Below are 133765 nucleotides of genomic sequence, written 5' to 3' on the forward strand. Positions count from 1 at the left end.
AATTTTTTGGCGCCTGCCGTTTCGATATTTAAAAACACTTCCGGGTTTAAAAATAAGTTTTGTAATCGTTTTGTAAATGCTAAAATTAACGAATATTTAACAAATTACAAAATTAACGAACGAAACCGCTCAGGCCTAGTATCTATGTTTGTCTACTTGGTTCACAAAGGCATTGCGAGGTGAAGTGGCCCTCTGTGATGTCACTGGATCGGCTCTTGCGAGGTGAAGTGGCCCTTTGTGAGGTTAGAAAGGTGATTCGTGAAGGACAGAGCCACAAATGTTGCCATTGTGACGTAGGCTCTCTTAGAGCTGTAGTAGGGAAAAAGTAGGCTTTCTCAGAACCAGAGAAGGGAGAAAGTAGGCCTTCTTCTCAGAGCAGAGAAGGTCAAATATGGACCTTCTCAAAGCTGGAGAAGGAAGAAAGTGGAGAAGGGAAAATGTAGATCTTCCTCTCAGAGCCAGAGAAGGGAGAAAGTAGATCTTCTTCTCAGAACTGGAGAAGGGAGAAAGTAGGCCTTCTTCTCAGAGAAGGGAAATATAGGCCTTCTTCTCAGAACTGAAGAAGGGAAAAACTAGGCCTTCTCAGAATTGGAGAAGGGAGAAAGTAGGCCTTCTTCTCAGAGGAGGGAAATATAGGTCTTCTTCTCAGAGCTGAATAAGGGAACAACTAGGCCTTCTTCTCAGAACTGGAGAAGGGAGAAAGCAGGCCTTCTTCTCAGAGGAGAGAAATATAGGTCTTCTCAGAGCTGAAGAAGGGAAAAACTAGGTCTTCTTCTCAGAACTGGAGAAGGGAGAAAGGAGAAAGGAGAAAGGAGGCCTTCTTAGCGTTGGAGAAGGGAGTAAGTAGGCCTCCTTCTCAGAGCTGGAGAAGGGTGAAAGTAGACCTTCTCAGAGCTGTAGATGGAAGAAAGTAGGCCTTCTTCTCAGAGCTGGAAAAGGGAGAAAGGAGGTCTTTTCAGAACTGAAGAAGGGAAAAAGCAGACCTTCTCAGAGTTGTAGACGGGAGAAAGTAGGCCTTCTTCTCAGAAGAAGAGAAGGGAGAAAGTAGGCCTTCCTCTCAGAGAAGGGAAATATAGGCCTTCTTCTCAGAAGTGGAGAAGGGAGAAAGTAGGCCTTCTTCTCAGAGTTGGAGAAGGGAGTAAGTAGGCCTCCTCCTCAGAGCTGGAGAAGGGTGAAAGTAGACGTTCTCAGAGCTGTAGATGGGAGAAAGTAGGCCTTCTTCTCAGAGCTGGAAAAGGGAGAAAGGAGGTCTTTTCAGAACTGAGGAAAGGAAAAAGCGGGCCTACCTTCTCCCTTCTCCAGCTCTGAGAAGGCCTGCTTGTTCTTTTAACCATAGCGGACCATATTCTGATTCAGCACCTTGGAGAGCACTACACAAAGACCCAGAGTAGATTGGCCGACATGGGGATGTCACACAATTGTCCCCCAAACTCCTACTGTACTCCACTTGGAATGGGGACAGAAAGCAGGGGAGGAAGGAGGGACAGTGGAGATGGTTGTCAGGCTTCGTGGAACTATAGGACGGTCCCGTTGGGGAGCGGGATCCTGAACCCGCTCCTCAGCAACACCAGGCAAACACCAAGGCTGACCAAGGCAGCCAGCAGGACCCCGGCCAGAGCTTTGAGGAAGGAAGTCCGGCTCCGGGTGAAGAAAGGGGGTCCCATAACACTCAGGAGGGTGGTGCTCACAGTCAACGTGTACAGGATGGAGATGCCTGTGTTGAGGGCCACGATCTTGCCAAACTTGGCAAAGGGGGCAATGATGCAGAAGAAGAGCGGGACGGTGGCGATGACGGTGGTGACTGCACTGGAGACGATGGCCACCCCTACGTGCCGGGTGGCCTCGATGGTCCTCCATTGCCTGCTGGAAACGGGGTCCTGAACAGAGAGAGAAACGTGGGAATTATATGGGATTTTGGCATCAGGAAGTCACCATCCATGACCCCAGAGTTCTATAACCCCTATGAACATTAGGGGTTTCATTATATGGTCCATCCAGCCCAAGGGCATAAAGTAGCCACATGTGGCCCACAAAGTCTGTTTCCATGTCTCCTGGAAAGGTTTCCAAGTCGCTTTCAACTTCAAACAATCTCCAAAACACGTTGGAGGACCTAAAAACATCTGAAGTTTAATGGTCTCCAAATCAATTTCACCTCCAAAATGGACCAAACAATCTCCAAAACATGTTGGAGGACCTCAAAGCATCTGAGGTTTAATGGTCTCTAAATAAATTTCACCTTCAAAATGGGCCAAACCATCTCCAAAACACATTGGAGGACCTCAAAGCATCTGAGGTTTAATGGTCTCCAAGTCAATTTCACCTTCAAAATGGGCCAAACCATCTCCAAAACATGTTGGAGGACCTCAAAGCACCTGAGGTTTAATGGCCTCCAAGTCAATTTCACATTCAAAATGGGCCAAACCATCTCCAAAACACATTGGAGGACCTCAAAGTATCTGAGGTTTAATGGTCTCCAGGCCATTTTCAACCTCAAAATAACCCAAACCGTCTCCAAAACACTTTGGAAGACCTCAAAGCATCTGAAGTTTAATGGTCTCCAGGCCATTTTCAACCTCAAAATAACCCAAACCATCTCCAAAACACTTTGGAAGACCTCAAAGCATCTGAAGTTTAATGGTCTCCAGGCCATTTTCAACCTCAAAATAGGCCAAACCATCTCCAAAACACTTTGGAGGACCTCAAAGCATCTGAAGTTTAATGGTCTCCAGGTCATTTTCAACTTCAAAATAGGCCAAACCATTTCCAAAGACATGCCCAGAGAAGTCCTAGGGAGGACATGTTTATGTTGGATGCCAATAAACAAAACTTGCAGATCTTGGTTACATGGATATGGGGACAGTTCTGTATTTGTGTGTATAGTCTGACTGAAGATCTCAAGGTGGGTTTCCATAAGACAAGATGATCCATTTCAGAAGAACGTCAACAGCAGAAGACATTTTCAAAAACCAAGAAGATATTCAACCTCTGGAAGTGATATAACATTACAATGAGGCTCACCTCAGCTAAGTGAAGGGGCAAATTCTCTCCGGCTAAAAGGAAACCTTCGACCAGATGAACACAATAGTCCACAGAGGAGCCAACGAGGATGGAGAGGGAAATGGCTTCCACAGCTCCCATCTCCCATCCAGACCAGTACATGATGGTCACCACCAGGCACACCACACCTAGGGAACGAGGAGAGAAAAAGAGAATCATGGAAGTGGAGGGACCTCCGAAGGTCATCTAGTTCAACTAGGGCACCCCCAAAAAAGGAGAGTCCAATCGGCCCTTCCATCCTGAACGAGAACAGAAGTTCTTCCAAATGCAGGCAGTCCCTAATTTGTGAATAAGTATGGTTTGTTCTTAAGTTGAATTTGTATGGAAGTCAGAACAGATACATTTTCTAAGTGTAACTCCATCTATCTATCTATCTATCTATCTATCTATCTATCTATCTATCTACCTATCTACCTATCTACCTATCTACCTATCTACCTATCTACCTATCTACCTATCTACCTATCTATCTATCTATCTATCTATCTATCTATCTATCTATCTATCTATCGGGGATGTGCATTTGTTTGTCCTTGTAAGTCGGATCTAATTCGTTAAATTAGTACTTACGAGGCAATATCCAATACATGAGCATGGCCCATGCCCAAAATTTGAGAATTGAAACTGACCCCATACTTTTTCATTTTAGTTTTGTAAACCTTGGAAGGTTCCTAAAGTCAGTTTCACATTCAGTACAAGGAAGTAAAACAAAGCCAAAAAGGCTGCCTGACAACTTGTCTGGAATTAATACATTCTCAGCATTAGGGGCCATGAAAAGAGGGAGCAATGCATTTTGGGAACAGCAAAGAACTCTGGGAAATGGTTTGTTCTTAAGTTGAATTTGTATGGAAGTCAGAACAGATACATTTTCTAAGTGTAACTCCATCTATCTATCTATCTATCTACCTACCTACCTACCTACCTATCTATCTATCTATCTATCTGGGATGTGCATTTGTTTGTCCTCGTAAGTCGGATCAAATTCGTTAAATTAGTACTTACGAGGCAATACCTGATATGTGGGCGTGGCCCATGCCCAAAATTTAAGAATCTAAACTGACCCCGTACTTTTTCATTTTAGTTTTGTAAACCTCGGAAGGCTCCCAAATTCAGTTTCATATTCAGTGCAAGGAAGAAAAACAAAGCCAAAAAGGCTGCCTGCCAACTTGTCTGGAATTAATACAGTCTCAGCATTAAGGGCCATGTAAAGAGGGAGCAATGCATTTTGGGAACAGCAAAGAACTCTGGGAAATGGTTTGTGCTTAAGTTGAATTTGTACGGAAGTCAGAACAGATACATTTTCTAAGTATAACTCCATCTATCTATCGATCTAGCGATCTATCTATCCATCTATCCATCTATCCATCTATCTATCTATCTATTTGGGATGTGCATTTGTTTGTCCTCGTAAGTCGGATCAAATTAGTTAAATTAATACTTACGAGGCAATATCCGATACGTGGGCGTGGCCCATGCCCAAAATTTAAGAATTGAAACTGACCCCATACTTTTCCATTTTAGTTTTGTAAACCTCAGAATGCTCCCAAATTCAGTTTCATATTCAGTGCAAGGAAGAAAAACAAAGCCAAAAAGGCTGCCTGCCAGCTTGTCTGGAATTAATACAGCCTCAGCATTAGGGGCCATGAAAAGAGGGAGCAATGCATTTTGGGAACAGCACAGAAATCTGGGAAATGTAGTTCGGGAAGGGGAGCCAGAGAATTCAAAAGGCCCTGTCCTAAACTAAACTACATTTCCCAGAATGCAGTGCTCAGCATCAAGAGAGATTTGAAAAAAGGAAGATCTGTTGTACCAAGGATGGTGAGGAGCACAGGAACGAGGAGGAGGACATGAGTGGTGAAGAGGGCCACCGCAGCCACGCAGATGACAAGGGACAGGATGAGGCCGTAGAGGGCACTCTGGACACCTGAGAACGACAGAAGACAGGTTGATATTCCCTTTCTTGGAACTTGATTTCCTCTCCCTGTTGCAGGGTGAAGCAGGGGAGCCCGGTGTGCTCACCAATGATCTCCATGAAGATCTGCTTCCAGTGTTCGCAGGTTTGGAAGCCCCGGCGTAGCGCCGACCCTTCGGGGAACTGTTGGAGCTGCCCTTGGAGGAAGGTCTCCCACTTGAGATAGTCGGAGTAGGTCTGGAAGGAGGACTTGCCTTTGTAGGTTGTCTGGAAGGAGGAGATGGAGGGTTGGTTGAGGACTCCACCAAAGACACTCTCAAAGGTGCTGAAGTCTACCAAACTCTTTCATGGGCAACCCATTGCGTTGAGAAACCATCCGTCATTAACCCTCCTCTCCCGTCTTGTGTCATCTTCCATTTCTATCAATGTCAAAGTATATATGTCTGTTTGTATCACAAAAGGTCACTGCTAGGTGAAGTGGCCCTCTGTGATGTCACTGGATTTGATGTTCCTAGGTGAAGTGTCCCTCTGTGAGGCTACTGGGAAAGAAAGGTGGTACGTGAAGGAAAGGGGCACAAAGAGAGCCATGTAACCATTGTGAGTTAGACCCCCTTAGAGCTGGAGTAGGGAGGAAGCATGCCTTCTCAGAACTGGAGAAGGAAGGAAATAGACCTTCTTAGAGCTGGAGAGGGGGGAAAGTAGGCCTCAGTTTTGGAGAAGGGAGAAAATAGACCTTCTCAGAGTTGGAGAAGGGTGGAAATAGGCCTTCTCAGAGTTGGGGAAGGGAGAAAATAGGCCTTCTCAGAGTTGGAGAAGGGAGAAAGTAAGCCTCGGAGCTGGAGAAAAGGGAACGTAGGCCTTCTCAGAGCTGGAGAAGGGAGAAAGTAGGCCTTCTCAGAGCTAGATATGGAAGGAAATAGACCTTCTCAGAGCTGGAGAGGGGGGAAAGTAATCTTCTCAGAGCTGCAGAAGATAGAAAACATACCTTCTTCTTAGAGCCTGAGAAGGGAGAAAGTAGGCCTAAGTGAATACTTAGGCCTTCTTCTCAGAGCTTCTCCTCAAGGGAGAAAGTACTTGTGAAGGTAACTGACCCCTTTTCAGCTTCTCTAACCTCAAAAGAAACCTTGGAGAGACATGGAATGATCCCCAATTAAATGAAGGACTGAATCCATGCTAACTCAAGACCAAACATTGCTCCACTTCTGGTCCGTAGCTCCATGGTTGAAGGACCCAATGGGATGAAGGTCAAGCAGAAGGAGCCCTCACCGACTCAAAAGCCATGGAGATCCACTGGACTTTGCCGTCCTTCAGCCCCACGGCCCCATGGGAAAGCTGCCCCGGGAGGAGGTTCGGCTCAGGGAGATCTTTACATTCTGGATGGAGCATCTGAAGGACGGAAGAGATACTATAACCTAGAAAGAGGGAGAGCATCTTTTTCATATGATCCAGAAGGCTTGAGAAGGTGTTAGAATTGACAGGGACGGGGCTAAGGAAGGACACTTGTTCCCCAGTTTTGGACAGTCAGGCTCCGAAAGACCTCTCCCCAAAACGGTCAATGGAGAAGTATCGGGAGAGACGGAGACATGCTTATCCAACCTCAGAACTTCTAAGGGTTGGAAGAAGATGGCTCAACCAACCTGAAGGCAAGCACTGGGCCCCTCCCGGCTTGACCAGCTCGGCGTTGCTAGCGATGGCCTTGCAGATCCGGCACAAGCTGCCAACCTCTTTGAAGAGGTCAAAGTCGTCGTCATAAACGGCGCTGCCCTTTCACAAGGAGACACACAGAAGAAGCGAGAAACACATGAGACAATTGGAGAAAAGGCTGGGTTATGGTTCCAAGTGAGGCCTGGTCAAAGCGGAATAGGGTGGGACTATGACTTCCCTCAACCTTGTCACTCAAATATCGATGCTGCTAGAATCGCATTCGCTTTCCGAGCTGCTACATCACACTGTTGACTCATGTTCAGCTTGTGGTCTCCTAAATTTAGTGCCTGATATTTTAGGACACCTCAAGATACATCGTAGATGTGTCTCCTTCAAGCTCTCCATTAACCATGTCTCTTACATCAGCCAGTGTCTCTTATTGATGACCTATATAAGGAGGATGAAAGAATCCATCTTTCTCTCTCCTGTGTGACTCAGTGTGAGTATCTGTCTGTGTTGTAAGTGACTATCTGATAGTTTGCAAGTACAAGGAGAGTCACACTCTCCTGTGTGACTCAGTGTGAGTATCTGTGTTGATGATGATTCTGATTGTTTGCAAGTACAAGGAATCCATCTTCCTCTCTCCTGTGTGACTCGGTGTGAGTATCTGTGTTGTAAATGGCGATGACTGATTGTTTGCAAGTACAAGGAATCCATCTTCCTCTCTCCTGTGTGACTCAGTGTGAGTATCTGTGATGTAAATGACGATGACTCTGATTGTTTACAAGTACAAGGAATCCATCTTCCTCTCTCCTGTGTGACTCAATGTGAGTATCTGTGATGTAAATGACGATGACTCTGATTGTTTACAAGTACAAGGAATCCATCTTCCTCTCTCCTGTGTGACTCAATGTGAGTATCTGTCTGTGTTGTAAGTGACTATCTGATTGTTTGCAAGTACAAGGAATCCATCTTCCTCTCTCCTGTGTGACTCAGTGTGAGTATCTGTGTTGTAAATGAGGATGATTCTAATTGTTTGCAAGTACAAGGAATCCATCTTCCTCTCTCCTATGTGACTTTGTGTGAGTATCTCTGTTGTAAATGACGATAACTGATTGTTTGCAAGTACAAGGAATCCATCTTCCTCTCTCCTGTGTGACTCAGTGTGAGTATCTGTCTGTGTTGTAAATGACAATGATTCTGATTGTTTGCAAGTACAAGGAATCCATCTTCCTCTCTCCTGTGTGACTCAGTGTGAGTATCTGTCTGTATTGTAAGTGACTATCTGATTGTTTGCAAGTACAAGGAATCCATCTTCCTCTCTACTGCGTGACTTAGTGTGAGTATCTGTGTTGTAAATGACGATTAGTTTTCCGAGTTGCTACAAGTACAAGGAATCCATCTTCCTCTCTCCTGTGTGACTCAGTGTGAGTATCTGCCTGTGTTGTAAATGACAATGATTCTGATTGTTTGCAAGTACAAGGAATCCATCTTCCTCTCTCCTGTGTGACTCAGTGTGAGTATCTGTCTGTATTGTAAGTGACTATCTGATTGTTTGCAAGTACAAGGAATCCATCTTCCTCTCTACTGCGTGACTTAGTGTGAGTATCTGTGTTGTAAATGACGATTAGTTTTCCGAGTTGCTACAAGTACAAGGAATCCATCTTCCTCTCTCCTGTGTGACTCAGTGTGAGTATCTGCCTGTGTTGTAAATGACGATGACTCCGATTGTTTGCAAGTACAAGGAATCTGCAAAACCTGATTGTATATTTGTATATATTGCAAATATATACAAAGCTTCCAGATATTTTGGATCAAAACCTGAATCCGTGAATTTACAATACAGTGTGTAGACAAGGTCAGATTTTGGCAGTTGGACTCTGCTAATAGACGAGTTGAAAATAGGCCCCTTGATTGATGAATGTAAGGTGTAAGCTGCTGATAGAAAGAAATACACAGAAACATGCCTTTTGTATGTTGGAAGATAGAATGTGATATTCCTATGATGCTAAAATGACGTAGGGAATGACGTCAATGTATGTAGAAACATGTTCTTTGTTTGCCTATAATTGGAGGGTATAAAAAGGCCGTCAACACTTATATAATTTGCTCTGGTGCTTTTGGACACAACTCCTCACCAGAGTCCCAGCTGGAAATAAAATCCGTGCTTTTCAGACCTCCGGACCTCTCTTTGTCTCTTTTCCTGAAACCTTCTCCCTGCCATTTCAACGTCAGCACATGTCACAACAACATTGAGTTTGAGTCGTTTTGGTTTTTGAAAAGAAACGTCTGCAGCAACCCGAAGAAGACATAAGGCGAACTTTCACCAATAATAACAACTGTCATTGCATAGTGCTTACAAGATTCTAGACATCAGGCTCAATTCCCTGCTCAGTCACGGAAACTCAACTCAGTGCCATCAATTTGACTGAGGGTGAGCATTAGTCATAGAGAACACAATAAGAAAACAAATGACATAAATGGCATTAGAGCAGTTGGCATCTCCCTGCCAATTTGGCTCAATGTCTTAGTGTTTTCTCCCTCCAAACTCATACAAGAAGGTGGATGTACCATGTCTCCGATGACGTGGTTGTCCATGCTCCGGGTGCGATTCACCCCAAGGATCCCAAACACCACGAAAACCATGGCTCCCGTATCAACCAGCGGCCGCACGGCTGGCTTCCCGCAGCTCGCATTCCCACAAGGGTTGAATCCAGATGTGATAGACAACTTGGTTTTGGGAGCGGCTTGAGAAGAAAAGGGCAACGGGGGAAAAGAGAGGTGATTGTACACGGAACGATGTCTTGTTTTTATACTAGAACTGGACACAAGGGTAGTCCAAGTGACCAAAGCAGAAAACAGCATGACTATGACTTCCCTCAGTCTAGGTACTAGACTCCTGTTGATGCAGCTTAGAATCACATCACACTCACTTGGGTGTTTTCACACCCAAACCCACTCACCTCTCTCACTTGGCACGTATAAGAAGCCTTTGTTGGGTCCATCTGGACTGGAGCTGAGGAAGCAGCCGGGGGGTGCCAAGCAAACCCTGCCATGATAAGGAGGCTTGTGCGACTGGGCAAAATACAGCTTCCTGCAAGAAGAAAGACACGTAAATAATAGGCTTGGGCGATCCAGTTTGTTAATTTCGTAATTCGTTATTAATTCATATTTAAATTAGCTTACGATCCAAAATCGAGCCATGCAGGAATAGTGTGAGGAGTAATTAAGAATCGAAACAATTTTTCCAATTTTCGTAATTATTTTCGTAATTTCGTAATTATATTTTATAATATACAATTATAATATAATATATAATATATAATATAATAATATAATATAATAATATTATAATAATATAATATACATTATATATTATATTATATTACATTATATTATTATAATACTATTATATTATTATAATACTATTATATTATTAAAATACTATTATATTATAGTATTGTATATTATATTATTATATATTATATTACTATATTATTATTATATTATATTATAATTGTATATTATAATATAATATATATAATATATTATAATATAATGTAATATAATATAATATAATATAATATACAATTATAATATAATAGAATATATATTATATATATTATACATATTATATATATAATAATATAATATAATATACAATAATATAATATAATCATATTATAATATAATATACAACAATATAATATAATCATATTAAAATAATATAATATAATATAATATAATATAATATAATATAATATAATATAGTTGTTGTTTGTGTTATCACACCAACAGTCAACAACAGAGGGAGGGGGAAGCTTCAGAAGTTCCTCCTGTACCAATTGGAGGTTTTTTTTAGCATATTGCGCAATCTCATCCGCCATTAACGAATCGATTCATAATTTTACAAAATTTCGTAAATTTCGAAAAGTTTTAAAGGAAAATTTCGGAATTATTAAAAAAAACGAAACGCAAGGGCCCCCTAAAAACAAAACGAGTTTAGAACCAAATTTTTCCGTGGTTACCCAAGCCTAGTAAATAATCCCGAGAGCCAGAGATGTGCAAATGCCTGATGTTTATTATTTATTTATTTACAGTATTTATATTCCACCCTTTTCACCCTGAAAGCAACTTAGGGCGGATCACAGAACACCTACACAGCAAACATTAAATGTCATTAAACAGACAGGACAGACAACACATACAGAGGTATTACGCCAGCATTTTCCCCAACTTCGGCATCCTGGAGGTTGTGCTCGATTCCGGCCACAGGGGGTGCTGTGGCTCCATCCTCTATGATGAAGAGCCTTGATCACAGACTTCCTCAATCCTTTGATCGCTGGCATTTTCTGGTATATCCTTTTTAAGGTGCCGTAAAAAGCTCCCCACTTAAGCGGTGTCTAATTTCTCTACTCACAGCTTACAGCTGTTTTTGAATTACTTAGGTGGACAGTGAGCTGGGCTGAAGATCGGGTGCTCATCCCAACCTGGGCTTTGAACTGCCAACCTTTCGATTGTTAAGATCTATTGGTGATGCTGATTAACCAGCTGTGCCAAAGCCCGGCCCTGATATCTACAGTAGTGTCTCGTTTATCTGACCCTTGCGTATCCGATATTCTGTCTTAACCGCCGCTCGAGCATTTTTCCTTTTTCCTCGAGCATTTCCCCTTCAATTAAAGGAGTGCTCCCCAACTCTCTCTCCATTCCCAATGTGAAAAACGCAAGACAAGGAGGAGGAGAAGGGAGGAAAAGGGGAAAAGAAGCAGGACTGGAAGTGGAAGCGTCCTCCTCCTTCCCTCTGTGAGTTCCATGTTCCTCTTCCGTCTGGACCTCTCTGGCCCTGGGGCGTTGCCTTGCCTTAACTTTTTGAGTCCCTATTGTTTGTATTCTAGGTGTCTAGTGCCATGTTGGATGGGTAACAGTATAATCTGACATTTCATTTATCCAACATTTATGTCAGATGAGCAAGACTTTACTGTACTATTTGCTGGATTTCTACTACTACTGTATCTATTACCCACATAGAATGAGTATAGGATGAGTAGGTCGATGACAGAATTGTACTGGATGGCCGAAAACCTGACTCTTTGGTCAAGCCGACCACAAAATGGCACTACTATCGGAGCGCATTTGTCTCCTCACCGCGTGCGCTGCTGCTCCTTCGCAGCCACGTAGAAGCTGAAGTCGAATTTCCACCCTCTTTTAGCGTCACAGGACAAGCTGGTCATCATCCACTTCTTGGGGCCCATCTGCTGGAGATGCCCTACTGTGGACATACAAGCGGTCAGCCTCTTGGTGAAGTTACCGTAAGGAACTCTATACACCTAAGCAATGGATTAATGAAAACAGGTCACTCAAGCTACCCGTGTCCGGAACCAGGGATAAACGGGGCATTAAACAGAGAAGTTAGTGTTGCAACATCTGGAACGTAAGAACATCCCAGTGGTGATGGAGGATGCAACACAACTTGACTCTGGGAAAACAACTCCCACCCCATGCCAGTCCATACATGAAGGAACTCTTTCCCATTCTCTGGGCACAATATGAAGCTGTTTTGAAAACCTACCTGGAACGAAGGGACATCTCCATCTCCGGTGGAGACCATTTGCCACGGTGCTGGGACAGTGGCATTGAGAGAAAACCGGTAGACCACCGGTCTGCCTTGGCCTTTGGATTTGAAGATGTAGACAGTTCCCTGCGGGTCTGGAGGAGAAGGAAGAAGAATGGGGAAAACAAAGACCCACCAACCAAGGAGAACCCACCACCTTCCATGGCAGCCCTGTCCACCACCAAAAATTTGAGCCTATGAATGTATCCAAGCCAACCTGGGCTTCTTCTCCCAAACTGGGATCCAACCACAATCTGAAAACTGAATCGTATTAAAACCGTGCCCTTATTTTTCGTGGATTCATTGTCCCACTGAAACGAGAATGGGTGTTGCGGTCTTATCCAAATCTATGACCACCGATGGATTGAGTATATGCTGGGAACTGAGGTGGTGGATGAATATAGTTGCTTACGGTGGAGAATGACAGAGGCATGAGACCTCCTGAACGCACCTTGTATGGCTCCTCCGTCACCCATGAGACTTCCATGGCTGCCCCACGCCATCCCGGATCCCCGTTTCTTCTTCTCCAAAGAGGTGCGGATGTTATTCTGCAGATTGCGGGGCTTTTCCTGAAACAAGCCTGTCCCATAAGGTTAGTCAGGGAGGAAAGGGTACCAACGATCAGCAGAAGGACAAGGAAGGGAAAACACTTCTCTCATTGACAATGATCAGAGACCGGCCGTCTGTTGGGTGTGGTCTAACTCACCTGAGCAGGTGATGCAGGAGATGCCTTCAGCGCTCAGGTTGTACTTGAGGTCCAGCAAGACTTGGATGTTGGTGTCGGGCCGGAAGAGAAGCGGAGCCCGGCTGGCCGGATGGAGGCGACTGGCGAAGAAGATGGAGAGGATGAGGATCGACAGGAACAGCCCTGGAAGAAGACATAATGGTAAGGAATGATGCCAGGTACAATGTTCAGAGGCCTTCCAGCCTCCCAAATGGGAATTTCCTGAAATCCCTCTACTTCTGTATGTAGACGATGTGGTCCTTCTGTCTTACAATAAGTTGGGCAGAAAAAAATTGAAAGCACAGGTCTGGATCTCTATAGCATCCACGACACTGAAGGGTTAAGACTTTCTCATCAAAGGAGATTTAAGATTCTAGATTGTTGCAACGTGGGCCAGACATGTATTTGTTTTTCAGTTATATTGGATCCTTCGTTCCCCAGTGTGGCCTTCTCATTTCTCTTGGATTTATTGCGGAAAGAAATACACCGCTTTCTAAGACCAGCATCCTTTTCACTCACTAAAGCCAATAAATTTGGTTAACTCTAAGAAGGATTGGGACATGTTCATTGCTTTTCCATAGACAACAAGGGGGTGGTTTGTTTCTGAAAGGTAGTTGATATGCTCAGTTAGCAGAAGCGTAGGAAAGGTGACAAAATAACAAATATATTTTGGTTATCATTTCTGCTCAACAAAGGGAATGTGGTATGATGCTTCCCCATAGCGTTGTCTGCATGTAGGTTTTCCCTTCCTGTTGTTGTCTAAAAGCAGTGGTTCCCAAACCTTTTTGACCAGGGATCGCTTGAACAGGGACTACTTTGACCAGGGACCACTTTGACCAGGGACTACTTGAGCAGGGACCACTTTGGCCAGGGACCACTTTGATCAGGGACCACTTGACCAGGGTCCCCTTTGACCAGGGATTACATGACCACTTTGACCAGGGACCACTTTGACCAGGGACCACTTTGGCCAGGGACCACTTTGATCAGGGACCACTTTGACCAGGGTCCACTTGACTAGGGATCACTTTGACCAGGGACCACTTGATCAGGGTCCACTTGACCAGGGATCACTTGACCAGGGACCACTTTGACCAGGGTCCACTTGACCAGGGACCATTTGACCAGGGACCACTTTGACTAGGGACCACTTTGACCAGGGACCATTTGACCAGGGACCAGTTTGACCAGGGACCACTTTGACCACGGACCACTTTGACCAGGGACAACTTTGACCAGGGACCATTTGACCAGGGTCCACTTTGACCAGGGTCCACTTTGACCAGGGACCACTTTGACCAGGGACCTCTTGACCAGGGACCACTTTGACCAGAGACATTTGACCAGGGACCACTTTGACCAGGAATCACTGGACTGGGGACCAGTTGATGAGGAACCACTTGACCAGGGACCACTTGACCAGGGACCACTTTGACCACTTTGACCAGGGTCCACTTAACCAGGGACCACTTTGGCCAGGGACAACTTTGACCAGGGACCACTTGACTAGGGACCACTTGACGAAGAACCACTCTCCAACATTAGTACCAAAAGGGTTATCAATCAGTTTTGGTCAACTGTAGATTCAGTTTGGTTATTTGTGGTGCTGATTCAGAAAATGGCATTGGATGGACCATCCAGTAGTTGCCATCTGCTCACCCACAAAAACCCATATTTAATAATTTAGAGTGGAGGTGGATGTAGTAATCTTTCATGGATAGACAACCTCTCCCTGACATCCCTGTTGCCTCGGCTCTATAAGAGGGTTTCGTGAGACCAGTAATGTAGTAATGGTGAGGACGTGGAACATATTTTGGTTCTTGTGGACCACTGGTGGTCCACGGAGCACAGCTTGGGAAACACTTTAAATAATACAGATATGATTTTTCAAAATGGCTCACCGACGATCACCCACTTGTTCCTCACAGCCGACCAATGCACCCAACACTGTAGTAATTCTTGGAGGCGACCGATCAAATGCCCATGGCTGCTGTCCTTTGGGTTGATTTGGGGGTTCTCCGGCAACACCGAGACCAAGGGGACGTCCCCTGTTTCCAGAGAGACTGGCGGAGAAAGAGGTGGAGAGAAAAGCCTGCTGAGATGACAAAAGCGGAGAGAAATCGAAGACAGAACAAAGCCCGCCCGTTCTGGAGACAAATCGTCCCCGCATTTGCATTTATCGATGTCTCTCCAGGCGTCTATTCGCTTAGCGGCTGAATGGGATAGCTTGAAAAGGACGGTTTTCAACCACGTTCCCCTCCCAGCAGTTCCCTTCTTGACCTCGCCTTGGAATAGAGAAAGGAAGAGAAGGACCAGGCAATTTTTGCAAGAATTCAAACCCAACGCCTTGTTGGGCAACGCATGCAGGAGATATTAATCCGGCCTTCAAAAAGCAAGGAGGATATTCAAACGGCCTTGAAAGAACCACGTTTAGATGTCTTTTATAATACTGACAATGGAAGCAATGTTCAGAAGGAGGCCGTTGGAGGCATCCAAAGTCCTGAAACTCCAGATTGGAGGCTATTTGAAGCTATTTGAGGCCCCAAAACGCCACAATGGAAACAACTGGACCCACAACCCACCTCGAGTCACGAGGAGAGGTGAGTAAGAAATATCATAATAATTATTAGTAGTATTACCAACATCATCTGAGGTCCTAAACCTGTGTTTCTCAGCCTTCCTAATCTTGTGAACCCTTAATACAGTTCCTCAAGTTGTGGTGACCCCCAATCATAACGTTATTTTCGTTGCTACTTCATCACTGCCAGTTTGCCACCGTTCAGAATCATAATATAAATATCTGATATGCAGGATGTATTATCATTCCCTGGACCAAATTTGGCACAAATACCCGATACACCCAAATTTGAATACTGGTGGGATTGATTTTGTCATTTGGGAGTTGTAGTTGCTGGGATTTGTAGTTCACCTACAATCCCAAAACATTCTGAACTCCACCAATGATGGAATTGAACCAAACTTAGTACACACAGACCTCCCATGACCAACAGAAGAAAACTGGAAGGGTTTGGTGGGCATTGATCTTGAGTTTGGGAGTTGTAGTTCACCTACATCCAGAGAGCACTGTGGACTAAACAATGATAGATATGGACCAAGCTTGGCATGAATACTCAATATGCCGAAATGTGAACACTGGTGGAGTTTGGGGAAAATCGACCTTGGCATTTGGGAGTTGTAGTTGCTGGGGTTTATAGTTCACCTACAATCAAAGAGAATTTTGAACTCCACCAATGACAGCTGGCATGCGCCTTGCACACCTGCTCTCCCCTCCACGCTTGGAGTCTCAGAAACATCTCTCCCCTTGGCTGAGAGGCCGGGCAATTGTAGATGCCATGCTCCGAGCATGCCTGCTCTCCCCTCCCCACTTGGAATCTCAGAAACATCTCTCCCTTTGGCTGAGAGGCCGGGCAATTGTAGATGCCATGCTCCGAGCATGCCTGCTCTCCCCTCCCCACTTGGAATCTCAGAAACATCTCTCCCTTTGGCTGAGAGGCCGGGCAATTGTAGATGCCATGCTCCGAGCATGCCTGCTCTCCCCTCCCCACTTGGAATCTCAGAAACATCTCTCCCTTTGGCTGAGAGGCCGGGCAATTGTAGATGCCATGCTCCGAGCATGCCTGCTCTCCCCTCCCCACTTGGAATCTCAGAAACATCTCTCCCTTTGGCTGAGAGGCCGGGCAATTGTAGATGCCATGCTCCGAGCATGCCTGCTCTCCCCTCCCCACTTGGAGTCTCAGAAACATCTCTCCCTTTGGCTGAGAGGCCGGGCAATTGTAGATGCCATGCTCCGAGCATGCCTGCTCTCCCCTCCCCACTTGGAATCTCAGAAACATCTCTCCCTTTGGCTGAGAGGCCGGGCAATTGTAGATGCCATGCTCCGAGCATGCCTGCTCTCCCCTCCCCACTTGGAATCTCAGAAACATCTCTCCCTTTGGCTGAGAGGCCGGGCAATTGTAGATGCCATGCTCCGAGCATGCCTGCTCTCCCCTCCCCACTTGGAGTCTCAGAAACATCTCTCCCTTTGGCTGAGAGGCCGGGCAATTGTAGATGCCATGCTCCGAGCATGCCTGCTCTCCCCTCCCCACTTGGAATCTCAGAAACATCTCTCCCTTTGGCTGAGAGGCCGGGCAATTGTAGATGCCATGCTCCGAGCATGCCTGCTCTCCCCTCCCCACTTGGAATCTCAGAAACATCTCTCCCTTTGGCTGAGAGGCCGGGCAATTGTAGATGCCATGCTCCGAGCATGCCTGCTCTCCCCTCCCCACTTGGAATCTCAGAAACATCTCTCCCTTTGGCTGAGCGGCCGGCCAATCATAGCCGCCATGCGCCGAGCATGCCTGCTCTCCCCTCCCCACTTGGAATCTTAGAAACAGCCCTCCCCTTGGCTGAGCGGCCGGCCAATCATAGCCGCCATGCGCTGAGCATGCCTTCTCTCCCCTCCCCACTTGGAATCTTAGAAACAGCCCTCCCCTTGGCTGAGAGGCCGGCCAATCACAGCGGAAGAAGGCTTTTGATGGGAGGATCCGCCCTCTGTTTCTGAAAAAGGAAGATGACAAGCAGAGAGATCTCCCTCCAGCATTGCGCGCTCTCCTTTGGCCGCACATGCTCACCACGCTGCCTGAGAGGCCGGTCAATCATAGCTGCCATGTGCCAAGCATGCCTACTCTCCCCTCCCCACTTGGAATCTTAGAAACAGCCCTCCCCTTGGCTGAGAGGCCGGTCAATCATAGCTGCCATGTGCCGAGCATGCCTGCTCTCCCCTTACCATTTGGAATCTTAGAAACAGCCCTCCCTTTGGCTGAGAGGCCGGCCAATCATAGCCGCCATGCGCCGAGCATGCCTGCTCTCCCCTCCCCACTTGGAATCTTAGAAACATCTCTCCCTTTGGCTGAGCGGCCGGCCAATCATAGCCGACATGCGCCGAGCATGCCTGCTCTCCCCTCCCCACTTGGAATCTTAGAAACATCTCTCCCTTTGGCTGAGCGGCCGGCCAATCATAGCCGACATGCGCCGAGCATGCCTGCTCTCCCCTCCCCACTTGGAATCTTAGAAACATCTCTCCCTTTGGCTGAGCGGCCGGCCAATCATAGCCGACATGCGCCGAGCATGCCTGCTCTCCCCTCCCCACTTGGAATCTTAGAAACATCTCTCCCTTTGGCTGAGCGGCCGGCCAATCATAGCCGACATGCGCCGAGCATGCCTGCTCTCCCCTCCCCACTTGGAATCTTAGAAACAGCTCTCCCCTTGGCTGAGAGGCCGGCTAATCATAGCCGCCATGCACCGAGCACGCCTGCTTTCCCCTCCCCACTTGGAGTCTCAGAAACAGCCCTCCCCTTGGTTGAGAGGCCAGCCAATCATAGCCGCCATGCGCCTCGCACGCCTGCTCTCCCCTCCTTGCTTGGAGTCTCTGAAACAGCCCTCCCTTTGGCTGAGAGGCCAGCCAATCACAGCGGAGGAGGGCTTTTGGTGGGAGGATTCACCCTCTGTTTCAAAAAAGGAAGAGAAGGACAGGTGGAGAGATCTTCAGCCTTCTCCAAGAGGGATTCAGAGGCAATCCCTCTGAACCCCTTCACCCCCCCCCCCAGGGGTCCCCACCCCCAGGTTGAGAAACACTGTCCTAAAAGCTCCACATTGGAAGCTGTTGAAACTCTCCTAGTTCCCGAAAACCTAGGCTATTTGGTTGTGGCCATTTTCCTTATCCTATGCCCTTCCCTGGTTGAAGAGGGGCCGGCAAATAGCCCACCCCGTCAACGAAGACAGGACCCCCATTATAGCATTACCAATCCTTTTCAGCTTCATTGGCATGGCATGCCTGAGCTCGCAAGCAAATGGAGCTACCTTCCCTGCCCTGTTGACCTGCGGGCATCCCGGAGGAAATTGTCATCCTATTATTCCGGCAAAGCAGGAGAACGGAGCCATTTCCATAAATTACCATGCGAGGCAGGGAAGGCATGTCAATGAGGAGAGGTGCCCACGGCAGGAGCTTCAAGCACCTCGGGGCGTCTGCGGGGAGGCACTGACCGTAGGAGGGAATGCAAAGGATCCCCCAAAAGAGCTCTCCTTCGTTAACCGATGCAGTTAACGGCCTTACTTAACAGGCCAGTCAGGATGAAGAACTCCAGAACGTGGAAGAGCCATTTTTGGAGATGACATTTCCAACATTTGCCCACCCGACATGGACAACGATCACACTAGCCGAAGGATTCTGGGATTTGTAGTCTGAATGAAGTCGAGCATGCCCTCCCCCCCTAACAAAGGATGGTGACTTCTGGTTCTGCAAAGGACAAAGGTACCAGACTGCACAATAGGGGTTAAGTCTTGGTCAATTTGCCAAGGCCTTAACAACAATGAGGACCCCATGAAACTTCGGGAATGGCTAGACCTTGGGGTCTCTGCCTCTCTCTCGAGCTGTAGTTTTCCAAGGACCATGGGACCGGCTTCCATCCCAGCGCTGCAGGGATTTGTGTCTTGGCCCAGTGGAACTCCATAGACTCCCTTTGGTGGCTTTATGAATTCTGCTACATTCCTGGACTTCACTCTCATCAAGGACTCGCTCTCTACCCATGAACTTTCTTCAAGACAACTTATGAATTCATGCTGTGTCCTGATATCGTCTGCTTTTTATAATTGGTATTATTAATTTCTATCTGGGGCCTTGAATGGGAAGATAGCTGCATATGATTTCCCTGTGTATAATTTCTATATATTTTTTTATGTTTCCTTGTATTCCTGACCCTTTGCCCCTTCTCCCTCCAAAGAAATATGTAAGGGAACCCCCTGGCCTTCAGAAACAAAAGCCATTAGCGGTTACTGAAACCTCCTGCCAAAGACACACTTGCATGGATAAAAGAAGGAGATTCTTACCTCTAGCATCGGAAATGGCCCACTAGAGTAAAGAATTGTTTGACAAAAGTTTCTGCAAGATAAGGGGAAATCTTCCCCTCTGCTTTTGTTAACTTAGCATTAACCTCAGGCTGCCATCATTGTTTTCCTGTCTCACAGCCAGGAAGGATCTGGATATTTTTACACATGTTGATTCACAACACTCAAAACAGCTCTGCTTGAGCTCTTTGTCTCACCGGCCACATGGCATTTCCTTTGTTTAAAGATCATCCCGCCTCCATCTCTCCTGATTGGCTGTCGCCACCAGGTGGCAGAGTTCTTCCCATTGGATCCTACGGACCACTGGAGCTTCCTGATTGGTCCAGAGGCACCGGGGGCGGGAGGGCCACCTCCCAGCTGTTGGCCCATTGCCCAGTCATGGCGGGGAACAACAGGGAAGCTGGGGTGGGGAGTTTGAACTCTGCAACTTTGAATTTGCTATAAATATGACTCTATTGGTGTACTCCCCTTATGCTTAGCTTTGGCGAATGATTGCAGCTCTGCATCCATTTCAGCTGAATCGCATTAAACCTCGATGTCTTTTCTTCAACTGGTGAGACTTTTCATTGGGAAATCAGGGAAAAATATGGGATGCTTCTCTGTCTCGCCAGGGAAAAAGAACTCTTTGATGAGTCTAATTGGTCTCTGCCTCCTGGCAAAGACCACTAAATTTTAGCTCTACATCATGAAGAGGGGTCTTGAAGAGATGAGTATCACATTCTGCACTTACCTGGTCAACCCTACGTCAACGGCCAAGGTTTACTTGCCTAAAGATTCCCAGCCAACTGGGAAATACCTTTCTTGGGTCAGCCTCAGAGGCCAAAGTCTATGATATTTGGGACGACACCTCCCACAATCCATTCCCATTGGCCATGAAGAACATGGGAATTTGAGTGCAACCAACAATGGAAGACCAAAGGGCCTTCAAAGTCTAGGAAACCATGGATGGTGACTATAGTTCATGCCATAGAATAATATGGACAGGTTGGATTGAAGATGGACCCACACCTCTGGCCTCCTTAGGAGACTTCATTCTGGGTGTTTTCCGAAGCTAAGTGGACAACAAAGTCCACTAGAGAAATGGTGAAGAAGAGTGCTTCCAACCAACCTGGATCCTCTTCCACATCCAACAAAGGGATGTCGTCATCCAGATAAGGAAGAGTCCTCTGTCCTGGCCCATCGCCTTCTTCTGTGGAGATGAGCAGGCCATCGGAGATGTGCAAGGTGTCCTCCTTGGTGCATTTCTGACTGCAGCTGGAACAAGAAGAAGAACAGATGCTGAGAGAGCATCTCCAAGGCATTTGTTGGCCAGGCTAGGCATGTAGATGTCATGAACACTGTACAGAGGTTCTTTTGTTCCGTATGCAGTGAGACAGAGCATATCAGGCACTTTACAGAGATATAAGTAGACACACCGACTCTATATAACTACATTGGTTACACGAAGGGGATGTTACATTTACTCAACTTTCACACACAATTCATTCATTCATTCATCATGCATACATTACCAACCCTTCCTCCTGCTCCTGGGGAAGAGAACCGAACATAGGCCAGATCACATTCCCAGCAAACCTGCCATTCTGCGATACACCATTTTCTCCGTCCCTTGCAGAAAGAGGGGGTGACCAGACCTTTCCTGTCTGCCACACTTTTGGATAGTAAAAAGGTCTCTTATATAGCATATTCCTTGCTATTGTTATTCCAGCAAGTTGTCAATTACTGACAGGTTGTTTTTCCAGCTAAAACATGCTGACTTCATCAGTTCCGGACAGATGTTGACTTTCTTCCTTAGCTGATATTGATTTCTTTCTTAACATAAGGAATCATTGTGTTGACTGAACTTAAAAGTCATTGCCTTTGACTATCTAAACATGTTGTGCTAAATAATTACAGACCAATTTCCAACCTCTCCTTTTTGGGCAAGGTGCTGGAGCAGGTGGTCGCCTCGCAGCTCCTAGACGACACCAACGTTCTAGATCGATCACAGTCTGGTTTCAGACCCGGGCACAGTACCGAGACAGCTGTGGTCGCCTTGGTGGATGACCTCTGCAGGGAAATGGACAGGGGGAGTGTGACCCTGCTGGTTCTCTTGGGTATCTCAGCAGCTTTCGGTACCATCTACCATGGTATCCTTCTAGGTCGGCTCTCTGGGATGGGACTTGTGGCTTCGATCCTTTCTGGAGGGTCGTTCCCAGATGATAAAGCTGGGTGACACCTGCTCGGACCCCTGGCCATTGACCTGTGGGTTCCCGCAAGGTTCCATTCTGTCCCCCATACTTTTCAACATCTATATGACACCACTGGGAGAGGTCGCCTTGGTGGATGACCTCCGCAGGGAAATGGACAGGGGGAGTGTGGCCCTGCTGGTTCTCTTGGATATCTCAGCAGCTTTTGGTACCATCTACCATGGTATCCTTCTAGGTCGGCTCTCCGGAATGGGACTTGGGGGTTTTACTGTGGCTTCGCTCCTTTCTGGAGGGTCGTTCCCAGATGGTAAAGCTGGGTGACACCTGCTCGGACCCCTGGCCATTGACCTGTGGGGTCCCGCAAGGTTCCATTCTGTCCCCCATACTTTTCAACATCTACATGAAACCACTGGGAGAGGTCATCCGGAGTCTTGGAGTTGGGTGCCATCTCTACGCAGATGACGCCCAACTCCACTACTCTTTTCCACCGGAATTCAAGGAAGCCCCTTGGATACTGGATCGGTGCCTGGTTGCTGTGGCGATCTGGATGAGGGCAAACAAGCTGAAGTTCAATCCCGACAAGACAGAGGTCCTCCAGGTCAGTCGTACACCTGACCGGGGTATTGGGTGGCAACCTGTGCTGGACGGGGTTACAATCCCCCTGAAGGCGCAGGTCCGCAGCTTGGGGGTCCTCCTGGATTCAGAGCTGATGCTTGATGCGCAGGTGTTGGTGGTGGCCGGGAGGGCCTTTGCACAATTAAAATTCGTGTGCCAGCTGCGACCATACCTCACAAAGTCTGACTTGACCATGGTGGTCCACGCCTTAGTTATCTCTAGACTGGACTATTGCAATGCACTCTACATGGGACTGCCCTTGAAGACGGCCCGGAAACATCAATTAGTCCAACGCTCGGCAGCCAGACTTCTAACAGGGGCAAATTACAGAGAGCGGCCAACCCTCCTGTTTAAGGAGCTCCATTGGCTGCTGTTCATCTTCCGGTCCCAATTCAAGGTGCAGGTTATTACCTACAAAGCCCTGAATGGTTTGGGACCCACCTACCTTTGTGACCGCATCTCCTACCACAAACCTGCACGATCTCTTCAATCCTCTGAAGAGGCCCTTCTCTCGCCCCTTCCTCTATCATGGACTCGTCTTATGGGAACAAGGGAGAGGGCCTTTTCCGCTGTGGCCCCCCGCTTTTGGAATTCGCTGCCTAGGGAGATCAGGCAGGCCCCCACCCTACCTGGTTTTAAGAAAGATCTAAAAACCTGGCTCTTCCGCTGTGCTTTCGGAGAATGACTACTCAACCCATATTTTGTTATGGATGCAAACAACATTGATAGAAAGCAGTAGATAGCCAAACAATTCAACTGTTCATTCACATACAAGTGGGGCCTGACGCGCCGTCACATATTTTGTTATTGTGTGTTTATTATGTTGTATTATTTTGGGCTTGGCCTCATGTTGGCCACCCCAAGTCCCCTTTGGCAGGTTATAAATAAAGTGTATTATTATTATTATTATTATTATTATTATTTTCAACCACAGTATTTATTTATTATTTATTTCGTATACTTCTACCCCGCCCTTCTCAACCCCCGAGGGGGGACTCAGGGCGGCTTACAAAATGGCACAATTCGATGCCTACACAGTAATACAATAAACGTATAAAAACAGCAGTTAAATGGTTAAACAATTAAAACAACAATATATATCACAGTCAACAGCCAATCTCAAGCACAGTGTTCACCAACTCAGAGTCCATACTTCGTTCCTCATTGTCTATTCCTATCCGTCGTCGCAGTCCTTTATTTATCTGCCAGAGTGCCCAAACGCCTGGTCCCACATCCATGTTTTTAATTTCTTTCTAAAGGAAAGGAGGGATGTCGCTGATCTACTTTCCCCAGGGAGTGAATTCCATAGGTGAGGGGCCACCACTGAGAAGGCCCTGCTCCTCGTCCCCGCCAATCTCACTTGTGACAGAGGCGGGGCCGAGAGCAGGGCCTCCCCAGAGGATCTCAAACTCCTAGGTGGGATGTAGAGGGAGATGCGTTCGGACAGGAACCGTATAGGGTTTTGTAGGTCAAAACCAGCACTTTGAGTTGTGCTCGGAACTGGATCGGCAGCCAGTGGTGCTGACACAACAGAGGGGTGGTATGCTCCCTGTATGACACTCTGGTGAGCAATCTGGCTGCCTCCCGCTGGACTAATTGAAGTTTCCGAACAGTCTTCAAAGGCAACCCCACGTAGAGTGCGTTGCAGTAATCTATCCGGGATGTAACAAGAGCGTGGACCACCGTGGCCAGATCCGACTTCCCAAGGTATGGGCGCAGCTGGCGCACAAGTTTTAATTGTGCAAAAGCTCTCCCGGCCATGTCAATACTTCAGCAGTTTAGTAGCTTTTCCTCTATCAACCTTTTGCAGTTTTCCAGGTTTTAATCTTCTTAGCATGGTGTCTTTATCCGCTATAAGCCCAACCATACACCTTTCATACAATTCAGTTCAATCCACATATCATATTTATCACAGAGGGGACCAAATGCAGACCTTTGGTAGACACAAATCAAACTTTGGTGGCGTACAGATTATATAGAGTTGAAGGCACCTCTTGTAGGCCTTACCTTGCCTGGCAGGCATTCTCCATTGGAGACAGATAGAGAGACCAAATCCCAAGGGCAGCCGGCATGGTGAAGAGGACGGCCACCCAACAGCACGAAACGATCAGTGACATGAAGAGACCGAAGTCATGGACAGCAGGGATCTGCACAAAATACAGGGTACACACACACAAAGCACAAAGCAGTTTAGAAGTTTATTTTCATTCATTTGGCGCAAATACTCAATACGCCCAAATTTGAATACTGGTGGGGTTGAGGGGAGGATTGATTTTGTCATTTGGGAGTTGTAGTTGCTGGGATTTATGGTTCATTTACAATATCAAAGAGCATTCTGAACTCCACCAAACTTTGGACACAGAGCTCCCATGACTAACAGAAAATACTAGAAGTATTTGGTGGGCATTGACCTTGGGTTTTGGGAGTTGTAGTTTACCCACATCCAGAGAACACCGATGCATCTAGACCAAGCTTGACATGAATACTCACTATGCCCAAATGTGGGCACTGGTGCGGTTTGGGGAAGATAGACCTTGACATTTGGAAGTTGTAGTGGCTGGGATTTATAGTTCACCTATAATCAAAGAGCATTCTGAACTCCACCAATGATAGAATTGGGCAAAACTTCCCACACGGAACCCCCACGACCAACAGAAAATACTGTGTTTTCTAATTGTCTTTGCCGACCCCCCAGGGGTCCCGACCCCCAGGTTGAGAAACACTGATCTAGAGCTCATATGGTCCGGGTAATCTTTTGTGGGTAGTCAGCCTCTCCCCTCCTGACGTCTCCATTGCCTCGACACTATAAGAAGTTTTGCGAGACCAGTCATTATTGTTGCCGTGTGGTTTTGAGGCAACGGTGTAGTAATGGTCAGGCCGCAGACCATATTTTTGTTATTGCGGACCACTGGTGGTCCACGGATGACTGACCAAAGGGGATGTGGTAATAGCTGAGTCATAACCAAGTATGTGAGCTGAGTTGCAAAGCGGTTGCATCGGCCAGCGTCCCTTACTAATGCCCTACAGAAGGAGGATGAAAGAATCCATCTTTCTCTCTCCTGTGTGACTCAGTGTGAGTATCTCTCTATTCTGTATGTGAGTCTCTGAGGATCTGATTGTTTGTAAGGACAAGCCTGAAAGGGGATCTGCGTATCCTGATTGTACATTCGTATATATTGCAACAGGGAAGATTATAGCCTTCAGATATTTTGGATGAAAACTTGAATCCGTGGGTTTACTAATGTAGATAAGGTCAGATGCTTGCAGTTGAATTCTGCTGGTAGATGGAACTGCATTATGTCTCCCAGGGCCTTGAATCTATATCCTAGAGGAAGGATAATAATATCGAGGATAGGCTTGATGGTGCGGTGAGTGAATTAGAACCAGGCATCCTGAGGAGTGAGACTGAATGGGCCTTAAAAACAAAGATGGCAAGGACCTAACAGAAGCTCAAGAGATCAAGAGAAGGTGGCAAAACTATACAGAAGATCTTTATAGGAAGGATAATAATATTGAGGATAGTTTTGACGGTGTGGTGAGAGAATTAGAACCAGACATCCTGAGGAGTGAGGCTGAATGGGCCTTAAAAGCAAAGATGGCAAGGACCTAACAGAAGCTCAAGAGATCAAGAGAAGGTGGCAAAACTATACAGAAGATCTTTATAGGAAGGATAATAATATTGAGGATAGTTTTGACGGTGTGGTGAGAGAATTAGAACCAGACATCCTGAGGAGTGAGGCTGAATGGGCCTTAAAAACAAAGATGGCAAGGACCTAACAGAAGCTCAAGAGATCAAGAGAAGGTGGCAAAACTATACAGAAGATCTTTATAGGAAGGATAATAATATTGAGGATAGTTTTGACGGTGTGGTGAGAAAATTAGAACCAGACATCCTGAGGAGTGAGGCTGAATGGGCCTTAAAAACAAAGATGGCAAGGACCTAACAGAAGCTCAAGAGATCAAGAGAAGGTGGCAAAACTATACAGAAGATCTTTATAGGAAGGATAATAATATTGAGGATAGTTTTGACGGTGTGGTGAGAAAATTAGAACCAGACATCCTGAGGAGTGAGGCTGAATGGGCCTTAAAAACAAAGATGGCAAGGACCTAACAGAAGCTCAAGAGATCAAGAGAAGGTGGCAAAACTATACAGAAGATCTTTATAGGAAGGATAATAATATTGAGGATAGTTTTGACGGTGTGGTGAGAAAATTAGAACCAGACAGCCTGAGGAGTGAGGCTGAATGGGCCTTAAAAACAAAGATGGCAAGGACCTAACAGAAGCTCAAGAGATCAAGAGAAGGTGGCAAAACTATACAGAAGATCTTTATAGGAAGGATAATAATATTGAGGATAGTTTTGACGGCGTGGTGAGTGAATTAGAACCAGACATCCTGAGGAGTGAGGATGAATGGGCCTTAAGAAGCATTGCTAACAACAAGGCAGCAGGAGACGACGGGATCCCAGCTGAACAACAACCAAAAACATTCCGTTTGCTATTCAGATGCGGTTGTCTCTCACCTGGGAGAAAATGTTGGCCGCGTAGGCTGCCGCAGTGGTCAAGGAGGTGAAGAAGGTGGCCTTCCCCGCGGTCTGGATGGTGTGGATCATGCGGAGGTTCAGGTCCTTCAAGTGCGTGGCCTGCCGATACGTATTGATGAAGACGAAGACGTCGTCCACACCTGAAATGACACCGAAATAAGGAGACATACTGCAGAATCCTAAACAAATTGGAAGGGAATCCTAACCCTAACCCTAACCCTTCTGCCAGGAAGACACAATCCAAGCCCTCCTGACAGAAGGCCATCCATCCTCTACTCTGAAGAAGGAGGCTCCACAGCGGGATATTCCACCTCCATCCTAACATTTAGGCGGAATCGCTTCTCCTGCCATTTGTATCCCTTGCAAACTTAATTAACTAAAGAGGGTTTTCGGCGTCCTCCCTCCTCAGATATATAACCCAGTGGGATTCGCAGTTTCCATCCAACCGCAATGAAATTACCCAAAAACCATTACAAAGAGTCGTAAAAGCAGTGAATTAAAAAGCACGTCCTGAGTTACGGGGCAATGCGACTGATGTTTATAATGGAGGGGAAAGTAATTATAAAAGCACAAAGCAATTAAAGGGAAGACGTTTCGGCTTCGTGAGTCGGAAAGCTCCCCAGCGCTATGTCGCACAGGGCCCTGAATCTATATCCAAGAGAGCACTATGTCTCCCAGGGACGTGGATCTATATTCTAGAGCACTACATCTCCCAGGGCCTTGAATCTATATCCTAGAACACTATGTCTCCCAGGGCCTTGGATCTATGTCCCAGAGTACGATGTCTCCCAGGGCCTGGAATCTATATTCTAGTGTACTATGTCTCCCAGGGTTTTGAACCTATATCCTAGGGCACTATGTCTCCCAGGGCCTTGGAGCTAAATCCCAGAGTGCGATGTCTCCCAGGGCCTGGAATCTATATTGTAGAGTTCCCCAGGATTTTGAACCTATATCCTAAGGCACTATGTCTCCCAGGGCTTTGAATCTATATTCTAGTGTACTATGTCTCCCAGGGCCTTGGAGCTATATCCCAGAGTATGATGTCTCCCAGGGCCTGGAATCTATATTCTAGGGTACTATGTTTCCCAGGGTTTTGAATCTATATTCTAGGACACTATGTCTCTCAGGACCTTGAAACTATATTCTAGAGCACTATGTTTCCCAGGGTTTTGAATCTGTATCCTAGGACACTATGTCTCCCAGGGTTTTGAACCTATATCCTAGGGCACTATGTCTCCCAGGGCCTTGGATCTATATTCTAGTGTACTATGTCTCCCAGGGCCTTGGATCTATATCCCAGAGTACAATGTCTCCCAGTGCCTTGAATCTATATTCTAGAGCACTATGTTTCTCAGGGTTTTGAACCTATATCCTAGGACACTATGTCTCCCAGGGCCTTGAATCTATATTCTAGTGTACTATGTCTCCCAGGACCTTGAATCTATATCCTAGAGCAAGAAAATCACACTTCAGTGCCCATAATCCCCAAAGAGGTGTGCTGGGTGATATCTAGAAAGGGTCACTCAACGTACCGATTCCGACAATCACAAAAGCCGCCACTCCATTCAAGATTCCCAAATATTGGATGCCAAAGACCACGTGGTAGAGGAAAAGGGCCACCAGGCAGCTGAGCCCGATGCTAGCAATCCCAAAGAACGAGAGGAACACTGGAGGAAAGAGACAGAATGAGACGGAACCTGCAAAGAAAGGTTGCTTCCGACTTCACAGCAGCTCTAAGTCAAACCTACTGTTGAATCACTGCAGTCCAATCCCACTTGAACTGCCATGGCCTCTTGCTATGGACTCCCGGGAGTCATAGTTTTCCACGGTCCTTAGTGTGCCCAACTCACCAGAGCAAGAAGCGAGGATATAAACAAGGACAGCGATGCAACTGCTGCTGATGAAGGCCAGCAACATGTCGTTGTTGAAGGTCTTCCGGACTTCGTAGTCGAACAAATCCGTCCCACCGTAAAGGACTTGGACTTTGCTATCGGGAGACATAGGGCGAAAAGTAAGGGACCTCAAGATTTCCATTGCATTATAGGTCCTGTAACTCAACAGTACAGTCAGTTTCCATAGTCACACTGGAAGATTTCCTAGAGATCACATTTTAGGTCCTTTAGATATAATAGCACTAGCTGTCCCCTGCCACGTTTTGCTGTGGCCCACATGGGGCTTCTGTGTGGGAGGTTTGGCCCATTTCTATCATTGGTGGGGTTCAGAATGCTCTTTGATTGTAGGGGAACTATAAATCCCAGCAACTACAACTCCTAAATGTCAAGATTCCATATTCCCCAAACTCCACCAGTGTTCACATTAGAACACATTGAGTATTCATGTAGAGTTTGGTCCAGATCCATCATTGTTTGAGTCCACAGTGATCTCTGGATGTAGGTGAACTACAATTCCAAAACTCAAGGTCAGTGCCCACCAAACCCTTCCAGTATTTTCTGTTGCTCATAGGAGTTCTGTGTGCCAAGTTTGGTTCAATTCCATCGTTGGCCGGGTTCAGAATGCTCTTTGATTGTAGGGGAACTATAAATCCCAGCAACTACAACTCCCAAATGTCAAGGTTCTATTTCCCCCAAATTCTACCAGTGTTCACATTTGGGCATATTGAGTATTCGTGTAGAGTTTGGTCCAGATCCATCATTGTTTGAGTCCACAGTGATCTCTGAATGTAGGTGAACTACAACTCCCAAAACTCAAGGTCAGTGCCCACCAAACCATTCCAGTATTTTCTATTGCTCGTGGGAGTTCTGTGTGCCAAGCTTGATTCAATTCCATCGTTGGTGGGGTTAAGAATGTTCTTTGATTGTAGGTGAACTATAAATCCCAGTAACGACAACTCCCAAATGTCAAGGTCTATTTTTCCCAAACTCCATCTGTGTTTATATTTGGGCATATTGAGAATTCGTGCCAAGTTTGGTCCAGATCCATCATTGTTTGAGTCCACAGTGATCTCTGAATGTAGGTGAACTACAACTCCCAAAACTCAAGGTCAGTGCCCACCAAACCCTTCCAGTATTTTCTGTTGGTCATGGGAGAACTGTGTGCCAAGTTTGGCCCATTCCTATCATTGGTGGGGTTCAGAATGCTCTGTGATTGTAGGTGAACTATAAATCCCAGCAACTACAACTCCCAAATGTCAAGAGTCTATTTTCCCCAAACTCCACCAGTGTTCACATTAGAGCAGTGTTTCTCAACCTGGGGGTCGGGACCCCTGGGGGGGGGTCACGAGGGGGTGTCAGAAGGGTTGCCAAAGACCACCAGAAAACGCAGTATTTTCTGTTGGTCATGAGGGTTCTGTGTGGGAAGTTTGCCCCAATTCTGTTGTTGGTGAGGTTCAGAATGCTCCTTGATTGTAGGTGAACTATAAATCCCAGTAACGACAACTCCCAAATGTCAAGGTCTATTTTCCCCAAACTCCATCTGTGTTTATATTTGGGCATATTGAGAATGCATGCCAAGTTTGGTCCAGATCCATCATTGTTTGAATCCACAGTGCTCTCTGAATGTAGGTGAACTACAACTCCCAAAACTCAAGGTCAGTGCCCACCAAACCCTTCCAGTATTTTCTGTTGGTCAAGGGAGTTCTGTGTGCCAAGTTTGGTTCAATTCCATCATTGGTGAGGTTCAGAATGCTCCTTGATTGTAGGTGAACTATAAATCCCAAGAACTACAACTCCCAAATGTCAAGATTCTATTTCCCCCAAACTCCACCAGTGTTCACATTAGAGCATATTGAGTATTCGTGTAGAGTTTGGTCCAGATCCATCAATGTTTGAGTCCACAGTGATCTCTGGATGTAGGTGAACTACAATTCCAAAACCAAAGGACACTGCCCACCAAACCCTTCCAGTATTTTCTGTTCATCATGGGAGTTTTGTGTACCAAGTTTGGTTCAATTTCATCGTTGGTGGAGTTCAGAATGCTCTTTGATTATAGGTGAACTATAAATCTCAGCAACTACAACTCCCAAATGACAAAATCATAATTTTTTGAGTGATGGTCACTCCTTGTGTTGTGAGACATTTTGTTGCCAAATTTGGTGTGATTTCATTCATTGGTTCTTTTGTTTTTAAGGTACTCATTATGCACAGAGCATTTTATATATAGGTGAACTATAAATCCCAGCAATTACAACTTCCAAATGACAAAATCATAATTTATTATTATTATTATTATTATTATTATTATTATTATTATTATTATTATACAGTAAGCCAGTGGTTCTCAACCTCCCTAATACAGTTCTCTCATGTGGTGGTGACCCCCAACCATAACATTATTTTTGTTGCTACTTCACAACTGTAATTTTGGCTACTATTATGAATTATAGAATCATAGAGTTGGGCCATCCAGTCCAACCCCATTCTGCAAAGAAGCAGGAATATTGCATTCAAAGCACCCCTGGCAGATGGCCATCCAGACTCTGTTTGAAATGTAATGTAAATATCTGATATTCAGAATGTATTTTCATTCACCAGACCAAATTTGGCACAAATACCTGATACGTCCAAATTTGAATACTGGTGGGGCCAGGAGCTGGATTGATTTTTATCATTTGGGAGGTATAGTTTCTGGGATTTATAGTTCATATACAATCAAAGAGCATTCTGAACTCCACCAGTGACTGAATTGAACCAGTCTTCGAACACAGAACCCCTATGACCAACAGTAAATATTGGAAGGGTTTGATAGGCATTGACCTTGAGTTTTGGAGTTGTAGTTCACCTACCCCCAGAAAGCACTGTGGACTTAAACAATGATGGATCTGGACCAAATTTGGCATGAATACTCAACATGCCCAAATGTGAATACTAGAGGAAGTTAGAGATAATACACCTTGACATTTGGGAGTTGTAGTTGCTGGGATTTATAGTTCAGCTACAATCAAAGAGCTTTCTGAACTCCAACAATGGGAGAATTGGGCTAAACTTCATACAACCCCCATGACCAATAGAAAATACTGTGTCTTCTGATGGTCTTTGGCGACCCCTCTGATACCCCCTCGCAACCCCCCCAGGGGTCCCGACCCCCAGGTTGGGAAACACTGCAGTAAGCAAAGAAAATACAGGGTTAGTCAAAATGAATAGGCCAAAAAAAGACATTGCCTATTGGCTTATTGGCCTATTCATTTTGACTAACCCTGTAGTATACGAGGAAATTACTAGTGGAGACTTGAAGAAGGTTGTTATTTCCAGCCAAAGTTCCTCGTTTTTGTTTTCCGCAACGGCAGATTCCCATTTCTGTCTCGTTCTCAGAAAGAAATCTCTTTAAGCGCCAGAAAATTCCAACCGAGAGTGGATGGATTAGATTCCATGAAAGGTATAAGACCCAAAAAGAGCGAGAGCCGCACAACGTTCCTCAAGAGCTTAGCTTTCCGGCTGCGGGAAGTCGGCAGTTCCACCTGAAACCCTAATTGCCTTTCGATGATATAAAAGTGGGGGTTAGAAGAGCGAGCGAGTTTAGGGGGAGAGATCTACCCTGGCTCTTCAGCGAGGCGTAAAGGCGAGAACGCGACGGTACCGAGCAAAGCTAATCCAAGATAATTACAAGGAGGAAGACAATGGAGTGGGTTGGAAGCGCGGGAGATCCTGCCAATCTGCCTCGGCTCCTTCTTGGCCTTCGAAGCGGCCGCCTCGTCGCTTGTGTAAGTCCTCATAAAGCCACTCCAGATTTTGGAGAGCCGTCAAGGAACTTAGAATCATAGAATCATAGAATCAAAGAGTTGGAAGAGACCTCATGGGCCATCCAGTCCAACCCCATTCTGCCAAGAAGCAGGAATATTGCATTCAAACCACCCCTGACAAATGGCCATCCAGCCTCTGCTTAAAAGCTTCCAAAGAAGGAGCCTCCACCACACTCCGGGGCAGAGAGTTCCACTGCTGAACGGCTCTCACAGTCAGGAAGTTCTTCCTCATGTTCAGATGGAATCTCCTCTCTTGTAGTTTGAAGCCATTGTTCCATTGCGTCCTAGTCTCCAAGGAAGCAGAAAACAAGCTTGCTCCCTCCTCCCTGTGGCTTCCTCTCACATATTTATACATGTCTATCATATCTCCTCTCAGCCTTCTCTTCTTCAGGCTAAACATGCCCAGTTCCCTAAGCTGCTCCTCATAGGGCTTGTTCTCCAGACCCTTGATCATTTTAGTCGCCCTCCTCTGGACACATTCCAGCTTGTCAATATCTCTCTTGAATTGTGGTGCCCAGAATTGGACACAATATTCTAGATGTGGTCTAACCAAAGCAGAATAGAGGGGTAGCATTACTTCCTTAGATCTAGACACACTATGCTCCTATTGATGCAGGCCAAAATCCCATTGGCTTTTTTTGCCGCCACATCACATTGTTGGCTCATGTTTAACTTGTTGTCCACGAGGACTCCAAGATCTTTTTCACACGTACTGCTCTCGAGCCAGGCGTCACCCATTCTGTATCTTTGCATTTCATTTTTTCTGCCAAAGTGGAGTATCTTGCATTCGTCACTGTTGAACTTCATTTTGTTAGTTTTGGCCAATCATCTCTCTAATCTGTCAAGATCGTTTTGAATTCTGCTCCTGTCCTCTGGAGTATTGGCTATCCCTCCCAATTTGGTGTCGTCTGCAAACTTGATGATCCTGCCTTCTAGCCCTTCATATAAGTCATTAATAAAGATGTTGAACAGGACCGGGCCCAGGACGGAACCCTGCTGATGGCACTCCACTTGTCACTTCTTTCCAAGATGAAGAGGAAGCATTAGTGAGCACCCTCTGGGTTCGTCCATTTAACCAATTCCAGATCCACCTCACCGTAGTTTTGCCTAGCCCACATTGGACTAGTTTCCTTGCCAGAAGGTCATGGGGGACCTTGTCAAAGAAGGCCTTCCTGAAATCCAGGTACGCTACATCCACGGTATTCCCCGCATCTACCCAGCTTGTAGCTCTATCGAAGAAAGAGATCAGATTAGAATTTGCGAAATTCTGAATCTCAAGGAGCTCTCCGAGGCGCTGAAACCAACTCCCAGCCCAGATTCAGCACCTCGGAGAGCTCTTTCGGTGCCTAGGAAATCTATCTAAATAAAAATGAAATGTTGGTTTGTGGGATTGACAGAACTCAAAAACCACTGGACGAATTGTCACCAAATTTGGACACAAGACACCTAACAACCCAATGTATGCCCTTCACTAAAAAAAAATGATTTTGTCATTTGGGAGTTGTAGTTGCTGGGATGTATAGTTCACCTACAATCAAAGAGCATTCTGAACTCCACCAATGATGGAATTGAACCAAATAGGGCACACAGAACTCCCACGATGAACAGAAAACATATATCAATGATTGGTTGGGGGTGGGGGCACCAAAATACTGTTTGCTTACCATTGAAAATTACCTAAGGAAAATAGATCTTGACATATGCGAGTTGTAGTTACTGGGATGTATAGTTCACCTACAATCAAAGAGCATTCTGAACTCCACCAATGATGGAATTGAACCAAATAGGGCACACAGAACTCCCACGACGAACAGAAAACATATATCAATGATTGGTTGGGGGGTGGGGGCGCCAAAATACTGTTTGCTTACACTTGAAAATTACCTAGGGAAAATAGACCTTGACATATGTTAGTTGTAGTTACTGGGATGTATAGTTCACCTACAATCAAAGAGCATTCTGAACTCCACCAATGATGGAATTGAACCAAATAGGGCACACAGAACTCCCACGACGAACAGAAAATATGTATCAGTGATTGGTTGGGGGTGGGGGTGGGGGTGCCAAAATACTGTTTGCTTACCGTTGAAAATTACCTCTGCATGGGGGCTAGCCTAATATCTCTGGAGAGTGAGTTCCAGAGCCAGGGGCCACCACAGAGAAGGCCCTCTCTCTCGTCCCCGCAAGTCGCACTTGAGATGCAGGCGGGAGTGAGAGAAGATCCTCTCCAGAAGATGGAAGAGATTGTGTGGGTTCGTAGATGGAAATCCGGTCGTGCAGGTAGGTGTGTCCCAAACTGTTCAGGGCTTTGTGGGTCAAGATCTACACCTTGAATTGGGCCCGGAAAATAAACAGCAGCCAGTGGAGCTCCTTAAACAGGAGGTTTGACCGCTCTCTGTAATTTGCCCCAGTTAGTAGTCTGGCTGCCACCCGTTAGACCAATTGGCGTTTCCGGGCTATCTTCAAGGGCAGCCCTACATAGAGCACATTGCAATAATCCAATTCAACGGTAAGCAAATAGTATTCCCCCCCCCCCCCCAACCAATCACTGATATATATTTTCTGTTCGTTGTGGGAGTTCTGTGTGCCATATTTGGTTCAGTTCCATCATTGGTGGAGTTCAGAATGTTCTTTGATTGTAGGTGAACTATACATCCCAGTAACTACAACTCACATATGTCAAGGTCTATTTTTCCCCAAAGGTGTCTCAAGAGCACCCCTGGGCAAAATCAACTATACCGCAAATGCTTACTTTGCGTAATGGTTGAGCTGCCCCTGCAATAGTCCAATCTAGAGGTAACTATGGCGTGGACCACCGTGGCGAGATCCGACTTCACGAGGTACGGTTGCAGCTGGCGCACGAGCCACCGCTGACACCTGAGCTTCAAGCGTCAGCGACGAATCTAGGAGGACACCCAAACTGCGGACCTGCGATTTCAGTGGGAGTGCAACCCCATCAAGCATAGGTTGTCACCCTATACCTCGGTCCGACCTATGATTGACCTACGATCCGACCTACGATTGTACATGTATGGTTTGCTTTGATATGCAGATTTCCTTTTACTCTATATTTCTTGACACAGAGAGGGACAGAAAGTTTAGTCTATGCTGACGATCATGCCATCACCGCCCAAGCAGACGGCTTTGAAATAGTTGAACAAAATCTCTCTGAAGCTTTAGGTGCCTTTACTGCCTATTACAGCTTGCTCTGTCAATGTTTCTCATCTACACAAATGACTGGCCACTGCCAGAAGGGACAGAGAGTTTCATCTATGCTGATGATCATGCCATCACCGCCCAAACAGGGAGCTTTGAAATAGTTGAACAGAAGCTCTCTGAAGCTTTAGGTGCCTATTACAGCTTGCACCATCAATGTTTCTCATCTACACAAATGACTGGCCACTGCCAGAAGGGACAGAGAGTTTCATCTATGCTGATGATCATGCCATCACCGCCCAAGAAGGGAGCTTTGAAATAGTTGAATAGAAGCTATTTGAAGCTTTAGGCGCCCTTACTGCCTATTATAGTTTGTACCATCAATGTTTCTCATCTACACAAATGACCAGCCACTGCCAGAAGGGACAGAGAGTTTCATCTATGCTGACGATCATGCCATCACCACCCAAGCAGAGAACTTTGAAATAGTTGAGCAGAAGCTCTCTGAAGCTTTAGGTGCCTATTACAGCTTGCACCATCAATGTTTCTCATATACACAAATGACCAGCCACTTCCAGAAGGGACAGAGAGTTTTGTTTATGCTGACGATCATGCCATCACCACCCAAGCAGAGAACTTTGAAACTCTTGAATAGAAGCTATCTGAAGCTTTAGGCGCCCTTCCTGCCTATTACAGCTTGTCTGTCAATGTTTCTCATCTACACAAATGACCAGCCACTGCCGGAAGGGACAGAGACTTTCATCTACACTGACGATCTTGCCATCACCGCCCAAGCAGAGAGCTTTGAAATAGTTGAATAGAAGCTATCTGAAGCTTTAGGCGCCCTTACTGCCTATTACATCTTGCACCATCAATGTTTCTCATCTACACAAATGACCAACCACTTCCAGAAAGGACAGAGAGTTTCATCTATGCTGACAATCATTACAACTGGAAACCAAATTGCTTTGCATAAGTACATATGACTATACCACTGAAGAGAAGATTTACCCAAATGGGTTTTTGGCTCGTTCCCCATAACAGAAACCCTGCTCCTACTCACCTGGTTGACTGCTTGGCCAGGAGGGCCACATAAGACACCACGAAGCTCTGGAATTTCCTCCGCTGCTCCTCCCATCGGTCTTCAACGGAGTAGTAGCTGGGTAAAGGCGCCCCAAAAAGGATCTCGCTCCGCAAAAGGGAGCTCTTCATATTTTCAGCAGAGAGACCCTCGTCCACGTACCAGTAGAACTCGGGGTGGGTCATGGCCAACTCCAGGGAACCTAGGAACAGTACTTTGTGAACTATAGCTCTCAGGAGGAATATTTATCCCTTGCCCTCCATACACCCAGCACAGAGATACAAGAACCCCAATAACACCCAGTATTGACATCTCTTGTTTTATATGTAACATCTACACAAATGACCAGTCACTGCCAGAAGGGACAGAGAGTTTCATCTATGCTGACGATCATGCCATCACCACTCAAGCAGGGAGCTTCGAAATGGTTGAACAGAAGCTCTCTAAAGCTTTAGGTGCTCTTTCTTCCTATTACAGGGAGGAAAAAGCTTGCTCCATCAAAGTGTAACATTTACACAAATGAGCAGTCACTGCCAGAAGGGACAGAGATTTTCATCTACACTGATAATCGTGCCATCACCGCCCAAGCAGGGAGCTTCGAAATGGTTGAACATAAGCTCTCCAAAGCTTTAGGTGCTCTCTGCCTCTTACATGGAAAACCACCTTAAGAACAGACAAGCATCTCAAGCTCTGAGGATGACCTGGGAAGGAACCCCATTGGAGCATTGCATCACACCCACATACCTGGGAGTCACCCTGGACTGTGCTCTGGCTCACAAGAAGAACTGCTTGACTATCAAGTACAAAGTGGGTGCTAGAAATAATATTGTACAAAAGCTGATGGGCACAACCTGGGGATCACAACCAGACACAGTGACGGCATCCGCCCTTGTGCTTTGCTACTCTGCTGCTGAGTATGTACGTCCAGTATGGAATACATCTCACCACATTAAAACAGTGGATGTGGCTCTCAATGAGATATGCCACCTTATCACAGGATGTCTACACCCAACAGCACTGGAGAAATTAGACTGTTTAACTGGTATTGCACCCCCTGACATCTGTCGGGAAATACCAGCCAATAATGACAGGACATCTCTGGCCCATCCTCTGTTCGGATATCAGCCAGCACACCAATGTCTTAAATCTATAAACAGCTTCCTAAGATCTACAGAGGCAATTACAGGAACACCCTAGCAAGCAAGACTCCAAAAATGGCAGGCTGAAACCCGGACCTCAATCAGTGGCTGAGATCAAATGAAAGAGAGACTTCCTCCTGGGCACACAGAAGATGGGGCAACTTGGAAGGCACTGAACAGGCTGCGCTTTGGCACCACAAGATGCAGAGCCAACCTCAAGAAATGGGGCCACAAAGTGGAGTCCATGACATGCGAGTGTGGAGAAGAGCAAACCACAGACCACAGACTACAATGCAACCTGAGCCCTGCCACATGCACCATGGAGGACCTTTTCACAGTGACACCAGAGGCACTCCAAGTGGCCAGCTTCTGGTCAAAGGACATTTAGTAGAATGCCAAGTTTGTGTGTGTTTTTTTACACATAGTATTCTCAATTCGCTTCTGACACAGGAATGGTGGGAGTTGAAGTCTTAAACACCTGGAGGGCCAAAGTTTACCCATTCCTGGGCTACACAATGGTTTGACTGAGACCGAGAATAATTTTCAAGGCAGTGCTTTCACCCTAAGTTTCCTTCCCTTAGATTGAGCAATGGGAGAAATGGGGGAGGCCCCACTCACCTCGTATGTCGGCCAAGTCCTGCCCCAACCCATCGTAGTAGATCTTCCCCCCTCTCTCCGTGGGGAAGAAATAGGTCATGAGGGAACTCGGTGGGGAGCAATAGGAATACGAGCCCAACGGGAGGTCTTTGAGGACTTCGTGGGGCTTCCAGCAGAACTCCCGGAAGTGCGGGTGGTCCATGATGCGGCGCTCAATCTCATGGATGGTGACCAGGCGCTCGGAGGTGAAGATGTTGTTCTCGGCGTCGCCCCGGGCGAGGAAGATCAGCTCGATGCGCCAATGAGCGTGGGTCTGAGTGTTGGCGCTCGCCATGGCGTTGGGGTACTCCCAATGGGACGGAGCACTCCGGGGTTGGCGAGAAGTCCGGTTGGACGACTGGAGCAGAGGTTGGCTAGTCCTGTTCTGTTCCGGGATGCTACGCCTGCTCCGAACCGGCTGTGAAGCGTTGCGCCGAAGATGCTGCAAATGCTCAAAGATGAGTCTCTGCAAGGCCTCCAAGTTGATGTCTGACAAGTCGCGACGGCTGCGGCCCCAGGAGCCAAACTGGGCCTTGAGGGCCAACGCAAGAGCATCAAAACGGCGTGAGGACTCATGGTTGCGGATCTCGAAGGCATTGTAAGAGATATCGATGTCCAGAGCAGGGTAGTACAAGAACATGGTCAAGGCCAGTGCGGTGGGAATGGCGCAACCCAAAAAGAGGATGAGGCCGGCCGAATAAGGGTTGGTGAAGACCCAAGCCACCACGGACCAAAAGCTGGAGGAAAAGGCATCTGTCGCTGGCGTGGTCCGTGGGGGAGGCGTCCACTGGCATTTGCCACACAACTGGGCCCCCGGGCTCTTCTTGCAGGACTCCTCCTCCTCATTGAGCCAAACGTCCTGCAACAAGGGGTCATCCTCAGTGTCCATCCTGAGGAAAGAGAGAAGAACGTCACCCATCACAACGTCATCATTGTTCCCATCACAATGTAGTCACGTTCACATCTCGGATTTCAGATCCCATGGCTGAAATGGATATAGCAGACACCAAAGTTTGGAAGAATGTTGTGTAATTATTCTCAGAACTGAGACCAGTCCAAAGACATGCTTCAAACCCAAGCAAGGATTTGATGCAAACTCAATCAAAGACTTAATTCACACTCAGTCAAAAATTGGATGCAAACTCAGCCAAAGACTCAATTCACACTCAGCCAAAGGCTTAATTCAAAGTCAAGGACTTAATTCAGACTCAGCCAAAGACATGTTCCATACTCAACCACAGATTTGATGCAAGCTCAAAGACTTAATTCACACTCAGTCAAAAATTGGATGCAAATTCAACCAAAGACATGCTCCAAACTCAACCAAAGATTGGATGCAAAGACTTAATTCAAACTCAGTCAAAGACTTAATTCAAATTCAACCAAAGATGGGATGCAAACTCAGCCAAAGACATACTCCGAACTCAACCAAAGATTGGATGCAAAGACTTAATTCAAACTCAGTCAAAGACTTAATTCAAACTCAACCAAGGATGGGATGCAAACTCAGCCAAAGACATACTCCAAACTCAACCAAATATTGGATGCAAACTCAGCCAAAGACATACTCCAAACTCAACCAAAGATGGGATGCAAACTCAGCCGAAGACATGCTCTAAACCAATGATTGGATGCAAACTCAGCAAAAGACATGCTCCAAACTCAGCCAAAGATTGAATGCAAAGGTTCAGTTCAACCTCAGTCAAAGACTTAATTCAACTTCAACCAATGATTGGATGCAAACTCAGTCAAAGACATATTCCAAACTCAACCAAAGATTGGATGCAAAGACTTAATTCAAACTCAGTCAAAGACTTAATTCAAACTCAACCAAAGATGAGATGCAAACTCAGCCAAAGACATACTCCAAACTCAATCAAAGATTGGATGCAAAGACTTAATTCAAACTCAGTCAAAAACTTAATTCAAACTCAACCAAAGATTGGATGCAACTCAGCCAAAGACATACTCCAAACTCAACCAAAGATTGGATGCAAGCTCAGCCAAAAACTTGATCCAAACTCAACCAAATCCAACCAAACATTTGATGTAAACTTAAAGACTTGATTCAAACTCAGTCAAAGACTTAATTGAAACTCAACCAAAGATGAGATGCAAACTCACTCAAAGACATACTCCAAACTCAATCAAAGATTGGATGCAAAGACTTAATTCAAACTCAGTCAAACACTTCAAATTCAACCAAAGATGGGATGCAAACTCAGCCAAAAACTTGATCCAAACTCAACCAAACCCAACCAAACATTTGATGTAAACTCAAAGACTTGATTCAAACTCAGTCAAAAACTTAAGTCAATCAAAGACTTTATCCAAATTCAGTCAGTTGCAACCAAAGATGTGATTCAAACTCACTCAAAGACTTGCTCCAGACTCAGCCAATTATTTATTTATTTATTTATTTATTTATTTATTTACTGTAGTTGTATACCACCTTTCTCAGCCAATTGGCGACTCAAGGCGGTTTCCAACAAATCAGTATACATAAAACATAATAGATAAAAAACATTAAACAGTATAAGATCTGATTCAAACTCATTCAAAGACGAAATTCAAACTCAGCCAAAGACTTCATCCAAACTCAGCTAAACCCAATCAAAGATATGATGCGAATTCAGTCAAAGGCTTGTTCCAAACTCAACCGAATCCTTATTCTGAATGCAACTTAATCTCCAACTTAATCCAGCTGAACCACAAGCTGGGAATTCTTTTTTGCTCCCCTTTTGGCCAGACGCATGGAGATCTTTCCCTTTCTGCACAATCTCTCTCCTCTCCCTGGGAATGCGAGCTTATCAGCCAATTCTTGGTGTCTCTCTCCTCGAATATAAACGCTGCTCCGATATCCCACCGAGGGCAAGCCCCGAACAACGCAGATTACATCTCTAATAGCCTTGGGAAGAGTAATTGTCTCCCCCTAGAGCTAATGATCTTTATTAATAAGAGGCCGGATAGAGAGATAGCGGCCGGGGGTCGTGTCAAAAGTGGCATTTGAGGCGTAAATATCCTTCCCAATGCTTTCAATGTCCCTCGCTTTCTGGAGGAAGGTTTGAATCACGATTGGCACAACTCCCAGAAGCAAAGGAGATCTGTGATTGGTCCTCTTGCTATTTTCCAAGAAGTTAAATAGCAAGAGAAGACTATGTTCCTCTTTGAGCAACTCCAACCTCAACAGTAACAGGGTGGATGCTGGTTTGCGTGATGCGTCTGTAACATACAAGGCTCTGGGTGCATCTACACTGTTGAACAAATGCACTTTGACCCTGCTTTGACTGCCATGGTTCAATGCAGTGGAATCATGGGAGATGTAGCTTCCCAAGGTCTTTGAGTGTCTTGCGGGAGAGATAAAATAGAATCATAGAATCATAGAATCAAAGAGTTGGAAGAGACCTCATGGGCCATCCAGTCCAACCCCCTGCCAAGAAGCAGGAATATTGCATTCAAATCACCCCTGACAGATGGCCATCCAGCCTCTGCTTAAAAGCTTCCAAAGAAGGAGCCTCCACCACACTCCGGGGAAGAGAGTTCCACTGTTGAACGGCTCTCACAGTCAGGAAGTTCTTCCTAATGTTCAGATGGAATCTCCTCTCTTGTAGTTTGAAGCCATTGTTCCGCGTCCTAGTCTCCAAGGAAGCAGAAAACAAGCTTGCTCCCTCCTCCTCCCTGTGGCTTCCTCTCACATATTTATACATAGCTATCATATCTCCTCTCAGCCTTCTCTTCTTCAGGCTAAACATGCCCAGCTCCTTAAGCCGCTCCTCATAGGGCTTGTTCTCCAGACCCTTGATCATTTTAGTCGCCCTCCTCTGGACACATTCCAGCTTGTCAATATCTCTCTTGAATTGTGGTGCCCAGAATTGGACACAATATTCCAGATGTGGTCTAACCAAAGCAGAATAGAGGGGTAGCATTACTTCCTTAGATCTAGACACTAGGCTCCTATTGATGCAGGCCAAAATCCCATTGGCTTTTTTTGCCGCCACATCACATTGTTGGCTCATGTTTAACTTGTTGTCCACGAGGACAACATGGGGTATAAAGAATTGTTGTTCATTCGTTCAGTCGTTTCCGACTCTTCGTAACCTCATGGACCAGCCCACGCCAGAGCTCCCTGTCGGCCGTCACCACCCCCAGCTCCTTCAAGGTCCATCCAGTCACTTCAAATAATATATCTATATAAATAAAAATGTAATGTTCGTTTGTGGGATAAACATAACTCAAAAACCACTGGACGAATTGACACCAAATTTGGACACAATACATCTCTCAGGCCAACGACTGACCATCACTCAGAAAAACACCGAAAAACACACCAGAAGATATTTAAAAAGCCAAAAAATACATTACAACACATGCACAAAACCACACACACACACATGCAAACACACATATACACAAATATATGCACACACAAAACACAATGAATAGACTGGGCCACAGCAACGCGTGGCAGGAGACAGCTAGTATATAATATAAATATTAATATAAATAATAGATAGATAGATAGATAGATACACATAGATATAGATAATATAAAAATATAATATAATATAATATAATATAATATAATATAATATAATATATAAGCTAAAGTGGGGTATAAATAATATAATAATAAATAAATAATATAAGAAGTAAATAATATAATATAATATAATATATAATAATATATAATATAAATAATATAAATAAATAAAACAATAACAACAAGGGCAGAATATAAATCTTTTAAATTAACAACAACAACAACAACAAGAAGAGAATGCCACAGAGAATACTATCTCAGGATTCCATAGCCTCAAGCCATGCCGGTTCAAGGGCCACCAAACTGAATTAATTCGACAGTGTAGATGCACCACAAGAGTCTAGACTAGGGGTCCTCAAACTTTTTAAACAGAGGGCCAGATCACAGTCCCTCAAACTGTTGGAGGGCCGGATTATAATTTGAAAAAAAACATGAATTAATTCCTATGCACACTGCACACAATAATAATAATAATAATAATAATAATAATAATAATACTTTATTTATACCCTGCCACCATCTCCCCAAGGGAGTGCAAAAAACACTTGAAAACAATACAATAATTAAAATTAAGAACCATTTGTAACAAATATAAACTTATTAGTATTTCAATGGGAAGTGTGGGCCTGCTTTTGGCTGATGAGATTGTTGTTGTTGTTGTGTGCTTTCAAATCATTCCAGACTTCGATTGACCCTGAGCGAGGGCCGGGTAAATGACCTTGGAGGGCCGTATCCGGCCCGCGGGCCGTAGTTTGAGGATCGTGATACTCTTTATTTAATACTACTTTAATATTTGTGTTTTGTAGGTTTTCAGTTGCAGCGTTTTATTGTTGCGAGGCTCTCGATCAAGAGAGAGAAGCAAGGTCTGCATCATCCTCATTATCCTCCTCCTCATCATAATAATACAGGGTCAGTTTTAAGGTTTTGCATCGAACACAATAACGAATCGCTGCTAAAAAATGATGGTGATTCTTTTCTAGGCCTCGGATCGAGCATCCAAATTCCAGGCGAAGACTTCCTCCGCCAAGATGGATCCTTGGTGCCAGCCCGGTTTTTTAATTTACTGGCCTGTCTGGCTTGCAGCGCTTCCGAAATGAAATACGCCAGGACTCTGTCCTCCCTCTTCTCATTAACTCGTCTCTCTCTCTCTCGCTCCGTATTTTATAACCTCCTTATTTATTCCTTGCTGGAACAAACACGCAAGGAGGGCGGAAACGTGCTCTTTCCCTTCCCTGGCGACTTCCTTCCTGCTTTGCAAAATGGCTGGGAGTGGGTGCGACTCCATCCAAGCGCACTCTCCAAGGTGCTGAAATCAAGTAAGAACTTGGGATTCAGCACCTTGAAGAGCTCAGTTGCGGTCCATAGTAAGGACTTTGAGATTCAGCACCTTAGAGAGCTCTGTTGTTATCCATAGTAAGGACTTGGGGATTCAGCGCCTTGGAGAGCTCTATTGTGGTCCATAGTAAAAACTTGGGATTCAGCACCTTCTCCATTGTGGTCCATAGTAAGGACCTGGGATTCAGCACCTTGGAGAGCTCCATAGTAAGGATCTGGGATTCAGTGCCTTGGAGAGCTCCATTGCGGTCCATAGAAAGGACCTGGGATTCAGCGCCTTGGAGAGCTCCATTGTGTTCCATAGTAAGGACTTCGGATATGGCACTTTGGAGAGCTCCATAGTAAGGATCTGGGATTCAGCACCTTGGAGTGCTCCATAGTAAGGACCTGGGATTCAGCACCTTCTCCATTGTGGTCCATAGTAAGGACCTGGGATTCAGCACCTTGGAGATCTCCATTGTGGTCCATAGTAAGGACCTGGGATTCAGCGCCTTGGAGAGCTCCATTGTGGTCCATAGTGAGGACCTGGGATTCAGCACCCTCTCCATTGTGGTCCATAGTAAGGACCTTGGATTCAGCACCTTCTCCATTGTGCTCCATAGTAAGGACCTGGGATTCAGCACCTTGGAGAGCTCCATAGCAAGGACATGGGACTCAGCACCTTCTCCATTGTGACCCATAGTAAGGACCTGTGATTCAGCACCTTGGAGAGCTCCATAGTAAGGACCTGGGATTCAGCACCTTCTCCATTGTGACCCATAGTAAGGACCTGGGATTCAGCACCTTGGAGAGCTCAATTGTGGTCCATAGTAAGGACTTGGGATTCAGCACATTGGAGAGCTCCATTGTGGTCCATATGTAATCCTGAGCGGCATTGGGTTGCTGTGAGTTTTTCTGACTGTAGGGCCGTATTCCAGCAGTATTCTCTCCTGATGTTTTGCCTGCATCTATGACAAGCATCCTCAGAGGGTCTGTTGACAATGAAGCAATTGAAGTGTATATACATCCATCTATATAAATAAAAATGTAATGTTCGTTTGTGAAATTAGCATAACTCAAAAACCACTGGACGAATTGACACCAAATTTGGGCACAAGACACCTAACAACCCAATCTATGTCCTTCACTCCAAAAAATTGATTTTGTCACTTGGGAGTTGTAGTTGCTGGGATTTATAGTTCACCTACAATCAAAGAGCATTCGGAATTGGACCAAATTGGCACACAGTTCTCCCATGACCAACAGAAAACACTAGAAGGGTTTGGTGGGCAATGTCCTTTGGTTTTGGAGTTGTAGTTCATCTACATCCAGAGAGCACTGTGGACTCAAACAATGATGGATCTGGACCAAACTCTACACGAATACTCAATATGCCCAAATGTGAAGACAACTGTGAATGTTGCAATGGGGAAGCTTGAATAGCATTGAGTAGCCATAAAGTTTGCATAAAGTCAATCAGCGAGGGTGTCTGCATAGATGTAGCCTGACTGTTGTTGCCTGGAGGCACACTCTACTTGGGCTGTGTTGATTGCAACATTCACACTTGGAATGAGCAAGCTTGAATAGCATCAAGTAGCCATGAAGCTGCAAAGTCAATCAGGGAGGGTATTTGCATAGAGTTGGCCTGGCTGTCGTTGGCTGGAGGCACACTCGGTTTGGTAGGTGTTAACTGACCCTTGATTATACACTGTGGAATAATGGCCAGGATGGGAGGAAGTACCTTTGTCTGTTTAAAGCAAGTCTGAATGTTGCAATGGGCAAAAGCTTGATAGCACAGAGTAGGCATGAAGCTTGCAAAGTCAATCAGTGAGGGCATCTGAATAGAGGTAGCCTGGCTGTTGTTGCCTGGAGGCACCCTGTGTTTGAGGGGGGTGTTAATTGCAGCATTCACACTTGCAATGAGCAAACTTGAATAGCACTGAGCAGCCATGAAGTTTGCAAAGTCAATCAGTGAGGGTATCTGTATAGAGGTAGCCTGGGTATTGTTGCCTGGAGGCACCCTCTGTTTGGGAGCTGTTAATTGGAACATTCACACTTATAGTGAGCAAGCTTAAATAGCATTGGGTAACCATGAAGTTTGCAAAGTCAATCACGGAGGGGGCTGCATAGAGCTAGCCTGGCTGTTGTTGCCTGGAGGCACCCTCTGAGTGAGTGATGTTAATTACAACATTCACACTTTGCAATGAGCAAGCTTGAATAGCATTGAGCAGCTATGACGCTGCTCAATGCCATTGAACAGAGGGTGCCTCCAGGCAACAACAGCCAGGCCACCTCTATGCAGATAGCCTCCCTATTGACATTGCAGCTTCCTGGCTGCTCAGTGCTATTCAAGCTTGCTCATTGCAAGTGTGGATGTCGCAATTAACACCTCCCAAAACAGAGGGTGCCTCCAGGCAACAACGGCCAGGCTACCTCTATGGAGATACCATCTCTGATTGACTTTGCAAACTTCACGGCTACTCCAATGTGAATACAAGCTTGCTCATCGCAAGTGTGAATGTTGCAATTAACATCTCCCAAAACAGAGGGTGCCTCCAGGTGATAACAGCCAGGCCACCTCTATGGAGATACCATCTCTTATTGACTTTGCAAACTTCATGGCTACTCCAATGCGAATTCAAGCTTGTTCATTGCAAGTGTGAATGTTGCAATTAAGACCTCCCAAAACAGAGGGTGCCTCCAGGTGATAACAGCCAGGCCACCTCTATGGAGATACCATCTCTTATTGACTTTGCAAACTTCATGGCTACTCCAATGCGAATTCAAGCTTGCTCATCGCAAGTGTGAATGTTGCAATTAACATCTCCCAAAACAGAGGGTGCCTCCAGGTGATAACAGCCAGGCCACCTCTATGGAGATACCATCTCTTATTGACTTTGCAAACTTCATGGCTACTCCAATGCGAATTCAAGCTTGTTCATTGCAAGTGTGAATGTCGCAAATAACACCTCCCAAAACAGACGGTGCCTCCAGGCAACAACAGCCAGGCTACCTCTATGGAGAGACCATCTCTGATTGACTTTGCAAACTTCATGGCTGCTCCAATGCTAATTCAAGTTTGCTCATTGCAAGTGTGAATGTTGCAATTAACATCTCCCAAAACAGAGGGTGCCTCCAATCAACAACAGCCAGGCTATTTCTCTGCAGATACCCTCCCTGATTGGCTTTGAGAACTTCATGGCCACTCAATGCTATTCAAGCTTGCTTATGGTAACATTGACTCATTGACTCAGCCATGATTTGATGTTCCCAAGCCTGATTGGAATAATTGCTTCATTAGTTTGTTTCAAGGCTCGACATGAAGCCGAGAGAAGAAGGAAACACACAAAAACACACAGGGGAGAATGGCATTCAGGGCCCTGGAACACAGCTGGGCTGCAAGAACTGACAGGGTCAAATCAATGCAGTTTGACACCCTGTTCCAATGCTAAGGCAATGCGTGAGCTGTTGCTCGGTGGGGTCCTGGGCCTCTGCAAACTCTTTCTTCTTGTCCCTTCTCAAGGCAAGTCTTGGCCCAGTTGCTAGGTTGCCAACACAAGCGGCACAACAAGGCCTCTCTTTAGTCTCTCATCTCTGGAATGGGGCACCTACACTGTTGAGTTAATGCGGTTTGACGCCAGTTTAACCTTCTGTCGCCAACTAATTTGAGTATAAAGCACTAACTGGAGGTTAAGCCACCCAGGAAATGGGAAAGAGAGGGGGGGGCATCGTTATTATTATTATTATTATTATTATTATTATTATATGATATTATTATATTATAATATAGTGTTATAATAATAATAATAATAATAATAATAATAATTGAAATTGGATGCTGATGCTTTTAAGGCAGGGTATTATTATTATTATATCATATATTATTATATTATAATATAGTGTTATTATATTATTATTAATAATAGCAATAATAATTGAAATTGGATGCTGATGCTTTTAAGGCAGGGTATTATTATTATTATATCATATATTATTATATTATAATATAGTGTTATAATAATAATAATAATAATAATAATAATAGAAATTGGATGCTGATGCTTTTAAGGCAGGGTATTATTAGTATTATATGATATATTATTATATTATAATTTAGTGGTATTATATTAATATTATTATTATTATTATTATTATTAATAATAATATAAATTGGATGCTGATGCTTTTAAGGATGGGTATTATTATTATATGATATATTATTATATTATAATATAGTGTTACTATATTATTATTATTATTATTAATAATAATAATAATAATAGAAATTGGATGCTGATGCTTTTATGACAGAGTATTATTATTATATATTATTCTATTATAATATAGTGTTAAAATTATAATAATTATTATTATTGAATTTGGATGCTGATGCTTTTATGGCAGAGTATTATTATTATATGATACATTATTATATTATAATATTGTGTTACTATATTATTATTATTAATAATAATAATTGAAATTGGATGCTGATGCTTTCAAGGCAGGGTATTATTATTATTATTATATGATATATTATTATATTATAATACAGTGTTATAATAATAATATTATTATATGATAAATTATTATATTATAATATAGTGTGATTATATTCATAATAATAACAATTGAAATTGGATGCTGATGCTTTTAAGGCAGGGTATTATTATTATTATATGATATATTATAATATTATAATCTAGTGTTACAATAATATTATTATTATATGATATATTATTATATTATAATCTAGTGTAATAATAATAATAATAATAATAGAAATTGGATGCTGATGCTTTTAAGGCTGGGTATTATTATATGACATATTATTATATTATAATATAGTGTTATAATAATAATAGCAATAATAATACTCTGCCTTAAAAGCATCAGCATCCAATTTCAATTGTTGTTGTTATAATAATATTCATAACCTGATTTATCTCTGTCATGGGAGACTCAAAATGGATTGACATAAAACCACCAGCATACAAGTTAAATTTATTATTTATTATTATACTATATTATATTATTGTTATTATATTATATTATAATATAGTATTATTAGTAGTATTAGTATTTATACCCTGCCTTACCTCTCCTGCAGGAGACTCAGCAGCTTGACTAAAAGCACCAGCTTGCAAGTCAAATTATTATAATAATATTATTATAATATATATAGAATATATATAGAATAATATTTTTAAAATATGTAGTATCATTAGAGCATGCAAACCATCAACATTGCAATGCATTATTATTATTATTATTATTATTATTATTATTATTATTATTGTTACAGTCCATGAACTGAATGTGAATGCTGAAAGGGGCACCTAAAGGACATCTAGTCCAACCCCGTTCAGCCAACGTAAGACGATAGAACTAAATCACAATAATAGTAGTAGTAATAATAATAATAATAATAATAATAATACATCTAAGCTCTCTTTGAAGACCTCTAAGGAAGGAGAGCCCATGAACTTCACGTGAAAGCTGGAGGGGGTACCCAAAGGCCATCTAGTCCAGCCCCATTCAGCCAATACTCAATCACAACAACAACAACAACACATCTAAGCTCTCTTTGAAGACCTCTATGAACTTCACGTGAAAGCTGGAGGGGGCACCCAAAGGCCATCTAGTCCAGCCCCATTCAGCCAATGCAAGGTGATAGAACTCAATCAAAATAATAATAATAATAATAGTAATAATAATAATAATAATAATAATAATAATAATACATCTAAGCTCTATTTGAAGATCTCTAAGGAAGGAGAGCCCATGAACTTCATGTGAAAGCTGGAGGGGGCACCCAAAGGCCATCTAGTCCAGCCCCATTCAGCCAACACTCCATCCCAATAATAATAATAATAATAATAATAATAATAATACATCTAAGCTCTATTTGAAGACCTCTAAGGAAGGCGAGCCCATGAACTTCACGTGAAAACTGAAGAACCCAAAGGCCATATAGTCCAGCCCCATTCAGCCAACACACAATCACAACAACAACAACAACAACAATACATCTAAGCTCTATTTGAAGACCTCTAAGGAAGGAGAGCCCATGAACTTGATGTGAAAGCTGGAGGGGGCACCCAAAGGCCATCTAGTCCAGCCCCATTCAGCCAACACTCCATCCCAATAATAATAATAATAATAATAATACATCTAAGCTCTATTTGAAGACCTCTAAAAGGAGAGCCCATGAACTTCACGTGAAAGCTGGAGGGGGCACCCAAAGGCCATCTAGTCCAGCCCCATTCAGCCAACACTCAATCCCAATAATAATAATAATAATAATAATAATAATAAATCTAAGCTCTCTTTGAAGACTTCTAAGGAAGGAGAGCCCAGGAACTTCGTGTGAAAGCTGGAGGGGGCATCCAAAGGCCATCTAGTCCAGCCCCATTCAGCCAATAATAATAATAATAATAATAATAATAATAATAATACATGTAAGCTCTATTTGAAGATCTCTAAGGAAGAAGAGCCCATGAAGTTGATGTGAAAGCTGGAGGGGGCACCCAAAGGCAATCTAGTCCAGCCCCATTCAGCCAACGCTCAATCACAATAATAATAATAATAATAATAATAATACATCTAATCTCTATTTGAAGACCTCTAAGGAAGGAGAGCCCATGAACTTCACATGAAAGCTGGAGGGGGCACCCAAAGGCCATCTAGTCCAGCCTCATTCGGGCAACACTCAATCCCTATAATAATAATAATAATAATAATTATTATTATTATTATTATAAGCTCTATTTGAAGACCTCTAAGGAAGGAGAGCCCATGAACTTCACTTGAAAGCTGGAGGGGGCACCCAAAGGCCATCTAGTCCAGCCCCATTCAGCCAACACTCAATTACAATAATAATAATAATAATAATAATACATGTTAGCTCTATTTGAAGACCTCTAAGGAAGGAGAGCCCATGAACTTCATGTGAAAGCTGGAGGGGGTACCCAAAGGTCATCTAGTCCAGCCCCATTCAGTCAACGCTCAATCACAATAATAATAATAATAATAATAATAATACATCTAAGCTCTATTTGAAGACCTCTAAGGAAGGAGAGCCCATGAACTTCACGTGAAAGCTGGAGGGGGCACCCAAAGGCCATCTAGTCCAGCCCCATTCAGCCAACGCAAGGCAATCAAACTCAATCACAACAATAATAATAATCAGAGAATGCACAAAAAGTATAAGATGTAATACAAAAGAGACAAAAGTTCTAATCCTGAGTGAACTAAGGCTATGAAATATTAGAATTAGGGAAGGCAAACTCTTGCAAATACAGGATTGATGGGCATGCTCTTCTTCCCACACATTGCTTCTTTCTCCTGGAAACAACTCCTCTGAGACTTTGAAGAGGTCTTTTCAGAGGCAAAGAAAGACCTAGAAGGGACCTCTTTCACCTCCATGGCGAGAAAACCCCCCTCTCCGAAGCAGCATTTGCACAATAGCGACCTTTGTCTGGTGTGTTTTCGTTCAGTCGCAAAGAAGACTCAGCCTTGGGCCTTAGCTGGGCATCTGGATGGGCACCGACTCCGGCACCCCTTCCTTTCTCTGTCTGTCAACCCTTCAATAATAATAATAACAAGGATCATAAATAGCCTTACTTTGGAGGCCGACGGAATCCAATTGGCGACCCCGATGGGACGATGGGTTCAATGATGAACCACCAAGAGGCTTCCCCTTCCTTTTGGCCACAAGATGAAACAGCTTTCCAATTTGCACAAGACCCCTCAGCGCTCTTAAGCTCCAGCCTTCCCTTGCCGCAGTCTTTTATATTCCTGGGCTTCTACCATCCTTCGTAGGCAAGAAGGGGGGACACAAAGGGATCCCTTTGCAAGCTGTGCATCATCTGTCCGCGTAAACAGAGCCGCCGAGAAACCCAAAAGCATTCAATTCCAAAGCTCTGTTGACGTTTGAGACCCTCGGCGAAGCTCGATTTGGACGTTTCCGCTTTGCGATGCAGGGATGACTTAGTTGGTACAGTCCACTTTGATATAAAAGGCATACAGAGGAGGGAATATATCAGACTGGAAAGAATATAAGGCAGTGTTTCTCAACCTGGGGGTCGGGACCCCTGTGGGGGGTCACGAGGGGGTGTCAGAGGGGTTGCCAAAGACCATCTGAAAACATAGTATTTTCTGTTGGTCATAGGGCAGTGGTTCTCAACCTGGGGGTCGGGACCCTTGGGAGGGTCACGAGGGGGTGTCAGAGGGGTCGCCAAAGACAGTGCTTTAAGGGGATGCAAATCTATTGTGCACCCTAATGTTGCAAGGTAACTTAGTCCGATTGCTTCATAGAATCATAGAATCAAAGAGTTGGAAGAGACCTCATGGGCCATCCAGTCCAACCCCCTGCCAAGAAGCAGGAATATTGCATTCAAATCACCCCTGACAGATGGCCATCCAGCCTCTGCTTAAAAGCTTCCAAAGAAGGAGCCTCCACCACACTCCGGGGCAGAGAGTTCCACTGCTGAACGGCTCTCACAGTCAGGAAGTTCTTCCTAATGTTCAGATGGAATCCCCTCTCTTGTAGTTTGAAGCCATTGTTCCATTGCGTCCTAGTCTCCAAGGAAGCAGAAAACAAGCTTGCTCCCTCCTCCCTGTGGCTTCCTCTCACATATTTATACATGGCTATCATATCTCCTCTCAGCCTTCTCTTCTTCAGGCTAAACATGCCCAGTTCCCTAAGCCGCTCCTCATAGGGCTTGTTCTCCAGACCCTTGATCATTTGAGTCGCCCTCCTCTGGACACATTCCAGCTTGTCAATATCTCTCTTGAATTGTGGTGCCCAGAATTGGACACAATATTCCAGATGTGGAATATTCATCACAGACCCTGTTACTAAACCGGGATAGAGTTTCGAACCCAGAATCCGAACCTCAAACAACAAAACAACAACAACAACAACAACAACAACAACAACAACAACAACATAATAATAATAATAATAATGATTTATACCCCGCCACCAACTCCCCAAGGGGACTCGGAGTGGCTTACATAAGGCCAAGCCCAACAACACATCAATAAAAACAACAAGCAATAAGCAAATAAACAACACAACTACTATAACTCACATATAGACAAAACACATAGAGATTTAAAAACCTATGGCCGGGCCAAATTTAGTAGTTAAAACTTTTCAATAAATGCTGGACATGAATAGAGGTAGGATGTATCTAGTAGGAGGGTTTTAAACAAGAAGTAGGGGGAGCAACCCAACGGGTAATTAAAGTGCTTCTCAGGATATTTTGCAGGGGATTGTGTCCTTTATTCAGGGAAGGCACACTGGAATAGCCACATTTTCAGGTGCCTCTTAAAGACTGCCAATGTGGGGGTTTGTATGATATCCTTGGAGAGTGAGTTCCAGAGTCGGGGGGCCGCCACAGAGAAGGCCCTCTCCCTCATCCCGATCAATCTCACCTGCGAAGGAGGCGGGAGCAAGAGCAGGGCCTCTCCAGATGATTCAATCTGGCTTCCATGCGGGGCACGGGACAGAGACTGTGCTGGTCTCCATCACGGATCACCTTCGATGCCAGCTTGACCAGGGCGGGTCAGCGCTGCTCGTGCTATTGGATCTCACAGCAGCATTGGACACAGTCGACCACAATCTCTTGACCCACCGCCTTGCTGTTGCTGGAGTCAGGGGGAGAGCTTTAAACTGGCTGTCCTCCTTTCTTCACAACCGTGGACAGCGAGTGGAGAGGGGAGGCCTGGTCTCTGAGAGGTCCCCTCTCTCTCTCTTGTGGGGTTCCTCAGGGGGCCATTCTCTCCCCTCTCTTGTTTAACATCTATATACAACCACTTGCTTAGCTGGTTCGAGGTTTTGGGCTTGAGTGTTATCAGTATGCCGATGACACTCAGCTGGTGCTGAAGATGGAAGGCCGACCGGACTCTGTACCCAATTGTTTCCATCAGTGCCTCGAGGCCGTGACTGGATGGCTGCGTGCCAGCAGGTTGAGGGTGAATCCAGCAAAGACGGAGATCTTATGGCTGGGTGGACCGGGCAGTGGGGACATCCATCTGCCCACCCTGGATGGCGAGGCGTTACCTTTCTGACCGCATCTTGGCCTACGAGCCCACGAGGACCTTGAGATCGTCTGGGGAGGCCCTTCTCTCGATCCCGCCTGCATCACAGGCACGGCTGGCGGGGACGAGGGAGAGGGCCTTCTCGGTGGTGGCCCCCCGGCTGTGGAACACTCTCCCGGCACACATCAGACAGGCGCCCTCCCTCATGTCCTTTCGAAAAAGCCTTAAGACCTGGCTGTTCGAGAGGGCATTTAATTAAGTGCTAAGCAACAACATTACGGTAATGAGAACTGGAATGGTATAAGGAAAATGAGACTGGCTATGATTCTACTAAGAGACGAAGCGGATTTTTATGTAGTTTGTATTTGTTGTATAGTCATATGTTGTTGATACTGGCCTCTGTAACTGTCTTTTTATGTGTACTGTACACCGCCATGAGTCGCCCGTAAGGGCTGAGAATGGCGGTCAATAAGTGCATCTAATAAATAATAATAAATAAATAAAGAGTCTGGGAGTCCTTTTGGACCCTCTGCTGACAATGGAGGCCCAGGTCTCCGCTGTTAGCAGAACCGCCTTCTTTCACCTGCGGCAGGCTAGACGGCTGGCCCCCTCCCTGTCCAGGGACGACCTAGCTACGGTGATCCAGGCTATGGTCATCTCAAGACTGGACTACTGTAACGCCCTCTACATTGGCCTCCCTCTGTCGGTGATTCGGAAGCTCAAGTTGGTAGAAAACGCAGCTGCTCGGCTTCTTGCGGGAATTCCGATGAGATGCCACATAACCCCAATCTTACTACAGCTGCATTGGTTACCAATTGAGCACCGGATCACTTTCAAAGTGATGGTACTCACCTTTAAGGCCTTGCATGGTCTGGGGCCAATGTATCTGAGGGATCGTCTCACCCCCTACCAACCCTAGAGATCCCTCCGCTCTGAGGACCAAGATCTATTGGAAGTCCCCAGTGTCAAGACCTTGCGTCTAACGGCAACCAGGCGCAGAGCCTTCACAGCAGTGGCGCCATCAGTCTGGAATGCTCTGCCACCTGAAGTTCGTGCCCTGCGGGACTTACCAGCTTTCCGCAGGGCATGGAAGACATACCTGTTCCGACAGGCTTTTAATGTTTGATACTGTTGTTTATAAATTGTTTTAAATTGCTTTTACACTTTGTTAGATTTTAGCTATTCTTGTAAGCCGCTCCGACCCCCAGGGGAGTGGCGGCATAGAAGTTTAAATAATAAATAAATAAATAAAATAAATTGAAGAGATCGTGTGGGTTTCATACACAGAAATGCGGTCATGCAGGTAGGCGGGTCCCAAACCTTTCAGGGCTTTGTAGGTAAGAATTGGGACCGTAAAATGAACGGCAGCCAGTGGAGCTCCTTAAACAGGGGGGGTTGACCTCTCCCTGTAAGTCGCTCCCATTAGTAACCTGGCTGTCACCTGTTGGACCAATTGAAATTTCCGAGCTGTCTTCAAGGGCAGCCCCATGTAGAGTGCATTACAGTAGTCCAATCTGGAGGTGACTAAGGTGTGGACCACCATGGCCAGATCCGACTTCACGAGGTATGGTCGTAATTGTGCGAAGGCCCTCCCAGCCACCCCCGACACCTGGGCTTCAAGCGTTAGCGATGAGTCTAGGAGGACACCCAAGCTGCAGACCTGTGACTTCAGGGGGAGTGCAACCCCGTCCAACACAGGTTGCCACCCTATACCCCGATCCGGCTTACGATCGACCAGGAGGACCTCTGTCTTGTTAGGATTGATCCTCAGCTTATTCATCCTCATCCAGACAGCCACAGCGGCCAGGCACTCATCCAGTACCCGAGGGGCTTCCTTGGAATTAGGTGGAAAGGAGTAGTAGAGTTGGACGTCATCTGCGTAGAGATGGCACCCAACTCCAAAACTCCGGATGACCTCTCCCAGCGGTTTCATGTAGACGTTAAAAAGCATGGGGGACAGAATGGAACCTTGCGGGACCCCACAGGTCAAAGGCCAGGGGTCTGAGCAAGTGTCCCCCAGCTTCACCATCTGGGAACGACCCTCCAGGAAGGACCGGAGCCACGACACCCATCCTGGAGAGCCGTCCCAGAAGAATACCATGGTTGATGGTAGATGTCCAAGAGAACCAGCAGGGTTCCTGAAATAGAATGCAACCTTTCACTTATGTACGGTTGGATTTGGGGGGAAACCAATTCTATTTCGAACGCCTCCCACATTACACAATAAGGTCGGCGTCTCCTTTGTGCCTTCTCACTGGAACCCACACATTTCACCGACTGTGACTCAAGATCCGCGTGATTCCAGCAGCGAAGCGAGTGACTCCTGAGTCACCGCGCAGACAGGCGGCGCGCAAGATGGTTTCCTCGGAGAGTGGCATTTTCTCCCTCTCCCTCTCCCCATGCGTGTGTGTTTCCCTCGCGCTTCTCCTCCGCAGCTTAAAAACCCATCCTCGGCTCATCTCTCTTCATTAAATTTCTCATTACTCAGCATTTGACACCGCGGCAGCCCCGATACATCAGCCGGTTATAGACTGCGGAGTTCGCCGCTGTGTCGCTTCCACTGACAGAACGCATTCCTCGGATGGGAAGAGAAAGGCAGGGAACGATATTTGGGGTTTCCTTGCGGGTTCCAAGGTCGCCCAGGCATCAGCTCCTAGGATTAGTCGGAACTCACGGCTTGTTGCTCCCTTTCCAACAACATTCGGAGAAGAAGAGAGCTGAGAAATAGCCAATTTTCTTGGTTCCATCTTATTGAGTTTCGTTGGGAATCGTATCAGGGAGGCTGGCCCGGCTTTGGAAGTTGGTTGCAATGACTTAGGAAAAGCTGCAGTTCAATATAAGCAGGTGTGCCTGTAGCTTAGTAGTTTCAGTCTGCGAGAGGTCTCTGCGGAAGAAAGGCCTCAGTGTGTTAGTAGGCCTCAGTGTGAGTAGGCCTCAGTGTTAGTTCGCCTCAGTGGGAGTGAAGTCGATAGGAACTTTAGAAGGGCTACCCCAGGAGGAGAGACCTTGTGGCAACACCAAAAAGGGATCGCTACGTTGGTGAGTAAAGAGAAGCCTAATTTTAAGCAATTTATTTTCCCTAAGTTCCCAAAAAGAATGTCACCAAAGTTGAAGAAAGTGCCAACGAGATGATTTATTAGCGATTCAGCTGAAAAGGATGCAAAGCAGCAATCATTCGCCAAGCTAAGCATACATGTACACAAATAAATGCCATTTTTATAGAAAAAACAGAGTGTGTGGTTTGAATCTCCCACTCCCCCCCCCCCGGCCTGGCTTGAAGGTGATTGGCTGGTGCCCCAACAGCTGGGAGGAGGCTCGTCTGCCCCTTGAGTGCCTGGGCCAATCACAGGGCTTCTGCCGCCTTGGCGCGTCGACGAATCAGGAGGGAGGGAGGTGGGACAAGGGAATACAATGCATTCTTGAATGGATTATGGAACTCAGGAAATGTCCATGTGGCTCAGCGAGTCCTAAATGGCCTTCAAGCAAAACCTGTCTATTGTGTCGTGGTTGATCTGAGATAAGCATTGATACCACTTAATCTGGGTTTTCCTCTTGCGGTCAGACAGGGGCACATAGGAGGAGACTTTGGTGAATGTCTTTAATGGAAAGGCTTAAAAAGAAACAGGTTAGGAGGGGAGGACTTTCCAAAGGTCCTCTTTCCTCCCATTGTAATGTGATTAAAAAGTCTGCCAACTGATTATCCCCTTGATGGCCAGCCTCCGAAGTCAGGGAGACATTTCTTTGTTATTTTTCCATGCAAGAGATGCTCGCTAATTGCTTTTTTCAGAGGCGAGGCGACTTCCTTATACATTTTTCCACCAAAGGGAATGGGGCAGAAAGGGTCAGGAGAAGGTTACATACACAGGAGAAAATATGAAAATATAGAAATCCTAATACAGAGAGTAAACCCAACTACCCTCCACCAGTGTCCATAGTTCATATTATTCATAGGAAGGTCCATAAAGGGAAATATATCCACGAGGCGGAAAGAGAGTCTCTTGTTTGTGAGATGGGGGATCATCAGGAGCCAAGGTGTGTCTCAGATGGAAAAAGTCAACTACTTTTGTGGCATGATTTTCAGTAATAAATTGGTTACTTTCTGCTATAAACATATGAAAATAGGGCACAAAGCCTTGATTAAATGATACACACCAAATTGACCAAGGCTTAACCTTTATTATCCAGTCTGGTGTCCTTACTATAAGTTACTATTTCTTATGGAGGGGTGGGGTCATGTTCGACTTCAGGAGAAAGGCCTCACTCTGAGAGAGCCTTCAATGGGAGGTAAGCCTCAGTGGGAGAAAGGCCTCAGTGTGAGGTAGGCCTCAGTGTTAGTAGTCCTCGGTGTGAGTAAGCCTGGTGTGAGAAGCTTGTGTGAGAGGAAGCCTTCACACTGAAGCTTCCTCTCACACAAGCTTCTCACACCAGGCCTACTCACACCGAGGACTACTAACACTGAGGCCTACCTCACACTGAGGCCTTTCTCCCACTGAGGCATGAAGCTCCTGTGTAACTTCAGTGTGGAAGTAAAGTAGAAAGTATAAAGAACTTTATTTGTGTCATGGAAGCCTTGTTTTGTGTAAATAGTACAATGTTTACCCAAGCAAGGAGTCCCCAGTGGTGCGGTGGGCTGCTGAAAATGCTGACCAAAAGGTCACTGGTTCAAATCCGAGGGGTGGGGTGAGCTCCCACTGTTAGCCCCAGCTTCTGCCAACCTAGCAGTTCAAAAACATTCAAAGGTGAGTAAATCAATAGGTACCGCTCCAGCAGGAAGGAGCGGTACCATTCAGTCATGCTGGCCACATGACCTAGGAGGTGTTTACGGATAATGTTGGCTCTTCGGCTTAGAATGGAAATGAGGAAACACGAAGGAGGACCATTTTGGAGAAGGCTCATTCAGGAGCCACTCTGCTTCCAAGGAGTTCTCCAAGGTGCTGAAACTCATCTTCAAAACCAATGTCAGGACCATGGAAAGCTGTGGATTGGAGAGTTGTTTGAGCGTTGGACTCTGTGGACTAGGTTTGGGCAACCTTAGGCAAGACACACTCTCTCAGCTCCAGAAAACACCAAAATAGGTTCACCTGAGGTTCGCAGTATATCTTGAAAGCACATGACAAGAACCGGTTATGAATCTGCAATGGCAATACAGGCTGGGTTCATATGAAGGCCGCTTGGCGGCTCTTATTTACGGCTCCCTTGGAGGATTTGTCCGAGGCCCAACACCTCCGCCTGAGCGATCTTCTCCATTCAGGTGCTCATTACCCGAGCGTTAAATAACGACAGGCGGATCCTCGCGGGCCCCGTAAATTCTGCTCGGGGGACAGCCAACCTCTATTACCGCCTGATTGCCTGGAAGGCTTTGCGGTGTGCTTCGGCCCTTTCCATCACCAACCGGTGGAGCGGAACGGGGAAAGCCAGGCGAGCGGGCACATTGAATTATGCCTCCTCTCTGAGGCTGAGCGATGCTGTTGTAGAACCAGGTGTCCCCTGAGAATGCGCCGAGAAAACGACGAGAAGCATTTCCAAGAAGGAGACGGATCTGACTCAAATGGATCTGGTTCTAAACTTTATGGGGTACTTTGTGCTTTTCTTGCATGGGAAGAGGTCGGACTAGATGACCCGTGTGGTTTCTTCCAACAGCCACTGCATCAAGACTAATATACAGTAGAGTCTCGCTTATCCAACATAAATTGGCCGACAGAATGTTAGATAAATGAAAATATTGGATAATATGGAGTCTGCTACTATTACCCGTCTGACACAACACGAAATACCTAGAATACTAACAACAGGGACTCAAAGAGTTAAGGCAAGGCAATGCCCCGGGGCCAGAAGGAAGTGCTTAGATGCGGAAGAGGAGCGAGGAAATCCCAGAGGGAAGGAGGGAGGATGCTTCCGATTCCGGTCCTGCCCCTCTTCCCCCTTCCTTCCTTCCCTCCTCCTCCTCCTTGTATTGGGAATGGAGAGAGAGATGGGGATTGCTCCTTTCATTGAAGGGGAAATGCTGAAGGAAAAGGGGAGCGTCGGAGAAGAACGCCAGATGAGATGGAATGTCGGATAAGCGAGGGTCGGATAAGCGAGACTCTACTGTATTGGGAATGGAGAGAGAGTTGGGGAGCGCTCCATTAACTGAAGGGGAAATGCTGAAGGAAAAGGGGAGCATCGGATAAGAACGCCGGATGAGATGGAATGTTGGATAAGTGAAGGTCGGATTAGCGAGACTCTACTGTATTGGGAATGGAGAGAGAGTTGGGGAGCGCTCCTTTAACTGAAGGGGAAATGCTGAAAGAAAAGGGGAGCGTCGGATAAGAACGTCGGATGAGATAGAATGTCGGATAAGCGAAGGTCGGATAAGCAAGACTCTACTGTATTGGGAATGGAGAGAGAGATGGGGATTGCTCCTTTCATTGAAGGGGAAATGCTGAAGGAAAAGGGGAGCATCGGATAAGAATGTCGGATGAGATGGAATGTCGGATAAGCGAAGGTCGGATAAGCGAGACTCTACTGTATTGGGAATGGAGAGAGAGTTGGGGAGCGCTCCTTTAATTGAAGGGGAAATGCTGAAGGAAAAGGGGAGCGTAGGATAAGAACTCCAGATGAGATGGAATGTCGGATAAGCGAAGGTCGGATAAGCGAGACTCTACTGTATTGGGAATGGAGAGAGACGGGGGGCACTCCTTTAACTGAAGGGGAAATGCTGGAGGAAAAGGGGAGCATCAGATAAGAACGTTGGATGAGATAGAATGTTGAATAAGGGAAGGTCGGATAAGCGAAGGTTGGGTAAGAGAGACTCTACTGTATTGGGAATGGAGAGAGAGATGGGGATTGCTCCTTTCATTGAAGGGGAAATGCTGGAGGAAAAGGGGAGCGTCGGATAAGAATGCCGGATGAGATGGAATGTCGGATAAGCGGTTGGATAAGTGAGACTCTACTGTATTGGGAATGGAGAGAGAGTTGGGGAGCACTCCTTTAACTGAAGGGGAAATGCTGAAGGAAACGGGGAGCATCGGATAAGAACGTCGAATGAGATGGAATGTCAGATAAGGGAAGGTCGGATAAGCGAAGGTCGAGTAAGAGACACTCTACTGTATTGGGAATGGAGAGAGAGATGGGGAGCGCTCCTTTAACTGAAGGCGAAATGCTGGAGGAAAAGGGGAGCGTCGGATAAGAACATCAGAAGAGATGGAATGTCGGATAAGGGAAGGTCGGATAAGCGAAGGTCGGATAAGCGAAGGTTGGATAAGCATGACTCTACTGTATCAGGAATGGAGAGAGAGTTGGAATGTCTCCTTTAACTGAAGCGGAAATGCTGGAGGAAAAGGGGAGCGTTGGATAAGAAGGTCGGATGAGATGGAATGTCGGATAAGGGAAGGTCAGATAAGGGAAGGTCGGATAAGCGAGACCCTACTGTATTATGTCCATATCTGTGCAAAACGATCCAAGGAGGAGATGGACATGACAGAAGGTGTCCAAAGGATTCACTGCCCCATTGACACGGTATCCAGCATGACTCCCTTGACAGCAGGGATTATGGAGTTGCAGTGGAGAAAAGGCCTTTCCCCTCACTAAATGCTATAGGAAACTATGCATCTCAATGCTGTTTTCCTTCAAGGCAAAACGAGCCACAGAAACTCCTTCCCGGACACGTGTGATTGTGAACGTCACAGCTTTATAATTTCTATGCAAATGCAGTCCACCTCTTTGAAAAGAAATCCTTCCAGAAGTCACTGAAGATGCTGCAAGAAAAGCGACACAAAGCATCGAGAATCCCGACTGGAGAAGGTCGGCTGAACGGATTGCGTTGCCGCCAACCCTGCCAATGTCCTCCGCAAACACAATACCCAAGTTCCGGGACAATATCATCCTAGATTTTCTATGTTTCCTCCACCACTGGCATCTCAGTGTTTCTGACTCTCTCCATTGGTGTGGAATTTGCATGATCCCGCCCACTGCCTCTCCCTTAACCCTTTCCTATGGTGCACAGCAAACAGCAGAATTGATTAACAACTGAACATACTGGAAAGGGTTGGGGGACTGATTCAACATGATGGAATTTGTAGTTCACCCTGCATCAAGACATAACGTTGTGATCCCCACTGCCAATGGACCTCGACCACGTTCGGCACACAGAACCCCCATGACCAACGCAAAATACTAGAGAGGTTTGGTAGGAATTGACCCTGATTTATAACAGTTGTAGGTCCTGGGATGTATAGTTCACTTGCAGTCAAAGAGCACTCTGAACTCCAACCATGATGGACCTGCAACTAACTTGGCACACAGAGCTCCCATGACCAACAAAAAAACACTGGAGGTCTTTGGCTGGATGTATAGGAGTTGTAGTTCACCTACATCCAGATAGCACTGTGAACCCAAACAATGATGGATATGGACCAAACTTAACACACATCCCCGATATGCCCATATTGGCATACTGGTGGGTTTTGGGAGGAGTTGTAGGTAATGGGATTTATAGTTCACCTACAATCAAAGAGCACTCTGCACCCCACCAAAAAGGGAATTGGACCAAACTTGGCACACAGAACCCCCATGACCATCAAAAAATACTTTGGGGAAAATTCACCTTGATTTGGGGGAGTTGTAGTTCACCTACATCCAGAGAGCACTGTGAACCGAAACACAATTGGATCTGGACCAAACTTGGCACACATACCTGATAAACCCGAATTTGATTACTGGAGGTTTGGGAGAAATTGACCTTGAGTTTTGGGATCTGTAGTTCACTTACAACCAGAGAAAGTGTGGCCATTACGAACGATGGACCTGAATCAAACTTGGCACACAGAACTCCCATGTCTAACTCAACCTACTGGAGGGATTTGAGGGGACTGACTCACCATGGTGGGAGTTGTAGTTCATCCTGTAGCCAGAGAGCACACTGAACCCCAACAATGATGCATCTTGAGCAAACTTTCCCAACATGACAAACGAAGTACTGATGGAGTTTCGGGGGGTGATGTGAGTTGTAGTTCACCCACAACCTTATTTATGTCCTAATGCAGTTTGGGGGATGACGGACCACAGATGATGGGATTTGAAGTACCTTCACCCGATTCGGCTCCCACAGAGCACTGTGATCCCCCACGAATGATAGATCTGGACCAAACTTGGCACACAAACCAATGACACATCTAGAGCAAACTTTCCCAACATGACAAACCAAGTACTGGTGGAGTTTCAGGTGGTTCATTTGTGTCATGATGTGAGTTGTAGTTCACCCACAACCTTATTTATGTCCTGGTGTAGTTTCGGCTCCCACAGAGCACTGTGACCTTCACGAATGATGGACCTGGACCAAACTTGGCACACTGACCAATGAGGCATGTAGAGCAAACTTTCCCAACATGACAAACCAAGTACTGGTGGAGTTTCAGGTGGTTATTGTGTCATGATGTGAGTTGTAGTTCATCCACAACCTTATTTATGTCCTGGTGCAGTTTCGGCTCCCACAGAGCACTGTAACCCTCACGAATGACCAAACCAAACTTGGCAAACTTGACAAACCAAGTACTGGTGGAGTTTCAGGGGGGTTAACCTGGCATGATGTGAGTTGTAGTTCACCCACAACCTTATTTATTTCCTGGTGTGGTTTGGGGGAGAACGGACTGCAGTACCTTCACCTAATTCGGCTCCCACAGAGCACTGCGACCTCCACGAATGATGGACCTGGACCAAACTTGGCACACAGACCAATGACGCATCTAGAGCAAACTTTCCCAACATGACAAACCACATACTGGTGGAGTTTCAGGTGGTTAATGTGTCATGATGTGAGTTGTAGTTCACCCACAACCTTATTTATGTCCTGGTGCCGTTTCGGCTCCCACAGAGCACTGCGACCCTCACGAATGATGGATCTGGACCAAACTTGGCACACTGACCAATGACGCATCTAGAGCAAACTTTCCCAACATGACAAACCAAGTACTGGTAGAGTTTCAGGTGGTTAATGTGGCATGATGTGAGTTGTAGTTCACCCACAACCTTATGTCCTGGTACAGTTTGGGAGAGGATGGACCGCAGTACCTTCACCCGATTCGGCTCCCACAGAGCACTGCGACCTCCACGAATGATGGACCTGGACCTGGCACACAGACCAATGACGCATCTAGAGCAAACTTTCCCAACATGACAAACCAAGTACTGGTGGAGTTTCAGGTGGTTAATGTGTCATGATGTGAGTTGTAGTTCACCCACAACCTTATTTATGTCCTGGTGCTGTTTCGGCTCCCACAGAGCACTGCGACCCTCACGAATGATGGATCTGGACCAAACTTGGCACACTGACCAATGACGCATCTAGAGCAAACTTTCCCAACATGACAAACCAAGTACTGGTAGAGTTTCAGGTGGTTAACGTGGCATGATGTGAGTTGTAGTTCATCCACAACCTTATTTATGTCCTGGTGCAGTTTCGGCTCCCACAGAGCACTGTAACCCTCACGAATGACCAAACCAAACTTGGCAAACTTGACAAACCAAGTACTGGTGGAGTTTCAGGGGGGTTAACCTGGCATGATGTGAGTTGTAGTTCACCCACAACCTTATTTATTTCCTGGTGTGGTTTGGGGGAGAACGGACTGCAGTACCTTCACCTAATTCGGCTCCCACAGAGCACTGCGACCTCCACGAATGATGGACCTGGACCAAACTTGGCACACAGACCAATGACGCATCTAGAGCAAACTTTCCCAACATGACAAACTATGTTATGCATTATCGCATTGAGCATGGCACATAGGCCCAGTACCTTCACCTGATTTGGCTCGCACAGAGCACTGTGACCTCCACGAATGATGGACCTGGACCAAACTTGACACACAAACCAATGACACATTTAGAGCAAACTTTCCCAACATGACAAACTATGTTATGCATTATCGCATTGAGCATGGCGCATAGGCCATGTGAGGCTGAGGCAAGACGTGACAACGGAGCCTCCTTCTCTCTTTCTCTGTCTCTCCTGCAATATTTAAACCCCAACCGAGGTTTTTCTGTAAGTCAGCAAAACAAATGGAATGTTTGTCAAGAGGCGAGAGATGCTTCTTTCATGTACTTGCATGTATAAATAATGCAGCTGTCATTCATTGTTAATAATAGACCCTGCTCTGTACCAGCTTTCCCTCTGCCTCTGTTTTCTCTCCTTTCTTCCTTCACTCCATTCTCTCCTTCCTGTCTTTCCTCATCTCCCTCCTTGCCCTCCCTTCTCCGCTTCCTTCTTTCTCTTCTTTCACTCTTTCTCATTCCTTCCTTCCTTCCATATTCACTTCTCAGCCCTCTCCACTCTGCCCAAACAAGCCCACACCCACATTATCCACTTCTCCTGATCCATTAATTCCCCGTGAAGGTGTATTCATCACCTTGCGCCTAATTGCATTCAGGGCTACGTCAGATCCAAAACCCACAGAGATCAAATCCGTATCAATCAAATCAAAACAACCCAAAAAAACAATCCGTTCGAGGCAACTCGCTGAAAAACAAGGCAATCAATTAAAACCGGTAGAGGCAAAAGGGAAACGAGAAGGAAAGCATAGCTGGAAAAAATATATCTAGAACTGTTATGGAGATAATACTGCCCAATAATATAAATAATATAATTATTAAAATGTGATTAGTTGAGACCCAGTTGACTTTGACTACCCCCCCCCCCCCCAGTTGCCATTTTGGATGGCAGATAGTGGTGGACTCAAGAGGATGGTGGTCTCTCCATCTTTGGCAGGATCTAGAGGGTGGTGGGCTGTCTATCTTTAAGTATAATCAAAGGGCTGTGGACCGTCCATCTTTTGAGGGACTTAGAAGTTGGTGAACTCTCCATCTTTGCCAGGATTTAGAGAATGATGGATTGTCCATCTTTTGGCAAACTCAGATGGTGATTAGATTGTAAATTCTTGGGTAGAATCAAAGGGCTGTGAACTGTTCATCTTTGGAGGGTGGTGGATTGTCCCTTTTTCAGCAAACTCAGATGGAGATGGGTTGTCCATCCTTGAGTTGACTCAGAGAATGGTGGACTGTCCAGCGTTGGGTAGAATCAAAGGGTTGTGAACCATCCATCTTTGGAGGAACGTAGAAGTTGGGGATTCTTCATCTTTGGTGAGATTTAGATGGTGATGGACTGTCCATCCTTCCTTGGGTGGATTCAGAAAGTGATGAACTATCCATCTTTGGTGGACTCAGAGTGGTGGACTGTTGATCTTTGGAGAGTGATGGGTTGCCCATCCTTGGGTTGATTCAGAGGATGGTGGGCTGTCCATCTTTGGAGGATGGTGGATTGTCCCTTTTTCAGCAAACTCAGATGGAGATGGGTTGTCCACCCTTGGGTGGACTCAAAGGATGGTGGACTGTCCATCTTCAGGTAAAATCAAAGAGCTGTGGACTATCTAACTTTGGAGGGACTTAGAAGGTGGTGAACTCTCCATCTTTGAGTGGACTCAGAGGGTGATGGATTGTGCATCCTTCTTTGGGTAGATCCAGAATGGGATGAACTCTCCATTTTTGGGTGTACTCAAAGAGCAGTGGACTGTCCATCTTTGGAGGGTGGTGGACTGTCCAACTTTCAGCAAACTCAGATGGTCATGGTTTGTCCATCCTTGAGTACACTCAGAGGATGGTGGACTGTCCAGCGTTGGGTAGAATCAAAGGGTTGTGAATTATCCATCTTTGGAGGAACTTAGAAGTTGGTGATTCTTCATCTTTGGTGAGATTTAGAGGGTGATGGATTGTCCATCTTTCCTTGGGTAGATTCAGAAAGTGATGAACTATCCATCTTTGGGTGGACTCAAGTGGTGGACTGCTCATGTTTGGAAGGTGATGGATTATCCATCTTTCAGTAAACTCAGATGGTGATGGGTTGTCCATCCTTGGGTAGATTCAGAGGATGGTGGGCTGTCCATCTTTGGAGGATAGTGGATTTTCCCTCTTTCAGCAAACTCAGATGGAGATGGGTTGTCCACCATTAGGTGGACTGTCCATCTTTTGGCCAACTCAGATGGTGATGGGTTGCCCATCCTTGGGTAGATTCAGAGGATGGTGGGCTGTCCATCTTTGGAGGATGGTGGATTTTCCCTCTTTTAGCAAACTCAGATGGAGATGGGTTGTCCACTTTTAGGTGGACTCAGAGCATGGTGGACTGCCCATCTTTTGGCCAACTCAGATGGTGATGGGTTGTCCATTCTTGAGTAGATTCAGAGGATGGTGGACTGTCCACCTTTGGGTGGACTCAGAGGGTGGTGGATATGTCCATCAAACAGAGATTGCATTTGTATCTTTCAGGAGTGTTTTGATTGTGTCTTCATACATGACAGAATGGGATGGGACCAAATGGCCCTTGAGATCCAACTCTATCAATCTATATGTCAGCCCACCTGATCCCATTGCTTGGGGAGTGCGCTAGTGCTTCCATGGCACCTCTCTTGCCAAGTCTGAGCTCAGAAGCCAAATTTCCAAGTGTTTCCAATGCCTGAGATGTTTCTCAGGTCTGCAGATTGGTGCTTAGCTGCGACCTTTGAGTCCAATCCGCTTCCCAGAAATGAAAGCCGGATGGCGGCTGTGAGTCTCTGAAGCAGACGGAACCTCTCTCTTGGAAGAGCCTTCCTTCCTTGCTTTTCTAATGAGCTGCAGAGTGCAATATGGAATTAAGACGATCCAAGTTATTAATTGTCTACCACAATTAAGCCTCGATGCCGAGGCCCTCGGGCACCTTTGGCTACACGCAGGAGCCAATTAGAACCTCATGCATATTCATGTGGCTGGATCCGCATGCTGTGAGCATCCGGCACGTCTCTCTCCAAGTCTACCCTCTTCCCAGTTCTTCTGATATGGTTTGCAAGAGGCCTTCCTCTTGTTTCTCTTTAAGCTGACTTGAAAGCAAATATTTGATGTGGCTTTGAGTATGGGAGTGATGGCGAGATCAATCATCTAGTGGTGCCTGGTTGCTTCCATGTCAGCAGGGCTCCGTGCCCACTGCAGGCTTTCATCCAAACTTGAAGAGGACTGTCCAAGGCTGAATCTACACTGCTCTATACCCCAGGATTAAATCTCAGATAAATCTCCTTATCCCAGATTATCTGGCAGTGTAGACTCATATAATCCAGTTCAAAGCAGATAATTGAAACCAGATCCTGAGATATAGAGCAGTGTAGACGCAGCCCAAGAAGTTGGAACTACTTGAGAAGCATGGCCATCATTTTCAATCACGCCTTTACTGCTCTAGGCAATGAGTGTTTCACCATCAACATCTTCATTACCTCCCCGTTCTCATAGTCTTCATCACTCACAGCAGTACCACCATCTTCATCACCATCATCTGCATCAACAGATGGGATCGTGAGTAAAATGGAGATGATGACGGTGATAGTGGTGACGATCGTAAGTGATCGTCACCACTATCACCATCTCCATCAATACCATCACCATCATCATCTCCATTTTACTCACGATCCCATCTTAACTACTCTCTCCTTCATTACTATTGCTACCATCTTCACCATCACTATCACCTTCATCACCGCCATCTTCATCACAATCATCAGCTCCATAATCTTCATCACTCCACCATTGCACTATCATCTTCCTGACCACAATCATCTCCATGATCCGCTCCATCTTCATGATCACCGTGAGCACCATCATCTTCATTACTATCATCTTTCTGACCACAGTCAGCGTCTTGATCAGCTCCATCTTCATGATCACCGTGAGCACCACCATCTTCATCACTATCATGTTCCTGACCACAATCATCTCCATGATCTGCTCCATCTTCATGATCACCGTGAGCACCACCATCTTCATTACTATCATCTTTCTGACCACAGTCATCTTCATGATCGCAATGAGCACCACCATCTTCATCACTATCATCTTCCTGACCACAATCATCTCCGTGATCTGCTCCATCTTCATGACCACCGTGCGCACCACCATCTTCATTACTATCATCATCCTGACCACAATCATCTCTGTGATCCGCTCCATCTTCATGACCACCGTGAGCACCACCATCTTCATCACTGTCATCTTCCTGATCACAGTCATCTTCATGATCAGCTCCATGATCACCATGAGCACCACCATCTTCATCACTATCATCTTCCTGACCACAGTCATCTTCATGATCCGCTCCATCTTCATGATCACTATGAGCACCACCATCTTCATTACTATCACCTTCCTGACCACAATCATCTCCGTGATCCGCTCCATCTTCATGATCACCATAAGCACCACCATCTTCATTACTATCATCTTCCTGATCACAGTCATCTTCATGATCGCCATGAGCACCACCATCTTCATCACTATCATCTTCCTGACCACAATCATCTCCGTGATCCGCTCCATCTTCATGATCACCGTGAGCACCACCATCTTCATTACTATCATCTTTCTGACCACAGTCATCTTCATGATCAGCTCCATCTTCATGATCACCTTGAGCGCCACCATCTTCATCACTATCAACTTCCTGACCACAGTCATCTTCATGATAGCCACAAGCACCATCATCTTCATCACAATCATGACCACAACAATTTTCATGGCCACTCCCATCTCCATCTCCATCTCCATCTCCACTGCCTCGCTCTCTCTATGTGAAAACAAAATTATGAACTCTACCCTCCCCTCCCTGGACAATGAGATGCTCAAGCTTTATTGCAATGGATTCTGGGGGAATCCTTGGGTCCACCTACTTTTCTCAGCTATGTTCCCAGTCACTGTTCACCCATCACAGAGGCCTTTTGCAAAGCAGTAAGCTGCACTGGTTGTCTACTGAAACTTCAATTCGACTTTGTCGGAGATCTGGGGAAAATGCTATTTCCCCCCCTTCCGTCTTCTCCTCTCCTTCTCCGCCCCTTGTCCTGTGCCAAGATTTTGCAATTAAAACCGCGAGGAAGAAGCGGAGGCAAGGAAGAAAAAAAAACTTTAATTGGAGTTAAGTGGGGAGAGCATCACAGAAACAGAGCCAGCGATTCATATTTCATGATGAACAAAACCTGCCAAATGGCGAGTACTTGACCCTGGACGTTGTCTTAATTATTCCCCGGGATGGGTTTAAATGTTTGTGGGCTTTTGAAAAGGAAAAGGATATGTTGTGGATTCTGCGTCATCTTCTATTTCAAGCCTTCACGTTGGCATTTCACGTGGTGGGATGAGAACTCCATGGAGAATAAGAAAAGAAGGACTCTTCTCCAACATTTCTAGGCCTCCAGCATGACTTGATGATCAATGTTGGATGGAAATGTTCTAGAGAATCTAGCAAATATCTTTAGAGCACACTTCTCCAGCATTTCTAGGACCTTCAGCATGACTCAAAGGTCAACATTTGATGAAAATGTTCTAGAGAATCTAGCAAATATCTCTAGAGAACACTCCTCCAGCATTTCTAGATCCTCCAGGATGGTTTTATGGTCCATGTTTAATGGAGTATCTAACAAATATCTCTAGAGAACACTTCTCCAGCATTTCTAGGTCCTTCAGCATGACTCGATGGTCAACATTAGATGGAAATGTTCAGGAGCATATAGCAAATATCTCTAGAGAACACTCCTCTAGCATTTGTGGTTCCTTCAGCGTGACTCAATGGTCAACATTTGATGGAAATGTTCTAGAGAATCTAGCAAATATCTCTAGAGAACACTTCTCCAGCATTTGTGGTTCCTTCAGCATGACTCGATGGTCAACGTTAGATGGAAATGTTCTGGAGAATCTAGCAAATATCTTTAGAGAGCACTCCTCCAGCATTTGTGGTTCCTTCAGCATGACTTGATGGTCAATGTTTGATGGAAATGTTCTGGAAAACCTAGCAAATATCTCTAGAGAAAACTTCTCCAGCATTTCAAGGTGCTTCAGCATGACTCAATGGTCAATGTTGGATGGAAATGTTATGGAGAACTTAGTAAATATCTATAGAGAAAACTTCTCCAGCATTTCAAGGTGCTTCAGCATGACTTGATAGTCAACATTAGATGGAACTGTTTTAAATAATCTAGCATATATCTATAGAGAACACTTCTCCAGCATTTCTAGGTCCTTCAGCATGACTTGATGGTCAATGGTGGATGGAAATGTTCTTGAGAACCTAGCAAATATCTCTAGAGGACACTCCTTCAGCATTTTGAGGTCCTTCAACATGACTCTATGGCCAACGTTAGATGGAAACGTTCTCGAGAATCTAGCAAATATTTATAGAGAACACTCCTCCAGCATTTCTAGGTTCTTCAGCATGACTCTATGGTCAACCTTTGATGAACTCATACCATAAAACCATGCTGGAAGGCCTAGAAAATACCTAGAGAGAACTACCACTTTTCTAGCATTTTGGACATTTCTTCTTAACAGAACAAATACTGTCAAACACACAGAGAAAAATCACCTCTCCGTTGCTACTCCTACTTCTCCAACGTTAGTCCCTGGGACATCAATTTTGACACGTAGATCAGTAAGTGAAGAGGTATCTATATCTTCGTTCTTCCTGGGTTTTGTGTCATTTCTTTCTTTCTTTTAATCAGGAAATTTCAGAATTACGGTTCCCACGGCAACAGTAAATCACTCTTCTTCCCTGCACAATGCCATCAAGCTCCTTAATCTGTGAGTCTAATGGAGAAGAGAAGCAAGGAGAGGGGCCTTTTCTGAGCTGAAAGCACGACATAACCTTGAAATCCCCAGGGGCTGATCGAATGGAAATCCTGAAGCATAATTCTCCATGAGAGTGGTTTAATGTGCTAGAGAGAGAGAGAGAATGAGAGAGAAAACTCCCAGGACTGGAAAGACACTGAAGCAAGTCGGAAAGGCAGCCAGAAGTATTTCAGGGCAACCATAGGCATGTGGTAGAGCCACGTGAGTAGAGAACAGAAGTGAAATGTCTCTAAAAAGAGCTTTCTGGAGAGATTACTTCCTTTATTCAGAATGCAAAATCACCTAAAATCCAAAATTGTTTCTATGGGTGCCACCTTAGCTTATAGAGGGTTCAGTGTACACACAACTTTCAGAGTTTGTGCTTCATCACCACCATCTTCATCACTACTATCAACTTCATCCCCACCACTGGCTTCATCACCATCAGTGTCCCCATCATCACCACCTTCTCCAATTTCACCACCATCTACTTCATCACCACCACTACCACCATCACTGCTATCACCATCTCCATCATCTTCAAGAGAATCACCATCTTCATCACCGCCACAATCACTCATATCAACATCTCCATCACCATCATATTCAAGAGCACCATCTTCATCACCATCGCTATCACTACTATCAGCAGCTCCATCACCATCATCTTCAAGAGCATTACCATTACTATCACTACTATCAACATATCCATCACCACAGTCTTCATGAGCATCACCATCTTCATCACCATCGCTATCACTACTATCAACATCTCCATCACCATCATCTTCAAGAACATCACCATTGCTATCACTACTATCAACATATCCATCACCACTGTCTTCATGAGCATCACTATCTTCATCACCATCACTATCACTACTATCAACATCTCCATCACCATTGTCTTCATGAGCATCACCATCTTCATCACCACTACCATCTTCAGTACTATAATCTCCATTAACATAGTCTTCATGAGCATCACATCTTCATCAACACCATCACCTACAATACTATCAACATCTCCATCACCATAATCTTCATGAGCATCACCATTTTCAATACTATCAACATCTCCATCACCACCGTCTTCATGAGCATCACTATCTTCATCACCACTACCATCTTCAGTACTATCATCTCCATCAACATAGTCTTCATAAGCATCACATCTTCATCACCACCACCACCTTTAATACCATCAGTATCTCCGTCACCATCATCTTCACGAGCATCACTATTTTCAGTACTATCAACATCTCCATCACCATTGTCTTCAAGAGCATCACCATTGCTTTCACTACTATCAACATATCCATCACCACTGTCTTCATGAGCATCACTTCATCATCACTACCATCTTCAATACTATCACCTCCATCAACATAGTCTTCATGAGCATCACATCTTCATCACCACCACCACCTTCAATACCATCAGTATCTCCCTCACCATCATCTTCATGAGCATAGAATCACAGAATCAAAGAGTTGGAAGAGACCTCATGGGCCATCCAATCCAACCCCCCACCAAGAAGCAGGAATATTGCATTCAAATCATCCCTGACAGATTGCTATCCAGCCTCTGTTTAAAAGCTTCCAAAGAAGGAGCCTCCACCACACTCCGGGGCAGAGAGTTCCACTGCTGAATGGCTCTCACAGTCAAGAAGTTCTTCCTCATGTTCAGATGGAATCTCCTTTCTTGTAGTTTGGAGATTCCATCTGAACATGAGGAAGAACTTCCTGACTGTGAGAGCATCACCATTTTCAATACTATCAACATCTCCATCACCATCATCTTCATGAGCATCACCATCTTCATCACCTTCACTCCTATCAACATCTCCATCACCATCGTCTTCAAGAGCATCACCATTGCTATCACTACTATCAACATCTCCTTCACCACCATCTTCATGAGCATCACCATCTTCATCACCACTACCATCTTCAATACTATCATCTCCATCAACATAGTCTTCATAAGCATCACATCTTCATCAACACCACCACCTTCAATACTATCGACATCTCCATCACCATCATCTTCATGAGCATCACCATTTTCAATACTATCAACATCATCACCATCATCTTCATGAGTATCACTATCTTCATCACCTTCAATATCACTCCTATCAACATCTCCATCACCATCGTCTTCAAGAGCATCACCACTGCTATCACTACTATCAACATATCCAACACCACCGTTTTCATAAGCATCACCATCTTCATCACCACTACCATCTTCAATATTATCATCTCCATCAACATAGTCTTCATGAGCATCACATCTTTATTAGCACTAGCTCCTTCAATACCATCAGTATATCCGTCACCATCATCTTCATGAGCATCACTATTTTCAGTACTATCAACATCTCCATCACCATCATCTTCATGAGCATCACCATCTTCATCACCTTCACTCCTATCAACAGCTCCATCACCATCGTCTTCAAGAGCATCACCATTGCTATCACTACTATCAACATCTCCTTCACCACCATCTTCATGAGCATCACCATCTTCATCACCACTACCATCTTCAATACTATCATCTCCATCAACATAGTCTTCATAAGCATCACATCTTCATCAACACCACCACCTTCAATACTATCGACATCTCCATCACCATCATCTTCATGAGCATCACCATTTTCAATACTATCAACATCAACACCATCATCTTCATGAGTATCACTATCTTCATCACCTTCAATATCACTCCTATCAACATCTCCATCACCATCGTCTTCAAGAGCATCACCATTGCTATCACTACTATGAACATATCTATCACCACTGTCTTCATGAGCATCACTTCATCATCACTACCATCTTCAATACTATCACCTCCATCAACATAGTCTTCATGAGCATCACATCTTCACCACCACCACCACCTTCAATACCATCAGTATCTCCCTCACCATCATCTTCATGAGCATAGAATCACAGAATCAAAGAGTTGGAAGAGATCTCATGGGCCATCCAATCCAACCCCCCACCAAGAAGCAGGAATATTGCATTCAAATCATCCCTGACAGATTGCCATCCAGCCTCTGTTTAAAAGCTTCCAAAGAAGGAGCCTTCACCACACTCCGGGGCAGAGAGTTCCACTGCTGAACGTCTCTCACAGTCATGTTCAGATGGAATCTCCTTTCTTGTAGTTTGGAGATTCCATCTGAACATGAGGAAGAACTTCCTGACTATGAGAGCTCCCCCATTTTCAATACTATCAACATCTCCATCACCATCATCTTCATGAGCATCACCATCTTCATCACCTTCACTCCTATCAACATCTCCATCACCACTGTCTTCATGAGCATCACCATCTTCATCACCACTACCATCTTCAATACTATCATCTCCATCAACATAGTCTTCATGAGCATCACCATCTACATCACCATCACTACTATCAGCATCTCCATCACCACCATCATTTCCACCAATGTCTTTATCACTACCACAATTTTTTGATACACTTTTCATAACTGATGGTCCATGACAGCCGATAGACTCTGAGAATGAGATAGTTACAGAAACAAAGGACAGAAAACCTATAGGGATACGATTTTTGCAAATTTCTGTTTCGGAAATGGCCGGTGTTGGAAACGGGTTGAGAATAGTTGATTTGGAGAGCCAACATTTGGAAAACGATGGGGAGAGGAAACCTGGGGCCTGGCTAATGATCCATGCTGCACATTTCAGCTGCAAAGAATTTTCTCTGCAAAGACCTTCTCCTTCCTCATAAAGACCTAATTACATCCCATTTGCGGATATCTCCTCACCACCTTCCCTCCAAGCGGATGGCCTTGGGCGCAACCCTACATGGTGGCAGCGGATGGCATTTGTCACCAAGGAGACACAAAGAAGCAAGCGAGAACAAAGGAGGGAGGAGGGACAGAGAGGGGGAAAAAACCCCAGGAAGGAGAAATTAAATAGCAAAAAGAGGGAGGTGGTGTGGGGAGAGCCATTAATTTCCCTGTGTTTGCTCTGGGATTTGAACAACAAGCCACCCTGTCGAGGGTTTATCTGAGCTCCTCAGCTGTGAAACTTGCGCCTTGAGCTTTAGAGATTTGCCAAGAAGGCGAGGAGGGAGCAAACAGAGATAGCGGCCGCCGGCATCGTACATCACCCGCCGGGGAAATGCATCCCTTTCAGGCTTGCCCATGGGTGAAATTACATTATATTCCGTCTGGATAATTGGATGTCATCGAGCCTCCCCTCCCAATGGGCGAGGAGACGTTGCTGGGGCTTCGGCCCCATTCTGTGTCAGGATGAAAGGGATGGGATGAAAGCGCTATGCCCAACGCAGGACGGGCCTCAGGCTGTATTGTTCCATATTGCATTACGGAATCATAGTTGGAAGAGGCTCCAAAGGCCATCCAGCCCAACCCCCTCGTGCTGAAGTTGAACATGACCCCCCCCATAAGAGAGAGTAATTTATAGTTTTGCTAAGGGCAAGGACGCCAGGCTGGATAATAAGGGTTAAGCCTTGGTCGGTTTGGTTATTTATTTATTTATCGTGTCATCAGCAACCATACAATTGTATTACAGTTCTAACAGAGCAAAACAAACACACAGATTAAAAAGAAAAAGAAAAGAACCACACAGATTTTGCAAATTTGGTGGTTAGTTAAATGTCCTTTTGACCAGTATCTGGCCACTTGGAGTGCCTCTGGTGTTGCCGCAAGGAGGTCCTCCATTGTGCATGTGGCAGGGCTCAGGGTGCACTGCAGCAGGTGGTCAGTGGTTTGTTCTTCTCCGCACTCGCATGCCAAGGATTCAACTTTGTAGCCCCATTTCTTAAGATTGGCTCTGCATCTCGTGGTGCCAGAGCGCAGTCTGTTCAGCGCCTTCCAAGTCGCCCAGTCTTCTTCTGAGTGCCCAGGGGGGAGTCTCTCACCTGGTATCACCCATGAATTGAGGTGCTGGGTTTGAGCCTGCCACTTTTGGACTCTCGCTTGCTGGGGTGTTCCAGCGAGTGTCTCTGTAGATCTAAGAAAACTATGTCTTGATTTAAGTCGTTGACGTGCTGGCTGATACCCAAACAGGGGATGAGCTGGAGATGTCTCTGGCTTGGCTGGCAGACCCTCCACCCGGATCTCGCTAAGCCTCAGGGACAATCTTGTCATAATCCACTCCAGAATGCATTGTCTCCCTTCATCCCGCCTCACTCCCTTCTGATTCACTGGAGCGTCAAGGCAGCAGGAGCCTCCTGATAGGCTATGATGCACCGCGAAAGCCCTGTGATTGGCCCTGATGCATGGGGGACGGCCAAGCCTCCTCCCAGCTGTTTGCGCATCAGCCAATCTCCTTCGAGCTGGGCGGGAGGGGGGGGGTGGGAAGTTTGAAACACACAACTCTGTATTTTCTATAAAAATGGCCTTTACTTCTGTAACCACATGCAATGCTTGGCGAATGATTGCTGCTCTGCATCCTTTTCAGCTGAATCACTAATAAACCTCAGCGGCATTTCCTTCCACTTGGTGATACCTTTTATTGGGAAAAATCAGGGATTGGGTGCTTCTCTGTCTCACCAGGGAAAAAGAACTCTTTGATAAGTCTAATTGGTCTCTGCCTCCTGGCAAAGACCGCTAAATTCCTGCTCTAGAACAGTGCCAAGCAGAAAGGCACAATCCAAGCCCTCCCGACAGATTTCCACCAAACCTCCAGACCAGGGTTTCTTGGCCTTCCTAATGCTGCGACCCCTTAATTCAGTTCCTCAAGTTGTGGTGACCCTCAACCCTAAAATTATTTTTGTTGCTACTTCATAACTGTCATTTTGCTCCTGTTATGAATCGTTATGTAAATATCTGATACGCAGGATGTATCTTCATTTATTGCATCAAATTTGGCACAAATCCCTGATACACCCAAATGTGAATGCTGGTGAGGTTGGGGGGGGGGGGGGGGTTGATTTTGTCACTTGGGAGTTGTAGTTGCTGAGATATATAGTTCACCTACAATCAAAGATCATTCCGAACTCCACCAGCAATGGAACTGAACCAAACTTGGCACACGGAACTTCCATTACCAATAGAAAATACTGGAAGTGTTTGGTGGACATTGACCTTGAGTTTTGGAGTTGTAGTTCACTTACATCCAGAGAGCACTGTGGACTCAAACGATGAGCTTGGCACGAATACTCAGTGTGCCCAAATCTGAACACTGGTGGAGCTTGGGGAAAATAGAGCTTGACATTTTGGAGTTATAGTTGCTGGGATTTATAGTTCACCTACAATCAAAAAGCATTCTGACCCCCACCAAAGATAGAATTGGGCCAAACTTCCCACACAGAACCCCCATGACCTGTTGTTTTCTGTGTTTTCTGATGGTCTTTGGCGACCTCTCTGGCACCCCTGGTGACCCCCTTAGGCGTCCTGACCCCCAGGTTGAGAAACACTGCTCCAGACTCATTGGACTCTGAGACACCGGTATGTTCTACTGTCAAAGCGCTCTGAATGTCAGGAAGTTCTTCCTAACGTTTAGGTGGCGTCTCCTCTTCATGATGGAGAAAATGTCGTGGGATGTGCCGATACGTGAAGTTATTTATAGTTTCCAAATCACAACCTTCCTGAACCACTGCAAGCTGGATTGCAAGTGTCCCAGAAGCAAGGAAAAAAGACAGCAGAGTACCTTCACAGCACAAACACACTTCAACTTGTCTATCAGCAGACTCCAACTGCCAGCATCTGACCTTATCTACACATTGTAAACTCACAGATTCAGGTTTTCATCCAAAATATCCAAAGGCTTTAACAATCAGAGTCAACGGAAAGTCACATACAACACAGGTAGAGATACTCACTCTGAGTCACACAGGAGAGAGGAAGATGACGCGCAACTTTACTACTCTTTTCCACCTAATTCCAAGGAAGCCCCTTGGGTGCTGGAGGAATGCCTGGCTGCTGTGTCTGTCTGGATGAGGAGGAACAAGTTGAAGATCAATCCCGACAAGACAGAGGTCCTCCTGGTTGATCGTAAGCCGGATCAGAGTATAGGGTGGCAACCAGTGCTGGATGGGGTTGCACTCCCCCTGAGGTCACAGGTCCGCAGTCTGGGTGTCCTACTGGACTCATCACTTATGCTTGAGGCTCAGGCGTCGGCGGTGGCTGGGAGGGCGTTCACACAATTATGACCACACCTCGTGAAGTTGGATCTGGCAAGGGTGGTCCATGCCTTAGTCACCTCCAGATTGGATTACTGCAATGCACTCTATGATTGGCTGCCCTTGAAAACGGCCTGGAACTTCCAGTTGGTACAATGGGTGGCAGCCAGATTACTAACTGGTACTTCTTGCAGGGAGAGGTCAACCCTCCTGTTTAAGGAGCTCCATTGGCTGCCGTTCATTTTCCGATCCCAATTCAAGGTGCAGGTCCTTTCCTACAAAGCCCCGAACGGTTTGGGACCCACCTACCTGCGTGACTGCATTTCTGAGTACGAACCCACACGATCTCTTTTATCATCTGGAGAGGCCCTGCTCACACTCCCACCTCCTTCGCAGGGACAAGGGAGAGGGCCTTCTCGGTGGTGGCCCCCCAACTCTGGAACTCACTTCCCAGGGACATTAGACAAGCCCCAACGTTGTCAGTCTTTAGGAGGAACCTGAAAACGTGGTTGTTCCAGTGTGCCCAGAGGTGGCCCTATGTAATATTCAACGGTAAGCAAGCAGTATTTTGGCACCCCCCCCCCCCAACCAATATATATACTGATATACTGATATATATTTTCTGTTTGTCGTGGGAGTTCTGTGTGCCATATTTGATTCAATTCCATCATTGGTGGAGTTCAGAATGCTCTTTGATTGTAGGTGAATTATACATCCCAGTAACTACAACTCGCATATGTCTATTTTCCCCCAAGAGCGCCTCAAGAGCGCCCCTGGGCAAAATCAACTATACTGCAAATGCTTACTTTGCGTAATGGGTTGAGCCGCCCCTGCACAGATAGATACTCACACTGAGTCACACAGGAGAGAAGAAGATGGATTTTTCATCTTCCTTATATATACCCCAAAGGGCAGGATCCAAATCCCAAAGGACTTTATGAGATTAGAGAGCTGATTGGCCAAAGCTAACCAAACGAACTTCACCAGGGAGAAATGTACAAAATCCCTACTATGAATCCCAATGAGGATTGATGAGCTGTGGTTGTTTAGCTTGTATAGGAGAATGTTGAGAGGGGCACGATATTTATAAATGGGAAAGGATTTTATATTGAAGATAATGCGACAAAGAACGGAAGGTTCTTTCCTTCTCTTCATTTCCAAAGAGCCGTCTATAAAGGAACAGTCCCTTAAGTGCCGTTGCTTTTGTGCATTTTCTTAAAAACACGTAGCATAAAACCGATGCGTAAAAATCAATGCTCCGTATCGTCGTTTATCCAGGGGAATACAATGCATATACAGATATACAGAGAGAAAAGAGCCTGCAAGGATGGGGATATATTTGAGTCCCTTAAAATGTCCATATGTGGATCGAATGGCTTGTCACTCTGACTATGCTGGCTTTTACATTTTGTTACAGTTTTTATCTCTATCGGTATTTATCCTCGTCTGTTATTAATGTTTAACTGTGAAAACATAAATTAGTTATGTCATTGTCTTTAAAAAGGGGCTTCTTTTCTTATGTCAGTAGAAAAAGGAAGAACAAGGACAACTTCTAACTGTGCTAAGATACAAAAGAGACATGCACAAGAAGTGGAAAAAGGGAGAAATCACCAAAGAAGAATTCAAACAAATAGCCAACACCTGTAGGGAAAAGGTCTGCAAGGCTAAAGCACAAAACGAGCTCAGGCTTGCCAGGGACATTAAAAACAATAAAAAGAGCTTCTTTTCTTATGTCAGTAGAAAAAGGAAAAACAAGGAGGTGATAGGGCCTCTTCGAGGAGAAGATGGTGCAATGCTGACAGGGGATAATAGGGAAAAGGCAGAACTGCTTAATGCCTTCTTTGCCTCAGTCTTCTCACAAAAAGAAAGTCATCTTCAACTTCAGCAAGATGGAGTGGATGAGGGATTAGAGGACATCCAACCCCAAATTGGGAAACAAGTCGTCCAGGAATACCTGGCCGCTCTAAATGAGTTCAAGTCCCCTTTCAGGGCCAGATCAACTACACTCAAGAGTATTGAAGGAACTAGCGGAAGTCATCTTGGAACCATTGAGAGTGGGGAACGGGAGAAGTTCCAGCAGACTGGAGGAGGGCCAATGTGGTCCCAATCTTCAAGAAGGGAAAAAAGGATGACTCAAACAATGACCATCAGCGCTGCCTCCGGAAAATCCTGCAAATCTCTTGGGAAGACAGGCGGACAAACATCAGCGTGATGGAAGAAGCAAAGACCACCAGCATTGAAGCAATGGTCCTCCGCTACCAACTCCGCTGGACCAGCCACATTGTCCGGATGTCCGACCACCGTCTCCTAAAGCAGTTGCTCTACTCCGAACTCAAGAATGGAAAACGGGATGTTGGTGGGCAGGAAAAGAGATTTAAAGATGGGCTCAAAGCCAACCTTAAAAACTCTGGCATAGACACTGAGAACTGGGAAGCCCTGGCCCTTGACCGCTCCAGCTGGAGGTCAGCTGTGACCAGCAGTGCTGCAGAATTTGAGGAGGCACGAATGGAGGGAGAAAGGGAGAAGCGTGCCAAGAGGAAGGCACATCAAGCCAACCCCGACCGAGACCGCCTTCCACCTGGAAACCAATGCCCTCACTGCGGAAGAAGATGCAGAGCAAAAATAGGGCTCTACAGCCACATGTGGACCCACAAGAATATTGGAAGACAATCATCCTGGGAAAACGAGGGATCACCTAAGTACTGGCCGGGGAGGGAACATCAGGCGGTTACCAGGGGAGCCGTGTCTTGTGGCCCGGTATTGTGCCGGTGGGCTCCCTGTTGGACTCATCAGGTATCGGTCAGCACCGGGCTGATCAATCTTGATCTAGAACCCATGCCTAGCAGCCAACCTTGTGTTCCTGTAATTAATAAATTAAGTTGTGGCCATTTTTACTCCATCTATGTGTCTGTGTCATCTCTGGTTCTGCGGGCGGCAGGAGTGTCGCCCATCAACACGCAAATAGAAAAGATATTAAATATTATTGAGCATTACTTAATCTCCAAAGCTAACCTTGAGCTATAGATAGGGGGAAAAAAACCTGTTTTTTCCTAACCATAGCAGCTCAGGGTTAGGGTGAAAGGGTCCCAGGATATTTTCTACCATTTGGGGAAGAGTTACCTCAGTAACTGAAGGAAAAGGAAAGAAAGATCATCTCTATGGTTCACCAATTGACTCTTTGGTTTGTAATTTTGACAAGCTGTGCCAAGTCTGCAAGGACTTTGAGAAATAAATATTCTGTTTTGATGTTCCAAACCTGAAGTGGCCTCAGTTGCTGAGAATTCTAAAGAAAGACCCCCGCGGTCCGCCCAGACAAAGAGAGAAGCACATCTTAGTTTTATTTTATAGGATCTGGGTGTGACGGCACACTTATGGGAAGCCATTGGGTGATAACGAGCGAGTCACACTCTCTCAGCCTCAGAGGAAGGCCACAATAAAGAAATCTTCCCAAGGATCATCAGAGTCCACTTGATGGCACACAAAATGAAGTTCAACAGTGACAAATGCAAGATACTCCACGTTGGCAGAAAAAATGAAATGCAAAGCTACAGAATGGGGGACGATGCCTGGCTCGAGAGCAGTACGTGTGAAAAAGATCTTGGAGTCCTCATGGACAACAAGTTAAACATGAGCCAACAATGTGATGTGGCGGCAAAAAAAGCCAATGGGATTTTGGCCTGCATCAAGAGGAGCCTAGTGTCTAGATCTAAGGAAGTCATGCTACCCCTCTATTCTGCTTTGGTTAGACCACACCTGGAATATTGTGTCCAATTCTGGGCACCACAATTCAAGAGAGATATTGACAAGCTGGAATGTGTCCAGAGGAGGGCGACTCAAATGATCAAGGGTCTGGAGAACAAGCCCTATGAGGAGCGGCTTAGGGAACTGGGCATGTTTAGCCTGAAGAAGAGAAGGCTGAGAGGAGATATGATAGCCATGTATAAATATGTGAGAGGAAGCCACAGGGAGGAGGGAGCAAGCTTGTTTTCTGCTTCCTTGGAGACTAGGATGCAAGGGAACAATGGCTTCAAACTACAAGAGAGGAGATTCCATCTGAACATTAGGAAGAACTTCCTGACTGTGAGAGCCGTTCAGCCTCCACCACCCGGAGTGTGGTGGAGGCTCCTTTGGAAGCTTTTAAGCAGAGGCTGGATGGCCATCTGTCAGGGGTGATTTGAGTGCAATATTCCTGCTTCTTGGCAGAATGGGGTTGGACTGGATGGCCCAGGAGGTCTCTTCCAACTCTTTGATTCTATGATTCTATGAAAAACCAACCTTTGAACTACACCATCGATATTTGTAACCAAAAGGATGTACGCTTTCCCTCATTTTGCCTAAGAGGAAGTATTTCTCTTTGCCGGAATAATCTTTGTTCAGCCCAGCCGGTTATTGAGCCGTCTTAGCTCAGTGGCTTGGCTCAATACTATCTTTCCAATGGAAGGGAGTTTTCCATCGAGCCAGGATTTCAAGTCACAGGCAATTAGGCAAAGTGGAGAGATTAACCGAGAGACGTAGGGCGAGTCTACACGGTAGAATAAATGCACTTTGAGGTCACTTTAATTGTGATGTCTCAATGCTATGCAATCCTGGACCCATAGCATTTTTTCTCTCTATTTGGAACAGCCTCCTGTTCATCACGGAAGGGGTGAATCTGGGCGTCTCCGTTGATGGAGTCGTAGTCGCTGAAGCTCTCCCTCTTCTATGATTAATATTTAATTTTTAATTTAACAGATAAGATGGGTTAATTTCCCAGATGTTAAGAGGACGGCGAGGAGGGGGAAACGGATCTTTGAAAACTTTTTCCAAAGAGAATATGTAACTTCCATCATTTCGAAGATGGAAACACCTGACCAAGCAATTAATAAGGAAGAATACAGGAAGTCCCCAAGCTATCTATCTATCTATCTATCTATCTATCTATCTATCTATCTATCTATCTATCTATCCATCCACTTACCTATCTACCTACCTACCTATCTACTTACCTACCTAACTACCTCTTGTGGTAGTTTCCTTGCTGCCTGTGGTCCTGTTCAGAAGATTCCACCTCACTTTCTGTCCCGGTGAGAATCGGATTTTGGAAAATTTGGCTTGTTATGGAAACAAGGATTTGAGAGAAAGCTTCAGTGGAGACCCCTTTTCCGCATTATGATAACTCTTTCAGGGGTTAATTTCCCTTCCGAGAGGTAGATTTCTCTCACATCTTGTTGTCTCATCCCTGTTCTTATCTACGAGGGTTGAATGAAAAGTAATGCTTCCCCCTTCGTAACTCCTCAACAGATGGCAGTACTGGTATGTGGCAGGTACTGGCTTGTTCAGTAGTCTCTTCTCTACAGTTCCATTTTGGTAGGAAGCCTTAGAATTGAATGGTTGTGTTGTTAAAATGCGAAGTATGGCACCCTGTGCAGACTTAGTCAATGCGACTTAAGCAATGTGCAGTCATTGAATTCTTGAGAGAAGAAGGTGTCACCCCAAAGGAGATCCATCAGAGAATGCAAGCTGTTGATGATGATTGTGTTGATGTGAGGACTGTGCGTCGTTAGGGGAGTAAGTTTAAAGATGTTGAGGTGGGAACATCTGACTTGCGAGACAAACAAAGAGTTGGACGTCCTGTGACAGAAACCACCGAGTTTCATGAGCAAAAGGTTGACTGATTGATTCAGGACAATCGTTATTTTGGTCTGAGAGAAATTTCAAGCATAATCGGCATTTCACAAGAACGTGGGGGTCACATTATTGCTTTGCTTGGCTATCGGAAGATCTGTGCATGATGGGTACACAGGACACTGTGCACAATGAGTACTCAGGGTACTGTGACAGCAACCACCATCGTCGTATCACTCAGAGAGAAATTTCAAGCATAATTGGTATTTCACAAGAACGTGGAGGTCACATTATTGCTTTGCTTGGCTATCGGAAGATCTGTGCACAATGGGTACTCAGGACACTGTGCACGATGGGTACTCAGGGTACTGTGACAGCAACCACTGAGTTTCATGAGCAAAAGGTCGACTGATTGATTCTGGATGATTGTCGTATCACTCAGAGAGAAATTTGAAGCATAATCGGCATTTCACAAGAATGTGTGGTTCACATTATTGCTTTGCTTGGCTATTGGAAGATCTGTGCACGATGGGTACTCAGAACACTGTGCACGATGGGTACTCAGGGTACTGTGACAGGAACCGTGACGGCTTCATTGTTGGCAGAAATGTATCCAATTGTCTGGTGATTATGTAGAAAAAAATGAATAGTTGTACTTAAAGATCACATGCGTGACCACATTTCTGTGTACGATCCCACATGATCTCTTCGAGCATCTGGAGAGGCTCTGCTTACGCTCCCACCTCCTTCGCAGGCGTGATTGGTGGGGACGAGAGAGAGGGCCTTCTCAGTGGTGGCCCCCCAACTCTGGAATGCGTTTCCCAGGGACATCAAACATGCCCCAACACTGGTAGTTTTTAGGAGGAGCCTGAAAACGTGGTTGTTCCAGTGTGCCTTCCCAGAATAAGGAAAACTCTCAGCAATATCCCCTCAAATCTGCACTTTACTACAGATTTAGGATTGACTGCGTTCCCTCATCTCTGAAAATCCTATCCCAGTTATATATATATATTCCATAAGAAGCATGTGGACAATTTCAACAGAAAGGAGGAAACCATGAAAATGAACAAAATCTGGCTACCAGTATTAAAAAACTCTAAATCACCTCTCAAAGAAAGATTCCCCCAGGCACTTCCAAGCCATCAAATGCTAATCAAGGTGGTCAGTTGAAACATTCACACCTAGCTCCAGCAGACAAAAGTCCTTTGTCCCACCCTGGTCTTTCCACAGATATATAAACCCATTTTCCTACTTCCAACAGACCTCACTACCTCTGAGGATGCTTGCCATAGTTGCAGGCGAAACGTCAGGAGAAAATGCCTCTAGAACATGGCCATATAGCCCGGAAAATCTACAACAACCCATTATTATTATGGATTATTTCTCCATTTGATTTATTAAAATATTCCCATCCAAACCCAAGTAACGCAGGTGGAGGCATTACTTTTCATTCAACCCTCGTATGAGTCAGATATTTGTAACTCTGGGACTATCTGCATACATTCTAGTAAAGGCTCGTTCTGCCCTTCCTTGCTTCCCCACAAATGTTTCATCCTGGCCATTTCCTTGTAGGTCTTCATCTAAAACGCTGGCGGCTTACATGACGAAGGGATAGCTTGAAATGAGCTCTCCGTGGTTCTGAATCTTCCCACTGAAGCAGATTCAGCACATTGGAGAGTCAATTTGAGCGAGCCAAAACTAGGACTGGATTCCTCGCCCTACCAAGCTGGGTCCGCCATTCATTCCTGTTGGAAATCTTTGCCACGACAATAGGTAAGATGGACCCATCACTGGAGTCTTGTCCCTTCCAGATTTCAAAGTTTCAATCCAAAGCAAAGCGCTCCTCATTGTGGACCGAAATCTGTCTCTTCTTCCAAGTTTCTGTGACACCGGCGAGGAAATTGCAGCCGAGCAGTGGGTCAGGCCCAGAGACTGTTTGGAGAGGAGACCGTTAATGAAGGCAGGGCTGGGACAATCGATGGTTTCTGACAGAGCGGTGACAGATGGGCCAATGGGACGGATTTAATATCCTCGTCTTCTCTTTCCCCGGCCCAGGGGCTCCGGAATTGATTGCATACATTACCGTTTTTGCTGCAGACGGCACTATTTCGTACTTCGTGGAATGAGCACTTTGGAGGAAATTCCTATCGGAACGCAACTGATTTTTTTAGAAGAGTAGGGATCTATAGTTTCCTGGGCAATGCTTCTACAGATATATGGTTGGCCTTCCATGTTAATGGATCTAACACTTATTGTGGATGAACACCACAACTGTCGGAACCCAGATGCCTTAAAGAGCCAGACACAGGAGTATTAAAGCAAAGTAAACAAGACTCAGAGACACTTGCTTCAGTGCCTCTGGTCAAAACTCAAAGTTTGCAGCAATTTGTAGCTTGAAAAACAAACTTGGAAAATAAACCGGATTAATCTGGCAAAAAATCCAGATTAAATAAGAGTTCTTCCAAAACACACCAAAATCACACAGTTCAAAGATAATGAGCAAACAAAGAGCCGTGAAGAGAAGCCGTCATCCAGAAGCAGTCCAAAGTCGAAGAAATCCCAGTTGAAAGTTCCAAAGTCCAAGTCAAGAAGAGGGGAAATCTGCACTTATGAGAATCCAACCGGTCGGTACACGAAGAAAGCAGCAACCTGCAGATCCAGGACCCAAGCCCAACAAGAAAGCGGCAGCGACAAGACCCAAGGCACGAAACCAACACTTTGCCTACTGCAAAGTTCTATCACTCCAGTGCCTTCATTTATCTTACAACTCATCATCCGATGATGAGCGGCCCTCCACCCCATCCTCATCACTATCAGCTGGTTTAGCCTCTACAGCTTAACGCCAATGCCCATCCCTCCAACTCTTCCACCTCTTGTCAAGACTTAGGTCTCCCCACGATTCCATGGTATCACCAGATTGCCAATCCCCGCCACTAGAAAACTCCGCAAAAGTGTCACTGGACGTTGGTTGAGTACACATATTCTGAATCTCCTGTACCTTGATCCAATCCAGTGGTTCCTCTTCATCCTCACTACTCCCAGACCCATCATTCCCAGAAAAACCCATTAAATCCTCTTCCTCTATAGGAGCAGTAAGTATGTCCCGGATCTTCTTTCTCTGACATTCCTCGTCTGACTCCTGCTCTCGAGTAATCCTCTTCATGCCTCTGTTACCATCTGAATCTCCTTCCTCCTCCTCACTCATTTCACTCTCGAAGAAACCTTCAAAGGATTCTTCATCAGTGGGTGACATAAGTATCTCCTGAATTCTCTTCCTTTGCTGCTCCTCATCTAACACCTGGTCGCTTTGTTTCTCTCCTCTACCACTTCTACTACCAGTTGTAGCGTTGCCAACAGACTCTACTACAATAACAACACTTTGACCTTCACTTTGCCTTCAGAGCCAATGTTATTATTTATTATTATTATTTATTTACAGTCTTTGTATACCGCTTTTCTCACCCCGAGGGGGACTCAAAGCGGTTTGCACATAAGTAATGGCAAAAATTAAATGCCAGTACAATTACAATTATACACTACAATTAGACATAAATCAAATTAAAAAATACATCCATGAGCAATGAAACAATCATTAAAACAATAAAACAGTCTCGTCCGTCGAATTGCCGTTCCAGTCATTATCTTTCCGAAATGCTGCATATATTTATGCAGCAGGGAGGGAGGGAGCGGATCTTACCTCATTTGGGAGTGTGTTCCATAGGCGAGGGGCCACAGCCGAGAAGGCCCTGTCTTTCGTCCCCGCCACGCGCATCTGTGCTGATGACGGGAGCGAGAGCAGGGCCTCCCCAGATGATCTTAGATTACGAGGTGGGGCATAGGGGTGGATGCGTTTGGACAAGTAAGCTGGGCCAGAACCGTATAGAGCTTTATAGGTCAAAACCAGCAGTTTGAATTGGGCTTGGAGATGGACCGGCAGCCAGTGGAGCTGGCATAGGAGGGGGGTGGTATGCTCCCTGTATGCTGCCCCAGTTAGTAAGGCCCTTGCTTACTAAACCTGGGAAGCTCCATGCTGGAGGTTAATGGTTTATGGTGATGATAAATATGAAGAAATGAATACAGATAGATTACTGCAACACGCTGTACGTGGGGCTGCCTTTGAAGATGGTTCGGAAACTTCAGTTAGTCTGGCTGCTGCCCGTTGAACTAACTGAAGTTTCAGAACCATCTTCAGAGGTAGCCCCATGTAGAGCGCGTTGCAATAATCTATCTGTCTTCATTTCTTCATATTTATCATCACCGTAAACCATTAACCTCCAGCATGGAGCTTCCCAGGTTTAGTAAGTAAGGGCCTTGCAAACTGCAATATGGAAGTAAGCATCCTTTTGATCCATGACAATGCAATGCTTATTGTTCTGATCTGGAGCAAAACTGCGCAATTTGGAGGCCTGAAAATCCTCATATGTCCCTCTGTGGCAGAAGTTGCGTTTGCCAATCCCTTCTGGGTTTTAGTCCAAACTTTAAGGGGGAATCTGGACCGAAAAACTCTGGAATGGATTCTTTATTCCGTTGATATGAAATCTGCACTAACTTTCTGTCCCCAACTTTTCTAAATGCCTTTTGGATTTGTTAAGAGAGAGGAAATGCATGGGATGCCGCCTGCAAAAATGACTAATATAAGGGAACATTGTAATCCTCTCTTGAGCTTTCCAGATAAGGTGGAATTTAAATCTAAACGGCGAGTAATACAGTGTAACCTCTTGTAATCTTGACCTTTCTTGTCTCGATCCTCCCAAGGCTTTATAACCAGCCACTGAAATATGCTCTTATCTTGACCCATTTTCGACATCCGTTTATTAATTGGTTTTGATCCAAATTACACACTTCACGATAGTCCCATGAAGGTAACTGGAGGTTTATCCAATCTTATGGTAAGGAAAAGTTACATTTCAAAGAAGTACAAGCTCACTTACGGAACATGAGAATGGGATTCCACTCATTAGTTCTTTCCTTCTTATTTTGGGAAGGGAGAAATGGCTTTCTTGAGTTGGCCAGGTTCAACCATGATAGGCTGAGGTCATAGAATCAGAATTGGAAGAGACTTCATGGGCCATCTAGTCCAACCCCATTCTGCCAAGAAGCAGGAATATTGCATTCAAAGCACCCCTGACAGATGGCCATCCAGCCTCTGTTAAAAACCCTCCAAAGAAGGAGCCTCCATCACACTCTAGGGCAGAGAGTTCCACTGCTGAACGGCTCTCATAGTCAGGAAGTTCTTCCTCATGTTCAGATGGAATCTCTTTTATTGTAGTTTGAAGCTATTGTTCCATGTTTTAGTCTCCAGGGAAGCAGAAAACAAGCTTGCTCCCTCCTCCCTGTGACTTCCTCTCACCTATTTCTACATGGCTATCATATCTCCTCTCAGCCTTCTCTTCTTCAGGCTAAACATGCCCAGCTCCTTAAGCCGCTCTTCATAAGACTTGTTCTCCAGACCCTTGATCATTTTAGTCGTCCAGCTTGTCAATATCTCTCTTCAATTGTGGTGCCCAGAATTGGACACAATATTCCAGGTGTGGTCTAACCAGAGCAGAATAGAGCATTGGGAGCATGACTTCCCTAGATCTAGACACTATACTCCTACTGATGCAGGCCAAAATCCCATTAGCTTTTTTTGCCGCCAGATTACATTGTTGGCTCATGTTTAACTTCCTGTCCACGAGGACTCCAAGATCTTTTTCACACGTACTGCTCTCAAGCCAGGCCTCATCCCCCATTCTGTATCTTTGCATTTTGTTTTTTTCTGCCTAAGTGGAGTATCTTGTATTTGTTACCGTTGAACTTCATTTTGTTAGTTTTGGTCAATCATCTCTCTCATCTGTTAAGATTGTTTTGAATCCTGGTCCTGTTCTCTGGAGTATTGGCTCTCTCTCCCAATTTGGTGTCATCTGCGAACTTGATGATCATGCCTTCCAACCCTTCATCTAAGTCATTAATGAAGATCCTGAACAGGACCGGGCCCAGGACGGAACCCTGTGGATAGCACTCCACTCGTCACTTCTTTCCAAGATGAAGAGGAAGCATTGGTGAGAATCACCCTCTGTTGTTGTTCATTCGTTCAGTCGTCTCCGACTCTTCGTGACCTCATGGACCAACGCCAGAGCTCCCTGTCGGCCGTCACCACCCCCAGCTCCTTCAAGGTCAGTCCAGTCACTTCAAGGATGCCATCCATCCATCTTGCCCTTGGTCGGCCCCTCTTCCTTTTGCCTTCCTCTTTCCCCAGCTTCATTGTTTTCTCTAGGCTTTGCTGTCTCCTCATGATGTGGCCAAACTACTTCAACTTTGTCTCTAGTATCCTTCCCTCCAACGAGCAGTCGGGCTTTATTTCCTGGAGGATGGACTGGTTGGATCTTCTCGCAGTCCAAGGCACTCTCAGAACTTTCCTCCAACACCACAGTTCAAAAGCATCTCTCTTCCTTCGCTCAGCCTTCCCTAAGGTCCAGCTCTCACATCCGTAGGTGACTACAGGGAATACCATGGCTTTGACTAGGCAATGGATCTTTGTTGCCAGTATGATGTCTCTACTCTTTACTATTTTATCGAGATATCACCCTCTGGGTTCGTCTATTTAATTAATTACAGATCCACCTAACCGTAGTTTTGCGGTCCATCCCTTGGTGGCCTTGCTCTCCAAAGCGACGCTGCCCACATCGAATACAAAAGCTTCCTTGGAACAATAGCTTTTCTTATTAGTTTATGGCACGGTAAACTCTCCTGACATTGACCCAATGATCTCCATTGGCACTTCAGGACTTCTGACCAGATTGAGGACTTATCTTGGTGAAGAACATGGCGAAGGTGAGAGCTCCAACCTTTCTGGCATCCATTCATCGTTTTTTGTTTCCCTGAAAAGCAAACAGGAGAAAGAAAGTGTAATTCGTTTTGGGTTAATCTCTGCGCATCCCGGGCAAGCGGAGCGGAAAAGTTGAGCGATAGATCAAAATCAGATTGCGGAGAAGATAGGGATTAAGAGGCACGAAAGAGGCTGTGCTAAGCATAGCAAAGCAAAGACTCTCCCCAATGGAGTGTCCCTGCTCAAGACAGGGAAACCCAACGGATGACTTCGGACAAGTTGTAGTAGTTTCTCAAAAGAAGCACGGCCAAGGGAACCCTACAATAGTGTTTCTCAACCTGGGGGTCGGGACCCCTGAGGGGGTCGCGAGGGGGTGTCGGAGGGGTTGCCAAAGACCATCATGATACACAGTATTTTCTGTTGGTCATGGGAGTTCTGTGTGCCAAGTTTGGGTCAATTCCATCTCTGGCGGAGTTCAGAATGTTCTTTGATTGTAGGTGAACTATAAATCCCAGCAACTACAACTCCCAAATGTCAAGGTCTATTTCCCCCAAACTCCAACAGTGTTCACATTTGGGCATATTGAGTATTCGTGCCAAGTTTATTCCAGATCTATCATTGTTTGAGTCCACAGTGCTTTCTGGAGATAGGTGAACTACAACTCCCAAGCTCAAAGCCAATGCTCACTTAACCCTTTCATTATTTTGTGTTGGTCATGGGCGTTCTGTGTGCCACGTTTGGGTCAATTCCATCTCTGGTCGAGTTCAGAATGCTCTTTGATTGTAGGTGAACTATAAATCCCAGCAACTACAACTCCCAAGGTCCAGAGAATGAAAATACATCCTGCCTATCAGATATTTACATGACGATTCATAACAGGAGCAAAATTACAATTATGAAGTAGCAACGAAAATAATTTTAGGGTTGGGGGTCACCACAACATGAGGAACTGTATTAAGGGGTCGCGGCATTAGGAAGGTTGAGAACCACTTCCCTACAAGATGGTCACCATACATTGGAGTCAACGTGAAGGCACAGAACAAGGGATCTTCTGGGTGATAGGACTTCAAGTCCTAGAAGATTTATGGGAACGATCATCTGGAATTCCTGGAGAATCCATGATCCTGTAACTCGGTTTGATGGAACGTGACCTTCCTTTTAAGTGGAGGGGCATCTACACCATAGTAGTTTGTGAACTTCAGAGACCAGAATCTGAATCTCTGCTCAATCAGTTGGGCAAGTCACATACTCTCGGCCTCAACTGTCTCGGTCTCCTTAGGTCTTAGGTTCTATACTGCCCTATACCTCAGGATTGTCTTCTTATCCCAGATTATCTGGCAGTGTAGACTCAAATACTCCAGTTCAACGCAGATAATCTGGGATCAGATCCTGGGTTATGGAGCAGTGTAGATCCAGCTACACATCCCCAGGTACACCACCACATAAAATCCAGATTATCTGCTGTGAATTGGATTATATGTCAGTGTAGACTCACATAATCCAGTTCAAAGCAGATAATCTGGACTATTTGATAATCTAGATTAAATGGCAGTGTAGATCCAGCTGTAGTTTATCCTAATTTATCTCTTCGGGCATCAATAAACTTATGCCACAATCTGGACGATAACAAACCAAAATTACAATCCCACCTTATCTGGCAGTGTAGACTCAAATACTCCAGTTCAACGCAGATAATCTGGGATGAGATCCTGGGTTATGGAGCAGTGTAGATTCAGCTGTAGGCCCCATGTACACCACCACATACAATCCAAATTATCTTCTGTGAACTGGATTATATGGTAGCAAAGACTCACATAATCCAGTTCAAAGCAAATAATCTGGACTATTTGATAATCTGGATTAAAGGGCAGTGTAGATCCAGATGTAGTTTATCCTAATGTATCTCTTTGGGGATCTCAGTTATCAATAACCTTACGCCACAATCTGGACAATAACAAACCAAAACGACAATTCCAGATTATCTGCGTCAAATGCTCCAGTTCATCGCAGATAATCTGGGATGAGATCCTGGGTTATGGAGCAGTGTAGATCCAGCTGTAGGTCCAAGGTACACCACCACATAAAATCCAGATTATCTGCTGTGAATTGGATTATATGTCACTGGACTATTTGATAATCTGGATTAAATGGCAGTGTAGATCCAGCTGTAGTTTATCCTAATGTATCTCTTTGGGCATCTCAGTTATCAATAACCTTACGCCACAATATGGACAGCAACAAACCAAAATTACAATTTCAGCAAAGACGAATCTTCCCGACGAACAAAAATTATGGGGAAATGTCAGGTTTTACAATGTATTGTAATGTAATATAGCTGAGTCATGCACTGCTAATAGGCTTCTATTGGAAATGCCGAGTCATGCATTAACTGTATATAGGGAATCGTTTGGGGAATGTGTTCTGGCCTAGTCCAGGTGATTGTGAATGATGTAATCCTGGGTTTGAGTTAAGTCAATGAGTTGGGAACTAATCAGAGATTGCTATGTGCAATTGCATAGAATTGTATATAAGGAAGTCATGTACAGTGTGTATCTCTCCTTGTGCTGTGATGTTGTTTGTCGAAGGCTATATGTAATTAAAAGAACCTGTCTGCTAAGACAAGATATAACTGTATGCTGTGGTAAGTTTGTAATGTCATCTAGGGCAGTCCTCCTTCTCCTCTCTCCGGTTGGCCCTCCGGTTTGTGTCCGAATGGAGCCTGAGCCCTTGGGAGAGGCACGTCTATAATCTCGCCCTGAGAAGAGTGAGTGTTCTGGGCCCAACGTGGGCTCTCCAGAGGTTTCCTCTATTGAAAGACATGGATGGGGTTTCACCTGTCTTGTGTTTGCCTCTCCCTCAGCCAGGAGAAGGAACTCATTATCATTATTATTATTATCATTATTATTATTACTACCCATCCCCTGCCACGCATTGATGTGGCCCAGTCTCTCTCTCTCTCTCTGTGTGTGTGTTTTGTATGTGGTTTTATGTGTTCTTGTGGGGTTCCTCAGGGTTCAATATTGTCTCCCATGTTGTTTAACATCTACATGAAGCCGCTGGGTGAGATCATCCGGAGTTTTGGAGTTCGATGTCATCTGTACGCGGATGATGTCCAACTCTGTCACTCCTTCCCACCTGCTACTAAGGAGGCTGTCGAGGTCCTGAACCGGTGCTTGGCCGTTGTGATGGTCTGGATGGGGGCGAACAAATTGAAATTGAATCCAGACAAGACTCCTGGTCAGTCGCAAGGCCGAACAGGGTATAGGGTTACAGCCTGTGTTGGACGGGGTCGCACTCCCCCTGAAGACGCAGGTTCGCAGTTTGGGTGTGACCCTGGACTCATCGCTGAGCCTGGAACCCCAGGTTTCGGCGGTGACCAGGGGAGCATTCGCACAGTTAAAGCTTGTGCGCCAACTGCGACCGTACCTTGGGAAGTCTGACTTGGCCACAGTAGTCCACGCTCTGGTTACATCCCGTTTAGACTACTGCAACACTCTCTACGTGGGGTTGCCTTTGAAGACGGCTCGGAAGCTCCAATTAGTCCAACGGTCGGCAGCCATGATACTAACTGGAGCGGAGCGCAGGGAGCACACAACTCCTCTGCTGCACCAGCTCCACTGGCTGCCGATATGCCACCGGGCTCAATTCAAAGTGCTGGCGTTGGCCTTTAAAGCCCTAAACGGTTCTGGCCCAACTTACCTATCCAAACGTATCTCGGCCTATCAGCCCACCAGGACCCTAAGATCTTCTGGGGAGGCCCTGCTCTCTATCCCGCCTGCTTCACAGGTGCGGCTGGCGGGGACGAGAGACAGGGCCTTTTCTGTGGTGGCCCCTCGACTATGGAACGCCCTTCCCATGGAGGTAAGATCAGCCCCCTCACTGATGGTGTTCTGAAGAAGATTAAAAACCTGGATGTTCGGACAGGCATTTGGTTAATTCGGTGCAATGAATGTGATGATTAAAGGATTGGTAATATGGATGACGAAACTGGATCACGATTTTAGTCAGGAGATGCATTGGATTGTTATTGATGTACCAATATTGTGTATTATGTTTTTATGGTTTTAAATTGTATACTGTTGACTATTGTATTTGGTATTTTGTTGTAAACCGCGTTGAGTCGCCAGCTAGGCTGAGAAACAGCGGTATACAAGTATAGTAAATAAATAAATAAATAAATAAATAAATAAATAAATAAATAAATAATATGTGTGTATACTAGCCGTCCCCTGCTACGCGTTGCTGTGCCCACATGGGGGTTCTGTATGGGAGGTTTGGCCCAATTCTATCGTCGGTGGGGTTCAGAATGCTCTGTGATTGTGGACAGGAGCAGAACTCAAAACGATCTTGACAGATTAGAGAGATGGGCCAAAACTAACAAAATGAAGTTCAACAGGGACAAATGCACTTTGGCAGGAAAAACTAAACGCAAAGATACAGAATGGGGGACAATGCCTGGCTCGAGAGCAGTACTTGTGAAAAAGATCTTGGAGTCCTCGTGGACAACAAGTTAAACATGAGCCAACAATGTGATGTGGCGGCAAAAAAAGCCAATGGGATGTTGGCCTGCATCAATAGGAGCCTAGTGTCTAGATCTAGGGAAGTCATGCTACCCCTCTATTCTGCTTTGGTTAGACCACACCTGGAATATTGTGTCCAATTCTGGGCACCACAATTCAAGAGAGATATTGACAAGCTGGAATGTGTCCAGAGGAGGGCGACTAAAATGATCAACGGTCTGGAGAACAAGCCCTATGAGGAGCGGCTTAAGGAGCTGGGCATGTTTAGCCTGAAGAAGAGAAGGCTGAGAGGAGACATGATAGCCATGTATAAATATGTGAGAGGAAGCCACAGGGAGGAGGGAGCAAGCTTGTTTTCTGCTTCCCTGGAGACTAGGACGCAATGGAACAATGGCTTCAAACTACAAGAAAGGAGATTCCATCTGAACATGAGGAAGAACTTCCTGACTGTGAGAGCCGTTCAGCAGTGGAACTCTTTGCCACAAAGTGTGGTGGAGGCTCCTTCTTTGGAAGCTTTTAAACAGAGGCTGGATGGCCATCTTTCAGGGGTGATTTGAATGCAATATTCCTGCTTCTTGGCAGAATGGGGTTGGACCGGATGGCCCATGAGGTCTCTTCCAACTCTTTGATTCTATGATTCTATGTGCTCAAGTGTACGTAAAAGGTTCCAGAGTGACTGCAGATTGTGGGAGCAGTTGACTGAAAATACTGTGGAGGAAGAAGCTACTGGAAAGCACTGAAGTTGTGCAACTGATCTGCGGCTGAATTGTGAAATTAATCTCAACAGGAAAATAGGATTGGAGAGTGTTGTCTTCTGCAAATCCCAAAGAGATCTGAAAGCCTAGATTTCGGCAATCAAACAAATATCTTCCCGACGGTGGTATGTATTATAAGCAATCCTTTCCAGAATGGGGCAAAACAGGGAGGAAGTTGGCCTTTTTTGCTCCTCTTTCAATCTCTCCGTCTTGAAGCCATCACCTTCTCCTCGGTGACACATGAGGAGATGTCAAGGAGGTGATGGATAGCCCAAGCGCTCCAAGGAATGAATTGCAGCCATTCCCTTTAAACCAGAAAGAGTGAAGAGGGAGATGGGGAATTGCTCGCCCAGATTGCAAAATTAACTCCAAAGCAGGAGTTGGGTTCAACCAATCAGGCTTCTCCGAAGAAGGATGGTGATAGATAGCTAGATAGAGGCGTGCAACCTCTCTGTGTCTGGAGCAGCAGAGAAAAAGGATCCGCTATATGCAAACCCATCCAGTTTTCCCCTTATGGAGTTGATCCATCCAGGGGTGTTCCCTTTAGAAATTGCTAGATCCTTCAACTCAACTGGACTCAAGTTGACTCGTAACTGCAATCGTGAATTCACTGATATTTCATATATTATCTCCACATCACGTTGGTTGTTAGCCGGAGAAGATACTTTTAATTACAAAAATGTGAGTCAAGCACTGAAAGGGTTAAATGGATGCAATGGTTCAGCAAAGGCTGCAGTTCAATATAAGCAGGTGTGCCTGCAGCTTAGAAGCCATCAGTCTGAGGTAAACCTCAGTGGGAGAAAGGTCTCAGTCTGTGAGAAGGCCTCACAGTGGGAGAAAGATTGCAGTCTGTGAGGACTCACAGTGGGAGAAAAGTCTCAGTCTGTGAGAAGGCCTCACAGTGGTAGAAAGGTCTCAGTCTGTGAGAAGGTCTCACAGTGGGAGAAAGGTCTGTGAGGAGACCCCACAGTGGGAGAAAGATCGCAGTCTGTGAGGCCTCACAATGGGAGGAAAGTCTCAGTCTATGAGAAGGCCTCAAAGTGTGAGGTAAGCCTTAGTCTGTGTGGTAGGTCTCCCAGTGTGAGGTTGGCCTTAGTCTGTGAGGTAGGTCTCCCAGTGTGAGGTTGGCCTTAGTCTGTGAGAAGGCCTCACAGTGGGAGAAAAGTCTCAGTCTGTAAGAAGGCCTCACAGTGGGAGAAAGGTTTCAGTCTGTGAGAAGGCCTCACAGTGGGAGAAAAGTCTCAGTCTGAAAGAAGGCCTCACAGTGGGAGAAAGGTCTCAGTCTGTGAGAAGGCCTCACAGTATGAGGTTGGCCTTAGTCTGTGAGAAGGCCTCACGGTGGGAGAAAAGTCTCAGTCTGTGAGAAGACTCCACAGTGAGAGAAAGATCGCAGTCTGTGAGGCCTCACAGTGGGAGAAAAGGCTCAGTCTGTGAGAAGGCCTCACAGTGTGAGGTAGGCTTTAGTCTGTGAGAAGGCCTCATAGTGGGAGAAAAGTCTGAGTCTGTGAGAAGACCCCACAGTGGGAGAAAGATTGCAGTATGTGAGGCCTCACAGTGAACGAAAAGTCTCGGTCTGTAAGAAGGCCTCACAGTGGGAGAAAGGTCTCAGTCTGTGAGAAGGCCTCACAGTGTGAGGTAGGCCTTAATCTGTGAGAAGGCCTCACAGTGGGAGAAAAGTCTTACTCTGTGAGACGATCCGACAGTGGGAGAAAGTCTGTGAAGCCTCATAGTGGAAGAAAAGTCTCAGTCTATGAGAAGGCCTCAAAGTGTGAGGTAAGCCTTAGTCTGTGTGGTAGGTCTCCCAGTGTGAGGTTGGCCTTAGTCTGTGAGGTAGGTCTCCCAGTGTGAGGTTGGCCTTAGTCTGTGAGAAGGCCTCACAGTGGGAGAAAAGTCTCAGTCTGTAAGAAGGCCTCACAGTGGGAGAAAGGTTTCAGTCTGTGAGAAGGCCTCACAGTGGGAGAAAAGTCTCAGTCTGAAAGAAGGCCTCACAGTGGGAGAAAGGTCTCAGTCTGTGAAAAGGCCTCACAGTATGAGGTTGGCCTTAGTCTGTGAGAAGGCCTCACGGTGGGAGAAAAGTCTCAGTCTGTGAGAAGACTCCACAGTGAGAGAAAGATCGCAGTCTGTGAGGCCTCACAGTGGGAGAAAAGGCTCAGTCTGTGAGAAGGCCTCACAGTGTGAGGTAGGCTTTAGTCTGTGAGAAGGCCTCATAGTGGGAGAAAAGTCTGAGTCTGTGAGAAGACCCCACAGTGGGAGAAAGATTGCAGTATGTGAGGCCTCACAGTGAACGAAAAGTCTCGGTCTGTAAGAAGGCCTCATAGTGGGAGAAAGGTCTCAGTCTGTGAGAAGGCCTCACAGTGTGAGGTAGGCCTTAATCTGTGAGAAGGCCTCACAGTGGGAGAAAAGTCTTACTCTGTGAGACGATCCGACAGTGGGAGAAAGTCTGTGAAGCCTCATAGTGGAAGAAAAGTCTCAGTCTATGAGAAGGCCTCAAAGTGTGAGGTAAGCCTTAGTCTGTGTGGTAGGTCTCCCAGTGTGAGGTTGGCCTTAGTCTGTGAGGTAGGTCTCCCAGTGTGAGGTTGGCCTTAGTCTGTGAGAAGGCCGAGTGTGAGAAGGCCTGGTGTGAGAACCTTTGGCAAAAGAAGCCCCAGGTTGAAGGCCTTGTGTGTAAAACTGTGTGTAAAGCTATTGTATGAAGCTACTGTGAAAAGTTCACTACGAGAAGAAGCTCTGTGAGAGCGAAGCTGTTTATCTGCATAAGAAAGAAGTAAAGAAGGAAATATAAAGAACTTTATTGGTGTTATAGAAGCTTTGTTCTTGTAAATAGTTCAACCAAATTATTTTACTACAAAGAAAAGCCTCCTACGGAAGAGATAGCATTTGGTCTGTGTGTTGGGTCACACTGCTGCTAATAAGTTCCTCTGCTGTGCATTTATGAGGAGGGTCTTCTGTTAATAAGCCCACTCGCCATAAAACACATCTCCATAAATAAAAGCTGGAGTTTGGCTTCCCTTGTGGGTTTTCGTGTTAGCAGATGCGAGAGTGTGGATCCCTCCCAATTTTAATTCCCATTTCCAAGCAAAACACGCCACCGCCAAATTCATGATTTCCATCTTGCGGGGAGAGCCGTTGATTCCCCCGGCGCGTCACCCCTCTTGGCCTACTTTCTGTCGGCTTAACATCCCCCCAAGGTCTCTATTAGCCGAGAAGCGGTGACGTGTTTGGCGCCGTTCACACCGAATTCTGATGAAGGCAGGGAACAGTCAGCGGAACAGATGCGTCTGATGGGGAGAGCAGCTGGAGGAATATATCCAAGGCAAAGGGAGGAAGCCAGGATAATCCACAACTCCACGCCATTGCAACGTGAAAGCAGGAGGACGGAGGAAGGTGAGAAAGGAATCAGTTCATTCGAAATCTGGACTTACTCAAAAGGCAAATGAATGCACCCAAGAGCAAATCAAGGCAGAATTCCCCTTATTAGCCAAGATGACTGAGCTTAGGCTGCTGTACCTTGGACAAATCCTGGGAAGACATGACCCATTAGACAAGACCATCATGCTTGAGAAAGTTGGAGGCAGCAGCAAAAGAGGAAAACTATATAGCAGGTGCATGGTCTCCATCAAGGAATGGCCACCCTGATTTTGCAAGACCTGAGCAGAACTGTTGATGATTTGGAGGTCTCCCACACAAAGGTTCTCCATAAGTTAAGTCAACTTGACTCAGTGAAAGAAGTCATGGCTGCCATGAGGTTGAGAGATGTGAGCGGAACTGTTGACAATTTGGAGGTCTCCCACACATAGGTTCTCCATAAGTTGAAGTCAACTTGACTCAGTGAAAGATGCCATGGCTGCCATGAGGTTGAGAGATCTGAGCAGAACTGGTGATGATTTGGAGGTCTCCCACACATAGGTTCTCCATAAGTTAAGTTAACTTGACTCAGTGAAAGAAGTCATGGCTGCCATGAGGTTGAGAGATCTGAGCAGAACTGTTGACGATTTAGATGTCTCCCACCCATACGTTCTCCATAAGCTGAAGTCAACTCGATTCAGTGAAATACATTATGGCTGCCATGAGGTTGAGAGATCTGAGCAGAACTGGTGATGATTTGGAGGTCTCCCACGCATAGGTTCTCCATAAGTTAAGTCAACTTGACTCAGTGAAAGAAGTCATGGCTGCCATGAGGTTGAGAGATCTGAACAGAACTGGTGATGATTTGGAGGTCTCCCACACATAGGTTCTTCATAAGCTGAAGTCAACTTGACTCAGTGAAAGAAGTCATGGTTGCCATGAGGTTGAGAGATCTGAGCAGAACTGTTGACGTTCTCCTCCCACCCATACGTTCTCCATAAGCTGAAGTCAACTTGACTCAGTGAAAGAAGTCATGGCTGCCATGAGGTTGAGAGATCTGAGCAAGACTGTTGAGGATACAGGAGACTTGAGAGTTCTCTCATTAATACGTCTAGCATAAGATAAAGTCTACTTCAAAGGGGAAGAAGGAAGGAAGAAAGAAAGGAAGGGAGGAAGAGAGGGAGGGAGAAGGGGAAGGAGAGAGGGAGAAAAAGTGGAGAATGAGAAGGAAATGGAGAAGGAAGAGCAGGAAGGAAGGAAGGAAGGAAGGAAGGAAGGAGAAGGGGAGGTTCAAAGTGGAGGGAGAGAAGAGAGGAAGAAGGAAAGAAGGGAAGAAGAAAGAAAAGAGGGAGGAGAAGGAAAGGAGGAGAAGAAGAGAAAGGAAAGAAAGAAATGGAGGGAGAAGAAGGAAGGGAAGGTTGAAGGAGAGGAAGGAAGGGGAAATAAGGAGGGAGGGTGAAGGAAAGATGTATGGCTCTTGAGATTCGACTCCCCTGATTGCTTATGCATCGCCTCCTGCTTTCCCTGCTTGTTCAGCCATCAATCTCTTCTATCTCTCCTTCTGACGCAGGCCTCTTCCACTCCCAGCATCTCCAGCTCGCATGTAAAATAAAAAAAATATGTGTTATGGCTCCAATCTCGGGAATGAAAGTCAACACCGAACCGTCGCCCTTATCTCCAGCTTTAAGAAGCCAAGCAGGCAGGCGCTCAAGGGCCTTCCCTGCACTTTCTCTGGCAGAACTTGACTGACTCCGAGATCTGCCCAGATTTCAAAGCCGAGAGTCTCTGGAGCCGACACGTTGCCAGCCTGAAATCCCCTTCCCTGCAAGGATGAGTCTTTTAATGGCCTATTAAGGGGAGATGGAGCTCCCGTCCTTATAACTGGAGGGCCGACGGAAAGAAATTGGAGGAGAGTAGACGCAAATCTGTTGCCTTGCCTTTTGCAACACTGGCTCAGGAAAAAGATTCATCTCCTTTTCCATCTTCTGAAACTTGGTCTCTTCCAGACCTAATTACAAGCCAAAGTTCATTGTGTGCCATCCCAGGGATGTTTAGAATGGCAAATGTTCCTTGCAATAAACAGGCGAGAAATATCTCTATCACTCTCACCCTGAGTTGAAGAGACCACTGAGTTGATGGGGTTTATCAATTGACCCGTCGTTCCGTGTGTCACCCATATGGGTTGCTGTGAGCAAAAGGGCTTCGTTGTGGTCTCCAAAGTTGAGGTCACACCAAAACCACACTATCTCTTATAACATAGAGATCATGAAAATCCCATTATTCTGACTTGTAGGGCAGCAGCTGCTGTAAGCGACAGGGCTCTGTATAGAATGACGCTCATTTGCCTTGAGTTGAGGAGACCCACTGAACTGATGGGGTTTATCAACTGACCCGTTGTTCCACGTGTCTCCCATATGGGTTGCTGTGAGCAAAAGGGCTTCGTTGTGGTCTCCAAAGTTGAGGTCACACCAAAACCACATTATCTCTTATAACATAGAGATCATGAAAATCCCATTATTCTGACTTGTAGGGCAGCAGCTGCTGTGAGTGACAGGACTCTGTATAGAATGACGCTCATTTGCCTTGAGTTGAGGAGACCCACTGAACTGATGGGGTTTATCAACTGACCCGTTATTCTACGTGTCTCTCATATGGGTTTCTGTGAGCAAAAGGGCTCTGTTGTGGTCTCCAACGTTGAAGTCACACCCACATCACACTATCTCCTATAACATAGGGATCATGAAAGTCCCATTACTCTGACTTGTAGGGCAGCAGCTGCTGTGAGCGACGGGGCTCTGCATGGTCTCCAGAGTCTTAATCCAACACCTAAGTTCTCTGTGTGTCATCCCACAAATGTTTAGATTGTCAAATGTACCTTACAACAAACAGGCAAGAAATATCTCTATCTATCACTCTCATCCTGAGTTCATGGGGTTTATCAACTGACCTGTCATTCCGTGTGTCTCCCATATGGGTTGCTGTGAGCAAAAGGGCTCTGTTGTGGTCTCCAAAGTTGAGGTCACACCCAAATCACACTACCGCCTATAACATAGGGATCATGCAAATCCCATTATTCTGACTTGTAGGGCAGCAGCTGCTGTGAGCGACAGGGCTCTGTATAGAATGACGCTCATTTGCCTTGAGTTGAGGAGACCCACTGAACTGATGGGTTTATCAACTGACCCGTTGTTCTACGTGTCTCCCATATGGGTTGCTGTGAGCAAAAGGGCTCTGTTGTGGTCTCCAACGTTGAAGTCACACCCACATCACACTATCTCCTATAACATAGGAATCCTGAACGTCGCATTACTCTGACTTGTAGGGCAGCAGCTGCTGTGAGCGACAGGGCTCTGCATGGTCTCCAGAGTCTTAATCCAACACGTAAGTCCTCTGTGTGTCATCCCAGGGATGTTTAGATTGTCAAATGTTCCTTGCAACAAACAGGCTAGAAATATCTCTTACCTATCATTCTTGGAATCAAGACTATTCGCCTTGAGTTGAAAAGACCCACTGAATTGATGGGGCTTATCAACCAAGTCATCCATGTGTCTCTCTTATGGGTTGCTGTGAACAAAAGGACTCTGTTGTGGTCTACAAAGTTGAAGTTACACCCAAATCACACTACCTCCTGAGTCCCATTACTCTGACTTGTAGGGCAGCAGCTGCTGTGAGCGACCGGGCTCTGTATGGTCTCCAGAGTCTTAATCCAATGCCTAAGAAGAGAAATGAAAATGATTCACTGGGATTACAGAAATTCCCATTGTGAATTATTCCTAACTGGACAAGTGGATGGACGATGGGTGCATTGGCACCCTGAGGAAACCGCTTCCAGTAACAAGTAAGGCATGTCCATACCCGGCTGGGTGGGGATTCTGGGAGTTGTAGTCCTCCAAAATTGTTCTTTCCCAAGCTTCCTCCTGCGAGAACCCCACTTTCCACGCGATCCGCTTCCTCTGCTTCGCCTCCTTCTGCGATCGAGACGGGTCCCATCCGCCTCCTCCCATCCAATCATGCCACTTCTCCGTTTCACAATATTCCGAGATTGAATTAGCTCCCCGCTGGTAGCATAATTCTAATTGTTTTCAGACACATTTCCCAATGAAGCCCTCATTAGCCCGAGCCGCTAAATCGGAAGCGAACGGAAGGAGGAAGGTCGACTGTCTCTCTGACACCAGCAATGAAGAATTACACTCATCTCCTAGGCTTCCTTTGGGATACCTTCCCATTCCTCCGCCTGCTGTTCGAAAATCCTTGCCCTCCTCCTTTCTTGATTTTTCACCTCAACCAACTCAGAAAACTGTTTTTTGATGCAAAAGGTGAAGAGGACCAATGCATGGACATGGGGCGACCATTCTTGCAAAGCCCAATCCAAACTGGTGGCCTCATTGTCAATGAATCTTGGAAGCTCAGCAGGTTCAGGCCTGCTTGGAAGCTCAGCAGGTTCAGGGTGAAGACTTGAATAGGGGTCCATTGATGAATACCAGGTAACACAGGCTCTATTTCAGAGGAAGGGACTAGTAGCCCCTCCCTCACGTTTTCCATTGCCTAAGAAAACCCTATTAACTCAGTAGGGCCACCATAAGCCAACTGAAGAAACTCAGACATATCGTTGACTCAAGTAAGTTCAATACTATGGATAACTCCATTTACCAAGTCCGATCATGGGTTCCTCCAGAATTTTTGGGGCTTCAAGCCCTACCTGGAGATACTTTGACCAGACCTTCGGCATAAGACTATAGAAAACTGCCATACATTGACTCAGACCTAAGGCGTGTCTTGATAAGTCAACTCAATGGTCAATTCTTGACTTTCAGTTGGGTTTCAAGCACAGATATCTTTCCCAGCCTTATTTGGAGATGCCAATGGGAATCCAAGCGTTGATTGAGAAAGGCTCCTTAAGATGTATGGTCTACCTAGCACAGATAACTTTCCTGCTTGTGAATCGAAACATGGCATGATAGGAAGCCTCCTTAGATGTATGGCCTACCTACCACAGACATCTTTTTAGCTCTGCTTGGGGATATCAACTGGAATCAAAACATGGGGTGATAGAAAGACTCCTTAGATGTATGATCCACCCAGCTGAGATATCTTTCCTGCTTGAAGATGCATGTGGGAATCGAAACATGGCATGACAGGAAGCCTCCTTAGATGTATGGTCTACCTACCACAGACATCTTTTTAGCTCTGCTTGGGGATATCAATTGGAATCAAAACATGGGATGACAGAAAGACTCCTTAGATGTATGGTCCACCAAGCTGAGATATCTTTCCTGCTTGAAGATGCATGTGGGAATCGAAACATGGCATGATAGGAAGCCTCCTTAGATTTATGGCCCACCTAGCACAGATATTTTTTAGCTCTGCTTGGGGATATCAATTGGAATCAAAACATGGGATGATAGAAAGACTCCTTAGATGTATGGTCCACCAAGCTGATATATCTTCCGTGCTTGAAGATGCATGTGGGAATCGAAACATGGCATGACAGGAAGCCTCCTTAGATGTATGGTCCACCTAGCACAGATATATATTTTTAGCTCTGCTTGGAGATATCAATTGGAATAAAAACATGGGATGACAGAAAGACTCCTTAGATGTATGGTCCACCAAGCTGAGATATCTTTCCTGCTTGAAGATACATGTGGGAATCAAAACATGGCATGATAGGAAGCCTCTTTAGATGTATGGCCCACCTAGCAAAGATATCTTTCTTAGCCCTTCTTGGGGATATCAATGGGAATCGAAACATGCATGATAGGAAGCCTCCTTAGATGTACAGATCAGACAGCACAGATATCTTTCCCAGCCTTATTTAGAGATGCCAATGAGAATCAAAGCATGGGATGAATAAGAAGCCTCCTTAGATGTATGGGCCACTTAGCACAGATATCTTTATGAGCCTTATTTGGAGATGCCAATGAGAATCAAAGCATGGGATGAATAGGAAGCCTCCTTAGATGTACGGTCCGCCTAGGAGAGCTATCTTTCCCCCTTGGAGATGCCAATGGGAATCGAAACATGGCATAATAGGAAGCCTCCTTAGATGTATGGCCTACCTAGCACAGACATCTTTTTAGCTCTGCTTGGGGATATCAATTGGAATCAAAATATGGGATGATAGAAAGACTCCTTAGATGTATAGCCCACCTAGCACAAATATCTTTCTTAGCCCTGCTTGGGGATATCAATGGGAATCGAAACATGCATGATAGGAAGCCTCCTTAGATGTACGGATCACACAGCACAGATATCTTTCCCAGCCTTATTTGGAGATGCCAATGGGAATCAAAGCATGGGATGAATAAGAAGCCTCCTTAGATGTATGGGCCACTTAGCACAGATATCTTTCCCAGCCTTATTTGGAGATGCCAATGAGAATCAAAGCATGGGATGAATAGGAAGCCTCCTTAGATGTACGGTCTGCCTAGGAGAGCTATATTTCTTGCTTGAAGATGCATGTGGGAATCGAAACATGGCATGATAGGAAGCCTCCTTAGATGTAGGGCCTACCCAGCACAGATATATTTTTTAGCTCTGCTTGGGGATATCAATTGGAATCAAAACATGGGATGATAGAAAGACTTCTTAGATGTATGGTCCACCAAGCTGAGATATCTTTCCTGCTTGAAGATGCATGTGGGAATCAAAGCATGGGATGAATAGGAAGCCTCCTTAGATGTACAGACCGCCTAGGAGAGCTATCTTTCTTTCTTGGAGATGCCAATGGGAATCGAAACATGGCATGATAGGAAGCCTCCTTAGATATACAGCCCACCTAGCAGAGATATCTTTCCCAGGCTTTTTTGGAGATGCCAATAGGAATTGAAACATAGTATGATGGGAAGTTTCCATAGACCTAGGGCAATTCTTGGTGTTGCTCCTAGTTGTGTTGCTCCTAGTGGTCCCCATCCAGGCTTAGCTTCCAAACTGAGATGATATTTGCAATTCAGGGCAGTCTGTTGGAACGATGCAGCAGCGTCCCTTCCATATCGACTGCCTTCTGCCTCTCGTTGCTTCATATGCGGCTGAGCTGGGTTCCCCAGAGACTCCTGTCTGTGAATTGCAATCCGTGCTCAGATTCCCGGGGAAGCCAGGCATTCAATGGGCCCTTATGGGGTTTGCTTCCATTTGCTACAGCTCAGTGACTCTCTCCGAGGGATGTAGCTGTTGACAGATGGATTTCTTTCTTTTTCTCAGTCAGAGGAAGCCTAAATCAGCCTGGAAGCCAGCGAAGAATTTGAGCTTTCTCCCTGCATTGTGCAATATCGGTGAATGAGGGAAAGGGGGCTAGTCCCACAGAGTGTTTTCTTTGCCAAGGAACGGAATGTGTTTTTCCTCCGAGTTTTTCATCCGTAGGGACACAATAAATCAAAGCACATAACAACAAACAGCAGGCCGCTGTTTTCGAAAAGCCCACGCAATGAGAAAAGAGTTAGCTATAGATCTGCAACCAGCCGGAGGGGAGAAAGGGAGAGTTTAATTACTTATGAATCCATTGATTTGCTGCTATTTCGAGAGCATCCAACGAGACCAGATAGGAACAAAAAATCGGGGAAAACCCATCTCTTTATCTATCGCTGGTTGGGATAAGAGAGGCTTATGGATGGACCAAAGCGGGACCGAACCCCTGATTGAACAGGAGGAAATGAGCAGAAATGGAAAGAAAGCGGAGATCTGCATCTACACCAGTGGTTCCCAACCTTCCTAATGCCGTGACTTCTCAATACAGTTCCTACTGTTGTGGATACTGCTTATGATACTGTCAACCACCGCCTCCTCCTGAGAAAAATGTATAATATCACAAAGTGGTGATGGCACAATCATGCATCTACGCTGATGATCGTGCCATCACCACTCAAGGAAATCAGCTACAAAACAGGAGCTTTTTTTGTTGAGTTCCAGGGCCAGAGAAGCAGATGGCGGAAACAGAAGAACGGCCTGCCTCATGGAAGCGTGCTTGCTCCATCCATGTTCAACATCTACACAAATGACCAGCCACTGCCAGAAGGGACAGAGAGCTTCATCTATGCTGATGATCGTGCCATCACCGCTCAAGGAAATCAGCTACAAAACAGGAGCTTTTTTGTTGAGTTCCAGGGCCAGAGAAGCAGATGGCGGAAACAGAAGAACGGCCTGCCTCAGGGGAGCGTGCTTGCTCCATCCATGTTCAACATCTACACAAATGACCAGCCACTGCCAGAAGGGACAGAGAGCTTCATCTATGCTGATGATTGTGCCATCACCGCTCAAGGAAATCAGCTACAAAACAGGAGCTTTTTTTGTTGAGTTCCAGGGCCAGAGAAGCAGATGGCGGAAACAGAAGAACGGCCTGCCTCAGGGGAGCGTGCTTGCTCCATCCATGTTCAACATCTACACAAATGACCAGCCACTGCCAGAAGGGACAGAGAGCTTCATCTATGCTGATGATCGTGCCATCACCACTCAAGGAAATCAGCTACAAAACAGGAGCTTCTTTGTTGAGTTCCAGGGCCAGAGAAGCAGATGGCGGAAACAGAAGAACAGCCTGCCTCAGGGGAGCGTGCTTGCTCCATCCATGTTCAACATCTACACAAATGACCAGCCACTGCCAGAAGGGACAAAGAGCTTCATCTATGCTGATGATCGTGCCATCACCACTCAAGGAAATCAGCTACAAAACAGGAGCTTCTTTGTTGAGTTCCAGGGCCAGAGAAGCAGATGGCGGAAACAGAAGAACAGCCTGCCTCAGGGGAGCGTGCTTGCTCCATCCATGTTCAACATCTACACAAATGACCAGCCACTGCCAGAAGGGACAGAGAGCTTCATCTATGCTGATGATCGTGCCATCACCACTCAAGGAAATCAGCTACAAAACAGGAGCTTCTTTGTTGAGTTCCAGGGCCAGAGAAGCAGATGGCGGAAACAGAAGAACAGCCTGCCTCAGGGGAGCGTGCTTGCTCCATCCATGTTCAACATCTACACAAATGACCAGCCACTGCCAGAAGGAACAGAGAGATTCATCTATGCTGACGATCATGCCATTACTGCTCAAGCAGGGAGCTTTGAGATGGTTGAACAGAAGCTCTCTGAAGCTCTAGGTGCTCTTACTGCCTATTACAGGGAAAACCAGCACGTCAATTACCTAAATCAAGAAATAGTTTTCTAAGATCTACAGAGACACTCGCTGGAACACCCCAGCAAGCGAGAGTCCAAAAGTGGCAGGCTCAAACCCAGAAAATCAATCAATGGCTGAAACCCAATGAGAGACTCCCCCCTGGGCACACAGAAGACTGGGTGACTACCACCTCACCTACCTCATAGGAAATCTGCTACAAAACAGGAGCTTTTTTGTTGAGTTCCAGGGCCAGAGAAGCAGATGGTGGAAACAGAAGAACGGCCTGCCTCAGGGGAGTGTGCTTGCTCCATCCATGTTCAACATCTACACAAATGACCAGCCACTGCCAGAAGGGACAGAGAGTTTAATCTACGCTGATGATCGTGCCATTACCGCTCAAGCAGGGAGCTTGGTTGAACAGAAGCTCTCCGAAGCTCTAGGTGCTCTTTCTGCCTATTACAGGGGGGGAAAGCTTGCTCCATCAAGGTGTAACATTTACACAAATAACCAGTCACTGCCAGAAGGGATAGAAAGTTTCATCTACACTGACGATCATGCCATCACCTCCCAAGCAGGGAGCTTTGAAATGGTTGAACCCCTCACAAACTAATGCCCATGCCAACATAAAGGCAGATCAGATAGCACACCAACTCTTGAAGAATGGGAAACCCAACCTTGCCACCAAAGTAGGAAAGAAACCAATAGTCAGACAACCAGAGATTGAGAACGACAACCTTCATGAACCCTTTACATCTACTGAATTGGACATGGTTCTCAATAAATGTAAAAATGGCAAAGCAGCTGGCCTGGATGATCTACGGATGGAACAAATCAAGAACTTTGGCCCAAAAGCAAGGTGCTGGATGCTGGAGCTGATGAACAACTGCACTGCATCCTGTCAGATCCCCAAAATCTGGAGGAAAGCAAGAGTCACCGACATCTTGAAGCCAGGCAAAGACCGTAATGTTCAGAAATATATGTTTTTGGATGGTCTTTGGTGACCCCTCTGAAACCTCCCCCCCATAACCCCCGCGGGGTCCCGACCCCCAGGTTGAGAAATGCTGAACTACACTATAGAATTAATGCAGTTTGATGCTATTTTTAAGTCCTGCGGAACCCTGGGAGGTGTCGTTTGGTGAGCACTCTTTGGAAGAGAAGGCTCAAGGCCTTGGAAAATCACAAGTTGCCGCAGGGTTCCGTCCTGGGTCCGGTCCTGTTCAACATCTTTATTAATGACTTAGATGAAGGGTTCGAAGGCAGGATCATCAAGTTTGCAGACGACACCAAATTGGGAGGGAGAGCCAATACTCCAGAGGACAGGAGCAGGATTCAAAACGATCTTGACAGATGAGAGAGATGATGGGCCAAAACTAACAAAATGAAGTTCAACAGGGACAAATGCAAGAGACTCCACTTTGGCAGGAAAAACGAAATGCAAAGATACAGAATGGGGGACAATGCCTGGCTCGAGAGCAGTACGTGTGAAAAAGATCTTGGGAGTCCTCGTGGGGAGGAAGTTAAACATGAGCCAACAATTTATTTATTTATTATTTATTTACAGCTTTTATATTCCGCCCTTCTCACCCCGCAGGGGACTCAGGGCGGATTACAGTGTACACATATATGGCAAACATTCAATGCCAATTTTGACATACAAACATATACAGACATACACAAAGGCTATTTAACTTTTTTTGGCCGCCAGGGGAGCTGTCGCTTTCCTCGTCCGTCTGCGATGCTGATGAAGCACTTCCGCATTCCCCGCATGCTTCCCCGCTGGAATGCTTTGCTGGAGTCTTCTTTATGGCCTCATAAATCAGTTAATTTAGCCTCCCCACACTTTAAGGTGGTACCTTATTTTCCTACTTGATAGATGCAACAGTCTTTCAGGTTGCAAAGGTCAACAACAGGCTACACACAATTGGTTGGAAACCCACTCCAACCCGGGCTGGCTTTGAACTCATGACCTTTTGGTCAGAGTGATCTTAATGCAGCTGACACTCAGCCAGCTGCGCCACAATCCCAGTGCTGCGCCACAATGTGATGCGGAGGCAAAAAAAGCCAATGGGATTCTGGCCTAAATCAATAGGATCATAGTGTCTAGATCCAGGGAAGTCATGCTCTCCATGCTCTATTCCGCCTTGGTTAGACCGCTTTACCTGGAATATTGTGTCGAATTCTGGGCAACACAATTGAACAGAGATATTGACAAGCTGGAATGTGTCCAGAGGAGGGCGACTCAAATGATCAAGGGTCTGGAGAACAAGCCGTATGAGGAGCGGCTTAAAGAGCTGGGCATGTTTAGCCTGAAGAAGAGAAGGCTGAGAGGAGATATGATAGTCATGTATAATTATGTGAGAGGAAGCCACAGGGAGGAGGGAGCAAGCTTCCTTTCTGCTTCCTTGGAGACTAGGACGCAATGGAGCAATGGCTTTAAACTACAAGAAAGGAGATACAATCTGAATATGAGGAAGAACCGGGATTCTGGCGCAGCTGGCTGAGTGTCAGCTGCATTAAGATCACTCTGACCAGGCATGTAGCCGGGAAGGGGGGGGGGGGCTTGGCGGGCTTCAGCCCCCCCCCCCCCGAAATTCTCATGGTGGTTCGCGAAAAGGCCTTACTGGTGCATTATTTAAACTGTTATGTTTATTCATATCATGATCTGATCACCATACTCAATATATCCCATATGCACGGGGGTATTGGGGTAATGATACAAAAGGTTTGCTAGGCTAGACCCTCTTTCACTCAGATTCCGCCCCCCTGAAACAAACTCAGCCCCCCCCTCGAATCGAAATCCTGGCTACAGACCTGACTCTGACCAAAAAGTCATGAGTTCAAAGCCAGCCCGGCTTGGAGTGGGGTTTCCAACCAATTGTGCGTAGCCTGTTGTCGACCTTTGCAACCTGAAAGATAGTTGCATCTGTCAAGCAGGAAAATAAGGTACCACCTTAAAGTGTGGGGAGGCTAAATTAACTGATTTATGAGGCCATAAAGAAGACTCCTGCAAAGCATTCCAGCGGGGAAGCATGTGGGGAATGCGGAAGTGCTTCATCAGCATCGCAGATGGACGATGAAAGTGACAGCTCCCTTGGAGGCCAGAAAAACTTAAATAGCCTCTGTGTATGTCTGTATATGTTTGTATGTCAAAAATTGGCATTGAATGTTTGCCATATATGTGTACAATGTAATCCGCCCTGAGTCCCCTGCGGGGCGAGAAAGGTGGAATATAAAAGCTGTAAATAATAAATAAATAAATAAATAAATAAATAAATAAAACTTCCTGACTGTGAGAGCCGTTCAGCAGTGGAACTCTCTGCCCCGGAGTGTGGTGGAGGCTCCTTCTTTGGAAGCTTTAAAACAGAGGCTGGATGGCCATCTGTCAGGGGTGATTTGAATGCAATATTCCTGCTCCTTGGCAGAATGGGGTTGGACTGGATGGCCCAGGAGGTCTCTTCCAACTCTAGGATCCTATCATTCTATGATTCGATGATTCTAAGTCCCGAGAGTCCCCATTGAAACAGACGACAAGTCCTAATTTCAGGGATGAAACAGTTCAATACCACTCATTAAGGGAGTCTCCGTAATGGGTTTCTACACCGAACAGATGAAGAAGAGGTAAACTTCCTTCTGTGCGTTTCACGGTTCGTTGCTTTTCCATCTTTCGAATCTCAAATCCAAGGTGCACAAAGCTTTCCATTCCTCCTCCTCCTCCCCCTCCCCTTCCTTTCTATGAAGCTTAATTATCCCCGGCGATTCGATGAATAATTATAAATCTTTTCAAGATGCAATCAAAAGGCCTTCGCACGCTTCATTAACGCTGGAAAATCAATTGAAAATCTGTGTAATTCGTCACGTTGGTGTGCCGTTCGTTCGTTCGTTCGTTGGGAGCCACGCATGGCTGGCATCCGTAATGGATAGAGTTGGATGGGATCTACGCCGGGAGCTAGACAGGGGGAGTGTGTCCGTGTTGGTTCTACTGGACCTCTCAGCGGCCTTCGATACCGTTGACCACGGTATCCTTCTGGGACGCCTCGTGGGAATGTTCTGCAGTGGCTCCGGTCCTTCTTAGAGGGTCAATCTCAGAAGGTGTTACTGGGGGACACCTGTTCTGCCCCAAAACCATTGTCTTGTGGGGTTTCACAGGGATCAATATTGTCTCCCATGTTGTTTAACATCTACATGAAGCCGCTGGGGGAGATCATCTGGAGTTTCGGGATATAGTGTCATCTGTACGCGGATGATGTCCAAATCTGTCACTCCTTCCCACCTTCTACTAAGGAGGCTGTCCAGGTCCTGAACCGGTGCTTGGCCGCTGTGACGGTCTGGATGAGGGCGAACAAATTGAAATTGAATCCAGACAAGACAGAGGTACTCCTGGTCAGTTGCAAGGCCGAACAGGGCATAGGGTTACAGCCTGTGCTGGACGGGGTCACACTCCCCGTGAAGACGCAGGTTCGCAGCTTGGGTGTGATCTTGGACTCGTCGCTGAGCCTGGAACCTCAGGTTTCGGCGGTGACCAGGGGAGCATTCGCACAGTTAAAACTTGTGCGCCAACTGCGACCGTACCTTGGGAAGTCTGACTTGGCCACGGTAGTCCACGCTCTGGTTACATCCCGTATAGACTACTGCAACGCTCTCTATGTGGGGTTGCCTTTGAAGACTGCTCGGACGCTTCAAATGGTCCAGCGCTCGGCAGCCAGGTTACTAACAGGAATGGCACTCAGGGAGCATACTACTCCTCTGTTGCGCCAGCTCCACTGGCTACCAGTTTGCTACCGGGCACAATTCAAAGTGCAGGCTTTAGCGTATAAAGCCCTAAATGGTTCTGGCCCTACTTACCTCTCCGAGTGCATCTCCTCCTATGAACCGACCAGGACATTAAGATAATCTGGGGAGGCCCTGCTCTTGGTCCCACCTGCATCACAGGTACGCTTGACGGGGACGAAAGACAGGGCCTTCTCAGTGGTGGCCCCTCGGCTGTGGAACGCCCTGCCTGCAGATATCAGATTGGCCCCCTCCCTACTGGCGTTTCGCAGGAAAGTGAAGACCTGGCTATTCGAACAAGCATTTGATTAAACAGTGTAATTGTACATAGGAATACGGAATAATGGATGACGAGACTGGATTCTGATTTTACTGTTGAGGCGCTAATGATTGTTATACGGATGTTAATGAGTTATGTTATAATTGTTTTAATTGCCTGATACTGTTTTGTAATGCTGTATATTGATGCTGTTCACCGCTTTGAGTCGCCTGAGGGCTGAGAAAAGCGGTATAGAAATAAAGTAAATAAATAAATAAATGTCTGTGGTGGAGGAAACACATACGATCTAAGATGAAATGGTCCCTGTATGAAAGCCTTCCCGTGGGTGGTGGGCAGTGTGGTGTTTGTGGAGGACATTGGCATGTTGAGGGCGCTCTCCATCACCCTCTTCAGCTTTCTCCTTCCATTACGGAGAAAGAGGAGCCACCCCTCCTTCGATCTTCCCATTTGGAAAGGTTAAAAGGCGAAAGAGAGAGGGATGGGAATTGGCGGAGTCAAAAGTTTGCCGTTCTTGGCAGTCTCCGGAGAGCTGCGTAACGGAGGTGACATTTCCATACAATTGACATTTCGTCGGTTGAGAACAATCTGTAATAGATAGAGCAAGCAGCGGGATTTTTTTTTTGCAACATCATCATCACAATTAAGAAACGGGGCCACAAAGTGGAGTCCGCGACATGCGAGTGTGGATAAGAGCAAACCACAGACCACCAACTGCAATGCTGCCTGAGCCCTGCCACATGATGCACAACGGAGGACCTTCTCGCAGCCACACCAGAGGCACTCCAAGTGGCCAGCTTCCGGTCAAAGGACATTTAGTAGAATGCCAAGTTTGTGTTGTTGTTTTTTTTTACACATTTTATAGTATTCTCAATTTTCGGCAGAGAGACCCTCGTCCACGTACCAGCAGAACTCGGGGTAGGTCATGGCCAACTCCAGGGAACCTAGGAACTGTACTTTGTGAAACAGAACTCCAGCAGCAACCCATCAGAAATCCAGCAACCATCATCTCCTGCTGGAACTCCACACTGGTGAAACAGAACTCCACCAGCAACCCATCAGAAATCCAGCAACCATCATCTCCTGCATGAACTCCAGACTGGTGAAACAGAACTCCACCAGCAGCCCATCAGAAATCCAGCAACCATCATCTCCTGCTGGAACTCCACACTGGTGAAACAGAACACCAGAAGGCCATCAGAAATCCAGCAACCATCATCTCCTGCATGAACTCCACACTGGTGAAACAGAACTCCACCAGCAGCCCATCAGAAATCCAGCAACCATCATCTCCTGCATGAACTCCACACTGGTGAAACAGAACTCCACCAGCAGCCCATCAGAAATCCAGCACCCATCATCTCCTGCATGAACTCCACACTGGTGAAACAGAACTCCACCAGCAGCCCATCAGAAATCCAGCAACCATCATCTCCTGCATGAACTCCACACTGGTGAAACAGAACTCCACCAGCAGCCCATCAGAAATCCAGCAACCATCATCTCCTGCTGGAACTCCACACTGGTGAAACAGAACTCCACCAGCAGCCCATCAGAAATCCAGCAACCATCATCTCCTGCATGAACTCCACACTGGTGAAACAGAACTCCACCAGCAGCCCATCAGAAATCCAGCAACCATCATCTCCTGCATGAACTCCACACTGGTGAAACAGAACTCCACCAGCAGCCCATCAGAAATCCAGCAACCATCATCTCCTGCTGGAACTCCACACTGGTGAAACAGAACGCCACCAGCAGCCCATCAGAAATCCAGCAACCATCATCTCCTGCTGGAAATCCACGCTGGTGAAACAGAACTCCAGCAGCAACCCATCAGAAATCCAGCAACCATCATCTCCTGCTGGAACTCCAGACTGGTGAAACAGAACTCCACCAGCAGCCCATCAGAAATCCAGCAACCATCATCTCCTGCTGGAACTCCACACTGGTGAAACAGAACGCCACCAGCAGCCCATCAGAAATCCAGCAACCATCATCTCCTGCTGGAAATCCACGCTGGTGAAACAGAACTCCACCAGCAACCCATCAGAAATCCAGCAACCATCATCTCCTGCTGGAACTCCACACTGGTGAAACAGAACTCCACCAGCAGCCCATCAGAAATCCAGCAACCATCATCTCCTGCATGAACTCCAGACTGGTGAAACAGAACTCCACCAGCAGCCCATCAGAAATCCAGCAACCATCATCTCCTGCTGGAACTCCACACTGGTGAAACAGAACGCCACCAGCAGCCCATCAGAAATCCAGCAGCCATCATCTCCTGCTGGAAATCCACGCTGGTGAAACAGAACTCCAGCAGCAACCCATCAGAAATCCAGCAACCATCATCTCCTGCTGGAACTCCAGACTGGTGAAACAGAACTCCACCAGCAGCCCATCAGAAATCCAGCAACCATCATCTCCTGCTGGAAATCCACGCTGGTGAAACAGAACGCCACCAGCAGCCCATCAGAAATCCAGCAACCATCATCTCCTGCATGAACTCCACACTGGTGAAACAGAACTCCACCAGCAGCCCATCAGAAATCCAGCAACCATCATCTCCTGCTGGAACTCCACACTGGTGAAACAGAACGCCACCAGCAGCCCATCAGAAATCCAGCAACCATCATCTCCTGCTGGAAATCCACGCTGGTGAAACAGAACTCCAGCAGCAACCCATCAGAAATCCAGCAACCATCATCTCCTGCTGGAACTCCAGACTGGTGAAACAGAACTCCACCAGCAGCCCATCAGAAATCCAGCAACCATCATCTCCTGCTGGAACTCCACACTGGTGAAACAGAACGCCACCAGCAGCCCATCAGAAATCCAGCAACCATCATCTCCTGCTGGAAATCCACGCTGGTGAAACAGAACTCCACCAGCAACCCATCAGAAATCCAGCAACCATCATCTCCTGCTGGAACTCCACACTGGTGAAACAGAACTCCACCAGCAGCCCATCAGAAATCCAGCAACCATCATCTCCTGCTGGAACTCCACACTGGTGAAACAGAACACCAGAAGGCCATCAGAAATCCAGCAACCATCATCTCCTGCTGGAACTCCACACTGGTGAAACAGAACTCCACCAGCAGCCCATCAGAAATCCAGCAACCATCATCTCCTGCTGGAACTCCACGCTGGTGAAACAGAACTCCACCAGCAGCCCATCAGAAATCCAGCAACCATCATCTCCTGCTGGAACTCCACACTGGTGAAACAGAACTCCACCAGCAGCCCATCAGAAATCCAGCAACCATCATCTCCTGCTGGAACTCCACACTGGTGAAACAGAACACCAGCAGCCCATCAGAAATCCAGCAACCATCATCTCCTGCATGAACTCCACACTGGTGAAACAGAACTCCACCAGCAGCCCATCAGAAATCCAGCAACCATCATCTCCTGCTGGAACTCCACGCTGGTGAAACAGAACTCCACCAGCAGCCCATCAGAAATCCAGCAACCATCATCTCCTGCTGGAACTCCACGCTGGTGAAACAGAACTCCACCAGCAGCCCATCAGAAATCCAGCAACCATCATCTCCTGCATGAACTCCACACTGGTGAAACAGAACTCCACCAGCAGCCCATCAGAAATCCAGCAACCATCATCTCCTGCTGGAACTCCACACTGGTGAAACAGAACTCCACCAGCAGCCCATCAGAAATCCAGCAACCATCATCTCCTGCTGGAACTCCACGCTGGTGAAACAGAACTCCACCAGCAGCCCATCAGAAATCCAGCAACCATCATCTCCTGCATGAACTCCACACTGGTGAAACAGAACTCCACCAGCAGCCCATCAGAAATCCAGCAACCATCATCTCCTGCTGGAACTCCACACTGGTGAAACAGAACTCCACCAGCAGCCCATCAGAAATCCAGCAACCATCATCTCCTGCTGGAACTCCACGCTGGTGAAACAGAACTCCAGCAGCAGCCCACCAGAAATCCATCACCCACCATCTCCTGCTGGAACTCCACTCTGGTGAAACAGAACTCCAGCAGCAGCCCACCAGAAATCCATCACCCACCATCTCCTGCTGGAACTCCACGCTGGTGAAACAGAACTCCAGCAGCAGCCCACCAGAAATCCATCACCCACCATCTCCTGCTGGAACTCCACGCTGGTGAAACAGAACTCCAGCAGCAACCCACCAGAAATCCATCACCCACCATCTCCTGCTGGAACTCCACTCTGGTGAAACAGAACTCCAGCAGCAGCCCACCAGAAATCCATCACCCACCATCTCCTGCTGGAACTCCACTCTGGTGAAACAGAACTCCAGCAGCAGCCCACCAGAAATCCATCACCCACCATCTCCTGCTGGAACTCCACTCTGGTGAAACAGAACTCCAGCAGCAACCCACCAGAAATCCAGCACCCACCATCTCCTGCTGGAACTCCACTCTGGTGAAACAGAACTCCAGCAGCAGCCCACCAGAAATCCATCACCCACCATCTCCTGCTGGAACTCCACTCTGGTGAAACAGAACTCCAGCAGCAGCCCACCAGAAATCCATCACCCACCATCTCCTGCTGGAACTCCACACTGGTGAAACAGAACTCCAGCAGCAGCCCACCAGAAATCCAGCACCCACCATCTCCTGCTGGAACTCCACTCTGGTGAAACAGAACTCCAGCAGCAACCCACCAGAAATCCAGCACCCACCATCTCCTGCTGGAACTCCACACTGGTGAAACAGAACTCCAGCAGCAACCCACCAGAAATCCAGCACCCACCATCTCCTGCTGGAACTCCACTCTGGTGAAACAGAACTCCAGCAGCAGCCCACCAGAAATCCATCACCCACCATCTCCTGCTGGAACTCCACTCTGGTGAAACAGAACTCCAGCAGCAGCCCACCAGAAATCCATCACCCACCATCTCCTGCTGGAACTCCACACTGGTGAAACAGAACTCCAGCAGCAGCCCACCAGAAATCCAGCACCCACCATCTCCTGCTGGAACTCCACTCTGGTGAAACAGAACTCCAGCAGCAACCCACCAGAAATCCATCACCCACCATCTCCTGCTGGAACTCCACGCTGGTGAAACAGAACTCCAGCAGCAGCCCACCAGAAATCCATCACCCACCATCTCCTGCTGGAACTCCACTCTGGTGAAACAGAACTCCAGCAGCAGCCCACCAGAAATCCATCACCCACCATCTCCTGCTGGAACTCCACGCTGGTGAAACAGAACTCCAGCAGCAGCCCACCAGAAATCCATCACCCACCATCTCCTGCTGGAACTCCACTCTGGTGAAACAGAACTCCAGCAGCAGCCCACCAGAAATCCATCACCCACCATCTCCTGCTGGAACTCCACTCTGGTGAAACAGAACTCCAGCAGCAGCCCACCAGAAATCCATCACCCACCATCTCCTGCTGGAACTCCACACTGGTGAAACAGAACTCCAGCAGCAGCCCACCAGAAATCCATCACCCACCATCTCCTGCTGGAACTCCACGCTGGTGAAACAGAACTCCAGCAGCAGCCCACCAGAAATCCATCACCCACCATCTCCTGCTGGAACTCCACTCTGGTGAAACAGAACTCCAGCAGCAGCCCACCAGAAATCCATCACCCACCATCTCCTGCTGGAACTCCACTCTGGTGAAACAGAACTCCAGCAGCAGCCCACCAGAAATCCATCACCCACCATCTCCTGCTGGAACTCCACACTGGTGAAACAGAACTCCAGCAGCAGCCCACCAGAAATCCATCACCCACCATCTCCTGCTGGAACTCCACTCTGGTGAAACAGAACTCCAGCAGCAGCCCACCAGAAATCCATCACCCACCATCCCCTGCTGGTACTCCACGCTGGTGAAACAGAACTCCAGCAGCAGCCCACCAGAAATCCATCACCCACCATCTCCTGCTGGAACTCCACTCTGGTGAAACAGAACTCCAGCAGCAGCCCACCAGAAATCCATCACCCACCATCTCCTGCTGGAACTCCACTCTGGTGAAACAGAACTCCAGCAGCAGCCCACCAGAAATCCATCACCCACCATCTCCTGCTGGAACTCCACGCTGGTGAAACAGAACTCCAGCAGCAGCCCACCAGAAATCCATCACCCACCATCTCCTGCTGGAACTCCACTCTGGTGAAACAGAACTCCAGCAGCAGCCCACCAGAAATCCATCACCCACCATCCCCTGCTGGTACTCCACGCTGGTGAAACAGAACTCCAGCAGCAGCCCACCAGAAATCCATCACCCACCATCTCCTGCTGGAACTCCACTCTGGTGAAACAGAACTCCAGCAGCAGCCCACCAGAAATCCATCACCCACCATCTCCTGCTGGAACTCCACTCTGGTGAAACAGAACTCCAGCAGCAGCCCACCAGAAATCCATCACCCACCATCTCCTGCTGGAACTCCACGCTGGTGAAACAGAACTCCAGCAGCAGCCCACCAGAAATCCATCACCCACCATCTCCTGCTGGAACTCCACTCTGGTGAAACAGAACTCCAGCAGCAGCCCACCAGAAATCCAGCACCCACCATCTCCTGCTGGAACTCCACTCTGGTGAAACAGAACTCCAGCAGCAGCCCACCAGAAATCCATCACCCACCATCTCCTGCTGGAACTCCACTCTGGTGAAACAGAACTCCAGCAGCAGCCCACCAGAAATCCATCACCCACCATCCCCTGCTGGAACTCCACTCTGGTGAAACAGAACTCCAGCAGCAGCCCACCAGAAATCCATCACCCACCATCCCCTGCTGGAACTCCACTCTGGTGAAACAGAACTCCAGCAGCAGCCCACCAGAAATCCATCACCCACCATCTCCTACTGGAACTCCACTCTGGTGAAACAGAACTCCAGCAGCAGCCCACCAGAAATCCATCACCCACCATCCCCTGCTGGAACTCCACTCTGGTGAAACAGAACTCCAGCAGCAGCCCACCAGAAATCCAGCACCCACCATCTCCTGCTGGAACTCCACTCTGGTGAAACAGAACTCCAGCAGCAGCCCACCAGAAATCCATCACCCACCATCTCCTGCTGGAACTCCACTCTGGTGAAACAGAACTCCAGCAGCAGCCCACCAGAAATCCAGCACCCACCATCTCCTGCTGGAACTCCACTCTGGTGAAACAGAACTCCAGCAGCAGCCCACCAGAAATCCATCACCCACCATCTCCTGCTGGAACTCCACTCTGGTGAAACAGAACTCCAGCAGCAGCCCACCAGAAATCCATCACCCACCATCTCCTGCTGGAACTCCACTCTGGTGAAACAGAACTCCAGCAGCAGCCCACCAGAAATCCAGCACCCACCATCTCCTGCTGGAACTCCACTCTGGTGAAACAGAACTCCAGCAGCAGCCCACCAGAAATCCAGCACCCACCATCTCCTGCTGGAACTCCACTCTGGTGAAACAGAACTCCAGCAGCAGCCCACCAGAAATCCATCACCCACCATCTCCTGCTGGAACTCCACTCTGGTGAAACAGAACTCCAGCAGCAGCCCACCAGAAATCCATCACCCACCATCTCCTGCTGGAACTCCACTCTGGTGAAACAGAACTCCAGCAGCAGCCCACCAGAAATCCATCACCCACCATCTCCTGCTGGTACTCCACGCTGGTGAAACAGAACTCCAGCAGCAGCCCACCAGAAATCCATCACCCACCATCTCCTGCTGGAACTCCACTCTGGTGAAACAGAACTCCAGCAGCAGCCCACCAGAAATCCATCACCCACCATCTCCTGCTGGAACTCCACTCTGGTGAAACAGAACTCCAGCAGCAGCCCACCAGAAATCCATCACCCACCATCTCCTGCTGGTACTCCACGCTGGTGAAACAGAACTCCAGCAGCAGCCCACCAGAAATCCATCACCCACCATCTCCTGCTGGAACTCCACTCTGGTGAAACAGAACTCCAGCAGCAGCCCACCAGAAATCCATCACCCACCATCTCCTGCTGGAACTCCACTCTGGTGAAACAGAACTCCAGCAGCAGCCCACCAGAAATCCATCACCCACCATCTCCTGCTGGTACTCCACGCTGGTGAAACAGAACTCCAGCAGCAGCCCACCAGAAATCCAGCACCCACCATCTCCTGCTGGAACTCCACGCTGGTGAAACAGAACTCCAGCAGCAGCCCACCAGAAATCCATCACCCACCATCTCCTGCTGGAACTCCACGCTGGTGAAACAGAACTCCAGCAGCAGTCCACCAGAAATCCATCACCCACCATCTCCTGCTGGAACTCCACACTGGTGAAACAGAACTCCAGCAGCAGCCCACCAGAAATCCATCACCCACCATCTCCTGCTGGAACTCCACTCTGGTGAAACAGAACTCCAGCAGCAGCCCACCAGAAATCCATCACCCACCATCTCCTGCTGGAACTCCACTCTGGTGAAACAGAACTCCAGCAGCAGCCCACCAGAAATCCATCACCCACCATCTCCTGCTGGAACTCCACGCTGGTGAAACAGAACTCCAGGAGCAGCCCACCAGAAATCCATCACCCACCATCTCCTGCTGGAACTCCACGCTGGTGAAACAGAACTCCAGGAGCAGCCCACCAGAAATCCATCACCCACCATCTCCTGCTGGAACTCCACGCTGGTGAAACAGAACTCCAGCAGCAGCCCACCAGAAATCCATCACCCACCATCTCCTGCTGGAACTCCACGCTGGTGAAACAGAACTCCAGCAGCAGTCCACCAGAAATCCATCACCCACCATCTCCTGCTGGAACTCCACTCTGGTGAAACAGAACTCCAGCAGCAGCCCACCAGAAATCCATCACCCACCATCTCCTGCTGGAACTCCACTCTGGTGAAACAGAACTCCAGCAGCAGCCCACCAGAAATCCATCACCCACCATCTCCTGCTGGAACTCCACTCTGGTGAAACAGAACTCCAGCAGCAGCCCACCAGAAATCCATCACCCACCATCTCCTGCTGGAACTCCACTCTGGTGAAACAGAACTCCAGCAGCAGCCCACCAGAAATCCAGCACCCACCATCTCCTGCTGGAACTCCACTCTGGTGAAACAGAACTCCAGCAGCAGCCCACCAGAAATCCATCACCCACCATCTCCTACTGGAACTCCACTCTGGTGAAACAGAACTCCAGCAGCAGCCCACCAGAAATCCATCACCCACCATCTCCTGCTGGAACTCCACTCTGGTGAAACAGAACTCCAGCAGCAGCCCACCAGAAATCCATCACCCACCATCTCCTGCTGGAACTCCACTCTGGTGAAACAGAACTCCAGCAGCAGCCCACCAGAAATCCAGCACCCACCATCCCCTGCTGGAACTCCACTCTGGTGAAACAGAACTCCAGCAGCAGCCCACCAGAAATCCATCACCCACCATCTCCTGCTGGAACTCCACTCTGGTGAAACAGAACTCCAGCAGCAACCCACCAGAAATCCAGCACCCACCATCCCCTGCTGGAACTCCACACTGGTGAAACAGAACTCCAGCAGCAGCCCACCAGAAATCCATCACCCACCATCTCCTGCTGGAACTCCACTCTGGTGAAACAGAACTCCAGCAGCAGCCCACCAGAAATCCATCACCCACCATCTCCTGCTGGAACTCCACTCTGGTGAAACAGAACTCCAGCAGCAACCCACCAGAAATCCAGCACCCACCATCCCCTGCTGGAACTCCACACTGGTGAAACAGAACTCCAGCAGCAGCCCACCAGAAATCCATCACCCACCATCTCCTGCTGGAACTCCACTCTGGTGAAACAGAACTCCAGCAGCAACCCACCAGAAATCCATCACCCACCATCTCCTGCTGGAACTCCACTCTGGTGAAACAGAACTCCAGCAGCAGCCCACCAGAAATCCATCACCCACCATCTCCTGCTGGAACTCCACTCTGGTGAAACAGAACTCCAGCAGCAGCCCACCAGAAATCCATCACCCACCATCTCCTGCTGGAACTCCACTCTGGTGAAACAGAACTCCAGGAGCAGCCCACCAGAAATCCATCACCCACCATCTCCTGCTGGAACTCCACGCTGGTGAAACAGAACTCCAGCAGCAGCCCACCAGAAATCCATCACCCACCATCTCCTGCTGGAACTCCACTCTGGTGAAACAGAACTCCAGCAGCAGCCCACCAGAAATCCATCACCCACCATCTCCTGCTGGAACTCCACTCTGGTGAAACAGAACTCCAGCAGCAGCCCACCAGAAATCCATCACCCACCATCTCCTGCTGGAACTCCACTCTGGTGAAACAGAACTCCAGCAGCAGCCCACCAGAAATCCATCACCCACCATCTCCTGCTGGAACTCCACTCTGGTGAAACAGAACTCCAGCAGCAGCCCACCAGAAATCCATCACCCACCATCTCCTGCTGGAACTCCACGCTGGTGAAACAGAACTCCAGGAGCAGCCCACCAGAAATCCATCACCCACCATCTCCTGCTGGAACTCCACTCTGGTGAAACAGAACTCCAGCAGCAGCCCACCAGAAATCCATCACCCACCATCTCCTGCTGGAACTCCACTCTGGTGAAACAGAACTCCAGCAGCAGCCCACCAGAAATCCAGCACCCACCATCTCCTGCTGGAACTCCACACTGGTGAAACAGAACTCCAGGAGCAGCCCACCAGAAATCCATCACCCACCATCTCCTGCTGGAACTCCACGCTGGTGAAACAGAACTCCAGCAGCAGCCCACCAGAAATCCATCACCCACCATCTCCTGCTGGAACTCCACGCTGGTGAAACAGAACTCCAGCAGCAGCCCACCAGAAATCCATCACCCACCATCTCCTGCTGGAACTCCACTCTGGTGAAACAGAACTCCAGCAGCAGCCCACCAGAAATCCATCACCCACCATCTCCTGCTGGAACTCCACTCTGGTGAAACAGAACTCCAGCAGCAGCCCACCAGAAATCCATCACCCACCATCTCCTGCTGGAACTCCACTCTGGTGAAACAGAACTCCAGCAGCAGCCCACCAGAAATCCATCACCCACCATCTCCTGCTGGAACTCCACGCTGGTGAAACAGAACTCCAGCAGCAGCCCACCAGAAATCCATCACCCACCATCTCCTGCTGGAACTCCACTCTGGTGAAACAGAACTCCAGCAGCAGCCCACCAGAAATCCATCACCCACCATCCCCTGCTGGAACTCCACTCTGGTGAAACAGAACTCCAGCAGCAGCCCACCAGAAATCCATCACCCACCATCTCCTGCTGGAACTCCACGCTGGTGAAACAGAACTCCAGCAGCAGCCCACCAGAAATCCATCACCCACCATCTCCTGCTGGAACTCCACGCTGGTGAAACAGAACTCCAGCAGCAGCCCACCAGAAATCCAGCACCCACCATCTCCTGCTGGAACTCCACTCTGGTGAAACAGAACTCCAGCAGCAGCCCACCAGAAATCCATCACCCACCATCTCCTGCTGGAACTCCACGCTGGTGAAACAGAACTCCAGCAGCAGCCCACCAGAAATCCATCACCCACCATCTCCTGCTGGAACTCCACGCTGGTGAAACAGAACTCCAGCAGCAGCCCACCAGAAATCCATCACCCACCATCTCCTGCTGGAACTCCACTCTGGTGAAACAGAACTCCAGCAGCAGCCCACCAGAAATCCATCACCCACCATCTCCTGCTGGAACTCCACTCTGGTGAAACAGAACTCCAGCAGCAGCCCACCAGAAATCCATCACCCACCATCTCCTGCTGGAACTCCACGCTGGTGAAACAGAACTCCAGCAGCAGCCCACCAGAAATCCATCACCCACCATCTCCTGCTGGAACTCCACTCTGGTGAAACAGAACTCCAGCAGCAGCCCACCAGAAATCCATCACCCACCATCCCTGCTGGAACTCCACTCTGGTGAAACAGAACTCCAGCAGCAGCCCACCAGAAATCCATCACCCACCATCTCCTGCTGGAACTCCACGCTGGTGAAACAGAACTCCAGCAGCAGCCCACCAGAAATCCATCACCCACCATCTCCTGCTGGAACTCCACGCTGGTGAAACAGAACTCCAGCAGCAGCCCACCAGAAATCCATCACCCACCATCTCCTGCTGGAACTCCACTCTGGTGAAACAGAACTCCAGCAGCAGCCCACCAGAAATCCATCACCCACCATCTCCTGCTGGAACTCCACGCTGGTGAAACAGAACTCCAGCAGCAGCCCACCAGAAATCCATCACCCACCATCTCCTGCTGGAACTCCACTCTGGTGAAACAGAACTCCAGCAGCAGCCCACCAGAAATCCATCACCCACCATCTCCTGCTGGAACTCCACTCTGGTGAAACAGAACTCCAGCAGCAGCCCACCAGAAATCCATCACCCACCATCTCCTGCTGGAACTCCACTCTGGTGAAACAGAACTCCAGCAGCAGCCCACCAGAAATCCATCACCCACCATCTCCTGCTGGAACTCCACGCTGGTGAAACAGAACTCCAGCAGCAGCCCACCAGAAATCCATCACCCACCATCTCCTGCTGGAACTCCACTCTGGTGAAACAGAACTCCAGCAGCAGCCCACCAGAAATCCATCACCCACCATCTCCTGCTGGAACTCCACTCTGGTGAAACAGAACTCCAGCAGCAGCCCACCAGAAATCCATCACCCACCATCCCTGCTGGAACTCCACTCTGGTGAAACAGAACTCCAGCAGCAGCCCACCAGAAATCCATCACCCACCATCTCCTGCTGGAACTCCACGCTGGTGAAACAGAACTCCAGCAGCAGCCCACCAGAAATCCATCACCCACCATCTCCTGCTGGAACTCCACGCTGGTGAAACAGAACTCCAGCAGCAGCCCACCAGAAATCCATCACCCACCATCTCCTGCTGGAACTCCACTCTGGTGAAACAGAACTCCAGCAGCAGCCCACCAGAAATCCATCACCCACCATCTCCTGCTGGAACTCCACGCTGGTGAAACAGAACTCCAGCAGCAGCCCACCAGAAATCCATCACCCACCATCTCCTGCTGGAACTCCACTCTGGTGAAACAGAACTCCAGCAGCAGCCCACCAGAAATCCATCACCCACCATCTCCTGCTGGAACTCCACTCTGGTGAAACAGAACTCCAGCAGCAGCCCACCAGAAATCCATCACCCACCATCTCCTGCTGGAACTCCACGCTGGTGAAACAGAACTCCAGCAGCAGCCCACCAGAAATCCATCACCCACCATCTCCTGCTGGAACTCCACTCTGGTGAAACAGAACTCCAGCAGCAGCCCACCAGAAATCCATCACCCACCATCTCCTGCTGGAACTCCACACTGGTGAAACAGAACTCCAGCAGCAGCCCACCAGAAATCCAGCACCCACCATCTCCTGCTGGAACTCCACTCTGGTGAAACAGAACTCCAGCAGCAGCCCACCAGAAATCCATCACCCACCATCCCCTGCTGGAACTCCACTCTGGTGAAACAGAACTCCAGCAGCAGCCCACCAGAAATCCATCACCCACCATCTCCTGCTGGAACTCCACTCTGGTGAAACAGAACTCCAGCAGCAGCCCACCAGAAATCCATCACCCACCATCCCCTGCTGGAACTCCACTCTGGTGAAACAGAACTCCAGCAGCAGCCCACCAGAAATCCATCACCCACCATCTCCTGCTGGAACTCCACTCTGGTGAAACAGAACTCCAGCAGCAGCCCACCAGAAATCCATCACCCACCATCTCCTGCTGGAACTCCACACTGGTGAAACAGAACTCCAGCAGCAGCCCACCAGAAATCCAGCACCCACCATCTCCTGCTGGAACTCCACTCTGGTGAAACAGAACTCCAGCAGCAGCCCACCAGAAATCCATCACCCACCATCCCCTGCTGGAACTCCACTCTGGTGAAACAGAACTCCAGCAGCAGCCCACCAGAAATCCATCACCCACCATCTCCTGCTGGAACTCCACTCTGGTGAAACAGAACTCCAGCAGCAGCCCACCAGAAATCCATCACCCACCATCCCCTGCTGGAACTCCACTCTGGTGAAACAGAACTCCAGCAGCAGCCCACCAGAAATCCATCACCCACCATCTCCTGCTGGAACTCCACTCTGGTGAAACAGAACTCCAGCAGCAGCCCACCAGAAATCCATCACCCACCATCTCCTGCTGGAACTCCACACTGGTGAAACAGAACTCCAGCAGCAGCCCACCAGAAATCCATCACCCACCATCTCCTGCTGGAACTCCACGCTGGTGAAACAGAACTCCAGCAGCAGCCCACCAGAAATCCATCACCCACCATCTCCTGCTGGAACTCCACTCTGGTGAAACAGAACTCCAGCAGCAGCCCACCAGAAATCCATCACCCACCATCTCCTGCTGGAACTCCACTCTGGTGAAACAGAACTCCAGCAGCAGCCCACCAGAAATCCATCACCCACCATCTCCTGCTGGAACTCCACGCTGGTGAAACAGAACTCCAGCAGCAGCCCACCAGAAATCCATCACCCACCATCTCCTGCTGGAACTCCACTCTGGTGAAACAGAACTCCAGCAGCAGCCCACCAGAAATCCATCACCCACCATCTCCTGCTGGAACTCCACTCTGGTGAAACAGAACTCCAGCAGCAGCCCACCAGAAATCCATCACCCACCATCTCCTGCTGGAACTCCACGCTGGTGAAACAGAACTCCAGCAGCAGCCCACCAGAAATCCATCACCCACCATCTCCTGCTGGAACTCCACTCTGGTGAAACAGAACTCCAGCAGCAGCCCACCAGAAATCCATCACCCACCATCTCCTGCTGGAACTCCACACTGGTGAAACAGAACTCCAGCAGCAGCCCACCAGAAATCCAGCACCCACCATCTCCTGCTGGAACTCCACTCTGGTGAAACAGAACTCCAGCAGCAGCCCACCAGAAATCCATCACCCACCATCCCCTGCTGGAACTCCACTCTGGTGAAACAGAACTCCAGCAGCAGCCCACCAGAAATCCATCACCCACCATCTCCTGCTGGAACTCCACTCTGGTGAAACAGAACTCCAGCAGCAGCCCACCAGAAATCCATCACCCACCATCTCCTGCTGGAACTCCACGCTGGTGAAACAGAACTCCAGCAGCAGCCCACCAGAAATCCATCACCCACCATCCCCTGCTGGTACTCCACGCTGGTGAAACAGAACTCCAGCAGCAGCCCACCAGAAATCCATCACCCACCATCTCCTGCTGGAACTCCACTCTGGTGAAACAGAACTCCAGCAGCAGCCCACCAGAAATCCATCACCCACCATCTCCTGCTGGAACTCCACTCTGGTGAAACAGAACTCCAGCAGCAGCCCACCAGAAATCCATCACCCACCATCCCCTGCTGGTACTCCACGCTGGTGAAACAGAACTCCAGCAGCAGCCCACCAGAAATCCATCACCCACCATCTCCTGCTGGAACTCCACTCTGGTGAAACAGAACTCCAGCAGCAGCCCACCAGAAATCCATCACCCACCATCCCCTGCTGGTACTCCACGCTGGTGAAACAGAACTCCAGCAGCAGCCCACCAGAAATCCATCACCCACCATCTCCTGCTGGAACTCCACTCTGGTGAAACAGAACTCCAGCAGCAGCCCACCAGAAATCCATCACCCACCATCTCCTGCTGGAACTCCACTCTGGTGAAACAGAACTCCAGCAGCAGCCCACCAGAAATCCATCACCCACCATCTCCTGCTGGAACTCCACGCTGGTGAAACAGAACTCCAGCAGCAGCCCACCAGAAATCCATCACCCACCATCTCCTGCTGGAACTCCACTCTGGTGAAACAGAACTCCAGCAGCAGCCCACCAGAAATCCAGCACCCACCATCTCCTGCTGGAACTCCACTCTGGTGAAACAGAACTCCAGCAGCAGCCCACCAGAAATCCATCACCCACCATCTCCTGCTGGAACTCCACTCTGGTGAAACAGAACTCCAGCAGCAGCCCACCAGAAATCCATCACCCACCATCCCCTGCTGGTACTCCACGCTGGTGAAACAGAACTCCAGCAGCAGCCCACCAGAAATCCATCACCCACCATCTCCTGCTGGAACTCCACTCTGGTGAAACAGAACTCCAGCAGCAGCCCACCAGAAATCCATCACCCACCATCCCCTGCTGGTACTCCACGCTGGTGAAACAGAACTCCAGCAGCAGCCCACCAGAAATCCATCACCCACCATCTCCTGCTGGAACTCCACTCTGGTGAAACAGAACTCCAGCAGCAGCCCACCAGAAATCCATCACCCACCATCTCCTGCTGGAACTCCACTCTGGTGAAACAGAACTCCAGCAGCAGCCCACCAGAAATCCATCACCCACCATCTCCTGCTGGAACTCCACGCTGGTGAAACAGAACTCCAGCAGCAGCCCACCAGAAATCCATCACCCACCATCCCTGCTGGTACTCCACGCTGGTGAAACAGAACTCCAGCAGCAGCCCACCAGAAATCCATCACCCACCATCTCCTGCTGGAACTCCACTCTGGTGAAACAGAACTCCAGCAGCAGCCCACCAGAAATCCATCACCCACCATCTCCTGCTGGAACTCCACTCTGGTGAAACAGAACTCCAGCAGCAGCCCACCAGAAATCCATCACCCACCATCTCCTGCTGGAACTCCACGCTGGTGAAACAGAACTCCAGCAGCAGCCCACCAGAAATCCATCACCCACCATCTCCTGCTGGAACTCCACTCTGGTGAAACAGAACTCCAGCAGCAGCCCACCAGAAATCCAGCACCCACCATCTCCTGCTGGAACTCCACTCTGGTGAAACAGAACTCCAGCAGCAGCCCACCAGAAATCCATCACCCACCATCTCCTGCTGGAACTCCACTCTGGTGAAACAGAACTCCAGCAGCAGCCCACCAGAAATCCATCACCCACCATCTCCTGCTGGAACTCCACTCTGGTGAAACAGAACTCCAGCAGCAGCCCACCAGAAATCCATCACCCACCATCTCCTGCTGGAACTCCACTCTGGTGAAACAGAACTCCAGCAGCAGCCCACCAGAAATCCATCACCCACCATCTCCTGCTGGAACTCCACTCTGGTGAAACAGAACTCCAGCAGCAGCCCACCAGAAATCCATCACCCACCATCTCCTGCTGGAACTCCACTCTGGTGAAACAGAACTCCAGCAGCAGCCCACCAGAAATCCATCACCCACCATCTCCTGCTGGAACTCCACTCTGGTGAAACAGAACTCCAGCAGCAGCCCACCAGAAATCCATCACCCACCATCTCCTGCTGGAACTCCACTCTGGTGAAACAGAACTCCAGCAGCAGCCCACCAGAAATCCATCACCCACCATCTCCTGCTGGAACTCCACTCTGGTGAAACAGAACTCCAGCAGCAGCCCACCAGAAATCCATCACCCACCATCTCCTGCTGGAACTCCACTCTGGTGAAACAGAACTCCAGCAGCAACCCACCAGAAATCCATCACCCACCATCTCCTGCTGGAACTCCACTCTGGTGAAACAGAACTCCAGCAGCAGCCCACCAGAAATCCATCACCCACCATCTCCTGCTGGAACTCCACTCTGGTGAAACAGAACTCCAGCAGCAGCCCACCAGAAATCCATCACCCACCATCTCCTGCTGGTACTCCACGCTGGTGAAACAGAACTCCAGCAGCAGCCCACCAGAAATCCAGCACCCACCATCTCCTGCTGGAACTCCACGCTGGTGAAACAGAACTCCAGCAGCAGCCCACCAGAAATCCATCACCCACCATCTCCTGCTGGAACTCCACGCTGGTGAAACAGAACTCCAGCAGCAGCCCACCAGAAATCCATCACCCACCATCTCCTGCTGGAACTCCACTCTGGTGAAACAGAACTCCAGCAGCAGCCCACCAGAAATCCATCACCCACCATCTCCTGCTGGAACTCCACTCTGGTGAAACAGAACTCCAGCAGCAGCCCACCAGAAATCCATCACCCACCATCTCCTGCTGGAACTCCACGCTGGTGAAACAGAACTCCAGCAGCAGCCCACCAGAAATCCATCACCCACCATCTCCTGCTGGAACTCCACGCTGGTGAAACAGAACTCCAGCAGCAGTCCACCAGAAATCCATCACCCACCATCTCCTGCTGGAACTCCACTCTGGTGAAACAGAACTCCAGCAGCAGCCCACCAGAAATCCATCACCCACCATCTCCTGCTGGAACTCCACACTGGTGAAACAGAACTCCAGCAGCAGCCCACCAGAAATCCATCACCCACCATCTCCTGCTGGAACTCCACGCTGGTGAAACAGAACTCCAGAGCAGCCCACCAGAAATCCATCACCCACCATCTCCTGCTGGAACTCCACGCTGGTGAAACAGAACTCCAGCAGCAGTCCACCAGAAATCCATCACCCACCATCTCCTGCTGGAACTCCACTCTGGTGAAACAGAACTCCAGCAGCAGCCCACCAGAAATCCATCACCCACCATCTCCTGCTGGAACTCCACTCTGGTGAAACAGAACTCCAGCAGCAGCCCACCAGAAATCCATCACCCACCATCTCCTGCTGGAACTCCACGCTGGTGAAACAGAACTCCAGCAGCAGCCCACCAGAAATCCATCACCCACCATCTCCTGCTGGAACTCCACTCTGGTGAAACAGAACTCCAGCAGCAGCCCACCAGAAATCCATCACCCACCATCTCCTGCTGGAACTCCACTCTGGTGAAACAGAACTCCAGCAGCAGCCCACCAGAAATCCATCACCCACCATCTCCTGCTGGAACTCCACTCTGGTGAAACAGAACTCCAGCAGCAGCCCACCAGAAATCCATCACCCACCATCTCCTGCTGGAACTCCACTCTGGTGAAACAGAACTCCAGCAGCAGCCCACCAGAAATCCATCACCCACCATCTCCTGCTGGAACTCCACGCTGGTGAAACAGAACTCCAGCAGCAGCCCACCAGAAATCCATCACCCACCATCTCCTGCTGGAACTCCACTCTGGTGAAACAGAACTCCAGCAGCAGTCCACCAGAAATCCA

The 133765-nt window shown here is 47.0% G+C and overlaps 1 protein-coding gene across 2 annotated transcripts; it reads right to left on the bottom strand.

Annotated features, from left to right (window-relative positions):
• Positions 1-1419: 1419 nt before the first annotated feature.
• Positions 1420-52718, bottom strand: DISP3 (dispatched RND transporter family member 3). 2 transcript variants are annotated; one of them, XM_067472767.1, is made up of 21 exons: positions 52385-52716; positions 38887-39794; positions 37112-37331; positions 29048-29184; positions 28730-28864; positions 27177-27337; positions 24663-24802; positions 20960-21105; positions 14850-15011; positions 12931-13092; positions 12676-12804; positions 12183-12319; positions 11759-11940; positions 9577-9707; positions 9185-9360; positions 6607-6733; positions 6236-6381; positions 5077-5236; positions 4868-4981; positions 3019-3185; positions 1420-1877 (listed from the first exon to the last, which is right to left on the bottom strand). In XM_067472767.1, exons 2-21 carry the CDS (start codon positions 39791-39793, stop codon positions 1515-1517), a joined length of 4002 nt encoding a protein of 1333 aa, XP_067328868.1. In that variant the 5' UTR covers position 39794; positions 52385-52716; the 3' UTR covers positions 1420-1514. The 2 variants fall into 2 exon arrangements, with proteins under 2 accessions (XP_067328868.1, XP_067328869.1); XM_067472768.1 differs by lacking the exon at positions 6236-6381 and having other exon boundaries at positions 1790-1877; positions 52385-52718.
• Positions 52719-133765: the final 81047 nt, after the last annotated feature.

This window comes from Anolis sagrei, chromosome 13 (genome assembly GCF_037176765.1).
Source record: "Anolis sagrei isolate rAnoSag1 chromosome 13, rAnoSag1.mat, whole genome shotgun sequence".
In the NCBI taxonomy this organism is placed as follows: Eukaryota; Metazoa; Chordata; class Lepidosauria; order Squamata; family Dactyloidae; genus Anolis; species Anolis sagrei.

What these genes read in the sequence shown, in the direction of transcription:
- DISP3 (XM_067472767.1), bottom strand. Translation starts at nt 39,793, where the DNA reads ATGGACACTGAGGATGACCCCTTGTTGCAGGACGTTTGGCTCAATGAG. An exon ending in GGACTTGGCCGACATACGAG is followed by an intron (nt 37,332 to 38,886) that starts GTGAGTGGGGCC and finishes TACTGTTCCTAG; the next exon opens with GTTCCCTGGAGTTGGCCATG. An exon ending in CGGCCAACATTTTCTCCCAG is followed by an intron (nt 24,803 to 27,176) that starts GTGAGAGACAAC and finishes TATTTTGTGCAG; the next exon opens with ATCCCTGCTGTCCATGACTT.